Source organism: Eumetopias jubatus, unplaced genomic scaffold (assembly GCF_037043125.1).
Source record: "Eumetopias jubatus isolate StellerSeaLion01/CBP00866 unplaced genomic scaffold, mEumJub1_p1.0 scaffold_7, whole genome shotgun sequence".
Classification (NCBI taxonomy): Eukaryota; Metazoa; Chordata; class Mammalia; order Carnivora; family Otariidae; genus Eumetopias; species Eumetopias jubatus.
In genome coordinates, this window is record NW_028274813.1 from 8,117,271 (window position 1) to 8,261,449 (window position 144,179).

The following is a 144,179-nucleotide window of genomic DNA, read 5'->3' on the forward strand; positions in this document are numbered from 1 at the left end:
AACAGATGAAACTCGCCCACCTCGGCCCCAAGTCTCAACTTGAGGACACGAGTTGAACGTGGGAGTCAGACAGACTGTGCTCAGGACCCCGCCCCCTCACGCACTCCCTGGGTGACCTGGGGCAGGCCACCAGACTTCTCCCCTTGGCTGTCTTGGCCATAAAGAGAACCCCTTCCCTGCGGTGTGATTGTGACGGTTTAATTTAATGGGTTAATATACGTAGATCACTGCAGATCTGACACGAAACGAGCTTCTCAAACAGTAGGTGTCATTCTTAGATTACTGAGACTCTCGGCAAATGTCTCCTGAACCAGCCAAGTCTCTAGGAACAAGGCCGCAAATCTGGTTCCCTGTTGAACTGGCTCCTTCCCAGGGCTCATCCAGAAAGTCAGGGCCTCACAGATCTGTGAGAGACCTTACGCGCCATGTGATGTGCCCACTCTACAGAGAGGGACACCAAGTCCCCGAGAGGGGAGAAGAATTGGCCACGGCCACCCAGGGCAGTGGTGGCCGAGCCAGGAGCAGAGAACCCCAGATCGCCAAGTGTTTCCCCTTAGCTCCTCTTGCTCCTATACAGTCTGTGTCAGTTACCCTTGCTGCATAACAAATGCCCCCAAAACGTGGCAGCCTAAAACGATGACACTCACCTTCCTGAGGCTGTTACTCTGCTCAGGCCGCTATCGCTGCACAGCATACCCTGAGCAGCTTAACCAACAGAAACTTATTTCTCGCAGTCCCAGAGGGTAGAAGTCCAAGATCAAGGTGCTGGCAAGGCTGGTTTCTCCCAAGCCCTCTCTTTGGCTTGAAGACGGCTACTGGCTACCGGCTACCTTCTCTCTGTGCATCTGCATCCCTGGTGTCTCTCCCCTTCTTATCAAGACACCAGCCAGACTGGGCTAGGGCCCACCCACCCTCAGGATCTCATTTAACCTTAATTTTCTCTTTAAAGGCCCTAACTCCAAAGACCGTCACATTCTAATGTCCGGGGGTCGGGGCTGCCACACACATACTCAGAGGAAGGCGCAAAATTCAGCCCCTGACGTTGTCTGCCACTGGTTCTGCAGGCCAGGAATTTGGGAGTGCTCAGCTGGATGGTGGGGCCAAGGGGACCGATGGTGCGGTTGCAGTCGGATGGCGGCTGGATTGGTGGAGGCCTGGAGCCTCCAGGGGCTGGCAGGGCATTTCTCTCTCTCTTCTTCATGATCTCAGGCCTTCTCTGGGAGGTCTGTGCATGTGGACGCGTCTGGGCTTGCGCGGGCAGCCGGGCCGCTCCCATGACGGCACAGGGCTCCAGCACGAGTGATGCAGCCGACAAGCTGGAAGGCAGACGACCAGGCAGCACATCACTTCCACTGCCTCCTTTGAGTCACGAACTGTACCAGCTTGAAGAGGGTCCCCACAAAAGCCATCAGAAGATCACCTTATTTAGAAATAGGCTTGTTGCAGAATCAGGTAAATGAAATCATACGGGAGTAGGTTGGGCCCTCGGGCCAACAGGACTGGTGTCCGTAAAGGAGAGGGAGAATCAGACAGAGGGACAGAGGGGACACAGTGGGAGAAGGCCATGTGAATGCGGAGGCAGGGCCTGGAGCAAGGCTGCTACGAGGGAGATCAAGGCCTGCCGGCCACCACCAAAAGCTAGGAAGAGGCAAGGAAGCCTCCTCCCCGGGCCCTGCAGAGAGAGCACGGTCCTGCCAACACCTTGAGCAGGGAGGGAATAAATTTCTGTTGTTTTCAGTCACCCAGTTCATGGTAATTTTGTTGGTGGCTCTAGGGAACAAAGGCACAAGCCCAGCTAGCTTCCAGGGGAAGGGAATCAGACTTCACCTCTGGAAGAAAGGGGGCGATGTTCTATAAGAGCACAGGGAAAGGAGAAACTGCAGTGGCCACCTATGAAAAGTGCAGTCGGGCACAAACTCTAAGCTGACGAGAAGAGGGACGCGAAGTCACAGGCCTCCAGACCCTCCCAAGCCAGTCCACGCCCTCTGGGGTTGACCACCTCTGCCTGGAGAGCCCCTGGAGGGCCTAAGATGAGCCAGACCTGCGGCAGGAATGGAGCTGGCTCAGGTGGCCAGAGAAGCTGGGGGGGGAGTGGCTTCTGCACCAGCAGGAAGCAAACCAACACCTCATCACCCTTGAAGCCTGAATAGGGATGTTCACCAGGCATTGCCAGGAATCCGTCTGAGCTTTAGGGAAGTCTGGTACTTCCTGGGCTGACTGGGGCTTGAGGGGACGGTCTTTTTTTTTTTTTTTTTTAAGATTTTATTTATTTATTTGAGAGACAGCAAGTGAGCGAACGTGAGATCAGGACTGGGGGCGGCGCAGAGGGAGAGAATCTCAAGCAGACTCCCTGCTGAGCATGGAGCCCAACATGGGGCTTGATCTCACAACCCTGAGACCATAACCTGAGCTGAAACCAAGAGTTGGACACTTAACTGACTGAGGCCCCCAGGTGACCCAAGGGGACAGTCCTTCTGATTCTAGAGGCACTCTGCCATGCCCCACCAGCCACTCTAAGCCGCCTCGCCCAAGCTTCCTGTCCTGCCCTTTTGTTGGTTCACTGAGACCACAAGGACTTGCGTTTTGCTTTTCAAATGCCACCCTTGACTCAGAGTGTTAGGGTCGGGGTGGAGGGAGGGTGGCGGGAGACCTCCGGTTTCCCAGGACTGCTCACTAAGATCACTCCCCACAGGTCTTAAAGGAAGACCCTAACAATCCAATCACTTGGGATGCTAAGGGTTGCAATAAACCAAAACTCCACCTTGAACTGCCTTGATCTCAAAGGAAATATTTTATTTCCTCCAAGTATAAGACTGGAAATAGGGTAAACTCCAAGAAGACTCTATTAGTTAAAGAAATCCTAGCAGCAAGCAAAAGCAAACTCACAAGTGACTCATGGCTCCAAGTATAATAGAGGTTTATGGCTCATTCCCGTAAAGCCCAAAGCAGGGTTCTGGCTGGCAGGTGTCTCCTCTCCAAAGTATGACTCAGGGACCCAGGCTCCTTCCACCCTGTGGCTAGTCTCCCTTCAATGTGAGGCTTCCAATGTTTCCATGTTCAACCGCACCAAACTTACAGAGAAGGGAAAGAATCAGATGACGGGCGGGGGCCAGGGGGCTGCTTACTTCCCATCTCCCCTACAAGGACACATGCAAGTTCCATGAGGGCAGAAATTTAGGAGGCATGTCTACCCCAAGTGCGGGATTCAGCACACTCAGTGAATTGGCTCTTGTTTTTAGACTTATCCTTCATGGTTGCAAGAAGGCTGCCATCACCCCAAGCATTACATCTTCACACGGCAGCATCCACACCAAGAAGCAAAAAAGGAGACTCTAGCCAAAGGAACTCCTCATATATACCTCTCTCCTCTTGTCAGAGAGGAAAATCTTTCCCAGAAGTTTTCTTGTTCATCTCATAATCCCAAACTGGAACATAGGACCACTCCCTTACATATGACAAAAGGGAGTCTGGCAAAGGGAATAACAGGATTTTTGAGCCTCTAGCATGGAAGGTGAGCAAGGGTGAAGGAAGTCTAGAATAGGCTTTGCCACACAGCCGTACTCAAAACCAGCCCCGCAGTGGGGCACCCTGGAGGCTGCATGATGGAGATGTCCAGGCCGACCTGGGACGGGCGCCAGGCAAGGCCAGGAGTGACACGTGCAGCATGAGGCTCATAGGGAACTAGAGATGGGACGTGTGCCCCAGCCTCCCACAGCCCAGGACAGCACGACCGGCCCAGCCACATGAGGAGTGAGCCGGAAGGTCCCAGAGCCAGCCCGTGAGGTCGGGTTAGAGGTGCTCCCCTCGGCATCAGAAGAAGCGCGAGGGCAGAGATGAAGCAGGTGACTGTGGATAAGAACTGTCCCTCTGGGTCGAACCCTGCATTTCTGCAGTGGCTCTGTCTGAAATCAGCAGCACATGGACCCAGGTACAAGGCTCCGTCCACCCACCCGCCATATCCCCGTCCTCCCTTCCTGCTGTTTAACTTCCCTCTCTTTGGACCCCGTGATGAGATACAGTACGGTATTTTCCCCCTCAGAAAGGACAGCTCTTTTAACAGTATTACAAAGCACCTTCAATTTGAACTCAACTTGTAACCTCAACTGAAGACTACTTTGCTTTTAGTCACTATTATGTGGAATGTTATTCATTACTTTCTTTTTATTCCCAGCAATGTGTTTTCTGTCAATGTGTATCTTTTGAAACTTTTTTCTTTAACATGAATGAATTTTTCTCTACCACGATATTACAGGAGGAGACAGCACGCGTGCTAAACTCCACAGAGTGTCTGACTCCTTGGAAGGGAAAACTAACATGGGGTGGAGTTCATTCTTTCTCCTGGGCCTGTCCGCAGGACCTGCCAAGCCCCGAGTTCCCCACCGCTCACCTGCCTACTGAGAACCGCTGCCCAGGGCCACAGTGCAGGCTCAGTCTTCATGGTCATCCCAAGCGTTGGGGCTTGTGGCCTGTGCGTGCTCAGGTTCAGGATAGATGGGGGTTTGGTGACTCCGGACCCTCGGCACCAGATGTCACCCCCACTGAAGAGAAGGCCTGCTCTGCCCGAGAGAGCAGGGGCGGCTCCAGCACCCTGAAGAGTCTGGGGCTGGGTGCAGAGGGTGTATTTTCTGAGTGAGTGACCTTAGGGAAGTCACTGATCCCCAGAGAGCCCTGATGAGCCTCAGTGTGATCTCTGCAGAGTCAGGGTCAGCCCCCAGGGCTGAGTGTGGGCTTCAGTCTCTCCTGTCCTTGTGCCTGGCCACCTCGGAAGGGCAGGGCTCTCTCTACATGGCAGTCACGGTTGTTCTTGAGAAGAAGCAGAACTGCCCAACGTGGTCATTGCCCTCAGGACTTTACAGTTTAGGAAGGAAGAAAGGCAAGAAATGCCTCCAGTCCTCGAGGCACTATCCCAATGCTGCCTCCTCCAGGAAGCCTTCCTGGTCCCTCCACCCCTGCTCTGTGCCCTGGGAGCAGGTGGTGAGCAACTTTTGTCACTTTATTCTTGGTGGATCTACAAGCCTCTGTCATGCCTGAGCTCTGCCTCCTTTGTTCCTGAAAGCCCAGAGCCTAATTTCTACTTGAAGACATTCAGAAAATACTAGCTGACTTAATTGAGACACCCAGAGGTGCAGACAGAGGTAACTGCGAAATTAAATCACATCGGTCTCTGCAGCTGCAAGTGGGTCTCGTGAGCATTCCCTCAAAACACAGCTCCTGGAAGAACAGATTTAGAAGGTGAGGTGCACTGAAGGGCCAGGTCATGACCAAGTGGTCATTTGGAAAGCTGAGTGTCATCATTTCCACATGACAGTGAGAACCTATAATTGACCAGGCCCGCCACCATTTCCAAAGAGCTCCAGGGGATGCGGGGCGTGGGGGAGGGTTAGTAGCTAGAATGTGTAAGAGACTCCTGCAGATTGAGAGGAAAAAGAGAGCAGACCTAATAGAAAATCAGGCAAAAGGAAAGAACAGGCAACGTACAGAGGAAGAAAACAAAGGACCAACAAGTATGTGAAGAGAAGCTGGAACATTCTAGTCATCTGAGAAGTGCTATTTAAAACAAAGACAGCACATTACCCATACCGGACTGGCAAAAATTAGAAAGCCGAGTTACACCAGGTGTTGGTGAAGATGCGGGCTGTGGCACCAGTTGGTCAGATTACAGGCCCCATGACACGAACACGCCCTGTGAGGGCACCCGCCGGGGCCCTACAGTATTTTCCCGAAGCCAAGCCTCACTCCACTGTGAGGAGCACCAGTCTTGTGTGTCCCTAAGAAAGGGCAAATTGCCGCCATGAATGACAAAATGCTTTCTTATCACTTGGGATTTTTATACTCATCGAAAGGGCTCTTTTTGATTTGTTTAGACACAGCTCTTTTTAAAAATTATTTTCTGCTCTTAGGCTCACAGAAGAAGAAGAAGATTAGTGAAATAAATGGAGTGGAGTCTTCCTAGCTCCCCTTCCCGCCCGGGCCCTGCAATCACGCACCAGCTTTCGGTGTTGGCGGCACCCGTCCTTCCCAAATCTCGTTGCCTTCACGGCATTAATCAAGGGCGTTTCTTGAAAGAGGGCTTGGCCCCAACATTCTCCCAGGCTACAGTCGCCCTGCACAGGTCGTCCCTGCGCCCGTGCTGAGACATCCGTGGGGGGCAGGCAGGGGCAACGTGTCACAATGGCCAACAGCAGGCACGGGGGGCCAGCCAACAAGATGTTAGAATAACTAAGAACATGCCTGTCAGGATCCCTGAGGCATGGTATTTGTGGACTGGGAGCCCATCTGGGAACGACGGGGAGAATGAGACACAGACACCATGGAGAACCACATGCCTAGAAGCATCAGACACGGTGTGCACACGCACCTGCTTATGTAAACCAAAGCAGTAATTCTCATTAAACTTATGGGAACGGTTGTCTACGTGGAGGGAAGGACAAAGGGAGTGGGGAGAAAGTGGAGCAGGTATCTAAATACGTTAACAATGGGAGCAAGAGCGAAAGAGTGAGAGGTCTTGAAAACACTGAGAGGTCACATGTTCAGCTCATTTAATCCTCACGGCTCTGACCACTCCCAGGAGGCTCTGAGAAAGTGGGAAGGAGAAAGGGGTCCAGGAGAGGGAAAATTCCCATTTATTGAGCACCTGGGTGCACCAGGCACTCACTCACTCAACCTCACACCAACCTGCCAAGGCAGGCATGACTGCCCTAGCTTTACAGATGCTGAAGCTGAGGCTCAGAGAGGGAGCTCTCTTGCCTGGGGACACACAGCTCAGAAGGACCAGGCTGAGACTCCAGAACTTAGGTTTTTCCACAATTTGCCTATTTCCCCAAGTGCCCGTGAAAGGCTCGGGCCAAGAGAGGGAGGCAGAAGAAATTCCAAGGACTTGGAGCTCAAGGCCAAGCCAGCTCTGCACATTGACGAGGAGTGGGGAGGGGTGCACCTGCCGGGGAGGAGGCAAATCCCTTCCCACACCGTGAAACTCTGGGGCTGTCAGATGGCCTCACTCACCCGGGCTAGACAGGAATGGCCACACGGGCAGGCTTGGTGCACAGACCAGCAGGAGCATCTTTGCCGCGTTCATCCTCTGCGTAGACCTCCAGGCGAGGCTCCGAGCATCTGTACCTGAGCCCTCATCTGTCCTATCTTCCAGCCTCCCAGTCTAGGGGGAAAGATGGGGCGGAGTAACCACTGGGGCAAAGGTGACTGTCCCAAAGGGAAGCAGGCTGGGAGAACCTCAGACCTCCCTCTGGTTGGAGCTTGTAGGGCAGAGGGAGGATGGAAGTGAGGCTGTGGCAGGCAGGGGCTGTGGTCAAGGCTCTGACAAGGCCCCTGCCCACCACACAGGAACTGCAGCCCATCTCCGCTCCTGGCGTCTCCGGCTCCACTTGCAGCCAGTGAGGTGGTGAGGTCCCAACTGCCGCCATGAAACACCATGGCAGGCAGACAGCTTCACTCGCCCTTGGCATTTCTCTCCTTCCAATGTGCTATCTGCTCCGCCCCAGCAGACTGTAACCTCCACGAGGGCGGGGGCTTTGCCTGCTTTATTCTCTGCTGCACCCCCGGTACCCAGAACAGTGCTTGCATACCGCAGACCCCGGTAAAAGCTTTGCTGAACGACTGAAATCAAGAACATCTTACATCCCACGCCAAGGGCTGCGGCGGCTTCCTCCTTGAGGCACCAGAGTGGCCACTGGAGGGTCTGAGTGGGCCTGTGACGGGCTCTGGATCTGCAGGGGAGCAGCAACGGGCCGGTTGGGCAATCTTGTGCAAGCCACTTAACCTCAGCTCCCTCATGCGCAAAATGGGGATGACGATAGCACCTCCTCTGTAGGGTTTTGTGAGGATGAAAGTTCACTCCTGCGGTGTTTAGAACAGTGCCTGGAACGTAATATATGCTATGTGTTAGCCACGTACCAGTTAGTTTGTGCTGCATAACAAAGCCACCACAATTAGGGACTTAAAGTGGCAGTCATTGATCCAACTCACGATTCTGTCGTTTGGGTGTTTGGGCTGACCTCCCTACAAGGTTCTTCTTCTGGTCTTGGCTGGGCTCACTCTTCCGTGTGCTGGCAGTCAATGACCTCGCTCCCATGCCAGACAGTTAGCTGGATGTAGCCGGGGTGACAGGGGTACCGGGACCGTGTGTCCCCCCGTCTTCCAGCAGGCCAGCTCAGATCTGTTTGCATTGGCGGCAGTCCCCAAAAGCAAAGAGTGAAAGCAAGCCCCAATGCGCAAGCATGCATCAAGCTTCTGCCTGCATCCTTTTGCTCATACCCTCCTGGCCACAACTTGCCACATGGCCAACCCAACTTCAAGGGGTAGAGAGGTAGACTCCACCTCTTGATGAAAGCACAAGAATCTGTGGCCATTTGCGCCATCTACTGCGGCCCTGGTGTTTTTCAGAAATGCTAAAGACATCTCAAGAGAATTCAGAAAGCCTTTGCCAATGGCCGGATTTGATGGAAGACTAGAAGCCCTCCTGGGGTGAGAAAGAGAAACCCAGCCTGCCCCATCCCATCTTCCTGCTTCCAAGCCCTCTATGATAAAAACCAGTCATTTCGAGCAGGAAGTGAGCTGATGCCAGAAATGCCATCTCAAATGGTCCTTGAACTTTTGAGGATGGGGAGGGAGCCCAGGCTTAGGGCAGACGTTCTTCAGGGGGTGGGCAGAACTCTCTCTGACTGAGGCATCCTTCTGAGGGTGGCATTCCCACCCCTCAGCCTCCACATTCCTGGCGCTGATAGCCTAATCTCACTTGCTGTCTTCTCAAACAATAATTTGAAATCAATGAATTCTGCTCAGACGTCCTCCTCCCCCATGATTACTGAGCTCTAGACGTGGGGAAACAGACATTTCTCAACTGAGCCCTCGATCAGTGATTACCATTATTGCATAATTGGGGACATCAGAAGCAAGACTGCCACGAGCTGCCAGGCCCAAGCTCCTGCTCAAATGACACTCTGAGTTCAGCTGCTGGAAGACGGGGAAATGTGGCTAATTGAGACTAAAGACTGTGCTGCATAGCTTTCTAATTTTCCACGGTTAGTTCTTTTTTATTCTGCAGTGGTATCCTTTTGGTAATTGACTTTCAAATACTACTTGTTACATATTGCACTTAAATGGGAGTATTTCTGGCAGGGCTGAGCTGCATGTCAGATCTAGAGGTGGATTTCATCAGAGGAACCAGCTCTGTAGATCTAGGGCACCCCCAACAGTGCCTGCCACACATCAGTGCTCAAGAAACACAAGCCCATGGGACACATTCCCACAAGTATCAGTGTAAAGAAATCATGGTGTCACGTGCATGTGCACACAGCAACCACACACATGATCACAGAATTCCCACATCTCTTCTCTCATTCTACAAGATCCTCTGGGTTTACAAGGACCATGATAAATGAGGCAACGGGTTCATCAAAGTTGGAGCGGTCATTCAGAAAGCACTTTATTGCACATCTACTACAGTCCAAGCACTGGAAATACAGACGTGAATAAGGCAGCCGTGCCCGCCTTCAGGTGTCCACAGTGTGTGTGGGGGGGTGGGGGGTGCGGGGAGAGAAAAAGCAAGCAGATTGTAACAATGCGCTGGGAAAGTCTACCTAATGGAGAGCTACACAAGCGCGCAAAATGAGGCCGAGGGAACTAACTGTGGGGGTTGAGGAAGAGAAAGTCAAGTTGAGCCTTGAAAGATGTCTAGGAGCCGACCTGGTGGCAAGGGGGTTAAGGCACCCTCGTTAGAGCAGCAAACAGCCTGCTGCAGGGAGGGGGAGATTCTCCAGGACCGTATGCCAGGGGCATGGCAGAGTGTAGACTGACCACAAGACCCTGGCCTTGACTCAACAGCCATCATTTTTGTGATTGTGGGCTACCTAACTGCTTGGCAAATACATCCCCCTCTGTGCCTGCATGGGACCTTTTATGATGTCCCCTGGGAAGCCACATACTCATTTGATTGGGACTGTCACTGCTCCAACCTCATTTGGATTCTTCTTTTGGAATTGCCACTGGAGCCCATTTGTAAACCATATAATGGCTTTGTTTTCATGGCCATACATTGTTTTTGATTCTCCAGCACCATACTCCTCAGCATGACTGCCCATTCCATTGCTAGATCTGCCTCCAGAGCATCTGAACTATCTTCAAACATCAGATCTGACCCCAAAGGTTGGTGATGGCTTCTGCACTGAGTGTGTTCAAAGAAACCCAGTCTTGTAGAGAAGTTATCCCTCTGGGCCGCCCTCGTCACCCCTCCCCAGGGGAAGGAAACCCTGTCTGACCAGTCAGCTCCAGGACACGGGCTGGGCCACTCTGGGCAGGGGACCAGGAGCCTGGAGGCCAAGGACCCTGAGTAACCTTGGGTAGCACCCTGCCCCAACCCCACCATGGACCCTAAGATTTGGAATATAGAAGGCTCCGTTGGGGCGCCTGGGTGGCCCAGGTCATGACAGGTCCTGGGATCGAGTCCCTTGTCGGGCTCCCTGCTCGGTGGGGAGTCTGCTTCTCCCTCTCCCGCTGCCCCTCCCCCTGCTCATGCTCTCACTTGCTTGTTCACTCTCTCTGGTAAATAAAAACTTTAAAATAAAATAAATGCTCCACTTGTTTTGATAGACAACATACTCATTAAGATACAAACAATGTGGAATGTTTCAAAACTTCTGATGATTTATTAAAAGCCATACCTCGCACACAATGTGAGGAAGGGTAGCAAAGCATTTTCCGTTAAAAATGTCGGCAAAATTCTTCCCAAGGGAGCATGACTCTGAATCCAGAGAGATGATGGGAACCAAGAGCCCATTTCGTAGACCAGCGTGCTAGTCACAGGGTTGTCCCTCAGGGCACCGGGTGCCCGTCTTCATGCACGGGCACCCCACACGCCCGCTGTGGTGGGCGCCCCCAGCACAGATCCATTACCTCAAGGAGCACACGCAGCCCCACAGCTCCCACCCTGGCTCTTGGAATTACACACCGTGAACTATTGAAAACAAAACCCCGGGCCCGCACAAGGCGTCTGAGAGGAGGACTGGCATTTCCGGGCTGGGAATTACAGATGGAGGTGCCCTAGCGGGGTCTGTGGTTCCTGCTCCTGAGGGCGACCAGGGCGGCTGGCTGCCCTGCTTTCCACCGGAGCCAGCAAGCAGTGTGACACCGTCACTCACCAAGAAAAGTTCACTTCCCAAAATACCACACGCGGCAGGTAAATGGAAGAAAGGTCAGAATGATGTAGATGTGCGTGTTATAAACCACCTCGTACATAAAAATTGCCTAATTACTGGGAAGATATGGAAGAGCATACATTACTCTGAGCAGCTAACCCCCAGGGCTGTGCATGAGGGGGAGCACACCTTGGAGCTGTGTAGACCCGCCAGACCTCAGCTTGCTCCAGCTGCATAGAAAACAGCAAAATTCTTTAGCTCCCACCCCCACCACATTATTACATATAAAGTGATTTCTGTAAAAATAGCATGAAAACGTCATTTATATTAGAATCTTTTGTATTCCTTTCATACTTAAATAATGTGACTTATCACTGTTTTTTACTCTGTGTCCTTGAATTTCATTATGAAAATTCAGAAGGTATAACTTTCACCCATTAGGTTTGGAAGCATACATAGTATGTTATTTGAATGAATTAAATTTTGTTGACTTCTGTCTGTTTCAGTCACAGTTTGAAATAAGAGATGGTTGAACATCGTGTCTGCCATCATGTCCTTCTGCATTTCTTGGTATCCAATCTCTCTCTGCCCCAAACTCTGCAAATAGGTGGTTTTATCAATTTTTATTCAAGGATCAAATGCCTTTGGAAGCAATACAATTACGATTCCCTTAAAATAACCATAATTCATTTACCCCACTAAAAATTAATTTGTTGGGTGTCCCTTATGTTCTAGACATTGGGCATTAAAGATCAAGTCAGCAGACAATTATTGCTCCAGTATTTCTGTAAGCTTTTTAGAAAAAGACAACCTATAGATATTTAATTATAAAAATAGCTGTTTAATAGAGAGCAAACCGGCGGGATAGCCAAGCCAGGTTGGTGGTTATCAGGGAAGGCTTCCTGGAGGAAGTGGAGCTGACTCTTAAAGGATTACTAGGAATTAGTTAAAGGTGAAAGAGCTGAGGAAGGGCTTTTGGAGCAGAGGCAGTTCCAGGTGCAAAGACAGGGAGCTGGACAGAGCAGCTCACTGGAAGACCTTAAGAGGCACTGCATCAACACGGACCAGGACGAGCAAGCCCTTTGTTTCAACTTAATTTTTCTGCACAATAAATAGAACACCTTCTCGAGTCTTCCTTCTTTTTCCCTCGGTATGACCGTGAACCAATGTCATAAGTCTATACTTTTTTAGAAGATAGCCAGTAGGAGAGAGAATCTCTAAGCCTGGGTAACAGAGATTTCTAGAGAGATGGATGGGGAGTGAGGGCAGTGAGGCTCTAGGACGTGCTGGTGAAATGCAGATCCACAGGCCACAGGAAGACTCTGACCATCACAGAAGGAAATGGTAAAGGCAAAGTCAACCTCTAAAAAGGGCTAGATTCTGCACTCCCACCTCCGTCTGCATGTGCACACGCACACACGCACACACGCACACAAACCGAGGTCGTCGGGGATAACTCTGGGTCATTATTTCGGGTTGATCAGACCAGCAATAGTGATTGTGCGGCCTGGGGGAGAAAACCGAGAAATAAAAGCAGACACTCGGTCAGCAAGGAATGACTGCAGAGCAGAGACGGAGTGGTCTACATCCCAGGAAATCAGCAGTCACAGCCTCAAGAGTATCCTCAAGACCCCACGTGTCCACACAGGAAAGAAAGTGTCTGTGGCTGTGGAGGGAGCAGACGCCTTTGACCTCCTGAGGCCTTGCAGAAACGCTGCTTCTCTGCAGTGCCCACAGACCCAGCGGACAACACAAATATCCTCCAGGGCTTTCCATTCACTGGAATTCCGTAACCCTGTAGTAACTTGGAACTGTTTTCTTAACTTCTTAATTTCCCAAACTTTTTCCAAAGGGAAATATAAAACCAGTACACTTCCAAAAAGTCAATTTGCCCAAGGGCAATTCCTTATCCCGTGTATTGATCATGCTAAGCCACTGGTTCTCACACTCACCCAGTCTCTCCGGGGAGCAAGCGCTAGCGAGGCGAGCTGCCCTGTGGCTCACAGGAGAAGCAGAGGGCTCGGGTCCAGTGCCTGGGGGTTAAAGTCTCTGGGGGCAGGGGGGGCGAGGGAGCGGGGAGACGAGATTTTGCACAGGAGACAAGAGCACGTGACAGAATCCAGCCGGGAGCCTGGAGGCTGTGCTGAACAGATCTAGTTCAGCAGATCTTTACTGAATGTTCACTGGATCACACGTTCCCCCATCTATCTGTCATCCAGTGTCTGCCAAGTGCTGTCCAGGTGCCACAAAATGTGGGGAAAACAAGGGTGATTCAGAAGCCAGGTGTTTCTTGCCAACAAAGGGCAAGAAGGGAGTCAGACGTGACTGCCGCCCAGCCTTGGAGCTCGCGAGGGACACAGGGGCGGCACTGTGGGCATCTAGAGGAAGAAGAGCACCCCGGCCTCACCCTTGGAACACCGTGGGCAGCCCAAACTCCGTAGCAGGCTGATGTGAGAAAAAGGTGTACAGAGGCTCAGCCCTTCACCTGAGCGTGGGACTGCCCTGCAGGATGGTCCCAGCCTCCCTCCACAGTGCCTGCACTGCAGCTGAACATCCCTTCTGCCCCATCGGTCTCCCTCACTCCCCAGCAGGCAGTGGCGTGCTGGAGCCCGGGGCCACTGGCTGCCAAGAGCCAATCCCCTCTTCCCAACTCGGGTGTCAAGGGCAGGTTGGTAACGAGGAATCGGCCACCGTGGGAGAACTGACACCATGGAAAGTGGCAAAGGAAACATTTACCAGCACACTGCTGCCCACGCGGCCGATCCCAAGGCATGCTTCAGTAAGCTTCCTGAACTCCAGACTCCTCCCCATCTCAGGGTCTGTTCCCTGGGGACCCAACTGAAGGTGCTGACCTCAGGTGGGGCCCCTCTTCAAACCAGCCCTGCCTCCACCAGGGGACTGGGGTATTTCACCTAATCTCACTGAGCCTTAGTTTCTGCATCTCAAGTGAGAGGCTTGGCCTACATCCGTGACTCTGGGCCATGTTTCGTGGAGCATGGCTGCACAGGCTATCAATGAGGTCATGGAAAGGTTATCTTGTCCCAGCATGGCCAGAGACGTCAGCCCTAGGGTCCTCATCTAAACAATGGGGACCAGTCTCAGGTTGTCACAAGGAATGAATGAGACCAGTGAACAAAAGGCTCCAATCTGGTGCCCAGCCTGAGATGCTCTCTCTGCATATGAATGGAGCGCTCTCGGGCCACAGTCCCATGAGGGCAGCATTCCTTACTCACCCAGGCCCTGGTGGCTCAACAATGTGTCCAGTGACAGAGCACACAGCATGGACAGAAAGGACAGCCAGGCACCCCACGCATTAAGGTCTTCACTCACACTGCTCTTCTCTGATGCTGCCAGAAACAGAAGATAATCGAGAATTCTAGGAGCGTCTTGTAACGGACAAGTAGTTAAATTAAACCACGTCTTTAGAACCACTCTGCTGTGCTTCCCACCGTTAGGCTGCTGGCTGGTGCACCGGGTCTGCCTTGGGTTTTGGCGTCACACTCCGGCTTCGTAAAAGATTCATTCTGCCCCGTCTACCTTCGTCTAGCTTCAGGTGAGGGCCGATCGTCACCTTGCAGTGCATTTGCTACTGCAGTTCTCTCCTCATGGAGGGTCATCAGGAGGATTTCCAGGAACCCAAGACGCAGAATCATGCCTTCTTGGAAGCAGATGAAAGCCATTTGTCTTCAGCATTCTGTTGTGTGCCTTACCGATTCCCAAATTATGTGCATCGGGAATGCAATCAGAAACACTGCTTCTGTGTAGCTCTTTGGCAATGTGCCTTCCTGAGCTGTCTCAGATTATTTAAAAATTAGCAGCACTTGCATTTCAGGTGGGGTTTAGCAAGCAGAAACAGAGGACACTCAGTTACACTTGAATTTCAGATAAATAATAATGTTTTTAGGATAAGCGTGTCCCAGGCAGTATTTGGGACATATTTATACTACAAAATTATTTATTGTTTATCTGAAATTCAAATTTAGCTGGGCATCCTGTATTTTATCTGACAACCCGAATTTCAGGGAACTTTCAGAAATCAAAAAGAGTAAGAGAAATCTGTGAGCTTCAACTCAAAGCTGTGTCAGCCAGTTTTCTTATTTTGCATCACCAGAGGTGCGCATCGGTAGCCATCTCCCTGGCCGACCCAAATCCCTGTACACAGCAGCTGGAGGAAGCCCATCGGTGAGAGCAGATGGAGTGTGGCAACATCCTAAAGACTTGAAATTGAACTTCCCAGGCTTGAATCATACATTTTGGAGGAATCACTGAGCAGCAGGGGAAAAAACAGAGGAAAAAGTCCCCCAAACGGCGCTCGTTGAACGCAGCTTGGGCCATCTGGAATGTCCTCTAACTGACCTCAGTTCCTGACCCGAGTAGTTAGCTCCTGCCCATGGGGAGCTCCTGCACCTTCTCTACGCCCTTCTGAGAATGGAAGGGGCCTGAGTCAAGTTTAGAACCTCCGCCCCTTCACAAAGTAGTTTATTTCTGGATTTGGTGCCTCAGTTTCCAAGCAAGAACAGAGGACTACAGCATACCTGAGAAGGTGGGGCAGGGAGGGAAGGCACAGGGAGGGAGGCAGAGGGAAATCGGAAACCGTGTGCAGCACAGGACTTGCCCTCAGCTGCAGACAAAAAATGCTTGGATTGCTTCTGTGTTCTTGAACCAAATGGCAGGAGAAAGGCTGGGTGCAGACATGAGTTTGCACACTTCTGCTGACTACATGGGCCACGCCTCCGCCACCAACGCTTGCACCCCAGGCAGCTGCTGAAGGGAACAGTCCCCACAGTCCATTTGTAACAACAAAACCTCAAGATCGCCTTCCATGAGCTACACAGAAAGTCTCGTTACGTAACATTTGTGCCCTTTAGGTTGTGATCTGACACCAATAATTTATTGTTATTTTTAACTTCCTATTGGCCTACGTGAGAGCCTCTGTTGGTCACCAAGTTATTTCCAGATCTCTTTTCCAGTGCAGCCTGGGTCCTAAAACATGGGAAAGGACAAATCCCTGTGATTTTTCAGCCACTGGGATTCTATAATTGTTTGCTGTTGCAGGATGACCTATCCCACACGGACACAACAGGGTTGGAAATATTTGGGGGGTGCAAGGCCAGGGTGCAGTGGCTGAGCATGGGGTATCATGTCACTCACAGAGACTGTGGCCTCCAGGGGCAGTAGCAAAAAGGGTGGCTCTGGACAAGGTTTACCTCATACCCCATTAAAGAGTCCTACCTGCGACTTTGGGCGCCACCTGACCTAAGCATCAAGTTCCTAGAAAATGATAGCACCCTTGTCACAGGCTCTTTAGGAAGATTACAGGGGATAATGCATATACATAGCACCGTGCCTGGAATACAGGAAACACTCAATGAAAGTGAGTTGATATTAGTATGTTTTTATATCTATTTCAAGATGGAGGGTCTAAAAATAAAACTCCCCACCACAATACATTTAGCAAGCTTTATGAGAAGTGCCCAAGGGCTGCTGGTTCTATTTGGACCACGTCCCTCAGTCACCTCTCTGCCCTGGGCCAGTTCCGTTTAACTTCCGCCTCTTCAGGCCCTTGTTCTGCTTCTCTGATGACTCAGTAAGGTCCTATTCTTCTCTCACAGGACAGATTTTCAAATATTGGTACACACGGGCCTTCTCCACCACACTCCAATGACCACTTCTGTTGTCTTCTCCGGAGTGAACAGTCCCGGGTTTTCCAGTGTTTCCTCATGTGACATGGCTCCTTAACCATCCTCCATCCCTGGACTCTCCCTTGGAAGCCCCTCGATTTGTCCAGAGCCATCCAGGTGGGGGCACCAAGATGTGCTCCACTGGGTGCAGACTAGTGGGTCATAAAGCAACCTCCCTATGGCCATCCCCCTCTGCTGACCTAGCCCAGGAGATGGTGATCAACCCAAACCCCCTGCCCTTCCCCTCTATCTGCTACTGGGCCACGTCTCCTTCATCTCGTTCTTAGGTAACTGCTATTTCTTTCCTTAATACAAATGCTTGGCAGATTAATTTCACTTCCCGGTTTTCCTTGTCTTTCAACCACTCATTCATTCATTCATTCATTCATTAACAAATACCTATCCCACACCAACCATGTGCCAGACACTCTGCTCGGTATTGAGGCTACAAAGACCAAGATGACAAGATGCTCACAGGCAGCTGAGGGAGACTAATCAGTAGTCACCAAGACTGTGCAGACTCTTCTGACTCTTCGTATCATCCAAAGTATAAATTGCTAGTCCTAGTAAATTATTTCATCTGTAAATATGATAAGCAGATTTTTATGTCTTTATCTAAAACACAATTAAAATGTGGAGAGAAGGACTGAGAATGACAGCAGGACAGTGGGGACTCTGGGTGAGCTTCATCAGCCAGCTACCAGTCTTTCTGACGGTACAAGGCCCATCTTCCTGCACTTTTTCCAGGGCCCTCTCCCTTGCTAAAATAAAGTTTTGTGGGGCGCTTGCGTGGCTCAGCTGCTTAAGCGGCTGCCTTCGGCTCAGGTCATGATCCCAAAGTCCTAGGATTGAGCCTCAAGTCGGGCTCCCTGCTCAGCGGGGAGCCTGCTTCTCCTTCTCCCTCTGCCTTGCCGCTCTGCCTATCTGTGCATGCTCTCTCTCTGTCTCTGTCAAATAAATAAAATCTTAAATAAATAAATAAATAAATAAATAAAATAAAGGTTTGCTCTGTTTATTCCTCCTAAATGCTAGCAAAGTCAGTATACAAGGAAGGAAGAAGGCAAGAAGGGACAGAAACCAAAGAAAACGTTTTTTAAAAAGAGAAAGGTTAGTTATCATCAATTTGAATAACTAAATCCAAATTTGAAGATTTGCCAGTTCCAAGTCTCTGACATTTTTCACTTTTTCCATTTCTCGAAAAATCAACAGTATTTCCGCCACCACACACGAGTACATCCTAACTGCCCCCTAGGGGGGCAACAGGTCAGTGCCTGGGCACCTAGATTCATCTGGAGTGTATGCCTCCCAAGTCTGTACTTCTCTTCAGCTTGGAGCATCCCTTAAGAAAATTTTTCCTCCATTAAGAAAACTGAAACGAATTAACACACAAATAGTTCTGCTTATTCTTTCATTGGAAAAGACAGTGGGTACCAAATCAGCATTTGTTAAGTACATGAAGTTTTTGAAGACAGGATGAAGGGTGGTAACTGACCTAGCAGAGCAGAGGCCCCCCTGGTCAGCAGAGGAGCCCAGGTTCCCGGGAGCTGTGGAGAGAAGGGCTGGGCTGGAAACGAGGGTGCTCACCACGACCCCAGCCTCCCTTCCCCACTCAGCAAGGCCAAACAGCTCCAAAAAAATTTAAAGACTCTCTCAAACACGTTGAAGTCTAAAACAAACTTCTGAAAAAAACAGAATGAAAAAATAGAGGAAAAAAAATAAAACAGAGGTCTAACAAAGTAAGTGCTAAGAGGTTCAGAAACACAAAAGGGAGAAATCGGAAGGGAGGAAACAAAGATACGGTGCAAGAGCATTTCTCAGAAGTGAGAAACAAAGTCCTCTGGTCTGAAAGGGCCACGAGGCCGCGCTGCATGGAAGTCCGAGATAGTCCACCCTTGTTCCTCTCCAGCCTGCCCTCCCGGAACAGCTGGGGTGTCTTAGAAAGGATGAAGCGGAGCCTATCGCCCTTCTGCATGTGACCCTCCCAGGGCTTCTCCCTGCAAATCGGACAGAACCCTAACTCCCTTCCACAGCCCTGAACGCGAGCTACGGCTTCTGCTCAACTCTGGGACTTTACTTTGCCCCCGCGTCCTCTGCCCACTTCTCCCCAGCCACACTCTGCTCCCCGCTCCTCCTCAAAGCACCTCTATGCTTGCGTTTGCCTCCGCCTGGAACTCTCTTCCCCAGGTGGCTTCCTCCTCGCCCTCCAGGCCTCAGCTCCAACATCACCTCTTCACAGAGAAATTCCCTGGGCACCTACCATAGCACCCACTGTCCAAGACATCTTTCAGCATCACTTCTGTGTTGTATTCTTCATTGTACTTGTCACTACCTGAAATTATTGAGTTATTTTCCCATTTCTCATCTTTACCCCTGCTGGAATGTAAGCTCCATAAGGGTGAAAACCTTGTCTGTCTTACTCATTGCAGAATCTCCAGGGTTTAGAACAGCATCTGGGACAAAGTAGTGTTCAATATTTGACAAATAATTGAGTTCCCAGTACAACAGATGACAAGCCTCACCAAGGCAAGGATAAAGAGAAGACCCTAAGAGTTTCAGAGAGCAAAGGGAATCGGAATGCATCACACTTCCCCTCAGCAACATTAAATGCTAGAAGATAGTGGTGCAACACTAAAAATATCTGAAGGAAAAGAATTTTCAACCTAGGTTCTATACCTAGCCAAACCTTCTCTCAGATGGGAAGGTAGATTAAAGATGACATTTTTAGACATGCAAGGATTAAAAAAAATAATCGTTTTTAAGGAAGCTTCTGGAGGACGTTAGTGGGGAAGCAAGAGAGAAAATTAAGAAAAGAAGCTACAGAAATAAGGAACAGGAGACACAATACAGCAAAGTGGTAAAGAGGAGCCAGTGGTACAGGGAGGGGAGCTCTGCGTGGAGAGCTGTGTGGGAGCCCAGGGCCTCACTGATATTGGATGGAGCAGGAAGGAGGCCTCCAATGTAAAAAAGGAAAATAAAGAAATTGGTGGACTTTCTGATATGATTGAGCATATAAAAGAAAAAAAGCTAGTGACATAACAGATCAACGGAATAACTGTAAAGAATCAAAACTATGTAGGAAAGTGTGAAAATAACGAAAAATTAGAGAGGTCCTTTTTAATGCCAGGAGAAACAAAAAGTTTTACAAAAAAAAAAAAAGAAGAAATATCCCAGTACATTGAAATAAACAATACCTAGTCAAAATAATGAAAACACCAAGTACCCATTTATGTAAAGATACATAATTGTGTTGAGAGGATGGAAGACAGAAAAGAACGAAGATCTCATCTATAACAAGAACTCAATACTTGAGTGTTAAATTTGATAATGAGTTCATCAACGTCACAAGATTCAAGATGAACGCACAAAACTCAATTGCATTTCTTTATATTCACCACAAACATGTGGAAACCAAAAGTAAAAACACCATTTACAATTGCTTCAAGGGGAAAAAAAGACCCAGGTATACACTTAAGAAAATAAGTAGAGGATCTGTATTCTGAAACTTAAAAAATACTGATGAAAAAATCGAAGAAGACTTAAGTAAATGGAAAGACATATGGTGTTGATAGAAGACTCAACATACCAGAGACGGCAATTCTCCCAAACTGATCTATAGTTTTAATGCAATTCCAATCAAAATTCCAGCAAGTTATTTTTGAAGATACAAATGAGTTTATTCTGAAATTTACAGGGTTCCTGTGTGGCTCAGTCGGTTGAGCATCCAACTCCTAGTTTTGGCTTGGGTCATGATCCCATGGGTTGTGGGATTGAGCCCCACGACGGGGGTCCTTGCTCAGCAGGGAGTCTGCTTGAGGATTCTCTCCCTCTGCCCCTCCCCAAACTTGTACACACTCGCTCTCTTGCTCTCTCTCAAATAAATCTTTAATAAATAAATTTTATATAGAAAAGCAAAAGTTCTATAATAATCTTAAAAAAAAGGACAAAGTGGAAGGAATCACCCTACCTAATGTTAAGGTGGATATACAGCTACCAAGAATCAATAGTCTACAACTGTGAAGGGATGGACGTACAGATCAACTGAACAGAAGATCCAGACACAGATGCCCAAATATGCCCAACTAATTTCTGACAAAAGTGCAAAGACAATGTAATGGAAAAAGGGTAGCCTTCTCAAAAACTCATCCTGAAACAAACGGACGTGTATAGGCAAAAAAAATTAAAACCTGACTTAAAAGTCAGACCTTATACAAAAAGTAACAAAATGGATGACAGATGTACATATAAAACACAAAATGATAAAACTTTTGGGAAAAATAGAAAATCTTTTCAATCTAGGGCTGAGTTCGTAGACTTGACACCAACAGCACAATCCATTCAAGGCAAAAATGGTTACACTGGATGGGTGTTAAGGGTGAATGTTTGTGTCCCCCGAATTCATGTTGAACTCTACCTGGCACACAAATCTCGCAGGCTCTTTTAATTACCCCCAGTGAAATGTATCTCACAACAGCCAGTGTGACAGTACTAGGAGGTGGGGCCTTTGGGAGTTAATGACGGGTAGATGAAGTCAAGGGTGGAATCTTCATGAATGGGATTAGTGCCCTTGTAAGAGTCGTGAGACAGCTTATTTCCCTTTTGCTCTCCACTATGTGAGGATACAAGAAGTCAGCAGTCTACAAGCCAGAAGAGGGCCCTCACCAGAACCTGACCATGCTGGCCCTCTGATCTCAGACTTCCAGACTCCAGAACAATGACAAGTACACGTGTGTTGTTTATAAGCCACTCAAGTCTACTGGATTTTTGTTACAGCGGCCTAAGGTAAGACGATTGGGCTCTCTTAACAATTCAACCTTCTGGGCAAGGGATAGAAGAATCTTCTCCAAGAAAACTGACCAGTCCAAGAGGAAAGACTAAGATAATTAATTAGATGGCAGGGCATGGGGTACCTCTTGTACATTGCTTCAAATCCTCTCATTCCAGCCCAAGCTGCAGAGACGGTCTCTGCACAGGCTTCCACCCGCTCCCAAGTGTGACCTGAAAGCCCCTCTTACTTCCGTCTCTGGAATTTGCAGGGAATACCTGGCAGGAACAGTGGGCATTCCACATGTGCAACTCAGGATTGTGGGGAAGTTAGCACGCAAAGAAAGGCCATGAGAAAAAAGCATTTCACTGGGTTATCTAGAAGGTCCTGCAAGATTTGAGTGCCAGTCACTCTTCGTTCACAGCCAACTTGATGATGCACCACTGTAACTGTGCTCCCTTCCTCCCTGTCCCTCACTTCTCCCAGGGACCACATCCACAATAAAACACCTGCACATAAGCCTTTATCTCTGGCTCGACTTTCTGAAGGTACCAGGTTAAGAGACAGGGTTCTTCTAAAAACAACCCGTGCTACAGGGAAGCCAAAAAAATGACAGCTCCAAACCCCTCCTCATCCCACAGACTCGGAACTCCCAATCACCTTTTCAGTGGCTTCTATGTAAACAGACAGCCATGAAAACCAGACATTTGAGAAAACCATCTCAAATGAAAGACAAAGACCAAAACAAACAAGATAGGAGAATAGGAATGTAACTAGGGAGAAAGAGAGACTACGTAGGGACAAGAGAGCTTCCAGATCTTACAATTAATGTTCTCAGAGACAGAAGATCCTGCATCCATAAACTAAGTCCAGGATGACATTTTAAAGAAATTAGGATAACTAAGGAGCTCCTGGAAAAAAATTTTAAGAACCAGAAGATTAGAAGAAAACACTGAAGAAATCTCCCAGGGAGGAGAGGAAAAAAGACAAAAGCGACAGAAAGCAGCTGGGGAGGGAGGGTTCGGGGGGGCAGGAAAAAGGGCTGAGATCAGTCCAGGATTCCCAACATCTGAATAACAGAAGTTCCAGAAGGAGAAGACAGACAGGTGCTCAACAGCAATCCTGGAACCCAGAAGTCATCAGAGTGATGCTTTCAACACACCAAAGGAAAATGATTTCCAATCTGCAATTCTATTTGAGTTGAACTATCAGTCGAGAGAAGGGGAGAACAAAGACATTTTTAGACCTGAAGATTTCAAAACAATTACCTCCCATATACCTTTTTCCTCCAGAAACTAATGGAGGATGTGCTCCACCAGCTAAGAGGAGTAAACCCAGAAAGAGGAACATGCTGGACCAGGGAACAGGAGATCCCACACAGGGGATGCACAGAGGAAGCCCCAGGATGGGAGAGAAGGGGACCAGGAAGGCTTGTGCAAACAGCCGTCGCCTGCAAATCTACGCCCGAGGTCTGTGCTGGGCTCCTGAGCCAGAGCCACCGGTCTCCAGTGCAGAGGCAAAGCCAATCACCTCTGTTGATGGGTCATTAAGAGATCTTCAAAGATAATGATGTAAAACAGATACCAGATGATAAGACAGTATGTCCCCTAACATCATGAGGAGTTACATTAAAATCTGGCATTTGGCCCCATACCCTGACTCAAGCCTTTATCCAATAAACCACAACACAGAAAATTTAAGAACTTCCCATCTCCCCACAACCCTGCCTTGCTCTCTCCCTCTCTGTGTCTCTGTCTCTGTCTCTCTCTCTCATACTCACACATGCAGATATATGGACTGTGGCTTTGGAAAGCTATCCAAACCTGTAACAGAGGGGAGCTGGCACTAGGGGGAAGGAAAGGGTCTCGGTCTTAAATTTTTCTGCCAGATTCTTTGTTTTTAATGCAACTAATAAAACAGGATTATTCTCCATCCAGATCCCTTGGAGGCCCATGATCTTCAATTGAAGACTTCTCACTACCTGCTCTCTCCCTACTGATTTCTGTATCATGTGCCATGTGCATGTACTACCTATTCAAAAAATGGGAATTTCCTAACAATTAGTTTCAAATGATGTATGGGCAGGTGAGGTCTAACATACATTGCAGACATTCACTTAAAGCCCTCAAAGCTCACCCATCAATAGCGAGAGGGGTCCCTTAAAAGCCCTGCCTTCAGTCTTCGGTGGGAGAGGCCCTCAGGCCCTGACCTTTTAGAGAGTTTGTGATCTGATCTTCAGAGCCAGTTCCACCTTTATTGAAGGCCAATTAGTCACATACACCTTTTTAAAAAGTATGTTTTCACTTTAACATATAATCTAGGGCCGGATAAAATGGCCTCTCTTGCCCTCTTCCATCAGCTTCTGGCAGAGAACAAAAATCACCAGAGAGGGCCACCAGCATTTCTGGTCTTGCTCACCTTTGTCACTGAGGCCACGCTTTCACTGATGGCGCCTCAGCCCTGCAGCCAAAGGCTGGAGAAGCGAGTCAGGACCAAAGTTATGTGAGCGTGGGCTACTAGGCCTTTCCACGTGGAGGACTAAGTATGAGGAGTGGTTGGGGCTTCACTAGAATCTGTCTGCCAGGCGGCCTTCGGTGAGGAAGACAGCACCAGGAAAGCTGAAGCTGGACAGCAGTCCTGAGGGCCTCAGAGAAGGCCAAGGAGAAGAATGGCCAGACACTGCAAAACGTAAAGGACTCAAACCCACTCACTGCTTTAAAAATTTAAACTACAACTCCCAACATCTTCTGAATGGGGAAACAGAAACAGCCGTTCTTTGTGGAGCTGTTGGGTTGTTTTTTGTGTTTTTTTTTAATACGTATTTTTGAAGTAGGAAAACTACCTGTTCATTTCAAAACAGGGCACTGGCCGAATGGGCGGGGTGGGGTGGGGGTGGGGAAGCGCTTCAGACGCACTCGGCTCAGTCAAGGTGACAGACTCATTTGCCTGCTGGTTTCTCTCCACATCTTCATTCCCAGGGTTCCAAGGATTCAGAGATGAAATGTCAACTGAACACGTCCCATACCAGTCTAATTTCTCTTGACAGCCTGCCTCACAAATTATACAAATTTCTGAAATCAAGTATCTTTGAACATGGAACACAGACCCACCATCCCGATCTGGAAGGAGGAAGACTCCACGTGGAAACTAAAATCATGGAAAACTAATTTGCAAAGGGCGGGGGTGTTAGCATCAGAAATGGTCTTCTGAATTTAAAAATAATGACAATGGGGACTATCAATTAGGCAACGGGCGCTCGGAGCCTATGTGCTGGCTCAGCTACAATTTTTTTTTTTTTTTAATGTCTGGCAGAATGTTTTACAAACTAAACCCAGCAAGACTACAATTCTACCAGAAGGTGCCTCAGATGGTTTTGCTAATAATTTTGATCAGCTGAAATGGAGAAAAACATCATTTCAATTATTCACTTTCAAAAACCGTCAATTTTCAGTTGGAATACTAAATGCCCCTTTCTTCCCCCCTCTGTCGCCACCAAGCAAATAAAGCCCAACCCCAAAAGAACCCTCACAAAAAGGAACCGGGTGTGAGCGGTGACATTTTTGAGTATGTGAACGTAACAAAAATCTTGTCGACATGAATTTCTTGCCACTTGGAAGTTCGGTCCAGCTTGTGTGTAACTTTGCTGGAGGAGAGTGAGCTCCTTTAGAGAACGCGCGGGAGGCTGGCATTGCTACAGCGGCAAACATGGGGAGTGCGAACCACCATATATTGGCTTTTGTTTTAATAGCCTTTTAACCAACTTTGTTAATGGACTGAATGCAATTTAGATATGGAACTTGGCTAAAACGTAGCTTCAATTGGCTATTAAAATTTAAGAGCCAACTAAGATAGCTAATTACAAAAAAAGCTCCAGTGATAATGCTAAGCAGAATTAGTAATAGCAAATGACAGTCTGTCTGGTCTTATTCCCATAGGGAAAGAAACTCTTAACTGAGAAGTCAACCAGACAATGTGCAGCAAACCTAATTGCATTACTGGTATTATGGCATACAAATCTGTCAGCTCCCTGGGACAAAACCGGGAGTGAAGTCTGTCAGACTCGAGTCAGAAAGCAACTGACCCTCTTTTACATCCCAGTTAGGGCAGATTCCGGGAAATTTTATTTTTATTCACAGCTGATGGGTAAGTGCTGTTTCACTGAGGAAAGTTCCTGTACAGCCCTGGCAGGGACTGAGGACGGAGGATGGAAGGAGGAGGCCCTCCAAAAAGCACCGGTCCAAAGGGAAAGATCCTTCCCCTACCCAGAATGAGAGTCTCCCTGTAGATGGTTAGGTCTGAAAAAGACAACAATAAATATCTGATTGCTAAAAAGTTGAGCTTAGGGAAAAAAATGTTCTACTTCTTTGCTTCATTACAGATACCCTCATTATGGCATCAGCTGAAGTGCAGACTAGCTCTCCTGTGAAGATTTATCATGTGTGGTGGCCACTTTGAATCGGAGGTACCGGAGTCTTTAACATTCCCTAGTCAAGTGTCTCCCTGCTGTGCCTGTAAATGTCAGTCCAGTTTTTTCACGGCTGTGCGCACAGATTAGAAACAGCGGGAGAGCTTGGGAGTATGACTACAATACCAGTAAGGACACTTGTCTTCGTGGCACTGCTCAAGTGATTCTTGGAATGTAGGACCCTGCTGTTTTCTAATATTTACACACAACTGGAGTCATCAAGAGCAGTAAATGCAGTCTAAAGGCAGCTTGCTTCTTTTGTTAGGAACTTTACATTCAAATAGGGATATCAACAATAACACCAAAAAAATTTAAAAAACAAATTAAAAACCCACCATTTTAAAAAGTTTCATATTTCCCCCCAAATTTGCCGCTAAAAGACCAGATATTATCCTGACTGTTCACTTAGCTCAACCCTCACTTCCAGACATTTTCTATGTGCATCACACAGTTCACTGGGAACAGCAGGTGTCTGGGATTCCTGACCTTAAATCGTGTTTCTGCAGGGTGTGCTTTCTCTGACCTCTACAGGAACAGACAGGGCCTTGGAAGCCATTTTCATGTAATTTCAGCCACCTTTGCTTTCTGAACACTTTGCATGGCAGAGCAAAGACTTATTTCAGGGCTGCAGCACCTGGAATACAGACAACTTCTTTGAAAAACCTGGTTAGGAACTTTAAAAAAAGGAAAAAAAAAAAACCCACAACTATACATGTATCTTAAGAAATGTCTAAATGATCCTTCTTTAAATTACAAATGGTAGGACGAATTACGTATCTTTGTCATAAGCTTTTCGATCTCTGCCAAGGATTTCTGTACTAGAAACCTGAAGGGCCGGGGCGGGAGGGCGGGGGGAGCTGTTGCACGCGGGACCAGATCACACAGCTTTGCAACTAGTGTTAAACCCATCAGTATGTGCACAATACTTCTCCAGCTGAATGGACTCACGCCTTGGCACCAAAATGTTCTGATGAGTTAATGAAATAAACGAAGACAAAAGAACACAGTTTTCTTTCCCTGCTTTCGGGTGGGGGGGTGAGCTCTTCTTAGGGATCTTAGGCACATTTCTCTATCTAGGAAAGTGCAAGAACTATTCCTCCCTTTTCCCTTCACTGGGAAATGGAATGGAATCAATAGAATCAATATGTACTATCCAACTGTAACTTTCCCTGTGATCTATTGCCCTGGAACTTTCCAGTGTTCAGAGTTAGCAGACCCTTCAGTGGCTCAACTCTGACATTTATACAGTGCTAGCACATAATGGACCCTCGTGAAGAAAGTTTGGGAAAGCATGTAGGGGCATTGCTCCCATCTGAGAATTATACCAAGAAGGATCAGCGTGAACTTCTGTACTAAGATTCTTGTGTCAAGGTCAGAAAGAATTACTCAATAAGCAATTTTTCAGTTTTTAAACAAACTAGCCTGGCTGTTACAAGGTCTTCATGTATGACTGTGATCACTCCTCACTCGCTTCTGAAAGGTATCAGCAGCAGAAAGACAACCTACAGAAAAGCAGGAAGAGATTCAGACCACTGTCCCCTCTCTTCTCCTTGCAAACACTGGGCTGGCCCTTAGAACTTCTTCCCACCCCCGAGTACCAGGGACAAAAGTTATCTTACAGATCATCTCCAGTCATCCTTCTGATAATTCAGACTTCTAACGAGTGCTGCACTTTAAATTAAAAAGAGGAAAGAATTTTCAGAGATCATTTACAGCGGCTCACTTAAATAAACCCATAATTTACTCAATGCAGAAATTTTACAGGTTAACTTGAGCCAAAATTACAAAAATTCAGGAACGCTACTCACAAATTGCAAAACACTAGTGTCATAATAAAAAGCTCACCACTATATGAATAATACATGCTCAGTACAGTGGAAATGGTAAGCATTTTATTTGCAAAATCACACCCAAGAATAGAGAGTTGCCTAAACCACCTGGTCAGCACTATACTGCAAAGAATCACTGATCCCGTGTGTGAGGCTCTTGCTATGTATCCAGAGACCCTTTTCCAGTATTGATTCCTCAGTGTGCCTTGTCCTCCTTATACCAGCAGAGCTTAATGAGTAAGGGGTATAGAATACCTGTAGAACTTTAAAAGAAACCAAAACTCACAAAACATTATCTATGCAGCTGCTATAATTATGAGAAATTACGAAGGCATGATAACAGGACTTAAAAAATATCCTAGCCAAAGAACAAGAGTTTGATTTTTGTAGTATAGTAATGCTCGTAAGTGAATTTTTTCTTTCATTTTGATTTCTGTTAATGTGATCTAGGAGACAAGTTAAGAATAAGTAAAATGGCCTTAATTACATTAAGTGTGGTGCTGGCATAAGGACAGACAGACAGATCAATGAAGTCAGACAGACAGTCCAGAAACAGACCCTGGTAAAATAACTTAATCTATAATAAGGCAGGCATCACAAACCAGGGTATAAGGGGCTGGGGAAGAAGATTTATTTAACAAAAGTACTGGAGCTACCGGTTAGCTATTTGGAAAAAAAAATACATTGTGATCCTTACCTCCTGGCATAGATATGCCAAAATTAATTCCATATGGATGAAAAATTTAGGAGCATTAAGACAAAAAAGCCTAGGTCCAGTATGTGCTAGCACATGGTAAATATTTCTGATTTCAGGATGAGGAATATTTTAAAACAGTGGTGGAAATTACAATGAAAAAGATCAAAAGATTAAAGCCATAAATATTAAATTTCACAAAAATAAAAAATATTACCACCAACAAAAAACAAATGGGAAAAAGTCAGCAACAAATACAACCAAGGGTGAAGATCACCACTATACAAACAGTACAATCAAATACACCAGGAAGAAAACAGAGCAGTTAGTTTACAAATAAAAAATAAATGCTCAGGTTCACTAGCAATTAAAACAATTTACCTTATCAAATGATAAAAATTAGTAATATTCAAGGATGACAAAGCTAAGCTGTACTCTGATTTGCTGGGCAAAGTGTTGGCTGGTGGATTTCTGCAAAGCAACTTGTTAATATGCATCAGTAACCTTCCATTTTCATAGTCTTTGACCCAGTGGTTCCCTTCTGAAAATCTAAGGAAATATTCACACATGTGGACAAAGATTTCTGCCGAGTTTAATCAAGGATATTACTTATAGGAGCTCCTGGCTGGCTCAGCTGGCAGAGCATGCAACTCTTGATCACGGGGTTGTGAGTTCGAGCCCCACGTTGGGTGTAGAGATCACTTAAATGAACTTAAAAAAAAAAAACCTTAAAAAAAATTACTTATAATATCCCAATACTGAAGACAACTTAAATGTCCAATATTAGGGAAATGGTCAGGAAAGCGTCATAAATCCACAAGAAAAAATATTATAGAAACATAAAAATTATATTCATGAAGTATCTATAATAACGTGGAAAGTATTTAATTCTAGCTTTAAAAAGCAATATATGAAGTTTTATATAAAGTATAATAATTATTTGAAATAAAAATGCATAGGGGCACCTGGGTGGCTCAGTTGATTAAGCGACTGCCTTCGGCTCAGGTCATGATCCTGGAGTCCCGGGATCGAGTCCCGCATCGGGCTCCCTGCTCAGCAGGGAGTCTGCTTCTCCCTCTGACCCTCTTCCCTCTCGTGCTCTCTATCTCTCATTCTCTCTCTCTCAAATAAATAAATAAAATCTTTAAAAAAAAAAAATCTGAAATAAAAATGCATAGAAAAGCCTGGAAGAAAATGTGTCAAGACCTTCACAGTGGTTGCCTGTGGGTGGGAGTAATATGGCTGGTTTGTCTTTTGATACTTTTCTGCGTGTTCTAAATTTCCTATAGTGACCAGGTATTATTAATAAACTTTGGTCATCACAAGAATACAGCCAACAAAATAGGATTCTAAGGGATAATCAAGCACATACTGCTCAACCACATATAAACACATATATATAAATACATATAATTTATTTACATTTCCACCACTAATTTATTTCTATGCAACTTAGGCCTTTATATGCACATTTTAGTAACTCAAAAAAATAATTGAGGCTCTATGGCTCTGGCCTATCAGCATTTTATTTGTCTTAAGAGATCACTACTGAAGAATACCTAGAAACTATTTTACTTCAGGGCTTAGTTGGTTACCAAAGATGTATCGGTTGCTTTCTAGAACATCTAGAGCATGTACTGCCCCACGGTGTGAAGGACAAGAGCCTGGCACAGATGTCGATCCTCAGCAGACCAGACCATCTCAACTCACTAATGACCAAGGAAAATGGCAGAGAAGGTAGGACCGCATGGTGCCAGGAACACCTGTCAGAACGTGGACGCTGGGTTATGAAGGAACAAAGACTGGCAAAGTCCACTGAAACACGGACTGGAAAGGAAACAAAAATGATGCAAGATAAAGATAGTAAGTACAAAACTGAAAAAGGCGAAAAAAAAAAAAAAAAAAGCGTAACGCTGAATGACAAGGCTATTTGATCACTGATTTAAAATAAAGGGAGCCAGGGCGCCTGGGGGGCTCGGTTGTTAAGCGTCTGCCTTCAGCTCAGGTCATGGTCCCAGGGTCCTGGGATCGAGCCCCGCATCGGGCTCCCTGCTCGGCGGGGAGCCTGCTTCTCCCTCTCCCACTCGCCCTGCTTGTGTTCCCGCTCTCGCTGTCTCTCTCTCTGTCATATAAATAAATAAAGTCTTAAATAAATAAATAAATAAATAAATCAAATCAAATCAAGGGAGCCTCAGAAAACGCAGCGTCAGGCAGGAAGGAGAAGAGCAGTGGCGTAAGGGGATGCGGCCAGTGAGCCCCCCGGCTACTGCGGCTACTAGTCTTTAATCTCTGCAGCCCCGCCAGCAGAGTGACATTCGAGAAAATGCCAGCACTTGTTAAAAACAGTACGTGAGGAACTCTCTGTTTTCTTAATACCTAACCAACAGGTTCTGCTGTTTTTGTGTTTTGGAAAATAAAAAAGGCTAAGGCATATACACAAAAATACAGCACACACATTTTATCCTATTTTAAGTGTCAATGTGTTTGAAACAGAACTTGAAAGTTGATTCAGGTGTTACAAATAAACCTGGGACCACAGCACTGATAAGCACGAACATCCAACATTCCACAGAAAACAGGAGGAGGCTCTGCCCAAAGTCAGAGTTCTCTCTTCTGCAAAGACACACAGCTCAAGAACTTCAGGAGGCATTTAAAAGATGAACTTTCAAAGGAAAGTCTGCAGATCTGGTCTGCACTTTTCAACATCTGACCACTACAGTGACACGTATTCCATGTGACACCTAAAGACCCACATTTGGGGCCAAAGTTGGAGAGTCTCAGTGTTGGCTCAGAGCTCCTCCAACGTGGTTCCACCTTGACAATTTGGGGTATGTTGCTATTCCACCTGTACTATTACTTAACTTTTTCTTTAAATCAACTCACTTTTTTAAAAACAGAAATACCTACTTGAAGCTTGTCCTAAGCAACCGAGAAATCACCAGTTTCATGGGCTACTTATGTTCTGAACACATATTAAAATAATTGCTTAATGCTTAAATGCTGAAATAAAAGTGTGTCTCTATGTCATCTACAAAGATGGGATGTGCCATTAAGCAATAAGGTGTACCACCCTTTAGGAAATCCAACCCAATTCCAATTTCTGCAACAAAGTAAACCTTGAAATTGTTCATAGAGTTTAAACCCCAAGCTTTTATTACCAGGGAAACTATAAAAAGTTCAAATCTGAAAATGTCTGATCACTAAAACTCTCGAGTGCTTGGTTTACTGCACAGACATCATATGCTACAAAAACGACACTTATAAGAAAAATAATCTCCTGTGAATGAGCAATAAGCCTGCTTTGTTTTGTTTCACAGGGTCTCCTTAAAGAAGCTAGTCTATAAATCTGTAATCATGGATACTTTATCACATTTTCTTTTCATACAGTTTGCATGCTTACGTAGTCCTTCTGCAATCTCACTTTCAAATACGTGGGTTTGGTCTCCCACAGACCTACTTAGTACCCCACTTTTGCTTTCATAACCCTTTCCCTTTTTTGTTCCTCTTGCTTCACACAGCAGGTGCTCAATAAATGCTTGTGGAACTGAACAGAACCAATGCAATCCAAATCTTACGGCCACAACAAATGGTGTATTTGTATCATGCAAAAAGAGACCTTTATTTTAAGGTTTGTATATCTGCTTAAAGGGGAAGATTTTGCCAAGCATTTCTATACACTCGGGGCAATGGACAATGATTAGAAAGTGCACATCATGGTGGTTTTTCTTACAGCTGCTTCAGAACCTCAAACACATGCAGCTTGGGATCAGCTGAAAGAGTTTGACCTATAGATTTTCAATTTTATAAATTAGCCTTTAATAAATTGTACAAAGTATTTACTTAATAAAAAAGTTTATATTTTTCAAAGACATACTATTTCATGGTTAGCCCCATCCTCAAAGACTCACATGAAAATATAACATTTAAAATAGAAAAAGAGGAAAAAGTCAAATGACAGGAAGAAAAGAAAAGTCGGTTGACAGCATTTGATTTACTTCTGGACTCTCTTTCTGGTTTTTGAACCTTGAAGAGAAAAAAACAAATTCAAATCATTAACTTACAAAACCTAAAGAACAGATATATAAACATTTCTATATATACTTATTCATATTTAAAAATCTGACTATGATGATTTGTGGAGATTAAATTCCTACACAAAGGTAATGGCTAATAGCCTGAAAATCTTAGGAAATCGTGTCCATTTTTAATATGTCCAAAAATATGCTAACGTCTACCTTTCAGTCTTAAGTCACAACAGAACTCTCCCACTGGTAAAACACATTCAATTTACAAAGGCACTGAAATCTTTCTCCCCAAAACTTTTATTGTGCAATTTAAAACAATAACTCCTAATGTAAGCTATAGCAACAAGACAAGCATTCATTTCTTGGAGAGAAGCAATGAAGTAATGCAAATTCTGAAAAGCAAGGAATAAAATGTGTTGCTTTTTAAAGCCTGTTACCTATACTCTCTAGGCAGGAGCACACGGTCCATTCCAAAACACAAAGTCTTTTCCACTAGGAATTAAAGAGATCCCAACTGAGTAGCCTTCTAAAGATGCATCACAGCTGATACTGGTCAAAGAACCGCATGACAGTTCCTATCCAACTACTCCTGGGTTGGAATAAATCAGTCATTCTTTACTGGGGGCAGAGTTCTTTACGGGAATTCCACCTCACCAAGGAGACTCGGTTCTCACCTAGCACCCCCACTCTACCTCAGACCGAGCACAGCAGTCAGAAGGGTACGTGTAAGCCCGATCACGGCTGCCTAGCACGGGCAAACGAAGTGTGCCTTCCCTCGGCCTCATGCCTCCCTTGGCCAGGAAAAGAGCAACGGTACCAGGGTGAGGGGCAGCATGGTCACCCATAATTAATCAATGAGTGCACTAAACAACAGATCAATACTTCTTTTCTGAAATGTATAAAACATTCTTTGAATCTAGGACAAAATATTTACCATGTCTAATAATAAATCCTAAAGGTTTTCTGTTTATAGGCTTAGTTACTTGTGTGGAAGATCAGTTTAAAAATTAGTGTTTTCTAAGTTCCAGTTTTTATTTCATTGCCATATATTTCAATTAAAGAAAACTTCAAATTTACATGTATATCTTTTTTTTCCTGCCATTGATAATGCATAGCCTTCACTACGGCTGGTTTAAACTTTTGAGCTTTTTCCTCAATTTTTGTGATAGATAAAAAATATCCCATGGTAGATTTTTAGTTTTTTATTTCAAGAAGTTTGAAATTAATTTTGCATAGAGAAATAGGAATGCTGTGATGGGCTGAGGTGGGGCGTAATAGGGTATCACAAAATCCAGGTCAGTAATCAGTACTATAGTACATCTTCCTTTCAATAAATTTGGAGTAGTCACATTACAAAGGACACTTCACAACAGTTTCACTCTGTTCAACTAGTAGTATTATCACTAACACCCTCATTTGTCATTTTACTCTTTTTTTTTTTTACTCTTAAACACCACTGCTGCTTATCTCCTTCAATCTAGATTTAAAATTTTTCACTGCAACTAAAAACAGTACCTGGAATTTATTATATAATCAGGATCCTGCAACGTGAAGTCTTTGCTACACGTATCAATTCACTGTTCTCCCTAATAACCAATTCTAATTGTGGCAGAAAAAATATTTTTCCTCTTCTCGTCTCTTTAAAAAAAAATATACCCATTTTCATAATTTATTACTATTGGTAAAAGGTGCAATCTCAAGCCTAACACGTAAAATTTAGTATCTGAAAAAGGAAAAATACAAGTCTGGGTACTCTTCCATGATTTTATTAATGCAGAAATTCAAAATAAGTGGGAAGTTTCTTTGTAGTGTGTCCTTAAAAATATCCCTTTTTTGACTAGATCATAGATATTCGAGAGGTAACCGTCAATCCTGCTTCCCTCAGATTTCTCAAGAATGGACCAAATTCAAGGTTACTTCAAATCTAACACTAACAAGAGAAGGTTGTGGAGTACTGTCCATTTTATGAACGGGAGGGACAAAGGAGCTAGCCATAAATATCATGGCTACATTAACTAATTTTTAGTACAATTCTGAAGTACTGGGACCGTTTTGAAATGCCAGAATATACATGATTTTTTAAGCCTTATCATTTTGTGGGGGAAAAAATTACTTGCAGCAAATAACCAAATTTTCTCAATTGGTAAAAATTATGCCTTGCATAAAAATAAAAGGATTAGAGGCCTCTGTTCTTCTTGAAAAACACCCCGTCACCCCCTCTCTTTCTTTGAGAAAACCTACACAATACACATTTTGAAAGCTTTCAGAATGTGTTCTTACACAATAGACCCCCAACTAGTCAAAATGAGTTTAGGTGTATCAAGAAAATTATACACGTTTTTAAAATGGTCTAAATAGATATTAAAGGAAAGTTGCTCCCATTTTGCCAGGCACAGCATTCTGAAAGATCACACAGTGAGAAAAATCTCTTACCATATTGTAAACCATAAATTGTGTTTGAAAATAAAATTGTTAATGAAGAAACTGACATTTCTAAAGCTGCTGTTAGAGGTAACCATTCTTGAAACACGTTTATGACACAAAATCTTAAAGCTCTGGAACACAGAAGTCACTGAATTGTATTATATACTTTTTTAAAACAAAATTCAAACATAATAATGTGCCTCCGCCTTCAAGTTATTTTAAAATGATGAATACAAATACATATTTTCATGAACACTGGCCTTTTTTTTTTTTTTTGCCAGAAGCAGTAACATTTTACCATCTCAGGTAATATTTCTCTCCTTTACGAATATTTAGACAATAAAATACTTTAACTAGCCCTATACTTTAGAAGAAAGGATAAATTACAATAAGAAGAGAAACAGCATTTAAGTACAGCAATTTGGAGTTTATATAAATAAGGGAGAATTTGATTATTCTCTATCTTCTTTTTGTTTAAGTTGGAACAAAAAATCTGGATTGTTCTCCTCAAATATGCAATGGGGTCCACACTCTTCTTCTGTTATTAATAAATAAAACAAAAATACTAATATATTTTCTCCCAGTAAAAACCAGCAGTGTTAAGGACCTTAAATTAAAATTTGGGGCATAAAAAACATTTTTTCATAATTATAGTCCAATTTAAAATTATTGATGTATCAAAACAAATAACTCTGATGCTCATTAAGCAAAGTTCAGGTAACAAATGACCTTCAGGCAGTCAGGAGAGGCATGAGTTTTCCCATGCACAGCTGTGAATTCACTCCGGTCTAAATGGGTATCAACCTTATTATCACAATGTGGGCTGGGCCCTTTGCTGAACTAAAACTCTCCGTTTTAAAAATTTTTAAGGGATTTTTTTTAAAGTAAGAATATTGCTCTATCTTTACAAATGCTCCTTAATTTTGCTCCCACTCACTGTCATAGCTGCTGCTGCTAGCCTCTGGCTGAGACAGGCTTCCATGCACTGCTCCTCGGGACTCCTCACTTCCTAATAACAAAATGAACAAGACAGGAGGCGGGGAGAACAGTAGGGATCGGAAAATGGCTGAAGACAGAAAGGAACTTCTTTAAAACCTTTAGCCTCCAGGGTGAAGTTCTATCCTCCCTCTCTAGATACCCCCAGTATTCTCTGGGGTGAATTCATGTAAACCTAAGGATGTTCTATCCATACTATACAAGAAAGACAATGTTAACAGACCCGAGTGCAGAAGATTCTCTTTGAAAGTCAAATGTTTGTCTTCCACAAATGTGCACAGGCGACACTATCAAAGGAAAGGTAAAATACATCCCTGGCCTGACTCAACAGGGCACTTGGGCTTTAATGAAACTTTTACCAAAAATGAGCCTTTTCTATTAGAAAGTGAGAAATGCTTCAGAACCAATAAAAGAATGAATGAATGAATGAATGAATGAATGAATAAATAAATAAATAAATAAATAAAAGGCAGCAAGATAGGAGAGAAATCTGGAAAAAAAAAAAAACATGGTACTGCAACCAGCACTGAATCTCTTCATTGCGTCCAAGAAATCATCTCTTGTGAAACCTGGAACCTGTTTTCCCTTTTCTGAGCCTCCCAGAGGTGTGCCTACACGTCCGCACTGGCCGTCTACGAAGTAGACCACACGGAAGCCCAACCCCATTGTGCCCTTTGCAGATGCAGCCCTGCTAATGTCAATGCTAGCTCGGCTCCATGCTGGAAGAGCCTTCAGCACCAGTTTACAAGCCATCTCAGAAATGACTTTATACTCTGCTTTTTGCTTCAAGAGCTTTGAAAAGCGATGACTGAGGCTTTAATCCCTTGCCTCCCAACTTGCTGAGAGACAAGAAGAGCTGGCAGACTTTGTGGGGGGCACACGGACGGCTCAGGCCCGTGGAACTTGGCAGCCACAGTAAGCCCAGGTACTACTCGCCGGATCTGGACCTTCCCTTGTATCCCGTGATATGTAATCAGTGTGCGGAAATGGAAAGACAGTAGCCTGAGAGGTAAGAGTTCCGGCTCTGCCATTTAAGTGCTCCATGTCTTGCGCTCCCTAGATGCAAAATGAGAATAGCTCCCCACCCCAACTTCGTGATTACTGTGAACAGTAAATAATACAATGTACGTACAAAGGACACTGTGATAATACTATACAAACAGAAGATCTTCTTGTATGATATTTTATCATAAAACCAAAATGTTGCAACCATAAGTTAACCTCTTACTTAGCGGAAGGAAATGAAATCTGTGTTTATATATGGAAAAAGCTAATAGGCAAGACTGTTCAACTTACGGGTTTTTGTGGCCTCTTCTGTCTGTGTATCTGACCATTCCATATCTTCAACACTGGATTCGGTGCTCTCCTCAATTCCTTTCTTGCGCTTGTTACACACAAAGATTTTTGAAAAGAGAGAGAGAAACATGTGGTCCGATGGTCAAATAAGTAAATACACAAACTTACCATATACTAGCATATATGTGAATCTATCCAGGTTGTGGGTGAATCAAAACATACAATAAGAATATACACAACTACAGGGTGGTAGTTACCTAAGGCGAAGGGGCTGTGGATGGAAGAAAATGGGATTAAGAGAACTTCAACTATACAGTTAGTCTGAATGTCAGCTTGTTTGTTGTAACCACCTCAAGCTTTTATGCTTTTTATAGTTCATCATTGAAAGCCTAACCATCAGGACTGATGATACAGAAACTCTCTTTTAAAAGCAAAGCATTTAACAAATTTGGTTTCACCACTCAGGCCAATGATACTTATTCTCCGCATTTTACAATGTGTGTGGGGTATGTGGGGGAGGGACAGTCATCTACTTGATAAATGGGAAAATATACACCTTGTGCATACAGGATATCCCTGGTTATACTCTATCAATCAATGGCAAATTCTGCTCATGAATCAGTAATGACAAACTTCCAATAAATGTCTTCTTTTGGTATACTTTTCATTAAAAGTTTAAGGGGGACACCTTCCTGTAAAGGAAGAGTCTTAAAAGTACACAGCTCTCCTAAAATCTCGAAAATAGGGTGGATTCTCCTCAACTTTCTATTTATTTTTTTCCAACTTTCTATTTATTTTTTCTAGTTGAGGGTTACTTAGTAGTTAATGCTTAAATTCTGTCACCAGCCGGTCTTCCCAAGTGTTCGTTCAGTTTCTTTTCATTATTTTCTATCACTATGACATTTTCTAACTAGTTCAGTCCGACGTGAAGTTTTTAAATTACTCCACACGTCTACATGTAGGAATGACTATGGAAGGACTTAGTAATAACTTTACAACTTTGTATTTCTCCTATAACTTTATCCCATGTAGTCTCAAATTTAAATGCGTTAAAGTCCAAACGATAACTCAGAGCTTCCCTGGGTGGCCCAGATTTCGTTTAGGAAATCCTCTCATCTGTCCCAAATTTCAGATTCACAATGCATCAGAACGTCCTCACTTATATTTTCTAACAATTAATATTAAGTTAAACTTCATCTGAGCATTTCCCTTGCTTTGGGCCATTGTCCACACTGCCTGCTGACAGCACACCGCTCTCTTCCCTTCTTCCCTGACGGCAGCCACGGGTTCCGTTCCACAGGGAGCTGCATGGGAAAGCTCCACTCTACTCAAACCACATTACCTTAAAACCCCCAAATGGTCAGAACTGTTATTATCTACGTATTACAAATAATCCCACTGTTTCAAAATATTCTTAAGGTGGCCATGGAAAGATCAGAACTCCAAGACCCCCGCCATGCTCCTGAAGAAAACGCTTCACACAGACAAAAATAACTTGACTAAACCTTCAGAAACTTTCAAAGGCATTCATTTAGCAGATTTGTATATGGAGGTATTGCCTCTCAAAAACTGCTGTTAAGAGTGGCTGTAACTTCATATAACTGATGAGAGAAGGGGAGAGTGCCTTACATCTTTCTTTTCCAAAGTGTTGCTTCATGATTACCATCTAAACCCTGCTGGGCTGAACAGATTGGTTCGATAATTACATACAATAACTGCAGTGGGCAGGTAACCCTCAGCTGGCACAGGGCAGCTCCCCTGTGAGAACTTCCATATGCAAACTGCACTGATGGAGTGCATTAGGTGCATCTTTCCTGCCGGTGCACAGGCCTGATTAACGCCAGCCAAGACTCCAAGGTTAGCATGTCAGCAGATTTGTGATGCATTAGGCAGGAATAAACACAGACACTTTTGTTCGTTCGGACCAAAATTAAGGAGGAATATTTCACTACTATATTGCTTTCCATACAGGAAAGAATGCATTTTCCGATTTTAAGGAGGCAGATTTTTAAATGCTCATTATAAAGGGAGCTATCCAATACATTCTACCCAAGAACCCAGTGCATTCATCTTGTTCTCAAGCTTATTTAATAAAAAAGAGGTTTCTTAATCTCCATGCAAGTAAATTACATAGGAATGAAAATCAGTCAGTATTCAGCCAACAACAACAACAAAAAAAAACACCTGTATTTTAAGCATCATGCAATAGGTAAAGCACTGCATTTCATTAGTCCACACTTCAGCTGGGTTATCTCCTGCCCAACTTTTCTGAGAATGTATTTAGTTTTGACAGAAGAGGCCAATGGCCTACAGGAAAAGACCAATTAAAAAAAAAATTTCATATTTAATAGCATCTAAGTGTGTTATTAATTCTATAAGGCAATGAGGAAAATTCCAAACAATTCACTGGCAGCTTCTTTCTCCTGACATCCCCTAATGCTTCATTTTGTTATTTGTCAACATCTTGGGCTTCAGATAGTGCATATTTTGGTTCTCTCTGAACAGAAAACGGCTTCACAAAGGGACTACGCTAATCTCTGATTCTGTCATATTCCATACCAGGTCCCACAAAGTGCCTCTGCATCTATAAATGAAATCAAAATATTGTACGACACACCAGAATGACTTATAAACTTAGAATAGAGTTTTCTTTTAATTCAGCACAGCTAAAATATCTGCAGAAAATTAGGTTTATTTCAAAGGGCATTAGCGAATGTATTACACATTGTATTTCTGAAGTGTTCAGATATGCTAGGCTAAAATTTAGTTAATTAGCAGCTTCTCACTTCCAGCTTAGAAACAGGAAGACAAATCAGCTAGATGCATTTGGACTGATAATTTACTAATAGTCTAAACACTGACTAGAGACCACTTAGAGACTTAAAGCTGTTTTAACAGGACAAAGAATAAAAATCCTGCGAGGCAAAAACCGAGGACCCGTTCATTCTTTGCTTAGCAGGTCACACATCAAAAGATCACCTCTAGATGCTTTCAAAAGCCTCTAAGAAAAGCCAATCAGATCCCTGGCTATATCAAAGGTGAGGAGTATTCAGGACTGTTGTTGGTTTTTAACTCTTTATTATAAAAATCACAAATGTTTATTATAGAAACTTAGAATATACAGCCTAAAATTTCTAAATGTTTGGTACTGTACATGTGTCGACGAAACAAAGAAATCTAAATACAATTATTTAGAGACTGACTGCACCAATCAGTTCATCTTATTTATTTACTTAAGACCACCTGAAGTCACCGGGCAAATGGTACAGACTTTATAAGCTAATAGCATGATTCATCTATGCTCCTACATTCATTAATAGCAACCAAAAAAAAAAACAGGTTGTTACTCGACAGAAACTAAAAAAACACAGAACACATATCTTCTATGAAAGCAAAGCAGACATGTGTGTTACACGATACTTACAAACCAGCGAGTTAGTTAAAATTCACAATATAGACAGAAGACGCTGAGGCTGGAGACAGAAGAAGGCTAAGAGAACTGGCTCAGTGTTTCTCAGCTGAGGGTAGGAAAGACTAGAACTCAGAGCTCTCCATTCCTGCTCCAATTTCCGTCTCAGAGCTGTGCCGCCTCCCTTACAGTCCCCGGCTGCTGTGCTCCCACGTTAGCGCATCCCTTCCTAGAGAGAGTCCACCAAGCTGTGCGCCTGGCTGAGCCTCGTCCACATTCCTGTGTCTCCCTCCTGTATATGCGGAGCTCTCATAGAGCCTAGCCTGGTTATTTTATACAGAAATATCCATGGGTCTGCACCTCTCGAGCAACGATTCAACTAGTGTTGTAATAATAAAGAGCTGACTTCCTATTTTACTCCAAGCCCTTTACAAACTGTGTAATGTTTAAGTGGAATTAAGTAATTACAGATATATTTTGAGAAAAAGCAGGAAAAGGTCACACATAATCGGAAAAAGAAGGGATGAAAAGATGGGAAGTGGGTCAGGAAGTGAGTGACTTAAAAAGAGGGGCAGATTAATTTAAAGAATAATCTAAAAATATTCTGCTAGAATGCATTAAAGTGATTTATTATTTTAAATGAGTTCCAGTGATAAAGGCTGTAACAAGAATCATGAATATTACAATTTCCTTCTGTAATAACACAGGCCTTCACGTTACCAGGGGCAGAGCACCCACCACATATTAACTAAGCACCCACTGTGTGCCTGGCACTGCTACAGGCTGCATCCTCAAGCTGAAAAATACATGCTAAAAAACAGATTAAAGCAAAAGAGTAATCTTAGTTTTTATCAAAACATTAAACACACACACATTAAGTCTCTAAAACTATAAGTCCTAGAAGAAATCACTTCAGAGTTCTGTAAATCGTCTTCAGTAAGTGTCCAGTGTAACCCCACATGCACGAATGCCATTTGGTGAAGTATCGATGCACTGTAAATGGAACCCATGCAGGATTTCATTGTATTTGTGCTTGCTGTTGTTACTTGCTTACGTTCAGATGTCCTGTCAACACATTTAGCTATCTACTCTGCTATCTACTCTGGAGGGAGGAAGAGCAAGTACAACTAGTGAATTCTGCTAATTATTGACAGGTCTGGGGGAAAGGGCTTAGCAAAATAAAATGTTACAACGTAAGACTAACAAAGTTAGGAATACTGTGTTCTTCACTAGTTGAAGTTCTCCACTCTTAAGATGCCATGAGGAATGAAGAATTTACTGTCATTATCCGAAAATGAATTAATGCTACCACGTGTACAAAAACTGAAATGTCAGGTGACTGTAATGTGGGAGACCGTCTATGAGGAGCTGAGAGGGTGACAGCACAACACGCACCGTCTACTCTCATGGGGGAAGGACATAGATTCCAGTGACCCCGAAATGTTCACACCAACAAACAAGCTAAACTGTGTGTAAAATAGGAGACATTTGGGGGGTAGTTTTCAACCTCTGCCCCACTAAACTCTGAAGAAATGAACACAAAATAGCAATTAAGAAATATTTCAGCAGCAACAGTGACAGAGCCTCTCACCATAACCATCAGGAGGTTGTGGCCAAGAAGAGTCAGATACTTCTAGAAAGCAACATGTGGCTCCTGAAGAACCATATTGGGGAAAAGAACCTAAGTGAACACCATTCAGAAATTTATCACCACTGACCTTCAATTTACAAAATATAAACAGGAAGCTTGAAAAGAAAGAGTGGAACAGCCCCTGGAAGAGACCTTCCCTACTCCCAGCCCCTCACTGAAAGCAGGACATGTGATTCTGTTTCTTCCCTGGAGAAAGAGGGCAGAACAACCACAATCATTCAAGACTAATTATTTTCAACAATAAACAAGGATTTACCAAAATATATGACAAAACAGAGAATGATAAAACATAGTAAAGCCAGAGAGAAGAACCCCCAACGAGGTTTCTCTCCCATGGACTTAGATTTTACCAAATCTGTGCCTCCTCTGGCCAGGAAAGGAACAGAGCAGGTACTGAGGAAAGACAGGTAATCTGACCTGCGTACCAGCTGAGCCATGGCCCTCCAGATCCTCCCACAGTATGAACTGCAGGCAAAAAAAGTCCCTTAACAATGCCAAATCCTCAAATCCGAACTCTGAGGAAAAGCAAAACAGTTTCATCAAATGGGAAAGCCAAGGATTCACAAATACAATAATCCGTTAATCTATTCACTATTAATATGGTCCAGAGAAGAAGCATGCCAACAAAGTTAGAATCCTTGGGGACAAAAAGAGATGATGATAAATGGTCATAGCACACAAAGACAGCTGAAGATTCCACTCTGAAAGAAAACACAGTCCTCCCAAAAGAAGAAAATTTCATAACATGCACTGGAGGCTTAAAAGAAAAAAAAATTTTTTTTAAACTGAGTAAATGAGAAATGATGATTTAAAAAAGAAAATGAGAAAATGAAGAGATAACAAGGAAACTGCATAGCCAATAAATAGAACAATAATCACTACAGAACTTATATTAGAAACATCAAAAAACAGACAGAGCTGACAACCAAATGACATGAAGGAAAGTTCTATGGTAATTACAGATGATACAAAAGAAACAGATGAAGAATTAAGCACTTGGAAGAAAACAGACATGGCAGATGGGTATGATCTTTACACAGCCAGAGACGACTGCAAACATGACTGAGATAAACAAAAGACCACCTAAATACAAGGGTATACCATATTCATGCACAGAAAAGAATACTGTGAAGATGTCAATTCTTCCCAAAATGAGGGTCAATGCAACTCAATCAAAATCCCAGAAGTATTTGTGTAGAAATTAATAGGCTGGTTCTGATATTTATATGTAAAGCTGAAGGGCCAAGAACAGCTAAGACAAAAAGAACAACAAGGTTGGAGGACTTCCACCATCAGATATCATTACGAAGCCAGGAGTTCACACAGTGTGGCTTGGCAAAAAAGGTGAGTGGGCCAATAGCACAGAACAGAGTTTCTAGAAGCAGACCCAAACATATATGGTTACCTGAAAGTCTGCTACATGCTGTGGGGACATTATAGACTTTTCAATAAATGGTTCAAATCAACTAGTTATCCACAGGAGGTAAATAAACAGACTTACACTATGCACAAAATCAGTTGCTATTAAATCGTAGACCTAAGTACAAAAGACAGTATTTCTTGATAATAACAGAATTATCTTCATGATCTGGGTAGACAAAATTTTCCCAAAATAGAATACAAAAAGCACTAACCATAAACAAGAAGACTGGTAAATTAGGCTTCATTAAAATGAAGAACTTTCTGTTCATCAAGAGATATTACCACATTAATAGAATGAAAAGATAAACTACCAATTGTAAAAAAAAGAAAGAAAAAGAAAAAGAAAGAAAGAAAGAAAGAAAGAAAGAAAGAAAGAAAGAAAGAAAGAAAGAAAGAAAGAAAGAAAGAAAGAAAGAAAGAAAGAAAGAAAGAAAGAAAGAAAGAAAAGAAAAGAAAGAAAGAAAGAAAGAAAGAAAGAAAAATGTGTGTAGTACAGAGATTGCTTATATACAAAGTAGTCAAGTCTGGCAAATCAAAAGAAAGCTGACAACCTCCCCTTCTTAACGAACAAAAGATCTGAAATGCACCACACTGAAAAAGGGCAATGGAGACTGATAGGCATATGAAAAGGTGTTCAAAATCAATATTCTAAAGGAGATTAAATTAAAACAAAGGAACACCAGTACACACCTACCAAAATGGATAAAATTAAATACAATGCAAAAGCTAGCGTCGATAAGCAACTGCACCTCTCAGAAGCTGCTGGTGAGAGCAACAACCGGGACAGCTGCTGGGAGAAGCTGCTTGGAGGCACCTACCAAAGCTAAACGTAAGTAAGCCCTCTACCCCAGAACTCCTGCTACGTATATACCCCACTTGAAACAAATATATGCAGTTCCCAAAAGAAATTATAAGAATGTTCTTAACCAGCATTACTACAACTGCCAAAAACTGGAAACAGTATAAACGTCTGTCCAGCAATAGAAGAGATAAAGGAATTACGATGTACTCATGTAATGGAGTGCCATGCTATACAGTAACAAGAAATAGAAAACTTTTGTTGCATGCAACAGCATGGAAATTCAGACATATAATGAATAAAAGACACAAAAAAGTACACATTGTATGGTGCTATTACTATGAATTTTCTTTAAATGGCAAAATTAATTTATGGTGTTGTAAATCAAAACACTGGTTATGCTTAATGAAGGATAACGGCTGAGAGGGGGCCTGAGAGAAGTTTCTGGGGCTCCAGTGATGATACATACCTTGATCTGGGAGATGTTTAAATGTGTATGCTCAATTTGTAAAGTTCAAATTCCAAATTTACTTGTGCATTTTTCTGCACATATGTCATAACCTTACTTAAAAATATAGAGAAAATGGACGCCTGAGTGGCTCAGTTGGTTAAGTGTCTGCCTCTGGCTCAGGTCATGATCCCGGCAGCCTGGGATCAAGTCCCACATCAGGCTCCTTGCTCTGCAGGGAGCCTGCTTCCCCCTCTCCCTCTGCTGCTCCCCCTGCTTGTGCTCTCTCTCTCTCTCTGACAAATAAATAAATAAAATCTTTAAAATACACACACACACACACACACACACACACACACACACACACGGGAAAAAAGCTACGGGAAAAAAGCTACCTGACAAAATCCAGCCAAGTAAGACAAGATTTAAAATACAGAGCTCAAGCACCTAGGGAAAGAATCATTAGTAAACAATGAATCCACTTACATAGAAAACTAAGGCTAAATCCCCATCAGAAAACAGAAAGAAGTGTCTTGACTTCAACCATCTAAATTTATCTAAGGAAAATACAGTTTCTATTATTCTAGCGTGCTAACCAAGTTAGACAGACTTTCGCCAAATTCAGAGGGTTTATTTGGGGCTATCTAACTGAAACTATAGGCTGCACGGGATGCAGTCACCTCAAGAGACAGGAAGCTGTCCACCACAGCAGCTGCAGGCCACTGGCTGGCAATGGAAGGCCTGTACTCTTATTCGTCTCTTTGTACCATGTTCCAGGCTGAGTGCCAGCAGGGATTTATTTAATGGTTAATCATTTTTCAGAGAAACTCTAGGAAGGCCAACTAGCATAATATAACTTAAAAGAACTAAAAAATATGGGAGTGGAGAGAAGGGTATGTGGGAGTCATTCATAGGAAACAACAGTATATACTGTCTGAAAATGAAAAAATGCAAATCACAGGGCCACAACTCCAGACCTACTCAATGAATCTCTAGGGATGAGACTTGAGAAATTCTAATGAACAGCGCTTTTTGTTGGCTTGGGCAAGCAACTTAATCAAAACCTTACAAGAAAATAGCTAATGGAGGTATTAATGTCCTTTTAACTTGCTGAGTTCTTTCCAGTAAATTAAGCTGTTCTTAACCCAGATGGGACAGGAAGGAATTCTTTAAGGATGGAACTACATGCTATTGATCTTTATAGCCCCAGGGACCTAGCCTAGACCAGGTACATAAATTAGACCTTTATATTGTTGAATGTTGGTTTAAGAGTACACACTGAATCCAATAACTGCTGGAACTGGACGCCCAATTCTAACACAAGTGTTCAGTTCTAATTAACAAAGAAAATCTTTGGCTGTGTACTTCCTAAGGGTAGACTGATGCTTAGTTTTTTTCTACTTCAGCCTTATGTTATCCCAAAATCCTGTGCTTTAAATAAAACTCTTGGGCTACTGAGGCTGAAAACATTTTCAAGTGGGTAAATTCATATTTCACTCTAGTTTGCAAATTTACTGTACCATAATCAAGCATGGCTATTTAAAAATGGATAGAAACCTTGTTTCATTCCACTGCTAATCAATTCTCATAGATTTTTACCATAATGGACAACTCTCAGGAACATAAAGAGAAATATATATTGAATTAATTAAAACTATCCCTTTCCAAAAGAGATTTGAATGTCATAAATACAAAGAATGTATCTTAAAAAGTTTTAAGAAATCATGAAAAGGGAAAGGAGAAAATATGCTAATTATAAGGATTAATAGAATTTCTATGATTAAGCACCATAATTAACTCTGAGCTTCCTAGTAACCAGAGCAAAAAATGACATCTTGATTACATACCCCTTGCTAAAAAAAGAGATGGCATACTAACTTATCAAAGTAAAAGCTTTTCCTTGTAGAGAGCCCCTAACTTTTCAGTTGGTAGAGCTCTGCTTTTATCTGCTTTAAATATGGGGTATTTATAATTTATTTGAAGAAAATGTCCTGGGGCTTTAAAAAAGGGAAGGAAGGAAGGAAAGAAGGAAATCTTTTTTTTTTTTTTAAAGATTTTATTTATTTATTCATGAGAGACAGAGAGAGAGAGAGAGAGAGGCAGAGGGAGAAGCAGGCTCCCAAGGAGCAGGGAGCCCGATGCGGGACTCGATCCCAGGACCCTGGGATCATGACCTGAGCCGAAGGCAGACGCTTAATCATCTGAGCCACCCAGGCGCCCCGGAAAGAAGGAAATCTTAAAAGAGAAAACTGGCCTGGTCCAACTCTTTCACATTAAAATACAAGACAAATGGCCACCAAATTAACAACTCACCTCCAGTTACATGGGCCATCTAGCAGCTTCATGATCTTACCTAATCTTAACTTTTAACAACTTCTTTTTAATACAAAGAATAGCCCTGTGTCAGCTATGAGGGAGGGGGGAAAAAAGGCAGTAAACTAATAAAGGAAATCTAATAGTTCACTTGTTATTCATTATTTTCCCTCTCTAAATAAAGCTTTATACATGTGGGGGATGATCCAGCAGGAAATTTCCAGCCTTCTGAACTGGAGACACAGGAGGACACAGGAGAATTATAAGGTCACAGAAGTTAGCTCTGCAGCAGACGGACCTACTCAGCTATAAAGTCAGCGAAGCCGCAGAAACCAAATTTTCTCCAGCATGTAAGTCCAAATAACAGTGATCTGCAAAGTAAGGGGGTACGGCACTGGACAAGTTCTCACTGCAACAGAGATCTTTACTTCTCAATCAGCAAAATTTTAGAGGAAAATACCACAGAAGCTATCTATAAATATTAATGCACAGAAAGCTGTCCTGAGCAGGAAGATGCATTCTGTATGTTTATAACATACATGCAAACTCTAAGTTCACTACCTTACTGAAAAATTCCACTCGGGCTTCCATTTTATCCTAATTTCAAAGCTGGATGTGGCTCTCAGCACACTTGTTGACCACAAAAATGGAGCGATGCAATTAAGAAAAACTTACAAAAGAAAAAAATGTATACGTAGATGCGTGTGTGTAATTTCAGATTTTGGAGTGAAACTACAGAGACCTACTATTTGCCAAGAAAGTCAAATTCAAGATACAATTTCAAAATTCCCATCTCCTTTGTAAGTTAAAAAGAACTACAAAAACCTTTTAATAATGCTGCTTCTTATTTTAAAGAGAGAAAATTTGTTTTTAAACCCTTTTTCTCATAGTTCAGAATACAGTATTTCCAAAGGAATCTACTGGAATTTACAGAGTCAGCGACAGTAAAAACAGTCAATAGTGTAAAAATATATATATATATATATTGTTCTGGGGTGCCTGGGTGGCTCAGTTGGTCTGTCTTCAACTCAGGTCATGATCCCAGGGTCCAGAACTGAGCCCCATATAGCAGGGAGCCTGCTTCTCCCTCTCCCTCTGCAGCTCCCCCTGCTTGTGCTCTCTCTCACTATCTCTCTCAAATAAATAAAATCTTTAAAAAATACATATTTTTTCTTCTAAAAGTAGTTATTTTCCATTTAAAAGCAGCTAGCACATTTATTCAATAATTTCAGACTAAAAAGGAAATCTCTGAGTTAATCAACAATTTAACTATTAAAAATAATAAGTTAATGCATACCTGTAAAATCTAAATTTTAAAGTGATACCAGGAGTTATTTACGTGCCTGCACAATACTTTGCCTGTAAAGTTCACTGTTAACCTCTCTCTCCAATAAATTAACCTCTTTATATGCAGATACATAGCTTTACATAATGACATTTCTATAAAGAGCAAAATAACGTTCAAATGGTAAGCACTTCACACCAGCAAACAAGGAAACTTTCGAACATTAATTTTCAAATAGTAATTTTCAAACACCAATTTTCAAATGATAAACACTCTGACCACACCAACAAAGAAGGAAGAGCTAAGAGACAAGACCAACGCTTCTAGGCGGCCCGGGAGAAAAAAACACCCACACTATGAATCAAGTGCCCCATCCAAATCCCCCTGCCAGATGTCAGGATCCCAAGTTAGAATCTTTCCAGGAATTTACAAACTTGCTACTGGACATAAGAAATAGATTAACTCTTGGGCACCTGGGTGGCTCAGTCGTTAAGTATCTGCCTTCAGCTCAGGTCATAATCCCAGGGTCGAGCCCCACATCAGGCTCCCTGCTCTGCAAGGAGTCTGCTTCTCCCTCTCCCTCTGCCCCTCCCCACGCTTGTTTTCTCTCTCACTCTATCTTTCAGGCACATACGCACACAAATAAATAAAATCTTTAAAAAAAAAAGAAATAGATATCTATTCATTCTTCTACAACCCTCTACATGTTTCATGTCTCATAAAGAGTGTCCCTTTACCTAATGGTGACAGATATTTAATTGCCAAGCAATCTGTTACACTTTTCTTTACTGATTTACTTCCCTAAAATTAGTGTTTGCTGCAATTACCATCACAGGAAGCCAAAGGATAACTTAACAAAATTCACCTTCGTTATTGACTTTGTTCTCAAGCCTCCGTTCTCCACGAGGCTGAGGTCCAACTTGCCGTCATCCTTGCTTCCTATAGCTCTCAGTCCTTGCAAAAGAGTGTCTCGCAAGTTCTGATAAAGAGGTTTCTCGGCATAGTCCAGTAATTTCACTGTTTCCATGTATTTAGCAATCTCATCTAAAAGAGTAACATAATTATTCTGTAATTTTTTAATCACAAATACAACATATTTATGTCTTCTAAGAAAATAACTCACGGTTATAGCAACATTAGAATGCAAATGTGTATCCTGCTAGAATATGTTTTTTTATATAAATCACTTTTTCAATGGAAAAGTACACTTTTGAAGTCAGGAATTGTCAGGTAAGTGAAATAAGAAACTTATTTTGAGATATAATGTAAAAGACATTTTTGTAATTGTAAGGGACAAAAAGATAAGAAACATACTAGAATTTAAAAATGCACAAAATAACTGCTGTACTTTTAAGGCTACAAAAACAAAACAGGAAAGGACCTCGAATAGATTATAAAGTAAAAAGTACTAAAGTACAAGGACTATCACAGCCCATATTTTTTTCCCCACGAAAGCCATTAGTTCTATAGAAAATAGCTGCATTCTTTGTATAAATGGAAAATAAAACATACCAAAACCAGGTTGAAGAAGGAAGAAAGAAGCAAGACCTAGTTTTCCCATAAAAGAGAAAAATCAGCTTCTGAATGATGAAAGGCCCACTGTACACTGAGGCAGGACCACTCCCCTAAAAAGAAATCTTACCAGTCAAGATCAACACTCCTCAACACCAGAAATCCATCTTTAGGCTAACGACTCCTACGTTCCCCAGCCTTACCCTCCCACCAGCCTCCAGGAACTTGTGCGCCCACAGCCTCATACACTGGCTCCTGGATCTCTTACTGTCCTCTGGAATCCCAACAAATCCCAATCCAAACTCCTAACCTACCCCTAAACCTGCTCCCCTGTGGTCTCCCTTGCCCCGTTACTAAGAACTCCATTCTTCCAGCTCCTCAAACCAGAAATCTCTTCCCACACCCCACATGCAATAAACCAAGAGAACTTGTCAGTGCTACACACACACATATACACACCTCCGTTCATTCCAACACTGACCAGCACTCACTACACGGCAGGCACAATTCTACGTACTTGGGAAACATGAGGAAAAAAGAAATGAAAATCCCTCCCTTCAACTTTCTTAATCTGATAAAGGGGATCTATGGAAAACCTAAAGCAAACATCAACTAACATAGTTTCATATAGAAAACTTCCCTTCTGAGAGGGGAAAATGTCAAGCATGTCCATGTTTACCACTTCTGTTCAGTGTAATAATTATATATGCTTTCAGTCAGTACAGTAAGGCAAGAAAAAAAACAGAAGGCATGAACAGTGGAAGGGCTTATTCACAAACACAGCAGTGTATGCAGAAAATCCTAAGGAATCTATAAAAAACTAGGAGGACTAATAGATAAATTTACCAGGGTCACAGGATATAAGGCAAAATATTAAAAAATCGTTTTCTATGTACTATCAACAAGCAATTCGAAAATAAAATTTAACAAAAATAGATCACTGGGGCACCTGAGTGGCTCAGTCAGTTAAGCCTCCGACTCTTGGTTCAGCTGGGGTCATGATCTCAGAGTCACGAGATCTAGCCCCACAGCGGGCTCCACACTCAGCAGGGAGTCTGCTTCCCCTGTCCCTCTGCCCCACCTTCCACTCACACACAAGCGCTCTCTAAAATAAATAAAATCAAAATGTTAAAATAAAATAATAGCTCATTTACAATGGCATCAAAAAGCCATCAAATATCTAGCAACAAATACAATGAAGACAGGCAAGATTTTTTGCAGACAAAATTATAAAACATAGTGAAAGAAATGAAGTGGAGAATATACCATATTAGTGAATTGGAAGACTCAATAGTACAAGGATGTCAGTCGATCCAGAGTCAACGCAATCCCACTCAAAATTCCAGCAAACTAGAAAGGGAGGGGATATGTGTGGAACTGACAAGGTGACTCTAAAATGTACACAGATACTCAAAGGGTCAAGAATTGCAAAATAGCAAAGTCAAGTTTAAAGAACAACAGTGCTGTAGGACTTATACTACCAGATGCCAAGACTCAAGATAAAGCTAGAGTCATTATGACACTGCTGCCCAAGAACAGACAAAAAGAAAACGAATGGTGTATTGTATGGTGACTAACATAATAAAATAAAATTTAAAAAACTAATAAAAGTAAAAAGAAAGGAGTCTAGAAACAGATCCACAGATCCACACTTAATTTATGTCAAAGGTAGCACCATATGGAAAGAGCGGGTTTTTTGTTTGTCTGTTTTCCCCCAAGAAAAGCTACTGGGTCAACTGTTTATAAATATTGGGGGGGGGATCTGGCCCCTCCTCATATAAGGCACAATAATCAGTTACAGGTAGACTATACACCTATATGTATAACTGGCGATCTATGATTGCCAAAAATTTGAAATAGTCAATAGCAGAATAGATAAGTAATAGGATATAAATACAAGAGAATACTATTAGAAATGAGAATGAACACATCACTGTTAAACATGCAACAACGGGGTCCCATGCACAGCATGGGGATTACAGTTAATAATTTGGTACTGCAGACTGGAAAGTGGCTGAGAGTAGATCTTGAGCATTCTCACCACACACACACACACACACAAACACAAAGTTAACTGTGAGGTAATAGAAGTGTTAGTTATCTTGATCTTGTTAATCATTCTACGATATAAATATATGTTAAATCACCACATTGTACACTTGGAAATGTATACAATTATATTTGTCAATAAAGTTAAAAAATAAATAGAAACATTAAAAAAAAAAACCCATGCAACAATGGGAATGAATTTCACAAATATAATACTGAGTAAAAGAAACAGGATTCTAACAAAGCTAGAAATTAATGTTATGAGGGCAGGGATTTTTATCTATGTCGTTCACTCTATGATTCCATTTTTATACAGCTCAAAAACAAATTTTGGGGGTTGGAAATTAGGCTAGTTATTTATTAGGCCGGAGGGAGAGGCTCGTGATTGGTAGGAGGCACAAGGGGGGACTCTGAGAAGCCTGTAACATTCCATTTCTTGTGTGGTTGGTAAGACTGCAATTTTAAATAGCATAAGGTCAGGGTGGACTTCCCTGAAAAGGAGACAAATGAGCAAAGGCTTGAAAAGACATCGAAATATATGCAAAGTGATCACTTCTCAATACTCCCACTGCTACTTCCCTTCCTTGCCTGGATTACTGTGATGGCCTCCTAACCCGCTCCTGCTCATACCTGCCTTACTCCCTCAGCAGTCTATACTCAGGACAGGAGCCTCAGATTTCCCTTAAAGGTAGACATTGATGTCACTTTTCTACTCCAAACCTTACACTCCTGCTGAAAGGAAAAGTCAAAGCCCTTATGACGGATGGCCTAAAACGCACTCCGCAAGTCCACCAGGTACTTACATTCTTTCTGCCTACAATACTGTTCCCCAGACTTCCGTAACAGCTCGCTCCCTATCTCCAACTGCTCAAACGTCACCTCTTCAGTAAGGCCATCCTGGCCACCATATTTAAAATTCCAACCCCCTCCCACTCCATCCCCCACTTCATCCCCACACCCATTAATTCTATTCCCTGCTTTCTTTTTATCCCATAGTAATCATCACATAATATGCTCGAAAATTCACCCATGTGTTCACTGTCTATCTCTCCCAACTAGAGCATAAGCTTCATAGAGACAGGAATTTTGCTTTATTTTATTCACTGGTACAACCCTAGTGCCTAGAATGGTCCCTGGCACACAATCAAGCCTCAATAAAAAAAAAAAAATCATTGAATTAATGAATGAAATTTGGTTCCTCTCCTGAATGCTGAGTAATAATTTAAGGAAGCTCAAGTACCCCTTTAGCCCACCTTTGGAAACGGAACTGCTGTCGTGATGAGAACAGGCCCCACTACAATGATCACACTTGAAAACACCTAAGCTTTTACATTACGGGATATGCCATAGACATCATGACTCTCTTTTTTCTCAAAAAATGAAACCCCTATGAACATTTAAGAAGTCTTTTCCAGGTTACCTGGCTTGTTTCTCTCAGGAAAACATTTGTCCATGAAATCTGCAATATTTTCTCTGTATCTGTTAAAAATTAAAGAATGAGTCATTGTTTGAAGCTTTACACCATGGAAATGTATTAACAACATTTCATAACAATAAATAGCACGATAAGTAGCGCTGTGTTATCCTACATACACTTACCGACTTTCTTCTAAAACAAAGTGAAGACCGAAGACTCTTCCTATTTAGCAAGTACCTTCTTATTTCTACATTAGTAGCGTTAAAACTATAGTCTCCATCAAGAAATTCTGACTTAAATACATGTACCTTATCATGATTTTGCCCAAAATAATTTATTATAAGTTTTCCTTTACCTAATTTTGGAATCTCTAACATAGTTAGGGTCTTTCAAATTATCCTCCCAAGGAAGATGGCCACTAAGCCACTGAATCATGCAATAGCCAAGGATTTCCAAATCACCACGTCTTGACGGGGCTATGAATACAAAAGAAGCAGGTTAAGCACCAAAATCACTTTGAGGGATAGTTTCAAATATATACAAACCAATAAGGTAAAACAGTCAATCTTACAGTCTTGCTTTTCATCAAAACTTATCACTGCATTTAATAAAAGTACTGAATAAATACTGGGCAATAGGAAAGAAATAATTTATGTCCAACTAAGAACTTACTTTAAAATCCAAATAGACAAACTCCAGAGTTTCACACTGAGACTACTGGTCTAGGAAATAAATTATAAAGCAGACACACATTTAATACTATCCTTGGAAAGCTCGAAGACACTAAAATGCTATAAGCTACGGAGAGGCCCAGAGAACTGGGGGTTTCAGCTCCTCCACAGTGCTGGGCACAGAAAAGCAAAATTCCTGCTAAAGGAACAGGCTAACTTCAGAGGTGACAAAGTCAGTTTGCCTGCTACAGAACTGTGGCTGCGTAAGAAGCTTACAGACGTTTAGGTGGAAAAAAAATTCCCCACATTCAACTAAGCTAAAAAGAACCAAAAGAAATCCTCAGTGAGCTGACCGAACCACCTTCCCTGCTAAAACCAAGGTCAGAAGAAGACCACCAGGGAAAGACCTCGTGGCTCCGTTACACGACTACAGGAGTCCAACCTCCTCCCCCGACCCTTTCCCCACCCTACCTTGCCTCTGCGATTCTTATTTATCTACTTGTTTATCTGTACAAAATTAAGAACAATGCAGGGTTTCAACTGAAATGTTAGCAGCATATTTCTCAGTCAGGCGCCACTGACATACCGACACCATTGTGCGCGTCAATGCTGGTGAATTCAATAGTGCCATCATGACATCTTCTGGGGTCTTCTTTGTATTCTTTATGAATTCCTTCTGGGCAATACCGGTAAGCAAGGCCATAATCTACCAAGTACACCTATAAATGTCCAAGCACCAAGAAAATCAAAGCCAAAATGATTGCACATATACTCCTTTATGGCCCAGAGACAAAATACTGTCATTCGAAGGTGGATTCATTTGCAAGGCCACCCCACGGTACCCCAAACAAGTAAGATCCAGTATGCTAACAAAAGCAAATACTTAATCCTGACTTTTTTTTTTTTAAGATTTATTTATTTATTTTGACAGAGAGAGAGAGAGAGAGAGAGAGCACACATGCACGTGAGTGTGCAGGCGGGAAGGGGCAGAGGGAGAGAGAGTCTCAAGCAGACTCCGTGCTGAGTGCAGAGCCCATTGCAGGGCTTGATCTCAGGCCCCTGAGATCATGACCTGAGCCAAAACCAAGAGTCAGACACCTTACCGACTTTGCCACCCAGGCATGCCAATTCTGAAAGACCTTTTATTTCAAGAAAAATGTGAATGCTCATGTCACTATAGTCCAGATAATATCACCTGCCTCTATACACTTTAGGTAAGTGTGTTATACTTGTAATTAATCCTGTCTCCTCAACTTGAGCAAAGACTATAAATCGTATACTTTTTCTTGCAGAGTCCAAAAGAGAATTAAGCACAGGGGAAACCATCGATACTTGTTGCAATACAACTGCCCCACACCAAGTATAAGACTACCTACTTAGATGACACATGATAATTAATTATTTTCTATTCCTCTGCTCCTCCACTTCTGAAATAATCAATTTATCAGTTCATTTCACAAAATTATTTCCGATAATTAATAATGATCTGAAGAATCTTTAGATAAGGCTCTTATCTCCATTTAAATATATATTAAAGTCAAGTTTCATAATTAAAACTAAATTTTAATATTACAAAGCATATATCTGTGGGCATGTACTTGTGGGTCTGCTAAGCATACAAAGCCAGTAAATTTGGCTTTCTTCTATTCCATAGCCACATATCACATCTCTGATTCTGGGTAACTGTCTCACAAATGTATGCATGTGATCACAAGAGGAAACTGAAGTAAAAATATGGGGATGGATCTAGCACACACATCTAACACTAGAAAAATAATCCCATCCAAAGCATATGCCCAAAGGATAACAGAGCTGCAAAAATATTTTCCTATAAACAAAAGGCAGCATATTTTAGCTAACTGCAAACTGAACTAAAATGTATTTTTATTTATTGCATTGTACAAGTCCAGTTCACTTCAATTAATGGAATCCTTACGGTTCAGGTTCTCAGCTATGTTCTGTTTGTTTGCTTGCTTGCTTTTAACCTTTTTAAAAACATCTAACACAAGACATCTGGGAATCCTGGGATTGCCTGTAAGATTTCCCCACGAGCATGCTACAGTATAGGGACTTTCCTCTGTTGTACATGGAGATCCCTGACTGCCACCACGACAGAGACGGGGGATGGGGGCAATACCTGAGATGGTAGAAAACAGAGGGAAGGTGAGGGGAAAGGGAAAACTAAGCAAGAGAAAGTTAAAGATTGGTTTGAGAAAAAAATAAAATGGAGTGTCAACATAAACACACCTAAAATATTTAGATAGCCCTTTCTTATACACCATCAATAAGATGCAAGAACATACATGGGACAGATTCCACACAGTGGCCTGACCAGGAGTGCCAACCAAACCTACTTTAACCAAAATTGTGGAAACAGCTTCAAGAAAATTGCATAAACCCCTCCACTCCAACTAAACTGATCCAAATAAAGGTAAAATACCATTAGCTTTTCTCTTTTCCTTAAAAAGTAAAAATTACAAAGTGAATGCAATAAACTAAAAAAAAGTGCACATCTGAATTCTAAACACTAAGGGCATACAAATTTAGACAGCTAAGATATTTCTGTAAACCAATTGATTTGAATAATCAACATGTTAAAGACCAAATTTTCCAAGTAACAGAACACTTACATTTGATGGATTTCCTGAACAAAGGAAGTAAAAAAATGACAAAGCAGACAAGCAAACATAATTCATCGGTGCACTATATAATTTTAAGCTTCCACCCCCAAATAGCTGTTTGAAATTCATTTTGTATCACAAGTACTTCTTCTGAATATTATTTAGGGCAAAATAGCCAACTTGATAAAGTGCCAACAAATCGCATCAAAAATGTAGAATGTTAACTAGATAAAAGTGTCAAGAAGAAATATTATTATTACCATATCTACTCCAAAAAGTAAAACTTCTGCACAGGTTCAAAAGTTCAAAGCAACCATATTTGTTTTCAAACAACAGCTTTTAAATAGTAGAAATTAAAGTTAATAAAGCTACCTGGTCAGGATTCTTGTAGCTCAAAAGAAGATTTGAGGCCTTGATATCTCCATGTACATACTCATGCTCGTGAATATATTCCAGAATATCCAGCTATGAAAGCATCATATAGAATAAATTAATGCAGTACCTAACACCAGCCAGCAGAGGACCGAGCTTCAACACAACTCGCCTTTACTGGATTAAAACAAGAGGAATGTAGCTCACATACAATTCTCAAGCTTAGCTGCAAGACAGTTTTCCGAGAAAACCTTCTGGCATTTGCTTCATATATTTTCTGAAGGTCACTCCCAAAGCGATCCATTATCATAAACCTGTAACTAAAGACAAACAAGAAAAGTCAATGAACAAAACAGAACTCTGGAAAACCTACTTTGCAGTGACTACTCTCCCTTCACAGTAATTTTTTTCAAGGCCATGTTTAGTGAGAAAGCAGAATGAAAGGGGAAGAAAGGAGAAAGAAGGAAAGAAAGAAAAACATCTGAAACCCTTTCTTCCAACTAGAAATCTCAAGAGTTGGGAGTGCTTCCCTGTGCTGCCCGGAGGGCCTCCTCCTGGTGGCAGCTAGGTGGTTTCCTGAGACACTACTCAAGGTGAGCTAATCAGCCCGCAGACAGATGCTCGCAATTCGTTCACAGGAAAGAGGAGACCATCCATGTATGACTAGTATCACGGATTTTCCTCACATCAAAGTTAATTTATATTTCTGGATATTAGCTTGTTGTCTGTGACTGTTTTTCTCTACTTTCAGGGCACATTTTAGCAGTATTAACATTTTATTAAAATCGAGACTATCTACAGATGCTGTAACAATAGCTAAATCCAATAAAATTGTTTAGGTATAAAAGGGCTGTATGTTAAATACTCAAAGGACAAAAGCTAGGGAAGAACAAATATCCTGGAGAAACGTGCAGACTTTTGGTTTTGCCACAAACCGACTAGGTCATCTTGGCCGAGTCACATTACTTCTGTGAGACCTAATTCCCACAGATACGGAACGACAGCGTGGGGCCTCATGCGTGTTGAGGTCTTTTATGGCACTCAAATTCCAACATTTGACAACGGTAAGTGACATTTCTGTGTGTGCCCGAAAAGCAACACCTCACTCCAGTAACAGTTCACCGTATGCTCTGAGGATCACTTTTATCTTTATCAAGTTTTCCAGATTCTGACTCGTCTGGTTAAATCACTCCATAAATCAGTCAAAACCAAGACCACACTCACAATGTACCTGCAAATGGGGATAAGATTAGGGATGATGATCGTAACAACAGCAAGCACGGACTAAAGCCTTGGTATGAACACGGCATTGTTCTGAGTACTTCAGATGTGCTAGTGTGTGTCAACCTCACATCACCCTCGCAAGGTAGGGGCTCCTATTCGCCTCATTTTACAGCAGAAGAAAACCGATGACTGGTAATTTGTCCTGTAGGAAGTGGTGGCGCCATGCTTTTTCAACTCTACACTAAACATATCCAAACAAATAAACATCAGTGGTACACAAAAATCCCCTTATTTTTATCTGAGAAGCCTACAACACATACCATATGACACGTTCAACAGGAAAGGAAAGCTAACATTAAAAGAAAACATGCCAAATTAAAAAAAAAATCAGGATTCTATCCAGTTTTGAATTGGAAGAGAATGAAAGATCAACTTGTCTAAACATCTTTTAATGAATAAATTAATTAAGGTCTATAGAGGTAAAGTGATTTGTCCAAAGTCATGCAGTTAGTGAGAGGCAAAATGCATTCATTCGTATAAGATTCTCCAGTACACTGCGATCTCTATCATCATAAAGAAGGAACAATAATTCTGACTTCCTGATTTCCTTTGTACAACAGGTTTTAAAAGGTTGGGGGATGAGAACAGGACACACGCACACATTTGTTTTTACAGTAAGTGATGTAATTAGTATAAAATAATACAGGGGTAACAAAAATACAACCTCTGCTAAGAGTCTAAAAGAGGGCTAAAACACAACTGTTTAATTCAACATGAGCTCTATTAATACATCACACTGAGTACATCTTTGTTTTCATTCATAGACCGCTCCACCAGTACTGTAAATCATCCCCTAATCACCTGTTTCGAATTATACACATCAACTGATTTTCCATCATTTGTGTTTTATCATTTGCATTTATCCAAGTCTCCAGGAAAGAACACATTGATGGTTTCCATTACTAGCCTCAGGCTCCTTCCCCCTTCCACATGCACACCCTATTCCTTGAGAAAGAGCAATGCCAAGTGCCACAAGGCAGGCCAGAGACCTACCCTGCCCCTGCATTTGCAATACTCTCCCGCCTAAGACACTATCCTGTTCTCCAGTGGTTTTCTAAATCAGTAGTTCTGAACATTTAAGGGATTAAGACCCCTTTGAGAGTAAAAGCTAAAGTAAAAGCTAACACAGTATTTTACATATATTCTAACAGCTTTACGTTTCATCCCCCTTATTAAGTGGGTAGCTGTTCTTCAATTTCACAGATGAGGAAATTGAGGCCAAAAGGAGTAACTTACCCAGTCACATACATTTTAAGGAGCAAAACACAGATTTGAAACCAAACAGTCTGGCTCTAGAATCCCTGCTCTATATGTAATTATTCCTTGCTCTACACTACTTCTCCAGAAATTTTCATAAAAACTATAGAGACTGTCCCAGCAAAACCATATGTAACAAAAAAATGCCATCATTTCAGAAGTTCGCCATATTCCCTAGGAGGTACACAGATCCCAGAATAAGAACTTCCAAGAAAACAAGAGCACTGGCTGCCCACCCCACAACCACCTCTCCTCTCCATCCTTTCCAACAGAGCACCAACTGGGTTCAAGCATTCCATCTTCTTCCACACGGCCACATGCTCCACCATGCCAATCGCTGTGCTCGCTCGGCCCTTGCCGGTGACTGGTTTAAGCATGAGCACTGATAAAACCCGGACCAAGAAACATGAGAGGAAGGGAGCTTCCTTTGCCAGGAAAGTGAAACACAGAACAAGCAATACCTCCTACTGCTGTGTCTGCATGTGATGCCTAGAAATGGGGCAGCCACCTTGAGGCCACACAATGGAGAATTAATACAGCACAAAGCCAAGAGGAAGAGGGGAAAAGGGCAAGATAAAGGAACCTGGGTCCCTGACGATCACTTCAGAGAGCGGAGTCAAAGTTTTCCTTTACTTGCAGCTGAAAGCACCCTAACCAATATACCCCCAGGACTGAACTAAATCTACTTCTCGGACAGCTGCCAGCCTTACTCCAGGAAGTTCCATTCATTCATTCAAACATTTTTAAAATGTCAATCATGCACCAAAGTATGGTAGGTTTTCTCCAACTCAGCGGTGCCAAGGTTTTCTCTCCAATCTCAGAACTCCTGAGACACGAACGAAGCAGAGTCTTCGCACAGTTTAGTAGCACTTAGGGGTTATAATTGTCTCATACTTGTTTGTGTTTTCTCACCAGCTAGACTGAAATGTCATAAAGAGGAGGACGCTGCCACGGGAAGATCATGTATCTAATATGAAACACCAAACTGCAGCCTGAAGGGCTCCCTTTCCCATAATCGACATGGAGTTTTTGTTTGCTTGCTTGCTTATTTATAAGAGGAAAAATGCAGGGTGCATTTGCTTTGTTCCTACTCATCAGCTGGGCTCAAGTCAGTTGCTAGTGTTCTGCACAAGTCCTCCAGACTAGGGATAATGTCCTGTTCATCTCTGTTAAGTGCATGCCCTGCAGCCCAGATGGAGGCCTGGCAGAATTGCAGGTGCTCAGTAAACAATGGACAGTGAATGCTCAAAACAGGGAGAAGAAACATAAAACATGCAAATTTTTACCTTTTTCCATTTTTATCATGTAGGCCAGACCCCCAGTACTTAGGAACGCCCAGGTACTTCAGTTTATGGGTGCGAATCCACTTCTGAACTACAAGTTAAAACACACAGGCCTGTGATTCCACTTTTGTTTTACATGATTTTTTAAATCATTAAGAGCAGAATGTACTTAATACATGCAATAAGATTTCATCTTTTTTCATAAAAAAGTGAATACATTATAATAATAAGTATCTTGCAATCAAAGCATTTTTATTAACTCACAAAATTTTATCCTGCTCTAAACATTGTCTTTAAAATGAAAAATCTGTGAAAGGCATTTAAAAAAAGAAAATCCAACCACAGTATGCCAGTTGCTGTTACTAGCTCTAATATAAATGGTTATTCACTTCTCCAGAAAGACTTTTTACCCAATCTAGAAGTTGTTTACCTCATTTCTAAAGGTCGTCAACCAGGAAATAAAGCTGGGGGTGGGGGGGGAGGCTTGAAGACGTCTAGCTCTCTTCCCTGCAGGCTGTTCTGATTCATCAATTACAGCATCCCCCTCTGCCCAGGTTATGTTCTCCAGAGTTTAGAAAAAACTCTCAAAAAGATTGAGAGTCCCATACATGAATTAGGATTACTTCTGAATTTTTAACAATATTTACTAAATCCTATATCCTCTACTAACTTTATTCTATATATCAATATTAGTGAAATCTTATATCAAACCCAAGAAGAGATCAGAATTCTTTCATACAAATATGATTAAAATGAAATTTACTTATGAAGTAAAAAACAAAAAGCATGGTAATATCAGATCCAGTGCTCTAGTCTTGTCTTCACACAACAAGCGGCAGTCACTTTAAGAGTGTAGACGTAAGTGTGCCTTATTCCTTACTTTGCTCTGGTTTGGCAGCTCGCTGGTAGAACTTCAGTTCAGTAAAGAGAGGTCCATTGTCACTGGGCTCCTTAAAACATAAGAGGTAATTGGCGCTAGCAGTCGTTAACATTATGGAGTCATTTTTAATGAAACTTCAAAAAGCACTGATGTCAAAAAACATCAGTGTTTCTTTCCAATGTGATTGTGATAACTTAAGTTTGTAACTATGTTTAAGGCACACCCTCTTTCAAAATGTTTTAGATATTCTCAGAGGAGTCCATGAATCTTATATTTTTGTCAAGGTCCACTTCTGTAAGTGATAAAATGTTCAAACTCAGATATACAGCTCCATCTTCGCTGAAGTTTAAGAAAAATATTTAAACTCATTTTCATCTTTGTTAAGCTTTCTCTTAAGCAATAACTGGCAACCATGTGAACTGTTTCACCAAGAGGCTATCAGAATTTTATTTCTGAGATCTAATAAAATTCCAATACCCAACTTAACCAATTAGTGGCAAAATCCAACTCTTTTCCCTGTTTCTCAGTACACTTGTATCTAGTCGATCAGGACTGGCAGAAACCAACCTTGTCACAAAGAGAATTTTCTGGAACTCCACAGTGAGCAAGCACTGTCCACTTAGTTATATCCCTTCCTTGCTGGCACTGATTCCCGCCTTTTTCAAACTAAGGAGCCCCACAATTTACTTCCCACGTGATAATTCAAAGTCAAGAGGAAACCAGGGCTCGGTAATAATTGTTTTCCACCAACTTTACTGGACTACATTCATTTTACATTTTAAGGGATAGTAACAGTTAAAATGATTGTAAAGAGTTATGTATGCACAAAAAGGCATGGACAAACGAGAAATATCAGCCTGTTGGGAGCTTGCCTTGTTAAATAGACATGGAAGGGTGAAAAAGATCTTACAATTTTGTGGACTTTTTAAATAGTAAGTTGTGTCTGAATCAAAAGTGGTTAGTATGTCATGTTTGATCATTTCTGTTGGTATTATCTTATTTATTGAGAACCTGAGAAAAATTCTGAAAAGCAGTGAAAACTTCAAATAAGGAAGCTAACATTTCCAAACTAATTCTAGGGTTGCTTTTCCTTTACGAAATACGGGAAGAACGTCATTTTGGACAGAACACCTGTGTAGCTGGAGTTCCCAGGTCAGCAGAGCATTATAAGAAATGACAATGAGGCCCACCAGCTTTAGGAATCCCTAGTTAAAGCACGTAGAAGAAGACTGGTCGGCCAATCTGCAAAGAGGCAGGCAGCACCTAGTTAAGAACGAGTACTCAACAACAAACAGGCAACATATACAACTAACACGCGGATCAGAACCTGGAAATAAACTTGCCTTGTTCCAGGTTAAGTATACTTGTCTTAAGTATACAGAGCGGTACACAGGGCTTGGCATCTCATCACCTCTTAAGAAGTAGAAACTAACCAACATATAAGGTATGAGTCCAAATCCCTAACTTTTGGACTCAGTACCTCAAGTTTCACCATAACCTGTGGCTCTTTTCTTGGCATCAGTGCTCTCTGGATAGACACCTGTACATGTTCAGAGCCCACAGCCAGGCCTTCAGCAGAAGCAGCAGTCTCCGTGAAAGAAATGAAAGAAGTAGTGGAAATTCACGAGAAGACATTTTGGTGAAGTTACTCTCCAAAGGCTAACTTTTAGAATAGCTTATTAATATAATTCAAGTTTGAAAGGGGTTTTCCTAAGACAAATCCTGGCTTATTACCATCATATAAAATTCTGATTCATTCCATTTCGACCTATGTCATATCAACTTTAATTTCCAAGCTTCCCTTCAGGCAATAATTTATTAAACTTATAATAATAAGAATCAACCTATATAAATCAGACTATTATAATGAAAGCCCCACTACAATGAAGGCTCTTTGAGCTCATTTCATACTTTTTTCTAATCCAATAAGGTTCCATTATAACAAAATAAAGGAGCTACTTCCTTGGCATTGCACTCTGGCCAAAGCTCACTATTTCTGTGGAAGAAAATACCTTAACTCATAACTAAAATTTTATTAACATATTTCAAATCTAAAATACTTTGCCAACTCTATAATAGCCAAGATTTAGAAAAGAAATTGGGACTGACATTTTAACTAGAATATCACTAAACGTTTCTTTAAGACTTCTAAGTGTCAAAATGAAGATGACAACAGAAAAAAAATTAAAATGTGATATATTTCAATGGCACCCTCTAAAAGCAACTGGCTGCCATTTAAAAATGAAGCTGTATAAAGTTTCCCCTTCCTACCAAAAAATTATGATATATGAATTAAAAATTCAGGTCACTTCTTATAAAGTCTGTGAGAGAAATTAAACATCAGTCTGCAAACTTCTTGCCAGGGAACTTGAAAATACAGACTTTATGTCCATTCACACTGTAAAGTGACCACGAAATAAGGAACTGTTAGGCTACAAGACCCAAAAGCCCGCCCTCCCCCCAGTTCTGCTCTGAGCTCATTGACATGACTGCAAAGGGGAAGTGTAACTGAAAACTAATTTGTTATCAAGGCTGTTAACAAGAAAACACAAAAGAGTATTTTTTTCCTCCTTCCATTACCCAACTTATTACCAATTTCCCACTTCTCACTGCACATCATCTTTCCTGAGATAAAACAGATAGGGTATCTCAGTTATCTAAAGGCAGAGAATACAAGTTTACCATCTCTGGTGCCCCCAGCACCACGGCTCCAAGGCTGCTCCCCTAAGTCAATAAGGAATAAGGCCCTAAACAAAACCAGAACAGTCATTTGGTAGGAGAGAGAAAATATTCAGTATGTACCTAAACATCTAACTTGAATATGACTGTCTTAACTTCATTTCAAGACCAAATGTAAGAAATGCGTGGGTTAACTATCCGAAGCTCTTTCCTAGAGCAGGGATGCATATTAGCAGCAACCACATTTTTTGACAAATCTTCCACACTGAGGTGGGAAGCCCTACCAGAAGCACAGGGAACCTGCTACCTCACTGAATGAAAGGTTCCCCAAAAGTACACATGAGCATGCATGATTCCACTGAAAATAATGAGGGTGCTCTGTGCACCAGACTCTACCAGTGGTTCTCAACCTTGAGGCACAAAAGAATCCCCTGGGGAGCTTTACTAAAAATACCAATAACCAGGCTCTGCACTCAAGAGATTCTGATTATACCGCACAACTGGAGTGGAGAACCACTGTTTGATTTGATATGCCACTGCATTATTAAGTCTAATTTCACATTAAAAATCAACTTGCCTTTGTTTTTTTTTTTTAAGATTCATTTATTTATTTTAGAGAGAGAAAGAGAGAGAGAGAGGGCAGGTACACAGAGAGAGAGGGAGAAGCAGACTCCCAGCTGAACAGGGAGGCCGATGCGGGCTCAATCCCAGGACCCCAAGATCATGACCCAAGCTGAAGGTAGACGCTTAACCGACTGAGCCACCCAGCCTTTGATTATTTCTTAAATAACATTTGCTAAAGTGATTTTTCTCCAAAGATAATATATGTGCTTATTTTAGAAAATTTGGAAATATTTTGACATATTTTCTTCACATTTACAGCTGTTTTTATAAAATGACCTCCATACTACACGTAGTTTTGTATCATGCTTTTTTTAGTAATTACTTATGAAATTTCCCCAAAGAGTAGTACCTGTTCTTTAAAAACATGATTTTTAATAGACCCTAATGTTTTAAATGGCAAATGTTCATAAACATTTGATTTTCATACTGGAAAGATCTGATACTCATTTTACAGGCTTGTGTTTGGTGAACCATTTCCACCTTTAATATTATAAAGCTCTGAGAGCAAAAGACTTACAGAATAAGTAGTAGACAAGGCTATGTCACAGCACGTCACAAGTGAAGGCAAATGATGCTACTTGAAAAGACACAGACCAGAGATCAAAGTGGGTGGCCCCAAGAAATCAAAAGGTGGCGGGAAATTATGGCTACAAAGTTTTCAGGAGAATAAAACAGGCATTTAAAAACGTGATAAAGAAAACAAGTTTACAACGAGGTCCTTAGCATTATACAACTTGAAATCCAGCTAAGGAGAAAAACACATACAAAATTAAAAGCAACTGTGGCGTGGGAAGGATATTAGCATCTGAAATGGTAAAATAAATGTAAACAGAATGAATGCTACTAGAGTTTCAAGGAATTCAGAGAGGATAAGGATCTGGGAAGGAACCAGCAATAGCAGCTACTGGGCTCTCCCCGAGAGAGGAAAAGCAAAGTCAGTAACACTGATTTGTTTATGGCATTCTTCCAGGATCACAAACTACCACACTGAAAATGTTGCTAAGATATTAAATGCAAAAGAGAAATCAACTGACTATTTATCATTGTCCTAATGACAAAGAGAAGGAGTAATACAGGCCAATGGAAAAAGAACTAAATTAGGGGACAGGAGAGATGCAGAGCACTAAACTAGGTTTGATAACAAAAGGCTTTAAAATTAGAAATAAAGAGTAATTTACTACCTTATTAAGCAGTTAGGAAATGCTTGTTCCTACTCATTTTTTTTTCATAACTCTGTAAGTAAAACAGGTAGTACAAGTGACGTTACATTAAATAACAACTAAAATACTTAGAATGACCCATAATAAAGAAGAGCATCTTCATTCTAAACTAAACCACGGTTAGAAAAATCTGAGGCTATCCAGAAGAAAGACATGGTGACACATCAGCCCCGCCTGTAAGGTGTGGCCCTGGTGCTGTCCCTTCCAACACATGGGGAGGGCAGTGCAGGTTAGCCAACTGCAAGGTAGACACAGCCAACCACATTTTTTGAACCTCAAGACTATGAGAAGTCGTAAGTGGACCTGCTCTCTTCTAACAATGGAAACTTTTTAAAGATCCTAAGAAGAAAGTAGTCTTGCCTGCAGATTTTAATTTTAATCTGTCATATCAAAGACAAATGCAGATAACATTCTGCGTTTCCATACAAACAACCCAATTTAATAGTAAGAACTTTCCTTCCTCTGATACAGCAGCAAACTGAGTATTTCAAAAGAAATATTGGTCCACAAAGAGAGAAAAAAAATCCAAAATGAAAGGGCTTAAAGAAAAGCAAAATGCCTGGTAGATATGCCCATCAAGGTATCAACTTTACTTACAGGCCTGAACAGAGTAACTGGGACCCAATTAGCCGTCTGCTATAAACAAATATAAAAACTGGACAAAACAGATGGAATCCCTCCTTTCAGACATCAGACAAAAGAGGCAGTATAGACTGTGATCTTTAAAAATTGGGAAACAAATCAGGGCATGTGGGTGACCAGTCAGGATCTCAGGGTCATGAGATAGGGCCCCGGAGTCAGGCTCTGTGCTCAGCAGGGAGTCTGCTTGAGATTCTCTCCCTCTACCCCTACCTCCCCCTGCTCTCTCTCTCTCACTCTATCTAGTAAATAAATAAATAAAATCTTAAAAGGAAAAGGTGGGGGGACAAACACAATGAGCCCCCAGCCAGACCACTTTCCTCACAGAGGCACCAGGAATAAAAAGGAGGTGATCCAGGATTCTGCAGGGCAAGAAGGAAACCGAGCGCCAATAACCCTGATGCCAAAACTAACCAATGAGAGTGGACATGTTTAAAATTTAGAAATATTAGGAAAAAAATTAAAGACCAATATCCCTCATGAACAAAGATGCAAAAATCCTTAACAAAATACTGGCAAATCAATGTCAGCATTATATATAAAGCATAATACACCATAACTAAGTAGAGTGTATGTTAAGAATAAAAGTTTTACACTCAAATTACCAATCAATATTACTGCCACATTAACAGAATAAAGGAGAAAAATCCTATGATCCATTTCAAAAGGTGCAGAAAAAGCATTCAAAAAACCAAACAGGCAAACGACAAACTGGGAGAAAATATTTACAATGCACACATTGGGAATAGGACTTGCATCCAGAACAACTCTCTTACTACTCAATTGTAAAAAGCAAAACAACCCAGTTATTTCAAACAAACCAACAAAAACTGAGGAGGCACGTCACAAAATACATGAATGGCCAATAAGCACAATTCCTTGGAAAAACTAATCAAAATCAGCCATCAGGTAAAACTCTGAGACACTACTCTACACCCAACCCCGTGGCTGCAAAACAACCCAACCCACCTGACAAGCACACATTCGAGGATCTGGAACAACCCAGACTCTCCTACCTCACCGGTGAATGTGTAAAATGGCACAACCACTTTGGAACTCTGTCTGGTACTTTCTTAAAAATTTAAATATACACCTTCCCTACAAACCAGCAATTCTCCTCCCAGATATTTATCCAAGAGAAATAAAAACCTTGTACAAAAATTTTTATAAAAGCTTTATTCATAAGAGCCAAAAACTCTATCAACAGGAAATGGAAAAAAAGACTATGTCTATATAATTTTCTGAGCAGTAAGATTGAACGAGTTAATTGATACACCAACAACATGAATGAGTCTATTAAACATTTTGTGGAGCATAAGAAGTCAGAAACAAAATAGTATATACTGTATAATATCATTTATACGACATTCTAGGCAAGAATAATCCACAGCACAAAAAAAAAATTTTTTTTTTTTAAGAAAAAAAGAAACTCGGGTAAGTAGTTACCTCCAAGGGTGCAGGATGTAGGGGTCTGACCAGAACACAGTATAAGAAATCTTTCTCGGGTGATAGAAATGTTGTATATTTTGATACAGGTGGGAGCTGTATAGGTATATGCACTTGTCAAAAGTATTCAAATTATTTAATATCTATGGATTTCCTTGTAAAAACTATGCCTGAATAAAAAAGTATTAAAAACAATCACTAAAACAATTCAGGTCCAAAAGAGTTAATTCACAAGGGACCAAATATATTCCTCATTGAAAAGAAAGTGAAATAAAACAAACCAAAACACAAAACTTCAGGATAATTCTGATTTCTGTAGCCTTTAGAAAAAAAGGAGGGGTGGGGAACTTACGTAATTTGCCCAAATAACAGACCCTGTTATCTCTTCTATTATTTAACAAAAACATGTTCTTCACACAGAGTAAAGAACTTTGAGAGAGGAGTTAGAAATGTAACTTTTTAAGCAGAAAGATGCATAATATATTCTTAACAAAAAATAGTAGTTAAAATGCCTTTTAGTGCACCAGTGTGTAAGTTGACCTGACGATTCAAAGTATGCTTATATCAGACAGGATGCTGTCAATCTTTACTCATTACAAACTAATTTCAACATTAGTTTAGCAAAAAGAAGGTTCAAAGTGATCACAATTAAATAAATAATTTACTAAAATGGATGGGGAAGGGAAAACTGGAAATAAAATGAAAAAAATTGACCAAGTGGAAGTTCAGAAGCAAATGCAAGATAAAATACAATAAAATTTCATTAAACTAGTATAGTCTTCTGGGATATAAATAAAAAAGTAGCTCACCTATTGTAAATACAGCTGAAATAAAAAGAATGAGCTGAGTATTTTTATTCTACATTTGTACACCTCCATACTTTCATTCATTTTTCCCCCAAATACCAGGATCGCTCTAATTTAAAAGAGAGGAAATGGACTTTTTGAACTAAATTACTTAAAACTATAAAGATACTTTTGTGTCTTATTAAACATTTATCAAACATTGTTAAAAATGTAGTACCTTATGGTTTCATTAATTCTAGTTATCAAAGAGGATGTCTTACAAAATAAATACTACACCCATTCAACAAAAAAGAAAATCAGCTAAAATATTTTCTTACCACTTTTACAACACAGGGTGCATCGCTTCCCACCGATTTTGAAGAATTCACATCAGCTGTTTGAAAAAGAGATATATGTAGTATCAGAACAAGAAGTAGCATTATTTTAATTAGCCTGTTACTAACACTTTGTTAATATTTAGGTCTGTATATCTATAACTCCTTGATAGAATAAATTTCAGTTCCCAAATATGTGTCTCAGGATATCAATACAGTATATTTCATCAATTTGAAGACTTTTTTTTTCATGATTTAACATATCTGAAATTGGAAGGCATTTTATAATTGCTGGTATCTTCAACAGGATCATCATAAGTATGGAAAACTCTGAGTTAAAGATTTCTTTAATTCAAAAGTACTCATGGCCTTTGATATGCTAATGTGAGTTGTGAATTCCCAAGAGGATGGTAACTGATGACATTTCTTAAATTTCACAAACCAGGGAACCTTTCTAAGAAGGGGCAAAAAAAAAAAAAAAAAAAGTAAGAGGGAGCTAAAGTTCCAAGAAGCACTAATTTGGGGGGAAAAAGAATTCATCTGTATCAATAGTTCAGGCTGTTGGCGCTAGAACTTTGAACTGCCATCCATAATAATCGTCATGTGGCTGTCATTGTATTTCACGCAAATAAAGCACAGGTGCCCTGGAACACTGTGTCAGGAATATAAGGCTGCCCACATTCATGAAACAAATATTTTTACCAAGTACCTACGATATGCCAGTTTCTAGGAAATTGATTCAGTAATGAACAGGAAGAAATAATTGCTATGCTGCTCTTATGAAGCCAACAGTGGTAGGACACAGACAACAATTAAATATAAAGTATGCTTGATGGTGTAAGTGTTACAGGGAGAAAACGAACCGGGAAAGGAAGGCAGGTGTGTTGCAAGCTCCTAAGAGAAACCTCACTGACAGGGTGTCCCTGGAGCTGTGGTCTGAAGGCAGTGAGGGAGTAAGTCATGTAAATATCTGGGAAGAACATTCCAGGCAAACCAGCACAAAGGCCCTGACATGGAAGCCTCTGTCAGTCTGAGGAAAGCAAGAAGACCAAAGTAGCTGGAGAAAAGTGAGAAAAGTGAGGTGGAAAGTAAGAAGGGACAGATCAGAAAAGCAGCAGGGACCAAACACCAGCATGACAGGTGACGTAAAGCTGTCACTACAACTGAACTGGAGAGCCACTGGAAGGTTCTAAGAAGAGGACTGGCAAAATCAGACTTGATTTTTTAAGAATTCTTCAGGCTTCTTAGTGAAGAATGGAGTGCAGAGGGCAAGGGCAGAAGCAGGGAGGTTTGCCAGGCTATGACGAGACATGGTAGCAGACAAGGTGGTGATAAGTGGTCACACTGTGGACATATGTTCAAAGAAGAGCCAAAAGGAGATGCTGATAAACTGGATATGGAGGGCAAGCAGGGAAAAGGAGGTAAGGAGGCCTCCAGGTTTTCAGCCTGAGCAACTGGAAAGAGGAAGTTGCTACTTACTAAGATGGAGGAAGCTGCAGAAAGAGCTGGTGCTTTAGGGAGCCTTATGTCTGAGATGCTTAGTAAACATTCAAGTTCACATGTTAAGCAGGCAGTTGATATACAAGTCTTGAGTTCAAAAGAATGGTCCAAGTTGGAGAAATAAACTTAAGAGTCACCTACATCAAAACACTACTCATTTAAAGCCAAGACCCTAGGGCATGAGTGTAGTGGAGAAAAGAAGAAACCCTAGGCCTGAGCCCCAAGGCATTCTCCCGTTAGACGGTGAAAAGACGAAGAAGGACCAGCAAAGGAAAACAAGAAACCACCAATCAGCTGGGAATGGCAGGATTTTGAAGAAACCGCAGCTACAGTACTTCAGAGTGAAGAAGGAACACGAGTCACAAAAACAGCTACCATAGGCAGATGGAAAGGTGTGAGCTCCAAGACACATCACTAAGATGCTGATTAGTAATAAAGCAAGATTAGATCTTTTTAAATAAGCACTTAATGTACAAAATATTAAAATAAGGATAGTATCCCAATAATACAACACAGTTCAAATGAGGAAAGGAGGAAAAGGAAGCTCAATAATTCAAACATTATGTGCTACAAAATACGCCAGGTACTAGGAACCCAGTAAGAGATGCCCTGTTGCCGAGAAAGAAAAGTAATTTCAATACAGCATGGAACGTACTGTGAAAGGGTTAACACAAAGGACCTATAAACAGATAGTACCTGCCCTAACCTCAGCTTGGGAAAAATGAAACAAGAGAAGCATCACATATGGAGATCAAGAGGCAAAGGGCAGCAGGATGGCTGAAGCACAGATCCTGAGGAAATAAGACCGATGAAGATTAAAGCTACATAGGGACCAGACCAGAGGGAGGGTCTTGTATGCCATTCTCCTATGACTGGCACTTTTATCCCCAGCCCGGGGGGAGCCACTCTGGAAATTTAACTAGGCTAGATCACTCAAGCCACAGCGTAACAGTGGGATGCAAGGGGGCAAGACCGAACAGAGAAGAATCACTGCCGCAGTGAGGATCACAACAAGACCTGAAAATGACCAGCGCCAAGATGGGGTCGGCAAAGAGGAAGAGAAAGCGCAGAGTTAAAGCCGCTGGACTAGACGAAGAAGTACTAGGGCGGCTGGTGAAGGAAGACTTGAGAATGCCTTCCGGTGTCTGGCTCTCCTGGTCATGAGAGAGCCGGCAGGCATCCACGGAGAGCGCACTGTAGGCCCCTGGCCGTGGGCCCACACTCAGGAGATCAAGTCCCAGGCTAAAGGTAAGAGATGGGGAAGTGGACAGTAAAAAGACATCAAGGGCAGACATGAAATCGATGAGAGCACTCAGAGAAAACACATGGAAGGAAAAGTGCGCCAAGGAAGAAAAGTTGGAGAACACAGAAGTCGCTCTGAGGATGACCATGGACCTCCAGAAGCAGCGGGAAAGCAAGAGGGAATGTGTTCCCGTGAAAGACATGGGAGCAATCTTTCTGAGAAGGAAACATAAACAGTAGCAAATGCTGCAGAAAATAACCAAAGAAAATTCAAAAGCAATCTCTTTAATTCATCAGTAGAAACTGTTGATGATCTTGAATATGGCTGCTTTTGTGTATCAGTGGGCACAGAGAGACAAACTGGAGGCAGCAACACTAAAGCAAATCCATATTGATCAATCCAGCTTTACAAAAGCAAAGCTTTATTACAGAAATCTGTCAAATCATTGAATATTAAAAAATAGTACTATTAGATGGCACTTTCTAATGATAAATATAAATACCAATAAAATAGCACAAATGCAATGCGAGTTGCAAATGTTCCAAAGGTTACAAAAGCAAATTAACTAATACAAAATGAAGAACCTACTTGCTTCAAGTTCCCATTCTGAACATGGGATGTCCTAAGTCCACACATTCTGCAGCACAGTTTATAGAATCTACCATCTCTAACCCACAAGGTCAAAACCTATATACCTGGCCAACATAGCCACTAACCTTTCCTGGTTTATGAGGATTTTCACCTTAACAGATAGCCTAGTTTACTAGAACAGGCTTGGCCCTGAACAAACCTAAAGAATCAATACCTGTCTCCCAAAGGCAGGTGCCGCTGACCTAGAGAAATCTACAACGTACAGTAGAGCACTGGGCTTCAAGCTGTCTCATGAACACACCCCTAGAGACTGCAGCTAACCCTACACCCCGCTGGTTCTGGAGGAGTTGGGAGTCGGACCCACCTGAGTAAGAGCTCTTGATCTCCATCAGTGGCTCTCACACGTCAGCATGCATCTGAATCACCTGGGAGACTTGTTCAGTTGCTTTGCTGGGCCCTCTCCCTACGTACAGCGTCTGATTCCTAGGCCCAGAGTAGGACCCAAGAATCTCAGAGCTAAGAAGTTTCCACTACTAATGCTGACCTAGTAACTAATATTAGTATCCTGAGTAAGATGTTGCTTGAAAGAAAAAAGAGTTCCTTTACTAAAAATAAAATTTTATAAACCTCATGGCAGAAATTAAATAATTAAGTAAATAACTAAATCAAGATTAGAGGTGGAATAAGGGCCTATGATGGAAAAGTTAGAAAGAAATTTCAAAAGCAAACATGATAGTAGGAAGGGAAATATAAAGAGGGGGAAATCGGAGGGGGAGATGAACCATGAGAGACTATGGACTCTGAGAAACAAACTGAGGGTTCTAGAGGGGAGGGGGTGGCGGATGGGTTAGCCTGGTGATGGGTATTAAGGAGGGCACATATTGAATGGAGCACTGGGCGTTATACGCAAACAATGAATCATTGAATACTACATAAAAAACTAATGATGTAATGTATGGTGATTAACATAATAAAATAAAATTTAAAAAAAAAAGCAAACCTGAAATATACTATATCACTATTAATACTCTGGGTGAAGCAGTCAGCTTTAGAAACAATCAGGTAAAATATTTTTATATCAACAATTTAGTTAGCCTATAGAACTCAGGGTTCCACATAGGTCCCTCAAAATTTCAGGCTAAGTATCTTAATTAATAGCACATTTAATCAGGCCTAGTATGCAATTTTTAGGTCATTCTCTCAATTCCACTACAATAACTACTAGGGTTATATAGAAAGAAAAAAATCCATACCTGTTATCTGAAAATCTCCAAATTAAACCAAAACAGAGGGAATAAAATCCCAACTGAGTGGAGGTGGGGAAAGAAAGATGGCCATGGCTTTCTCCGGGTCTCAGAAGAGTTAAGATTATACAGAATCTCTTAAAAATCTAAAGGATAATAAAATTAAATCTAAAGGATAATATCACCCTCTCTTCCTACTGTGATTAAATCAACTACCGTTCTTTCCACTCCTGTGTCATTGATGCATCTTTGCCAAATCATACAGTATTAAGTTGAATATAGATAATTAGGAACATCCTGGAAAAGCTCCTAACTGAGAAACTATTTCGATAAGAAACATGTAAATCTTCGGACTGGTACACTTACCAAGATATATACAACCGAAGCCACCCTGGCCAATGGGCGACCCTAATTTCCACTCCTTCTTTGTCATATCAGTGATTATCTCCCCAGCTGCAAAGTGTTCTGCAAGTCGTCTCTTTCCAGGTCCCTGTCTTCCAGCTTGAGCTGCTTTTACACGAGGCATTTTCACTATAAAATGAAAGAAAGCGACACTCAGAATTCTAATCCTCAAAATGCTGAAAACATTTTCCACTAAGGAAAGCTCTGTGCTACAAAGGTACTTTTCAGATGTGGACAAGGATTTATGACATGACAGGAGATACTTTACACATAGGCCCCGATCCATCCTCACATCTCTGTGAAGATTACATTATCATCCCCATTTTACAGATGAGGAAATGAAGGCTCGGCAAAGTTTAGCAAGCTGTCCAAGGCTATGTACCTAGAAAGTGGCAAAGCAACAGAAATCTGCTCTTGAGGACTAACCTGGCTTCTGGCTTCAAAGCCTCAACACCACCGCCCACAATTACAAAAGTCACCACAGTGAAGGAGAGGACCTTTCAAAACAGTGACAAGGGAACAGTGGCTCTTTGGTCATTTGGCTTCACAGACAAGGCCAAGCTGGTGACTCCCAGTGCTCTATGCTTCCCTTCTCACCCCTTGGCAGTGAATCTGGATTCACCTTTCTCACTCACGGCCAAGGTTAACATAACATTCAGAGAAAACAGCGTGTTATGGTAAAAACCACCCTGGGCTAGACTCAAAAGCCCCAGATCCCAGTGCAGCTATGATACCAGTTAGTCTGGAGACTGTGATCAAGTCACTTCTCTCTGGGCTTTAACTGCCCTGAGATGTAGTGAAAGAACCCCCCCCCGGGGGGGGGGGCGACTCAAACTCTCAGTTCGACACTACTGATTGAAAAAGATTTAAAACAAATACTTTCTCGGGTAGTGAGCGCCTGGGTGGCTCAGTCTTAATCAAGCATCTGCCTTCAGCTCAGGTCACGATCCCAAGATCCTGGGATGGAGTCCTTCGGTCAAGGAGCCTGCTTCTCCCTCTGCCTCTGCCCCTTCCCCCATCTCATGATCTCTCTCTCTCAAATAAATAAATATTTAAAACAAATACTTTCTCAGAGGCTACAATCTGCAACACTTGAAATGGTTGTTCAGGTGAAAGACAGGTTTGTTACATTACATAAGGTGGTTTGCTTTGGAGCCTAGATATTCCAAGTACATATACAAAATACTAGAGGGGCATTTTTTTTTTTTAGCAAATCTCCAGCCACTATCACACCACATACATAAACTCCATATATGCAAATGCTCTTTATTAACTTATTGGGGATTTTTAAATTTAATTTGTCCTATAGAATACCAATCCCTCTTCATTGTCTAAATCTTCTCTAACAAAACATCTTCAAAATAAATGAATGTGGCTATTATTTCTTCCTATCAAACAATTCTCTAAATGTGTATTTTTAATCATTATAAAATCCTTCTGAACGGAATTTCAGTGTAAACCGTAACAGACCAGACTCAATACACCAGACAAGGTGACTTTTACAGCTATGGTTGTAGACTGAGTGCAAGAAATAACCAAAACCAAAAAACAGGGAAAAAAAAAAAAAGAAAGAAAGAAAGAACCAAGGCATAGCACTTCCAAATACTAAAATGGATGCCTTCTAAATTTACCCCACTGTAACAAATCATCAGAGTAATCTCCTATTTGATGATTTCCTTATAGTAGTCAAGACAATTTAAAATGAGTTAAAAAAAAAATTTTCCTCTTTTTGTAACTCAAGATAGTAACCAGACTATCTTTTGTGTTTTACTGGAATTCCTTTCCAAAAGTGACCATATTTCAGATGAAATATGCTAGCTCACCTTCTACTCAATACAAATTGTAGTCAACAAAAAGTGTTTTTCCTCCAAATTAAGTGGTTAGCTTTTACTCTGAGTTTTATTCCTATAGCCTACTTGTAACAATTAATACATTCTGGAATGACTTTCTTTCCTTCCTAAAAGCAGTCCCACAGAATCAGCCATCACCGTGAGTCTCCCGAAGCCCTGAACAAACCACTGCTTCCAAAGGTTCGCTGCTACTGGAGATGGTGGGACTGGCAGCGCACCTGTTTAATCTCCCCAAATTTCCCCATAAAACCAAATAGGACAACTAGAGAGCAGGACTCAAACCCGACGGGCAACAGATACAACAAAACTAAGCGACAGTATTCCCTACATCCACAAACCCCAAAATGGGAGTGGGTGAAGAAGCCTCAGACAGCAAGGTGACCTACGTGCTACCAGCAGCTGTGAGGGAAGCAGCAGAAGCGAGGGCGGTGTCTCTGAGGAATCTAAGAATCCCCAAGTTACTTCTCAGAAGCACAGAGACAACGTGGGAACAGCAGCCCAAGCTGGGAAGGGCCGTGCATACTCCAGCAGCAGCATCATGTGGGGCTCTGCTGGAGGGGCTGGAGCAGGCTGGCCTCCACAACTCTGCAAGACCAACCAGCCAAAACACTCTCAGGTCAAAACCTCCCCAGGTGGACAAGAAACAGCTGGGAATGGAATCCAAACTGAGCATCACAAAGCTAATACAAAGAAAGGAAAAAGAAGGTTCAAACACAAAAGTGGATCTGTAAGTTAGCCTCCATTGTTTTGGAACACTATACCAAAACAAAACAAAACAAAAGAGGAGGCTCTAGAAAATGACATAAAGTCAACCTGAACTATACCATCTAGAACTAATTGCACACAGAAGAAAAATAATTGCTTATAAAACTCAGCAACAAAAAAGGATCAAGGCCTAGTCCCGTGCAAATTGAAATTTTTTAAAAAATCCCTGCAGAAAAATACATAAAACATGCTTGCCAAAAAGTTGAGAACTATGCACCAATATTTCAAAACAAGCTTAAAAATCTTTACATAGAAAGATTAACAAGAGATCAGAATTAGAAAAACTCAGAGACCAAGTGATAGAAGGAAATAACTAAAAAGTCACAATCATTTGAGAGATGAAAACTAAGCTAGAAGGAACATCAGACTGAAGACAATTTAAACACAGTGACTTAACAAAAATAGAAAGTGAAAAGGAAAAAAATTTAAAAATCAAAAAGGGGGAAAAAGATAAATATTTCAAGAGAAAATCATAGATTTAGAATGCAGAAAAAGAAAAGCCAGTGAACATACAACAAAGAAACTCAAAGCAAGGGAACAGAATACTAAAAATGCTTTAATCAAAGAAGACTTTCCTAAACTTAAAAAAAAAAAAAAGTGAAATTACAAAATGAAAGGTCACACCTTACACAGTACGTGGAGAAATCAGCCCAGGACAACCCACACTCCGACATCACCTAGTAAAATTACAGAACTCCACGAAAAAGAAAGTGTTCTTTGAGCATCCTGGCCAAAAACAGATCTTTTATAAGGAAAATAAATAAGACTGTCATCACTCTGACAGCAACACTTATGCCAGAAAAAAAAGGGGAAGTAACGCAGTTAAGACAAAACAAGAACTGAAGATTTTATACTCAGTTAAATTTCAAGTATAAAGACCAGTGTGTTCTCCGCATGGAAAAAGGGAATAAGAATCCACCAGGAACAAGCCTCAGGTATCCAGAACGCCTCAAGAAACATCCACCAGGAACAAGCCTCAGGTATCCAGAACGCCTCAAGAAACATCCACCAGGAACAAGCCTCAGGTATCCAGAATGCCTCAAGAAACACCGCTGTAAGAACTGAGGGTGCGCAGGAAGCAGGTACTAATTTGTAGAAGACTCAACAAGGACCCTAAGGAGAAGACACAATATATAATGGGCACAGTCCTGATGAAGGGGATACGGTACAACTGTAAAACACGGGAGAACATACGCAAAAACACCCAGCTCTCCAGGAATCATACTATAAGTGATACTTGGTTTTGTAAACTAAGGTTACTGTACACATAGCTGTGGAATAATGCAAATGAGTAACTATGTGATATTTTAATTGTGCCATCCCCTTGTATCCTTAAAAATCGAGATTCAAATACGAAAGAAAGGGGATACAGATGACAGAAGAGGTTAAAAATGCTTTATTTGAAAATAGTTTTCAGAGGTTATTTTATTTTTTACAACGTGCACGCATGCGCGTGCACACGCGCACACACACACGCACACACACACACCCCCTTTGCATTTCCTAGGCCTAGCCACAAAAAAGCTTAGAAACAAATAACCAACCCAGTAGTAATGAGTATCTCTAGTATACAAATTGTATTCTTAAAAATACTGTTTCTTGTCAAAGAAACCAGATTCCTTGAAGAGAGGACTGATTCCAGATGTGGAGCCAGAAATGTACAAGACAGACTTGGAACATCTTGTCATTTCCAGGTGTCAAGGAAGCTATCAGAAACTACTAGAGTGATGTCAGACATGTCTAAGGAACCAACTTAGGTGTTCCCACTGACCAAAGATGGGCCAATTTGAGTCAATAAAGATAATAACTGCTATGGATTAAAACACATAAAATGGGTAAATCCAAGAGTTTGTAATAGTTAAGAAAACCTAAGCGGTCACCTCTAGAGAATAATAGGAAACCACTCAATTTTGAAAGCTGCTTTAAAAAAAAAAGGAAGGAAAAGAATCAAGCATTTATCCTTTCTTTCTTATATGAATTGTACCACTGGGTAACCAAATATTAGATGAAGAGAAATTTCTCCTTATGGAAAAATTTCAGCTAATAAATGAATAAGAATGGTTTTAGGTTAACACCATTTCCACCTCCTAATGAATTAATGGATCTAGACACTGAGCACTGATAGCTACTAACATCAAAATATGAGAGACGTCCAGACATATTATACGCCTCTTGATAAAAGTACATGCCACTACCCATGAAGTAATCTTGCCAAAAAATAAAAATAAAAAATTAAATAGACCCTGAATCTGATCAAGCCTATCGATTCACAGGATATGAAAAGAACAGAAGAACACGACCAACTATAGCAGAGGAATGCAATCAGCAAAGTCCCAAGGGTGAGAAACCCTAGAGTACATATAATCCCATTTTTTCAACAGATAAAGGGCAAAAAAGAAGAGACGGGAGAGAAGAGAACCAGATGCAGAAAGACTTAAAACAACATATCCAAAACAAAAGAAAATCAGGCAAAACTACACCGCAGTTTAGGGATGCATATCTGCGTGGTAAACCAATAAAAAAAAAAGGCAGCGATCGCCCTAAAGACAAAAGTTACTTTCAGGAAGTGTAAGAAAGTTGTGATGAGGCCGGGCAGGTGGTTAGTTCATGATGTGGGTGGCAGTTCTAACAGTACCTTATAATTCATTAGGTCTGTATCTGCTTCATAAGGTCTTCTGTATTGTGAAATATTTTATGGTTTTAAGCCTTAAAAAATTGCTGTTCCTATAGTTAACAATCACCAAGGGACAGAAACTGAGAATCTTTTCATACTCTATGAGCTTGTCCAATCAGACACACACGCGCGCACGCACTAAGTAAAATCTGTACTTCATTTCCTAAGAACTATCAGTTGCCTTTTGCTTTTTTATTTATAGGTACTTCCTATATATTCTCTAGTGAAGAAATTAGCTCTTTATATTGCAAATAGTCTTCCCTATTTATCTTTTGATATTGTTTATTTTTAGCTTTTGGACTTTATGTCATCCTTGCAAAGTCCCCTCCCAGTCAAATTACTCTTTTCAAATATCTCCCATGTCTTCTTTTAGTTTTTTTATGGTTTCATATTTGGCTGATGAAATTCTGATTTATCTACACTTATACTGGTATAAGATAATCAGAGGAATCCAGAATTTTCCAAATGGTTATCCAGTTTCTTTTCTTTTCCTCAGTCATGCGTGCACATTAGGGAGATCCACAGGGTTCAAGGAACTTAAATATACCATACGGCCTAAGTAAACTAAGGACAAAAAAAGTTCACACAACGTTGTTCCTTTTTTTTCTCTTTTTTTCATATAAAGTTGTTCTGCCAACACCAGAACACCATTTCCTATTCTTCTAAACAAAGGCTTATCGGTTGTGCCCCAACTGACTCTGGTGAACACCCCTCCTCCAGCTTGGCCTGAGGTCTGTGTCCCAGCCCCGCCAGTGTCCCCTTTCCACGTCCTACCACACCCCCACTTCACTTTCACAGCATTTGGCCACCCGTCTTATTTCCTGGTTCAGGGTCACAGAAGTCTCCTACTTTCAGAGAATATGAGAGCTGTGTTTCTCAATCTCCTTGCTGCTTTTCAGGTGATTTCTGAAAAGAAGAAAGAAGTATTTAACACCAGAAGCCCCTGCTCAAAAACTGTTAAGTTTTACAACCATAAGCATTTGCCTCAATTATTCAGTGACGTTCCTAAAGAACTTAAAACACTAATTTGAATTCTACAATCGCCTCAATACATTATAGGCTTCTTCTAATGAGAAACCCGTACCTACATTAGGTTTCTATTAAACAATACACTGGAGGGCACAAACCTCAACCAAATTCAACCTTTCTGCATCACTTCTGCCCACTTGGAGCAAAGCAAATCCACTATTATGGTAGCTCACAGAGAGGTTTCTAAGAAAAGGAAAACTTCACTGTCACAAAATCCATTACATAATCTGACCATTTCTTTTCCAAGTGATAGTAAATGAAATGCAGATGCAAGTGAAAAGCACATCAAGATGCAAATCAGCACTGCCCTTTGCTGAAATCACTCACTGCCATATTCCGTATTAGCATATTCACCAAAATTTAATTGTAAACAGAGTAATTATGGTACTAAAGTTATTAAATACACAAAGCAAGCTTGGAACTATACATATTCAAATAGAATTTCAGTGGCAGATCAACTTTTATATCTGAAACAATAACCTAATTAATAGTCAGCTCTGATAATAAAATGGTCCTGTTTCTCAGATAACATTCCCAAAAAAGTTCTGCTGTGAATATTAAAATAAAGTTTTGTGAAGAGATTTTTTAAATTTCAATAGCTATATTTATCACAATATGGTACTGTATTTAGACAACTGACATTTTTCTCAAGTCCTGGATTCAAATTTGGAATAATTTTCAAGACAGAAAAAAAGCTTGAATGGATCAAAAAGTATCAATTACACTTGATGAGCTCTACAAATTCATCCGATCCAAACTGGGGATTTACAGTACAGCAATAAAGCCTGTTATACACTGGATGGCTGGTCATACGTTCCCCTACAATAGATATGCACATAAGCTCCCCTGGGGGGGGTGGTCACATACTTTTAGGGAATCTTCTTTAAATCATCAAGCTTCTCTGATGTTTTTAAACTGCATGGAGACACACCGACTCAGGGATAATTCTGAACAAACTGGCCTACACCATTCCATCCATTAACATGGTACCTACAGATTCTTCTCTCCACTCAGCGGTGTAAAGCTTTTTCTCGCCCTCCCCCATCTACATTGACTTAGGTCTTTTCCAAACCCAAAGATCTCTCTCTTCTTCAATCAAATCTGATCTCTGAAGTTTCAGGACTGTTCTCACCTCTTATTTTACGTAATAAATGTTCTGTAAGTTTCTAAGCTCCCTGGATACTAGAACTGTCTTCCAACACATGCAGTAGGTAGGAATTCAATAAATGTGTCAAATTAAACAGCAAAAAGGGTTTTTCTTCTCAAGTATCTGATGTCTAACTTTATGCTTAATGTACCTCACTCAACTGCAATGGACACTGCCCTCCTTCTATAAGCCTGGCAACTGACAGCTCTTCCCACTCTCTACAATGACTATGTCGAACCCTGTTTATTCTCCTCAAAACCGTCCTTCCCTTTCTTAACTCATAAATTTCAACAGATGACCTCATCTCCCAGTTCAGAGAGAAAACTGAAGTTTTAAGTGGGAATTCTTTTATCTTTTTTGGGGGGGGGAATTCTTTTATCTTTCTAAGACCCAAACCTATATACCACCTTCACCCACATCAAGCCCACCTGGGGCATCCAACCTATCCTTCGTCCCTCGTATCACAATTCAGGGAAGCTCTGCTCCTCTACCGAATGTCAGGTCCTTTACCTCTGCCTTGTATCCCATCCCCTCCCACCTTCTTAGGACTTAAAACACTAATTATTAGTGTTTTAAGTAAATTAGTGTTTTAATAAAACACTACTAATTAGACCCTCCCCATTATCATCCTAACTTTCTTCTTCCTTTCATGCAAATGTCTCAATAATCACATGCCCCTACTAACCTCTCCATTCCCTCCCTGGCGCCACAACCTGGCTCAGTCCAGACTTCACCTTCAGGTTCCGCTCCGACTGCTCTTGCTAAGGGCACTGAATCCAAATGACAGCGCACCCTCCCATCTGCCTGCTCAGAATACAACACTGTTGTTCATTCTTTCCTTCTGGAAACATTCTCTTCCTTTGCTACTGTGGTATCCTGGTGCTCATTCTATGGTTTAGGCCATTCACAGTCTAGGTAATTTGGGAAATACGAGTTACAGCTTGTTTTTTCAAGGAGTTTGTCCTGCTTTTTGACATACAGTTTTCCAGGGGTGAATCGTGTTAAAAAAGCAGACCACCTACGTTTCCCCAGCTTACACCAAAATATACATTTTATAATGTGAAAATAAATAACATAAAAGAAAAAACATGCTGTTAAATAAACCTAAGATCTTAGAAATAAAATTAAGAGCTCTGAAATTAAGATGGAGGCATATACAAAAATAGAACTGGTTGATATACTTTTCCTGTAAGCTAACAGAGCTCAAGAAAAGACTTTATAGTCTCGAAGAGATAGCTGCACACCCATGTTCACAGCAGCACTACTGACAACAGCGAAAAGGTAGAAAGAAGCAACCCAAGTTGCTTCCAACTGCCCAAGCGTCCATGGGCAGATGAACTGATAAACAAGATGTGGTGTATACATACAATGTGGTATTATTCAGCCTTAAAAAGGAAGGACATTCTGACACCTGCTACCATATGGGTGAATCCTGAAGACACGCTGAGTGAAATAAGCTAGGCACAAAAAGACAAATATTGTAGGATTCCACTAATATGAGGTATCTTACAGCAGTCAAATTTATAGAAACAGAAAATAGAATGGTTGCCAGGGCTGAGGGGAGGGGGAAGAAGGGAGCTGTTGTTTAATGGGTACAGTTTCAAATTTGCAAGATAAAAAGGCTTCAGGAGACTGGTTACACAACAATGTGGACATACCTAACACTACTGAACTGTACACTAAAAACTGGTTAGGGTGGTAAATTTTGTGATTCTATGTTGTTATTTTCCCCCCACAATTAAAAAAAGAATGAAAAGAGTTTTACAGACCCAATAGGTAAAACAGACTTAGTATAATACCAATATATTCTTGGTGACTATGGAATCACCCTTCCCCTGCACATGTGCACACCCACAACTGGAAAAGCATTACAAGTGGTATTATTTCAAAGGTTGTCCTTACGGATGCTAATTACAGGCCTATCCCCTTTTATTGCGCTTTGCTTTATTACGCTCCACGGATACTGTTTTTTTTTTTTTTACAAATTGAAGGTTTGTGGCAACCTTCTGCACAACAAGTCTATTGGTGCCATTTTTCCAACAGCATTTTCTCACTTCGTGTCTCTGTGTAATTCTGGAAATTTTTGCAGTATTTCAAACTTTTTCATTATTATTTTATTTACTATGGTTATCTGTGATCAGTGATTACGACTCACTGAAAGCTCAGACCACAGCATTTTTTAGCAATAAGATTTTTTAATTAAGGTATATAATTGTTTTTTTATCCATAACACTATCGCACACTTAACAGACTACAGAACAGTGTAAATATAATGTTTATATTTGCACTAAGAAACCCAATATTCATTTGACTTGCTTTATTGCAATATTCGCTTGATTGTGGTGATCTAGAATGGAACCTGCAGTATTTCCAAGGTATGCCTGTACAGAAATCTACTAGTTATCACAGTAATAGATAAAGGCTAACTAGGAATTATGTGAATTTATTATATGAATTACATTCATTCATTCACTCACTTAACGAATATTTATTGAATATAAGCCATGTGCCAAGCACTGTTCTAAATACTTGAGAATTGAGGGGCAGAGCAAGAGGGCGGAGGAGTAGGAGACCTGGATTTCGTCTGGTCTCAGGAATTCAGCTGAAGAGGGATCAAAGCACTGTGAACACCTACGAACTCAACAGGAGATGGAAGAGAGTAGCAACAACTCCCTGAACAGAGAAGCGACCACTTACTGGAAGGTAGGACGTGCGGAGAAGTGAATCCGAGGCGATATTCGGGAGGATAGTCGGCGGGGGAGGGGGCCTGCGTCAGCCGCTTCTGGCAAGTGCTAGAGCCCCGGAGCACAAAATTGGAACTTTTAGAAGTCGGCTCCGCTGAGGGACGTCGCTCCAGTGGCTAAGCGGGAGGTGGAAACCTCGCGGGACAGTGTGGACACAGGACCCTCAGGGTCACAGAAAGACCGGGGGGTGCCTGAGTGTGGCAGAGCTCCCAAGTATCGAAGCAGGGAAGCCGGCTGCAGAGACGGAGCCGAGGCGCTCAGCTCGGGGTTGCCATAAACTGTGATCCGCGGCCCAGTCGGGCCACTGCTCCTCCAGCAGGGACCCAACAAGCGGCAGAGCCGGGGAGACTCCACTTCCTCCCCCGGGAGGAGCGGCGCGGGAGCGCACCGCAGGGATCTGCTGGGTTTGGAGACTCCACACCGGGTCGGGTGCCAGAGATAGACACGCTCGGTCACAGGCCGGGTGAGTGCGGAGTGCGGCCGGAGACCGGGGACACGGGAGTGACTGACTGCTTTTCTCTGGGGGCGCGCGGAGGAGCGGGGCCCCGAGCTCTCGGCTCCTCCGGGCAGAGAGTGGGAGGCCACAATTTTCACCCTGGTCCTCCAAAGCTGTACCGAGAGCTTGCAGGGAACAAAAGCTCCTGAGAGCAAACCCCAGCAGCTTGCTTAGCCCCAAAGGACAAGGGCGGGGCATTTCCGCCTCCGGCAAAGACATTTGGGAACCACGGCAACAGGCCCCTCCCCCAGAAGATCAGCACGAACAGCCAGCAAGCCAAGACCAAGTTTACCGATCAAGAAGAAGGGGAGAACTCCAGCGCTAGGGGAATACTACACATAGAATTCATGGCTTTTTTACCATGATTCATTAGTTTTTCAAAGTTAATTTTTTTAACTTTTTTGGGTTTTTTTGAATTTTTCTTTTTCCCTTTTTCAACCATCTTATCAATCCCTTTCTTAAAAAAACATTTTTTATTTTTCATTTTTAGTGTCATATTTTATCCCTTCATAGTAGTTACCCTTATTTTTGGCATATATATATAAGTTCTTCTCTCTTTAAAATTTTGATATACAGTTTCTTCTAACAGATCAAAATATACCCTAAATCACTAGTGTATGGCTTTGTTCTAGTCTCCTGCCTGATCACAGTCTCTCCGATTTTTTTTCTTTTTTTTTAATCTTCTTTCTTCTTTCAAACAACTTATCAATTCCGTTTATAAAACCTTTTATAATTTTCATCTTTACAGTCATCTTCCATCCCTTCATTATATCAACCCTTATTTTGTACATATATAAGTCTTTCCTTCTTTAAAATTTTAGGAGGCACTTTCTTCTAACAGACCAAAATATGCCCAAAAGCTAGTGTGTGGCACTATTCTATGCACTAGCCTGATCATATTTGATCGTATTCTGGTTTTTTTGTTTTGTTCTGTTTTTGTTTGTTTTTATCTTTTTCTTTTTCTTTTTCTTTCTCTCTCTTTTTTGTTTCTTTCCCTTTCTTTTCCCCTGGTTTCAGATCTTATCTGATTTGTATACAGTATATTTGCTGGGGACGTTGTTAACCTGTTAGCATTCTCTTCTTTCATTCATCTGTTCTCCTCTGGACAAAATGACAAGACGAAAAAAATCACCTCAGCAAAAAGAACATGAGGTAGTACCGTCTGCCAGGGACCTACTCGATACTGACATTAGTACGATGTCGGACCTAGAGTTCAGAATCATGACTTTAAAGATACTAGCTGGGCTTAAAAAAAGCGTGGAAGTTATTAGAGAAACCTTTCTGGAGAAATAAAAGAACTAAAATCTAACCAACTTGAATTCAAAAAGGTTATTAATGAGGTGCAATCAAAAATGGGGGCACTAACTGCTAGGATAAATGAGGCAGAAGAGAGAATCAGCGATATAGAAGACCAAATGATGGAAAATAAAGAGGCTGAGAAAAAGAGAGAGAAACAACTACAGGATCACGAGGGCAGAATTCGAGAGATAAGCGATACGATAAGACGAAACATTAGAATAATTGGGATCCCAGAAGCAGAAGAATGAGAGAGAAGGGCAGAAGGTATATTGGAGCAAATTATAGCAGAGAACTTCCCTAATGTGGGGAAGGAAAGAGGCATCAAAATCCAGGAGGTACAGAGAACCCCTCTCAAAATCAATAAAAATAGGTCAATACCCCGACATCTAATTGTAAAACTTACGAGTCTCAGAGAAAAAGAGAAAATTCTGAAAGCAGTTCGGGAGAAGAGATATGTAACCTACAATGGTAGAAACATTAGATTGGCAACAGACCTATCCACAGAGACCTGGCAGGCCAGAAAGGACTGGCATGATATCTTCAGAGCACTAGAGAAAAGAAAGCTGGGGTGGCAATTCTTATATCAGACAAATTAGATTTTAAAACAAAGACTGTAATAAGAGATGAGGAAGGACACTATATCTTACTTAAAGGGTCTATCCAACAAGAAGATCTAACAATTGTAAATATCTATGCCCCTAACGTGGAAGCAGCCAATTATATAAGGCAATTAATAACAAAAGCGAAGAAACACATTGACAACAATACAATAATAGTGGGGGACTTTAACACCCCCTTCACTGAAATGGACAGATCATCTAAGCAAAAGATCAACAAGGAAATAAAGACTTTAAATGACACACTGGACCAAATGGACTTCACAGACATATGCAGAACATTCCATCCTAAAGCAACGGAATACACATTCTTCTCTAGTGCCCATGGAACATTCTCCAGAACTGATCACATCCTAGGTCACTAATCAGGTCTCAACCAGTACCAAAAGATTGGGATATTCCCTGCATATTTTCAGACCACAGTGCTTTGAACCTAGAACTCAATCACAAGAGGAAAGTCGGAAAGAACTCAAAGACATGGAGGCTAAAGAGCATCCTACTAAAGAATGAATGGGTCAACCAGGAAATTAAAGAAGAATTAAAAAAATTCATGGAAACCAATGAAAATGAAAACACAACGGTTCAAAATCTTTGGGATACAGCATAGGCAGTTCTAAGAGGAAAGTATATAGCAATACAAGCCTTTCTCAAGAAACAAGAAAGGTCTCAAATACACAACCTAACCTACACCTAAAGGAGCTAGAGAAAGAGCAGCAAATAAAGCCTAAACCCAGCAGGAGAAGAGAAATAATAAAGATCAGAGCAGAAATCAATGAAATAGAAACCAAAAGAACAGTAGAACACATCAACGAAACTAGGAGCTGGTTCTTTGAAAGAATTAACAAGACTGATAAACCCCTGGCCAGACTTATCAAAAAGAGAAGAGAAATGACCCAAATCAACAAAATCATGAATGAAAGAGGAAAGATCACAACCAACACCAAAGAAATACAAACAATTATAAGAACATATTACGAGCAACTCTATGCCAGCAAATTAGATAACCTGGAAGAAATGGGTGCATTCCTAGAGATGTATTCAACTAGCAAAATTGAACCAGGAAGAAACAGAAAACCTGAACAGACCTATAACCACTAAGGAAATTGAAGCAGTCATCCAAAATCTCCCAAGAAACAAAAGCCCAGAGCCAGATGGCTTCCCAGGGGAATTCTATCAAACATTTAAAGAAGAATTAATACCTATTTTCCTGAAACTGTTCCAAAAACTAGAAATGGAAGGAAAACTTCCAAACTCATTTTATGAGGCCATTACCTTGATCCCCAAACCAGACAAAGACCCCATCAAAAAGGAGAATTACAGACCAATATCCTTGATGAACATGGATGCAAAAATTCTCACCAAAATACAAGCCAATAGGATCCAACAGTACATTAAAAGGATTATTCACCATGACCCAGTGGGATTTATCCCTGGGCTGCAAGGTTGGTTCAACATCCGCAAATCAATCAACGTGATACAATACATTAACAAAAGAAAGAACAAGAGTCATATGATCCTCTCAATAGATGCAGAAAAAGCATTTGACAAAGTACAGCATCCTTTCTGGATCAGAACTCTTCAGAGTATAGGGATAGAGGGTACATACCTCAATATCATAAAAGCCATCTATGAAAAACCTACAGCGAATATCATTCTCAATGGGGAAAAGCTGAGAGCTTTTCCCCTAACGTCAGGAACGCGGCAGGGATGTCCACTCTCACCACTGCTATTCAACACAGTATTAGAAGTCCTAGCCACAGCAATCAGACAACAAAAAGAAATCAAAGGCATCCAAATCGGCAGAGAGGAAGTCAAACTCTCACTCTTTTGCAGATGATATGATACTGTATGTGGAAAACCCAAAAGACTCCACCCCAAAACTGCTAGAACTCATACAGGAATTCAGTAAAGTAGCAGGATATAAAATCAATGCACAGAAATCAGTGGCATCCCTATACACCAACAACAAGACAGAAGAGAGACAAATCAAGGAGTCGATCCCATTTACAATTGCACCCAAAACCATAAGATACCTAGGAATAAATTTAACCAAAGAGGCAAAGGATCTGTACTCAGAAAACTATAAAATACTCATGAAAGAAATTGAAGACGACACAAAGAGATGGAAAAACGTTCCATGCTCATGGATTGGAAGAACAAACATTGTGAAGATGTCAATGCTACCTAGAGCAATCTACACATTCAGTGCAATCCCCATCAAAATACCATTCACTTTTTTCAAAGAAATGGAACAAATAATCCTAAAATTTGTATGGAACCAGAAGAGACCCCGAATAGCCAGAGGAATATTGAAAAAGAAAAGCAAAGCTGGAGGCATCACGATTCCGGACTTCCAGCTCTATTACAAAGCTGTCATCATCAAGACAGTATGGTACTGGCACAAAAACAGACACATCGATCAATGGAACAGAATCGAGAGCCCAGAAATGGACCCTCAACTCTATGGTCAACTCATCTTTGACCAAGCAGGAAAGAATGTCCAATGGAATAAAGACAGTCTCTTCAACAAATGGTGTTGGGAAAATTGGACAGCCACATGCAGAAGAATGAAACTGGACCATTTCCTTACACCACACACAAAAATAGACTCCAAATGGTTGAAAGACCTAAACGTGAGACAGGAGTCCATCAAAATCCTAAAGGAGAACACAGGCAGCAACCTCTTCGACCTCAGCCGCAGCAACTTCTTCCTAGAAACATCACCAAAGGAGAGGGAAGCCAGGGCAAAAATGAACTATTGGGATTTCATCAAGATAAAAAGCTTTTGCACAGCAAAAGAAACAGTCCACAAAACCAAAAGACAACCGACAGAATGGGAGAAAATATTTGCAAATGACGTATCAGATAAAGGGCTAGTATCCAAAATCTATAAAGAACTTATCAAACTCAACACCCAAAGAACAAATAATCCAATCAAGAAATGGGCAGAAGACATGAACAGACGTTTTTCCAAAGAAGACATCCAAAAGGCCAACAGACACATGAAAAAGTGTTCAACATCGCTTGGCATCAGGGAAATCCAAATCAAAACCTCAATGAGATACCACCTCACACCAGTCAGAATGGCTAGAATTAACAAGTCAGGAAAGGACAAATGTTGGCGGGGATGCGGAGAAAGGGGAACCCTCCTACACTGTTGGTGGAAATGCAAGCTGGTGCAACCACTCTGGAAAACAGTATGGAGGTTCCTCAAACAGTTGAAAATAGAGCTACCATACAATCCAGCAATTGCACTACTCGGTATTTACCCCAAAGATACAAATGTAGGGATCCGAAGGGGTACGTGCACCCCAATGTTTATAGCGGCAATGTCCACAATAGCCAAACTGTGGAAAGAGCCAAGATGTCCATCGACAGATGAATGGATAAAGAAGAGGTGGTATATATACACAATGGAATATTATGCAGCCATAAAAAGGAATGAGATCTTGCCATTTGCAACGACGTGGACGGAACTGGAGGGTGTTATGCTGAGTGAAATAAGTCAATCAGAGAAAGACATGTATCATATGACCTCGCTGATATGAGGAATTTTTAACCTCAGGAAACAAACTGAGGGTTGCTGGACTGGTGGGGGGTGGGAAGGATGGGGTAGCTGGGTGATAAACATTGGGGAGGGTATGTGCTATGGTGAGCGCTGTGAATTGTGCAAGACTGTTGAATCACAGATCGGTACTTCGGAAACAAATAATGCAATATATGTTAAGAAAAAAAAAGAAAAAGATAGCAGGAGGGGAAGAATGAAGGGGAGTAAGTCAGAGGGGGAGAGGAACCATGAGAGACGATGGACTCTGAAAAACAAACTGAGGGTTCTAGAGGGGAGGGGGGTGGGGGGATGGGTTGGCCTGGTGATGGGTATTAAAGAGGGCACGTTCTGCGTGGAGCACTGGGTGTTATGCACAAACAATGAATCATGGAACACTACATCAAAAACTAATGATGTAATGTGTGGTGATTAACATAATAATAAAGTTTTAAAAATAAATAAATAAATAAATACTTACTTGACCTCAAAGAACAAAGGTCCTGCTGTTTGACACATATTCTAGCAGAAAAAAATATTAGAAAAAGAAACAAACAAACATAATGGGTAAATTATATAGTATTTTATAAAATGTAGGTGCTATGCTTTAAAGAAAAAAAAAAAAAGGAAAAGAAAGGAAAGGAAAGTAACAGACCAGGGGGATAGAGGACAGGGAGAGCAGGGTGGCAGGGGGCACGTGAGCCTCAAGGAGAAGGTAGGCGAGATCTGAGCAGACTCACAGGTGGTGTGTCTGTGGGGATATTGTGAGCAGAGGGACAAGCAGTGCAAAGATCTTAAGGTAGGAGCACGCCAGGCAACCGAAGAAGAAGTACGCCAGTGTGGCTTACGTGGGGGGAGCAAGGGGAAAATAGGAGGGGAGAGCCAGGTAACACAGGAGGAACACACTAAGCAGAGCCCCACAGGCCACTTCAGGACTCTGACATTAGCAAAAGGGGAAACACGCTTTTACAAGATTTGGGGACATGTATTATGCTTGTTTTGTTTTTTTTTTTAGATTTTATTTATTTATTCAACAGATAGACAGACAGACAAGCAGGCAGAGTGGCAGGCAGAGGGAGAGGGAGAAGCAGGCTCTCCGCCGAGCAGGGAGCCAGATGCGGGGCTCGATCCCAGGACCATGGGATCACAACCCAAGCCAAAGGCAGCCGTTTAACCGACTGAGCCACCCAGGTGCCCCTATGCTTGCATTTTAATTCACAATAATTCAATCAAAATAAAAATCATACTCTGAACACGAGTCAAGAATTCTCCTCCCATTGACCTGTTTCTCACCAAAGCTTTCACATGTTTGATATTTTTTGCTAATGTCTGTTATTCCATTCTCAGAATCCACTCCATCCATAGGCTAAACTATGTGAGCCTGTTATAAATTCAAAATCTTCAGTGCTTCTGTAGTGCCTTTGTCACTAATGTCACCTCAAGGTAGGAATGGGTTTATAATGGATCAGCTTCCATTCCTAAAAAGTAGAGCCTAGGACGAGGCCCTGTTCTCCCTTTAACTTTAATATAAGTAATTTAGTAGTGCTATTAGAGTGAACAGTTTGTAACTTTTTGACAGGAAATATAAAAATTTTACCATGCTACACCTCTAATTTCAAATAAAAATAATACTGAGTTCCATGCAATTCTGTATTATTCCAATGTATAGTACCTGCTTCATTAATCCATTTGCTTGACAAATATTTATGCTGAGCATACTCTGTGCCAGAACTGTTCTAGAACACAAGGATAAAGCAGTGAACAGGCAAAAATTCTTGCCCTCATTAAGCTTTTTTAAATTTAAGATAGAGAAACTGTTAAAAATTAAAACATGCTCAGTGTCCAATGGTAATAAGTGCTAAGGGAAAAAATAAAGTAGGAAGAGGGGAGAGGGATGGGGGTAAAATGTAAAAGATAATCTGGTAAAGCCTTACGAGAAAACGACACTTAAGCAGAGACCTGCAACACAGTGAGGGAAGCTGGCCATGCAGTCGTCTAGAGGAAAACCATCCCACATGGAGGGAACAGCAAGTGCAAAGGCCCTAAGGCAAGAGTATGGCCAACTTGTTCTGGAAGCCAAAGTGGCAAGGAGGTGGGTGCACCTGGAGAAGAATCCGCCAGGGGAGAGCACTAGCTGATGTCAGAGATACAAAAGAGCACAGGCCTGGTGGTCATGCCCAACACACAGGCCACTCACTGTAAGGACACTGACTTTGGATCTCAGGAAGATGGGAAATCCTAGGAAGGTTTTGCACAGAGAAGTAGCATGCTTTGGCTTACATTTTTTTTTTTAAAGATTTTTATTTATTTATTTGACAGAGAGAGACACAGCGAAAGAGGGAACACAAGCAGGGGGAGTGGGAGAGGGAGAAGCAGGCTTCCCGCGGAGCAGGGAGCCCGATGCGGGGCTCGATCCCAGGACCCTGGGATCATGACCTGAGCCGAAGGCAGACGCTTAACGACTGAGCCACCCAGGCACCCCTGGCTTACATTTTCAAAGGCTAGCTCTGGTGAATCCATCAAACATATTGGATGGGGGCAAAACAAAAACAGCTACCACTTATTACAGTGGTGTTGCTATTGGAAAAACCAATGACTGGCATTAATCCTTCCTAGATAATAAGAATGTCAATTTTTTAAACACTGCACTGACTTTTAGCCACCAAACAGAGGGGTGCAGAATAACCTAAGAGGATTTTTAGATTTTTTTTAAACTTTACATGCACTACCGTCCCCCCACCCCCCAAACAAGTCTTCAGTGCCAAGCAGAAACAATTGATATTAGTGACAGATGGTCTAGGAAACATGCTAATCATCTCTTACTCTACATTTTCTAAGCTCTATCTTTACAACAATTTAGTTAACCAGAATCAGAATATTTAATATTTGAACTCCTTTATTCCAAAGGCATTTATGAAACACCTCCAAAATATGTGCCAGAAACTGATGCTTGGAGCTGGAAACGCACATGGATAAAATGCAATCTTTGGCCTCAAGAAGCTGCATTTAGCTTCATGCAGAAACACCTTCATATGGTTAGGATTTTTATATCATCAGCTTCAAACAAGGATCAATAAAAAGCCCTCCAGGTAAAGAATGTTTCTGAATCCTCTGATAAAACTACTTATTAAAAACAGTGAGCAGCTGTAGACATCTACAGAACCAAACTCTATTGGTTTCAGGGCAAGGAGAAAGTGCCTCTTCCAGTGGGCTGCAAGTTTTTAAGATAGGAAGATCTCTGAAACCCCGTGTTTTCTCATTTTTTCAACTAGCGCCAGCAAGTTCAGAGCAAAATTATAAACTGAATTACATAAGTATCATGGTCTACGGCAGCAGCTCTGAGTCCTGGCTACGCATGGCAATTGCCAGCAGAACTCTGAAAACAGAAAGGGCCTCTTCCACAAGAGCCCCGCAACCATGTGCTGAAATGCCACACAGAAGAGGTGATACACGGACTGGACCACCGATCTAGATAAGCCAGCACATGTTCCTCTCTACGTTCAGTTCAGTCACTCATTTTCAACATACTAGCTCTGTTACACACAATCCTACTGTATAAGAGGATGTCAATAAAAGCTCCCTCCAGTTCATTTCAGAACTTGGAAAAAAACAAATTAGTGAATGAATGATTCAAGAGGAGCCCCCCCAAAAAACCACCCTTTTCCCATCCCCTCATATCCCAGATCAAAAATCACTCATTTACATTTCAAACTTATTTGGGATTAAAAAGTAATTACATGTTTTGGTATAAATGGCTTCCTGCCAAACTACAGTAAGTCAAAGAATAAAAGCAAACAAGAGATAATCGGTCAACAAAGAACTTCATCACCTCTTTTGCTAAATTATAAATTACATCAGGAACAATTTGAAAGCAATATACTTAAAGACAATTCTCTTACAAATGAGCCAGCTAATCAGAAGTTGATTAATGCATTTGATTACTGCTAAGAAATCATCTAAAAAATAAAATACAGCATCTTGAGTTTATATAGCCTCTTCCCAATCAGACCAAGGGTCTTCATATACTTACTTTTTTTATCCCCACAAATCCTGAACTGTAAGGAGATCCATAGAATAACAACATACTTATTATCAATACCATTTAACATAAAAACCTGTGACAAAGGAAGGTTAATTGTGAGTTCCTATTAGGGACACCCAATCAATCAGTCCCCCTGGTCTCACTCTGAGAACCAGGCATATGAACATAAGTAGGAAAAGCATTCACGGCTATATGGTACCTGTAGGGACACTAACAAAACAAGAGTCAGATACAGCACAACCATCCATGAGCATACAGAAGTGAACCTCCAGAGATAATGATCCTATAAATTCATAGGCTTATTCCTGAAAAACATTAAGCTAACTCAAACTGTGACACCATCTTTGGAAGCAATTGTCACACTAGTCAGGTTTTCACACCTACGCTGGAAAGAACTAGGTGAAGACTCACGCTTCTAATTCTGAGAAAGAAAGTGGGTATTTTCAGAGAAGAAAAATTTCTTCCTAGTCAGAATGTTTTTTACTTGTAGTGGGAAACTGATTTACATTACACTATAACATTTTTTGGTACAGCGAATAAAATGTTTAAAATACAGTATATCAAGTGTATTTCCTCAACTTTAATTTCCTTTAAATGATTTCTAAGAGTTCTAAAAGAGGAGCACTAACTGCAGAATTAATTTTCAACTGAAAATACACAGGATGGTCCAATTTCAAACAGAAGGGCAGGAGGCCTTGCTGCCACCCCTTCCCTGGAAAGGCGAAGGATCCGGTGAGGTCCTGCTGTGCACCTCTCTTTCTGACTTTAGATGTGAGGGTTAGAAGATCCATCCCTGGAGTCCTAACAGGTCTGCCTCGAAGAAGACATTCCAGTAACATTCATTCGTCCTACAGAGAGCAGACGCTGGGTACTTCCTGCTCTGCCCATACAAAGGCATGACATCTAAGAAGGGAGCAAGTCTAAAGATGCTGACTTCAAAGGGAGGTGACCCACAGGCCCTACAAAAGGAGCTACAAGGGAATGATTCTCTATGTTAAGCAAACACTGAAACTGTTCTAAAATTGGAAAAGGTTAAACTATACTGTTAATATGTCTATACAGCACTTAGCATGTTTTGGTAATTTTGTAAATGATAGATTTCCCATTAGTTTTCCTATTTGAGGACAAAATTAACAACCAGACTTTGTTTACAGTTAATTCCCTGGGTGTTCACATTTAAATCTACACAGGATAGCAACTGCACAACATTTTTCCTTATATATTCTTGTGGCAGGGCTCGAGGGGAGAATAGCTCTAAATACTTGGAAAGTAAATTAGGATGACCAAATAGTCTGAGCATATCAGAAGTGTACTCTAGTCATTAAAAGGGTCTTCATGAAAACATAAAAGAAAAACTTTAAAGAGTCCCAGAGACAAGAAGGTTTTTCGAGACAACAAAATAAAAGTCAAGCCATACTGTTTGACAAATTAAAAATTCTCCACAGGTTAAAAGTAGCATAAACCTGAAAGACAAATGAAAACAGTATATAAAACATGACAAAAGGCTAATTTTCTTAGTATTTAAAGATTCCTTTCTTTAAAAAAAAGGACAAAAACCCAACAGAAAAATGGAGAAGTGAGGTGCAGATGGAAATTCACAGAAAAAGAAATACAAAAGGCTTCTAGAAACTCCTTACTAGGAGAATTTTCAAAACCATACAAAGTAGAGAAGCAGTATGATGAACTCCTGCATACATGTCACCCAGTTTCAACAATTATTCACACAAGGCCAATCTGTTTTTTCCCTAAACCCGATCCACTCACCCCTGCAGACGGTTTCAAAGTAAACCCCACATATCATATCGTTTCATACGCAAATTCTTCTGTTACTTTTTTAAAAATATAGTCACTAGGGCGCCTGGGTGGCTCAGTTGGTTAAGCGACTGCCTTCGGCTCAGGTCATGATCCTGGAGTCCTGGGATCGAGTCCCGCATCGGGCTCCCTGCTCAGCAGGGAGTCTGCTTCTCCCTCTGACCCTCTTCCCTCTCGTGCTCTCTATCTCTCATTCTCTCTCTCAAATAAATAAATAAAATCTTTTAAATAAATAAATAAAAATATAGTCACTAAATATCATCACATCTAACAAAATTGACAATCATTCTGTGATATCATCTAGTAACAAGTTTAAAGACTCCCTAATTGTCTCAAGAAGTGTCTCCTTATAGCTGATTTTTTACTTGCTGCATCTGGTGGATGTGTCTTTGAATCTCTTTAATGGACAAATGCCACCTCTCTCTTTTATTTTTTTTCCCTTCCCTTGTCGTTTGTCTTGTAAAATTTCCCCCTTTGTGAATTTTGCTGATTGGGTCCCTCTACTGTCACTGAATGTGTTCCCCAACATCTTTTGTTACTGTTGTTGCCCAAACTGCTCTGTCATCAATCTGGTGTCAGTGCCCTTCAGTGAACACCAGGAACACACCTACAGTGAAACCAGTTAGGAGAACACATTCCAAAGGGAACAACACTAGGGTGGCTCAGTAAGAGAATGTTAAAAAGAATCTATTATAGGATTCAGGCTTTGGCTGGGTAATTTGGGGGAGAACCTAAGGAAGCAGGAGTTTCCCTAAATTGGATGTCAGAAAGTGGGGTAATTCTATGACTGGGTATGTCAGAGAGGGGAGACTAGAATGAAGATAAGGCTGTAAGTGGTAAAGAAGCAGCCATCACTCATTTTGGTCAAGAATTTTGTGGACGACACAGAGACCTTGGCTTTGTGCCTGGTTTCATTTTATCATAATGTGAGTGAAACCCCATCTGAGGTATTCTGTGAGATTGCTTACATTTAACCGGAGGACATGGCCTGTCTATGAATGTCAGACAGCTTCTGCAGCCAGGGCTGCTCTTTTCCCTTTTGCACTGAACAATGGAAGCCCTTTGGGTTGGCCACCATATCCTTCTGATTCAACCCCAACAGTCCTGGACATTTTCCTTGCTTTCTAGTATAAGATGTTCCAGGTTCCTCAGGCTCATTTTCCTGTCCCAAACCTAAAATTAATCACTTCTACAAAGAGCCTGTCTTCTTTTAGTGGAAAATGGATTAGAGACCAAAATCTGGGCCCTACGACATTCACTGGTCCCAACTGTCATTATTTCTAGATCTTTTGAGTGGACAAAGCTAGCATTTTTTTCAAAGAGAAAATACATCACAAGTTTATATCGATATTTCCTGTTCAAACTTAGGATTATAGGTTTTTGCTTAACTTCTTTGCCTTTATATTTGTCTCTATTCTCTGTTAAAATCCTTGGTTCCAAAGAACATTAACCTAAATATTTAACTGATACATATTCTCTTTGAATCTTTATAATTTTGTAAAACATTTACATTTCCAAAATCAAAACAACACACGATGTGTTCAGAAGTCTAGCTTTCATTCTCCAGCCTTCCTGTCCTTTCCCTCCATGTAACTGCTTTTGTTAGTTTTTAGTTTATCCTTCATTTTTTTCTTTTTAAACAACAAATAAAATACATTTATCTGCATCACCTGTGTCTTAGGTTAAGAGGTAAAATATTATATACTTGTCTGTCACCATGATTTCTTTCACTAACACTATACCCTGAAGATCAACAGCAAATAGGCTCAGCTTCATTAATAAAATGAAAAATAAAATTACAGTAAGGCTTAATTTATCATTAAAATCACATTTTTAAGCTATCGGATTAGCCAAATTCAAAGAGTTAGAAAATACACAGGACTGGTAGGAGTACCAGGCCCATCAATTTAGCATTAGCTACCAAAATGTTACATACACAGCCCTAGGGCTCAGTCCACTTCTGGCAATTTGTCCTATAGGTACACTCACATCCTGTCAAATGTATGTGAAAATTAACGAAGGGAAACCTCACTAAAGTGGAGTCAGGAGGCTAGAAGGTGCAACCATACCACTCAACATCAATTACTAGAAGAACTGTCAATTACAGACCCAGCAGAAGAATGGTCAACAGAAAAGAACCATCAATTACAAGTCCCACAGGGAAAGATGTACATTGCATCTCCCACAAGAAATAGATCGCCCACCCAGCTCAGCCACTGAGAAACCTCAGCACCCAGAACCTTTGCTTCTCTCCAGTGGACTTTCGCTCAGAACACCCTCTCCCAGCTTCCTCTTTCTTCTCTGTAAAATAATGTTCCTCTCCTTTGTCGGACTACCTCTGGTTTTGCCACAGTTTGCTTGTCCTGAATTACAATTCTGTTATTTCTGAATGAATCCATTTCTGCCAGTAAAATAAATGTATTTTAAGGTTAACATGTACATGGATATTCACTGCAGCATAATATAACAAAAGACTAGAAACATCCTTAATTTACATCAAAAGTGAACTTAAGTGAATGATGACATAGCCATAGAATGAATATGCAATTTAAAAAATGAGGTAAACCTATATCCATCAATATGGAACAGTCTCCAAGATACAGTTAAGTGAAAAATGTACGCTGCATATGCTTGAATATATATGATTAGCACTCGCAGGACTTGTGCAACAATGTACCATATATATATATATATATATATATATAGCATATTACTGGTACCCTACATAATCAATTGGTAGCAAAAATGCCTTTGTGGTAGGTTTAGTTTCCATTCTTTATCCTCCTATACTGTCTAAATTTCTTACTGTGTGTATGTTATTTTTCAATGAAAACATTTTTTTAAAGATTTTATTTATTTATTTGAGAGAGAGAGAGACAGCGAGAGAAGGAAAACAACAAGCAGGGGGAGTGGGAGAGGGAGAAGCAGGCTCCCCGCTGAGCAGGGAGCCTGATGCAGGACTTGACCCCAGGACTCTGGGATCATGACCTGAGCCAAAGGCAGACACTTAACGACTGAGCCACCCAGGCGCCCCTCGATTAAAACTTTTTTTTTCCAATTAAAACATTTTTAAAGAATTCTTCATGACTAATAAAGGAACTTGTATTACATAAAATACCAAGTAGCTCTTTCCATTGTTGTTACTTTGGAATCTGCCTGTGCTCTTTTAACATCAGGATCTGCCCAAGTCAGCCCAGCCACTGCCTCAAATTAAAAACAGAGCAATCGACTATGTAGAAAAACAACTCTCAATGCCTACATTTGCAGACAAGCCCATACCTTTGTGTTTTGATGTAAAGCCTAGGTCAGTCTTTAAAGAGCAATACAATCTGAAAGACTATTAACTGAAAGTGAATACTGACATGAATTCTTACATTAATATGATCCTTTATTTTTGCCCAAATAATCCTAAATGAGTAAAAATATGGATGACTGAATCCATATACAAGAAAGAATCACTTAACCATTAATTACAGCTCTTATATATGAATCAACTAACATATAACAATAGCTACCCTCACTATTAAGCACCTATATGACAGGCTCTATGTTGGCTAATTTAAATGCATTATCTCTAACTCTTAAAATAACCATAAAACATAGGTGGCATTATCCTGAATGCATATAACAAAACTGGGAATAAGAGAAGTTAAATAATTTATTCATGGCTTTTACAACCAATAAGTTAGCAGGACCAACCGCGATTCAAAATAAATGCATGGAAAATAAAATTTTACAAAAATGCCTTTTTGTTATTTAACACAAGCATTAAAAGAGAGCACATACTACAGAATAAATCATTTGCAAAACAAGAAGTCTTAAGGTGGTAAAATATATGCTTTAATATTACAATCTAATACTATTACAAATGCCATTAAAACAGTATAAAAAACAGAAGTACAGTCACATGTTACTATAAATACCCAGCCCAACTCTGCTGAATAAAAAGAATGACTTCCAAAGATCAAAAGAACAAAAGAAGTAATGAAATAAATCACTGATGTAAAGATCTTCAGAAAGAAGTTTTTAGTTGTTTTTTAATAAAAAAAATATTGACAAATTTAGGGAAAAAACAATGTAATAAATCACTAAAGAATATTTGAAAAAACAGTTAATAATATATGCATAAAAACACTGTACTTGATGAGACTATCTTCAGATTGCAGTGTAAAACCCTGAACATGCTAAGGTCAGTTTCTTCTGCAATCTCAGCATCTGAATGATGGTACTCTTGTTACCGTTCTTTACTAAGTGGTCCAGACAAAACCAACTACTCAAAAATCTAAAGGAAAGGAAAGTGCAAATTTCAGCACTGAGTGGTGTTAAGAGCACTAGACTCTACAACCTCACCCACATTTCACAGCACCATGACACTGTATTACCATTAATTGCATATATGTCACTCTCTTTTGACATACTTTGTGAGAATCTGGAAGTCAGGGACCCTGGTATCCCAAGTCTAACACAAAGCTGTCACCTCGTGAGAAACCAACAGATTTTTCTTAAGAATGAAGTGAATTAAAGCTATGCTCCAGGTCTACCTGCTGTGAACCTAGACATGGTCCAACTTCTCCAGGTCTTTTTTCCTCACCTGTAAAATAACTCGGATTGAAGTCTAAGCCAGGAGTTTTACCTACTGATTTGTAGAGAAAGAAGCATGGTTCATTTTAGAACCAGTATGAACTATAAAAAAATATATATATATATGCTTATTAAACCGAAAAAAATAAAAAAATATATAAACTTATTAAGCTGGAAAAAAAAAATAGAACCAGTATGAACTATAAAGGATCTATTCCAGGAGTCAGGAGATGTACATTTTCCAGTCTAAGGTATTCCACAATTATGTAGGTTGCCAAGGGAAGCTGTTGCCAAGAGAATGCAAAAGGCTTGAAAACCACCTTAACTCTCTCCCTTACTACAGAAAGAATGAATGGTCCCTGAACAAAATGAAAGAAAAACAAAGGAAAGAAAACCAAAGCAAAAGAATATTTCTAGTTGAAAATAAATCAAACTGAATGTTAAAAGGCTAATGAACTCAATAATAAAAAGACAACCCAATTTAAAAATGGGAAAAGGATTCAAACAGACATTTCTCCAAAACAGATGTACAAATGGCCAACAGCACACAAAAAGGTGCTTGACGCGGCTCAGGTCATGATCCCAGAGTCCTGGGATCGAGTTCCGCATCGGGCTCCCTGCTCACCGGGGAGTCTGCTTCTCCTTCTGCTTCTCTCTCTCTCTCTCTGTCTCTCATGAATAAATAAATAAAATCTTTAAAAAAATTTTTTAAAAAAAGGTGCTTGATGGCAGTAATCATCAGGGAAATGAAAACCAAAACTACAGTGAGATACCACTTCACACTCACAAAGATACAAACAAAAAGAGACAATATAACATGTACTGGTGAGGATTTGGAGATCTGAACCCACCTACAGTGCTACTGAAAGTGTAAAATGGCGCAGCCAACTCTGGGAAACAATTGGGCAGTTCTTTAAAAAGTTAAACACAGAGTTACCTCATGACACAGCATGTCTAGTGGTAGGTACATACTTAAGGGAAATAAAAACACACATCCACACAAAAACTTGTGCATAAATGTTCATAACAGTATTACTCAAAACAGTCAAAACTCAGAAACAACTCCAATGCCCTTCAGCGAATGAATGAATAAATCAATGCCATCTATCCGTACAATGGGATATTACCCAGCAATAAAAAGAAACGAAGTACTGGCACCTGCTACAACATGGATGCGCCTTAAAACATTATACTAAGTGAAAGAAGCCAGTTACAAAAGACCCTATATTTTACAACTCCCAATTATGTAAGATTTCCAAAATAGGCATTATAGAGACAAAAGCAGACTAATAGTTTCCTAGGGCTGTGGGGGGTGAGGAGAGAATGGAGTGACTGCTAATGGGTAGGAGGTTTCTTTTAAGGTTGATGAAAATATTGTACAAGTAGATTATGACAATAGTTGCTGTCCCCGGGAGATGCTAAAAACCACTGAACAATACTCCTTAAATGAGTGAATCGTAGGGTATGTGAACTATATCTCAATAAGGGTGTTTAAAGAAGTTAATGAGAAGAAAAATGTGGTATCAAGGATAATAAAGGAAGGAACAATATAGCTATACTGGAGTTACACTGTTTTATCGAAACAAAACTTTACCTTCTGAAAGAAGGGTAGAAGTTACCCCAAAGCAGGCCTCTAAGAACACACAGGAACCAGCAAATGACAGATTTCCTGTTCTGTCATCCAGGTGGTTCCTGACTATTCTACTTAGGACACAATTATAGTGTGTAAACCTGGTATTCAAAGGTGCGCCACTTTCCAGAAGCACGTATGTAAGATGCTCCAGAGGGAGACTGCCTAGATGAACTCACTGGTCACAAACAACTTCTTATGATTCATGAAACTCTACACCGTATCTGTGACTCTTAGAAGTTCAAGTAGAAACTAAAGTAAGGGGCAAGTATAAAGAAAAGTATATGCAAAAGGCTTTCAAAAACTGAACTGGTGTCCTGAACCACAGCTTACTAAAACAGAATAATGAGTTCCTGGCAGGGGACAAAAAAATACCAAGAAGATCAGAAGACCATGTTTGGGCAGTGATGTGCCAACGTGATCAAAAAAGCTGTGTTTCATCAGTAGCTTAGATGAAGATCTAAATGCCATACTCATCACTATTGGTGATAGCAGAAAGCTGGGAGGTATCATGAATACATCAGATAGAATTCAGATCTAAGAAGAGTCTAACAAGCCTAAATAAAACTGTAGGACTAGATAGAATGATCTAACAAACCAGAGCTAGAATGAAAATCAGAACACATTTCTTTCAAATCCTTCCTTTTACAGATGAAGCTGAAGCCAGAAGGGTTTAATAATAAGTCCAAGTTCAGAAGGTGCATGAAAGGTTAGGCTAAGGCTAGGAATATAGGAACCCTAACTTCCAGCTGTGTCCACCCGAACCAATGCTACCTTCTACTACTCCTATGGATAAACATATTGGAGGGGGGGAGGGTGGAGAGGATCTTGATCTCCCTACCTCACAACAAACAAAAATCAATTCCTGGAGACTCAGACCTAAATACGAAAGGTAAAATAATAAAGCCAGTAGAACATAAAAAAAAAAAAAATCTTCATGACTGGGGCAGCAAAAGTAAACACGTCATAAAAAAGCACTAACCACAAAGACTGATAAGATGGAACTGATTAAAATTTAGAATTTTAGTTCATCAAAAGACACGTTACAAGAGCAACATGGCAAGCCATAGGATGGGAAGACATTTTTACAATTCATATATTCAACACAGAATTCATATCCAGAATATATACAAACCCCAATATTTCAATAAGAAAATGACAACCCAATTTGTCAAAAATGAGCAAAAGACGTGAACAGTCACTCTGCAACACAGGATAACTAAATGGTTAACAAGTATATGAAAAGGTGCTCAAATCACTTATCAAGGAAATGCCAATTAAAATCACACTGAGATCTTCTACACAAATACGGAATGGTTAAAAAAAATTCTAGGGGCGCCTGGGTGGCTCAGTCAGTAAAGCGTCTGCCTTCTGCTCGGTCATGATCCCCGCATCGGGCTTCCTGCTCGGGGGGAAGCCTGCTTCTCCCTCTCCCACTCCCCCTGCTTGTGTTCCCTCTTTCACTGTGTCTCACTCTGTCAAATAAATAAAATCTTAAAAAAAAATCTAAATATTTAAATGACAGTACCAAGTAGAGGCAAGACTACAGAGCAACTAGATCTCAGGTACACTGTTAGTTGGAGCATAAATTGGTACAACCACTTTGGAAAACTGTCTAGCAATATCTATCCATCAAAGCTGAAGATACATACACACTGTGGCAAAATAACTCCACTCTTATATACCCAACCAAAATGAATATATACGTGATCCAAAAGATATGAACAAGAATTATTACAACACCATTATTCATAACTGCTCCAAAGGAGACATTACTCAAATTCATCTGCAATACAGTGGGTAAATTGTGGTATATAATTTGTGATGACTTTTATTAGAAACGGCCACAAATCCTGACACCTCTCTCAGAAAGACATGAGGTCTATGTTCTCTCCTCTTGAATCCAGGCAGGCCTGTATCTATTTCAACCAATAGTATACAGAGTGACACTATATGCCTTTCAAGAATAAGTCACTCTCAGGAAGCTTCCTCTGGGAACCCAGCCGAAAGCTGTGAAAACCCAAGGCCTAGTAGAGAATTCTACATGCAGCTGCTGTGGCCAACAATCCCAGATGATCTTCATCTTTGAGACATCCCAGCCAAGGCACCATGCATGTGAATGAAGGAACCTCTAAATGATTCTAGACCACAACCACTGTAGAGAGCACAGACAAGCCATGCCCACCAAATCCCTGACCCACAGAGTCCATGAGCCAATACAATGGTTACTGTTTCCCCCACTAAGTTTGGAGTGGTGCGTTATGCAGTAACAGATAACCAGGACAACAAAGCTGCAAAAAAACAACAAACTACATGCAGCAAGATGAAACTCAGACACAATGCTGCATAACAGAAGCTTGGTAAGAAGGATTAGATATGGTAAAATTCCACTTAGTGGGCAAACTAAGCTATAATAATAGAAGTCAGCCTAGTTGTTACCTCGGGTGGGAGTAATTACTGGAAAGAGGCACAGTAGGGGCATCTGGAGTGCTAGAATAGTGAATGTCTTGCTCTGGGTGGTGGTGATTTCAGTGTGTTCACTTTGTTTAAAAAAAATTGCTGAGCTAGATCCTTAATATTTGTGCTCTTTTTCCAGTATGTGTATTATACTTCAGAAAAAAATTTTTTTTGAATCAGTAGAACTTGGTAATTCAAATAGATGCAAGAGTGTGAAGAAGAACTGAGGATGACTAATTTTCCAAGCATTAACTGAACAGAGTTAAATGACAGGGCAAATACAAATGTGCAGAGAAAGCAGACCACGTCCTATTCATTTTGTATTCAAGTATCTACCACAGTACTTCACACAGTCACTCCAGCCTCCAAGACACTCTCATTTTCATTCTACCTTCTGCCCACCCCTCCCTTGGTATCTTTTCTTCCCTCCTTTCTCGTAGATGCCTCTTAATATCGGGGTTCCCCAGGCTTCCATCTTAATCCCCTTTGCAATCTCCATGCGCACATGCACACACATGCAAACACACTGCCCTTGCTCCTGTATTTTCAATCTCAGTTGATGGCATCATCAGCTACCTCTTTTAAAAGAAACTTCCAAGTCAGCCAAGAATTAATACTGCAGTTAGCTAAATCCAATAAAAAAAAAATTTAACAGGATACACATAAGCTCCCATGTTGGACCCCAAAACTAATGCCTGAGAACAGGATGAAGAAGATACAGCTTAGACATATCTACTCAACATCACCCAAGTTTGATGTATGATGTGGTCATCAAAGCTATTATATAGCTGATAATAAGAACAAAGTATGTAGAAGAAAGGTATTATTCTTCCCTACACTAATAGAAGAAAAATGCTAAACAAGAGATGCGACTCTATTTTTTACTAATTAAACCAGCCCTAGAGTACTGCATTCAATTCTAAGCACTACAGTTTAAAAATGGAATTAAATCAAAAGAAAGCCATCAATGTGGTGAAATGGACATGAAATCATGCCTTGTAAGGAACAGCTAATGAACTGGAGATGTCTCAACTCAAGAAGACTGAGAAAACTTGATGACCATCTTCAGGTATTTGAAAAGACATTATACAGAACAGAGACACCACTTGTTCTAAGTGTCTCCAAAAGACAGAGTTGGGTAGGAGAAACAATAAAGAAGACTTCCACTCAATATTAAGAAAAAGCTTGCTAACTTGATTAAAAACAGGATCAGCTGTCTCTAGAACAGTGATTCTCAACCTGGGATGATTTTGTCCCCATGGCCAGGGATGCTGCTAAACATCATACAATTCAGAGAACCCCCTGCCCCAACTAAGAATGACACATCTAAAATGTCACTAGTGCCATGGGTGAAAAACCTGCTCTAGAGGTAGTGAGTTCCCTGTCATTGGAAGCATTCCATTATAGACCAGACAATGCGCTAATATTCAGTACATGACTTTCAAAAAATAGTGGGGGATGAGCTGAAAGAAGATTTCCTGTTTCAAATAATTCTCCAGAGAAAAATACCCTCAGGTATGTTAAAGCAACGATGATGGTGGTAATGATGAACACTTACTGTGGGCCAGACATTATACCAAGTAATTCAGACACACATCTCACAGTTCATTCTCACAGCCACCCTGAGATAGGTATTATTTTACTTTGATTTGATGGTAAAATCAGGTGGCCCTAATGTCATACAGGGGTTAACATTTGAACCCAGACCTACCTGACTTCAATCACACACATCGCTGTCCAAAGCACAAACATTAAATGACTTCCAAGGCTTTTGTACTCTGGAAAACAAATGAAGCAGCACATATTCTAGCAGTATAGGGACAATGTCTGAACAGGTTTGTACTCACTGCAAACCTAGCTGGCTAGAAGAAAGAGGAACGGATTATTTGAAGTAGTCCTGTGATGAAGGAGAGAACAATTATCCTGATTGTCCCCAATTGCCTACTTCTGAAAGAGCCAAGAAGCTCTTATATCCACGGAATCTCAGTCAGAAGCTGAAATTAATGATGACATCCCTTTATCCATAGGCGTGAAAGCTCAGGATGGACAGACGTTTGAACATCCCCGACTGGGAATCCTGCCCTTAACAAATACACTAGATGCAGATACATGGTTTCTTGGCTGCCTATACTCCCGCCCATCTGTCAGGATGGCAGTGTGCCTGCTCACATGTTGGTCAAACTGTCACTAGGGCATAGGTGCCAAGCAATGATAGTTTTAAATGGGCAGCTTGCATAGCACTGTAAGAGCTTGCTCTTCTGCATAGAAAAAAAAAAAAAAAAAACCTCTGTGATAATACTGAAGGGTTGCAATCACAAAAGAAATATTCTTGGTCAATCTCAACATTTCAGTGGGAAAAAGATCTAGACTGGTAGAAAAGAATCAGATTTAATTTAAAGAAATTAAATCAAACAGGAAAGGTATTTTGAAGACAAGCGGTCGCGCTAAAGCTTTTCACACTGCCAATCTTTCATTAACACACGTCACGGTGATCTCTTAGGCAGTAAATCCTTGCTCAAGAAGTCATCATTGTTTTAAAAAATGGGATGACATGCTTTTCCATGTTCTAAGTAAAAAAGCAGAAATGCGTTAATATTTAGCAGTCTGCCTGAGATTAAGTTCTATTTGTTGGGTGATTATTTTTTAAATGACAGAAGTCCAATCAATATCCAAGATAATCTTTTAAATGCAAGAAAGCAGAAACCAAGAGATTCCCACAGATAAATAGGGGGAAAAAGGTATAATTTGTTCAGAGAAAGAAATCAAGAAATGAAACGAGTGCTAAGAAACAAAAACTGAGTAATTTGGGTCACAAAATTAACAAATGAGGACTCAAGGCCTGTCCCTGTCACATCCCCCTGACTACAGCAAAATGTTCCCAAAGTACATGAAGGTTCCTATTCTGGCCTTAAAGATCTTTTGGATTGCTTGCGTGAAATATCCAATGTTATTATTGTCTGGAAATTCTTCCAGAGTCTGACCTAAGGCTCATCCCGAATGCTGCAATTTGGAACATGTGTCCTTGTTTAGCCCTCAGTAATTTAGAAAGACTGCTGGCCCTCACTCTCTGTAGAGTTCTTCATACACATGCGGCAGGACACACTGACTGAACAACCCGAGACTCTTCCCTGCCGTGATTAAATAAAGGCGGTGCCGTTAGCTTTCCTCATTAGACCAATTTATTAACTCTTTATGCTTTTACCATTTAAGTTGCTCACGTCGAGGACCTTCAGGCTTGATAAGAAATGTCAACCATGTCAACTATGAGCCAACAGAAACTACTCTCCTTCCCACATGTAAAATGTACCGATAGTATTAATTTGAAAGAGTCTGGAAGTGCAGCAGAGTTCTCTTTGCCAAAGACAGTGGCAAAAGTCTGAAATCTACCATGATTCTCCTAGAAAATACTAGGGACTTAATACTGGCATTACACCACTTTTCGAGCTTTCCAGTAGACATCCTGACACAATGCACTAAGTCAAGGGCTATGGTTATACCCTGTTCTTCCTTGTGAACCTGTTATCGCCACATAGGGCCTACAACAACCTCTATGAATGCCCATTTCTACTGGATCATTTTCCTGCTCAAGAACCGCAGGAGCAAATGAAACCAATTACAGACTCTATAATCTAGCCAATGGTTATATTCATAAAGCAACTATCCTTCATCTTCCTTCTCCCCTTCACTTACCTGCTCCCTAAAACAGCCAGTTCTTATTTTTTCTAGGACTTGTCTTTGCTCATGCTATTCTCTAAAATGTTCTCCCACTCCTCTCAAATCTGTACATACTTAAGACTCAAGCCATGTCATACTTCCATAAATCTGTATTAATTTTCATACTTCATTGCACACTCACTTCCTGTCTTCATTTTGGTATGAAGTTTACTGTGTATGGCCAATTGATTTGATTTTTTTTTTTATAAAGGTAAAATATGATTCAATGAAGCAAGGGTAGTTTTTTCAACTAATGGTTTTGGAACAGCTGGACATCCATAGGCAAAAGGAAAAGAAAAACAAAGACCGAAGACCTAAACCTCATATCCTGTGCAAAAATTAACCCAAAATGGATCATAGATCTAAATGTAAGGCATCAAATTATAAGTATCTTTCTGACCTAGGATTAGATAAAAGAGTTCTGACACATGCATGATGCCAAAAACACAACCCATATATCAGTAAGCTGGACTTCATCAATTAAAATCTTTTGGACTACAAAAGACAGTATAACAGACGAAAAGACAATCCACAGACTGAGAGAATATATTTACAAATCACTTATCTGGCAAAGCACTTGTATTCAGGATATACAAAGGACACTCTAAAATCAACAGTAAGAAAACAAACAATCCAATCACAAAATGGGCAAAAGATATGAACAGACGAGTCACAAAAAAGATAGACATACCAAAAAAGATACATGTTCAACATCATTAGCCATTAGGGAAATGCAAATTAAAGCCATGATGAGATACTACTGCACACCTATTATCATGGCTAACATAAAAAATACTGCCAACCCCAAATGCTGGCGAGAATGTGATGAAGCTTCATCTCTCATAGAGTGATGATAGGACTGTAAAATGGTACAGCTACAGTGGAGACGTTTGGCAGTTTCTTAAGTTAAACATTCACTTACCCCACAACCCAACATTCGCACTCCTAGGCATTTATCCTATAAGAATAAAAACATATTCACACTAAAACCTGTACATGAACACAGGCTTCTGGTTATGGAATGAATGAGTCACAGGAAGAGCACAATGTAAGGAATATAGTTAATAATGTAACAGCAATATATCCTGACAGATGGCAGCTATACTTGCGCAGGTGCAGAATGCATACATGTGTCCAGTCACTTTTGTATGCCTGAAACTAATGTAACATTGTGTCAACTATATTCAAATAAATCAAGAAAAAGAAAGAAACCTGAACATGAATGTTCCTAGCAGCTTTATGTGTAATAGCCAAAAACTAGAAAAAATCCACTGCTCCTTCAGTGGGTTAATGGTTAAATAAAATGTGGGTGAGCCATACACTGGACAAGCACAGTACTACTGGCAAAACCAGGAAATTGTCATTGATGCAGTATTAGTAATTAAACTACTTATTCGAATTTCAGTTTTTACATCCTTTTTATGGGTGTTATGTATAGTCCTAGGACAGTTCATCATGTAAAGATTTGTGTAACCATCAAAACAATCAGAATACAGAACTGTTACTACACAGAAACTCCTTTGTGCTACCTCTTCAGAGTTAACCCACCACCACTCCCAGCCCCAACCCCACAGAAACTGATCTGTTCTCCATTTCTACAATTTTATCACTTCAAGAATACTATATAAACAAATGATACAGTCACACACCCTTTTGAGACTGGCTTTTTTCACTCAGTACAATGTCCGTTAAGCTCCACCCAAACTGTCACACGTCGACAATATTGTTCCTTTTTTTTATTATAAATGGGTGTTCCATTATATGGCTAGACCACATTTTATTTAACCATTTACCCACTGAAGGACAGGCAGAGTTGTTTTGGGGTTTTGGCTATTATAAAAAAACCTACTATGAACATTCATCTACAGGTCTTCGTGAGTAATTTTCATTTCTCTAGGATAAATACCCAAGAGTACAATTGTTAAGTATATGTTTAGCTTCTTAAGAAACTGCCAAACTCATTTCCAGAGTGTGGCTGTACTGTTTTACATTCCTACCAGCAGCATGAGAGATAATGTAAATTTGAAAGTCACAATTTCTAAAATATTTTCTAAAGGCCTAAAAAACCGGTAAGATTAAACCTCTAAAATGTCATAACCTGAGCTTAGCTTGCTAAAAAAAAAATGAAATTTTTAAAACTTTTATCTTACTACCTCTAACAAAAAATGTATACTTAGAGATAACCCCTTTGTTGCTAGCTCTGTTACCATATTACACAGTAAACTGCAATAAGAAGTGAAAAAAAGGCAGTATTGCCAACAGAAACAGTACAAGTTTGTTTCTATGTCTTCCAGCCATAGCCTATGAAGACTGAAGGTTTAACAGCACTTTCCAACTCTTAGTATTGTGAAATGTGTTCACAATGCATTTATACATGGTATCATCAAACAATGGCACTTGTTCAGCTGTTACTTGGTAAAACAATTGGAGAAAAGCAATTAATCTGAAATAAAGCTGTAGTTAGCTGTAAAATTTCTAACTTCATGATTTTTTTTAATTTTAAATATAAATGACAAAGATGGATAATGGAATCTCTTTTGGGTTCTTAAAACAAGGAGCTAGCTGTAGAGCAGACATCCACATGCAAACAGCAGCAAGACAACCAGTCTACAAAGAGATGAAATAAATGCACAGAAAGAACTCTAACTTCCCCCAAAAGAGTGGGAGGCAGGGGGTGCTGCTGTCCTTGTTCCTAACGACTTTGCAGTTCTTAGGTCCCTTGTGGGACCAACTAGATAGTGAGGTCCTAAGATAAATGTTTCTTTCCAATAAAATATGCTATCTGTTTAAAAGGTAGAGGACAGAATGCTCTTAAATCTCCCAACTAATAACCTTGCAATTTAATTATATGATTCCACCTATTACATCATCCCACTTAAGGTATATGGCTTTATTGGTAAATATCTTAGTATGTGCGTATGTTTAATACTCCCCCTAAATACTAGCCAGTGTTAACAGTGTCTATCTTAATTTTCAAATCCTAGAGTACCGGTTCCCATCCAATGGGCCAGAAACCCATGGAGAGACAGGAATTACTGCAAAGAATCATCAAAGTCCATGTAGCCACATAAAGACTAAAGAAACAATATAATTCACACTGTGTTTTTCCAAGTTGACAAAGATGCTGTGACTAACAAATTTCTTAATAAATTTACTGGAGAATGCTACTACTAAGTAGTTTCTTGTCATTAGTATTTATTGATGAATAGTAAAAATCTAACTCTTACTGGGAGGGAAGGGCACACCTCATCCCTCTCTAGGCTCTCTAGAGATTGTTCCTTTTCAAAAGGGTTGCCCATGTCATCCAGAAGAGTAGTAGACTGTGCTTGGTTTCAGTGCAGAGATGACAGACTACACTGGGAGAGCTGGGGCAGGACGAATTGGGAAAGTGCATGAAATTACTTCAAAATAGCAACCTCAATGCTAGGTAAACAGCATTCAGGAACCAAGTTGGGGAAAAATTAAAGGGCGCAGCCCTCTTCTCATATTTACAATGCCAAGGAGGAACACATTCACAGGAGTTTCAGTCAAGGGGCCAAACGTATTCTAGAATACAAACATATCCTAGCTAAGTGCTTTGTCAGGTTCTGTCACCTTTCTAAACTAATATTATATCCTTATTAAAATTCCATATTTTCTACATTTATCAATAACAGTGTAGTTTTTCAAATGTGTCCTATACATATATTGACTTGTTGTGCGCTGGATGCTAGACAACTGAAATCAAAAATAATGACCTCTATTAATTTAAAACAAAGAAAACGTGTTTAAACACAACACTCCAATGGCAAGAAGAGACTATATCCAGCTAGCCCAGTTCCTGACATACAGTAGGCAGGCACGTGATATCTGGTGAATAAATGAGTCTATTTCTGCTCACTCTGAAAAATAACCTTGGCAAGCGTGGAAAATATCCTACCAGTCCAAAAAATACTCTCCAGTCCTATTCGGGTACCAATCCATTCTCATAACCCACCAAAATCAATTTGCATGAAAGCCTCACCCACATACACAGAGGCAGCACTTAATTCCCATCAGGTTCACTGCCTGATATATGGTGTTATCAGCATTTGCACATTTGCATAAATTTAGGACTCATCCTTCATTTGATGTAAGGTAAATTTTAAAGCTTCCAGTAAGTTTTATTTTTCACATCAAAAATCCTTTCAAAATTTTATTTTTCAATTCAAAATTCTATTCATGGTATACCGTATCTTATTAGGGATGACTTTAAGGCAAAAATATACAGTTATCAAAATAAACTCTTATTTTTTCTTTTCTAGACATCTAAGACATTCACTTACATATTTATTATTTCACATTAGTTCTCAAATACAAAAAAAAAAGTGGCCTATTTAAGAAATTTTAGGGTCTGTCAACATTTGGAATGTACTGCTGGTTTTAAATATACACTTGCATCCTGGAATAAAACTTAGCCTAAGCTTTCCACAGAACCATTTCCTGGGCACTTAGTAACTTATTCTATGCCAGGTTCTATGCTTGACACATTACTCCATTATCCCATTTGTTTAACAAATAACCTCTCATAATTTTTGCAGTACTAAACAAGAAGCCACTACACTATAAACCTGATATCTGTACCAGATACTAGCACTAAATTTACAGTGATACTTCACACAAGTTTTTTGTTATTAAATTCAAGTTGTCTTACTGTATTAAAACAGAATCGGATCAGCAATGTTGAGATGCACAGAGAATAACCATCTGTGATCACTTCAGCAGAGAAAGCTATTATTAGGTGACTACTTAAGTTACATTCCTTCTATGGGTAGATGAACATAACCTTATCTATCCAGAAATTTGATTCCAATTACTACATGCCATTTTGAACAGCATAATCTAAATAAAATGATTATATAAAGAACCCTAGCTTCCCTCTGAAATTGCTTTAAAACTGTAGATTAAATTCTCCCCAAAGAGATGCTCAGCATATGATAAAAAGGTGTTTCGATTCTGAACTCTGAAAAATAGTGACATTTTTTCCCTCTTGTGAATTCAGGCTCAAAAGATAGGCAATTTAGGAAGGAAGGAAGGAAGGAAGGAAGGAAGGAAGGAAGGAAGGAAGGAAGGAAGGAAGAAGGAAGGAAGGAAGGAAGGAAGGAAGGAAGGAAGGAAGGAAGGGTGGATGGGAGGGAGGGAGGGAGGATGGATTAATGAGGCTCTCCAACAGCTCCCTAAAACCGCCACCCCAACAGCCAAACTGGTATTTCCAAGTTGTTCCAAGAAAAAAAGATGGGGGAGGGAAGGGAAGAGACGATACAAAGAAAAACAAAAATGAGTGACTTGACAAAAAAGTTAGAAAAATGGATGGTCTCAACAGGAACCCAGTGTCTGCCTCTCTCTGCTTCTCCGCCCAACGCTTCTGGTGCTGTCCGTCGATTTTAACCACATCACCTAAGAGTTTTGAGACCAGAACCAAAAACTATTTCGGCGGTAGGAAAAACTATGTGTTGCCCTCAGATACAACTGCATCAGTAAAGGGTGCCACCGTGTCAGCCAGGGAGAGAGAAGGCATACCAAATCCCTTAGAATATAAGCGACTCACGGAGCTCTACCGCCTTGCACCATGCCCGCTAGGGCAAGCTCTTACCTGGCCTTACGCGGACAGACAGGTTGGTAAGGGGACAGACAGTCCCCCACCCTAAGGTTCCCGGGCCCGGAACGCTATCCTCAGGGGGGCAGGCTCCCTCTCCCCTCTCAGTTCTCAAGTCAAACGTCACCTCTTCTGGGATGCCCTTCCTCACCCCCATCACTCTGGCCTACAATCGCCTGTCCTGGTTTCAAGGGAGCTTTTCAGGGTCTGCAAACTGTAGCATTTGCTTCTATTCGGTGTTTCCCCTCCCGAATGTGAACTTCATGATGCCAGAGGGACCTCATCGGTCCTTGCTGGTACCCGGCCCCCGGCCCTGAGACCGGGCCCCGAGTGCCCAGGACGCGAGGCAGGTCTGAGCGCGCGAGAACGAGCAACTACGCTGGGGGGGGGAGGGAGGGGCCGGCCTGGCAGGTGCAGGAAGCCGGGGCCGCTGCTGGGCCTGAAGGGAACCGGCAGGAAGGGACGCCCGCGCGGCGCCGCCCGAGGTCACGGCCGCCCGGACGCCCGGCGCCGGCCCAGCCCCCGGCCACCCTTCCGCGGTCCCCGCTCGGCGCCCGCGCTCTCGGACCGCGCCGTCCGCGGCCTCCCTACCCGGAGCCGGAGACGCGTCGCCTTCCGCACTGTACGAACTTCCCGCCGCTTTCGCCGACTTGCAACTCCACGGCGGCGCCGGCCCCGTCACACACTGCAGTATAGAGCCCTCCCATTGGCTGAGGGCGAGCGGGAGAGGCGGGGCAGCAGAGGAGCGGGGCGGAGCCCGCGCCAGCCCGCGCCGCCTCCCCACGCATGCCGGGAGTTGTGGGCCGGCGCTCCCGCTGCATGCTGGGAAATGGAGTCTTTCCCAGCCTCAAAATGATCCGGGTCCCTCCGCCCGCCTGGGCTTCCGGGAAGTGTGGTTTACTGCCTCCGAGTCAGTCCTGATGAGATACTGTACCCTCCAATGCTGTTGGAACCGAAATAAGTATTGCCAGTGTTCGCAGTAGCTTGATTTATTAAATAAGTGTGTTGGCAAAGGGTTGGATGTAGTAGAAGCCCTATAGTGCCGTGAGCTAAGGGTCTCCTCCGCCTACTTGCGCTCGCGTTTTCCCACCTTCTGCTCCACCACCCTGGAAGGCTCATTCCCCCAGCAGCTTGGTTCAGTGCACTACGGCCTGGGTCTGGAATCGAACGGACCGCAATGAAACTCTAGCTCTTTCACTACATTTGTAGCTTTGTGACCTAAGGCAAGTTACTTAACTCCTGTGAGTCTTGCTTTCCTGTTTCTCTCAGGATTAAATGAGATGATCTATAGACAGTGCTTTGCACATAGTAGGTGCTCAATAAATAGTAGATAGTATTAATATTCTACCCAACGATTGTCATACATCTAAATCCTAACTGTCTTTCAAAGCCACTTCAATGTCTACCTAACCTTCCGTAGCATCTCATCTATTATCTTATGCCATGGTTTCGTTTGTATTTATAATAAATTGTCTAAACCTCCATCAGCCATGTGGCTGTAAGCTTACTGCGGACTGGAACAATGTTCTAGCTCAAAATCACCAAATCCATAGGCAGAAGGATATTAGTGAGAAGGGTCATCGATGAGGATAGGTGTTGTTGGCAAGGTCACCTCCAATTGGCTGGTCCCTCAGCTGAAGGTCACTGCTCCCTGGCCCTCCCCTCCAGCTTACAGCTCCCTCCCTTTGTGCCTCAGATCTGCAGACAAACACCATAACGACTCTGAGCCACAAGCTACTGTTCCACCCCTGTGGTTCCCACACCCACACTTTTGTTAATAGTCTCCTTGCAAATAAACCCTCCTCAGATCATCTTGTCTCAAATGTGTCATCTGCTTTCTGTTGAGACCCCAAAGGAAACACATGCACAAGGTGAGCACTCAATGAGTATTTGTCAGCAAAGAGGTCTCAAGATTCACACATCTCATGGGTGTGGAATTCCCCAGCAAGACAATGTGTCCAGAATCCATTGAGAAAAAGACACTCTACACATACACACACACACACACACGCGCGCACATGGACTCATGTGCTAAGAAGACTTGGAACAGGACTTATCTTTCACATTGTGACCATGTTCCCCTAACCTCAACATACACATACAGAAGAAATGTCCCTGCTTCCGCGCCGGGTTCACAATTGGCTGGCCTTAAAGCACAATTAAGCCAGCAGAAGTGCATGGAGTATTCCAAGGTGAGAATGGAACATATTTATTCTGGAGCTCGTGGTTATGTCACCCTCAGTTGGATGGCTTACTGTTAAATGCTACTTAAGTGCAGTTAAGTTCCCAGGCAGTGGCTAACACCTCCAACACCACCCACATATGCTGAGAATGTCCTACCAGTGCAGAGCATGGCAGGAGATCAGTCCAAGCTGCTGTCATGGAGACAGTGTGTCTGGAATGCTGTAGATGGGGATACACCCCTGGGACATAGTTATCCCAGGGAGACACCCCTGGGATACAGCCCTGTAGATGGGGGTACAACCCTGGGACATCAATGAATTTTGATGAGTTGATAGCTTGGTATCAAGATCAGGGTTGTGCAGAAAGTTGACCAGTGAGAACTTGCTATGGCAGGGTTTTAGAACTTAAGAATTGAACTAGAGAGGAAAGGTCCATGAATATAACCCTGTTATCTATGCAAAAACATCTACAGTCCAAACAAATGTTTACTGAGCACTTACTCTAAGCCAGGGTATGAGCTAACCTCTGGGGACTCTGGGGATTCTGATCTAACTAATGTTTAAGAAGCCTCCACCACGGGTTAGACACTGTGCTTTTTCACATACATTATTTCAGTTCTTAAAGGGGGAGAAATATCTCAAAGACTTTAAATTATTCTAGGACCCCTGAATCTACAAAGTACTGTTTTCACTGCCTCTTTAGGCACAGCCCCAGTACATTAGGAAACTTCTAATAAAGAGATATTTTCAATGCAGGAATAGAGATTTGTGCACAAGGCTGTCATACTCAGCTAATGGGATTCCTGGCTAACAGATCATCATAGATAAAGCAGGGTGGCCCATAAGTGGATTCAGCTCAATGAATGAAAATATTCCAGCTTCTTAGCAAAGGCAGACCAGCCAAAAATCTATGCATGGGGATCTGTATTGACTTGCCAGATACCCAGACCCCAGATTGCCCTTTTTTATTTCCAGGAGCCCGGCCAGCTCTTGTAACCCTAGTACAAAGGCACAGAAAGGTAACAATAGAACAGGGCACTTTGACGGAGAGAGAGAATGTTGGTATTGGCTAGCCCATGGTGGAAAAGGTCCGCGAAGTTCAAACAAATATGATAGTCACCAAGAGGCAACATTGCCCTGGCAGGCTGCCCAGCAGTCCCTGGTTCTGCTCATGAATCAGTCCATGAGTCCTGGTCCTTGTCGTTTTCATCCATAGAATAGGAATAATCATCCTGGGCCAACCAGTTCTCTGCCTTCCCCAAGGCTTTGAAAGGGCTTTGATCTACCTGGAACAAAGCTGCTAGGGTGTCATTAGTCAGTGTAGGCAACCTAACAACAACCCCAGGAAACATTACACCCTGGGAGGAAGGAAAAGGGAAAGGAAGGAAGAGTAGAATGTGTATGAGGCTCTTCTGAGTCCCCTGCCCCTGGTTTCAATGACTCTTTTCATCCCAGATGCCCAGAGCCATTCTTGCCATTTTAGCAAGGACTTTTGAGCATCTACCATATGCCAGACACAGTGTCCTTAAGAAATTTATAATCCAGTGGGAAAGCCAGCCATGTCTACAAATTCTAGGAGCTGTGAATTTTTATGAGCATGTATTATGTGCTGAGAAAACTACTCCTGGTAACCCTGAGAGGTGAATAATATGATCCCCAGTGTCCAGGTGGGGAGACAAAGCCCCAGAGAAATGAACGGATTTGTGCAAGGTCAGGGCTGGTGACCAATAGAGCTGCCTGACTCTATAGTCATCCTGATATCAGTTACAGCTGCTGATGTTGGAAAAGGTAATGATGTAAGGACTAACTGGTGGCACACAGACTCTGTGCAGTGCGAATGCAGAAAAAAGAGCAAGTTGTTCTGCCAAGCTTCATAGACAAGGTGACAGACATTGACCTAGTTACTCTACTGAACTAATCTGGCGACTTCCACGATAGTAGAAACAGGTCCTTTTAGATTTAATGACACAATAATTGATGATTACAGATTATTCTGAGGTCAGAATGGATGAAGGGGGTTTTAAAGGCCTAGGAAAGTGTTTCCTCCTCCTCTTTTTCTTTATCCTGATGATGATGATGATGATGGAAGTGACGGTGATGATGACAGCTTCCATTCATTGTTTTAAGCATTTTCCAGGAATTGTGCTAATACTTTCCCAGCCAAATTTCAAGAAATCTTCACAATAGCCCTTGGAGGTTGCTATTACTACCCCTTCCTCCACTGCAGAGATAAGGAAACTAAAGCTCAGAGAAGGTAAGTAACTGGCTCACGGTCACACAGCTAGGAAGTGATGCAGCTGGACTTTAAGCCAAGGTTTCAACCAACGCAGAAGACTGAATGTTTAGCCACTCCCCCTGCGGTGCACCAACCATTCATCATTTCGTGTGTTTCTATCTCCTGAGCCGGCTTTCAGGACGCCGTAGTTATTTGTCTTCCCCAAGTTTTGAGAAATTAATGGTACAGGAAAATTTAATGTGTGCACCTCCAAGAACAACTGTGCTGTTTCTCAGTGTGCTGGCTCACCAGCTCTCAGCGGAGGACACCGGTAGTTGCGTTGCTCTCTCCCTACTCAGTAGGAGTGACAGGATCTACTGACACTCAGCACACATTTCTACCATCTTCTACTGCCCGTTCCTACTGCAGAGGCTGCAAAGGTAAAAACCTGCATTTCCCAGACCCCCTAAGTGCTTAGGGCTCTAAATGTATATTAGGCTCCACCAGGTGAGACTCCTCAGGAAGATTTGGAGGGCAGAAGTGAGGCATCAACACAGACTTGGAGCCTTGGGAGTTTTTTGCCATGTTCCAATCCCATATGTCTTATTCTGTAAGTATCAGAAGGCAGTGGCTCTGGTGGCAGGAGCTGCTTCTTGATCCCTGGGTGACAAGTACAGTTGTGAGTATGTGTAGTAAAGAATTTAACCTTACCCAAAAAGAGCTCTGACCGTTGTCCCAGCTTCTGGGAGGTGATCTCGAAGACCTTGAAATGCCACGCTTGATAGGAGTGTCTCTGGTTGCCTGGGAGCCTTGGGTCACCAGATGGTCCAACAATATGATTTAGGGTGGGACCATGTTGGAAGAACCAACAACACAATTTATGGCAGGTGCTTTGGGTCATGCAGTATCAGTCAGCCTCCAGAGGGTTTAGAGACTGAGATCAGCCATGTGGGCAATCAGTCATGCTTTTGTGGTAGAGCCCCAATAAGAACTCTGGACCCTGAGGCTTGAGTGTCTGACAAAACTGACAGTATCATCACATGTTGGTGCTGGGAAGTAATGCTCTCCTAACCCCAAGGGGAGAGGACAATTGATGCTCTGCATTTGGGATCCTGGGCTCTGCTCATTCCCTTGGCAGTTTCAATCTGTATCCTACCCATGCATACACCATGACTTTGCTAGAACTCTCACAACTTTATCTAAACTTGCAAGTCCCACTGGCAGCCTCCTTTGCCTTCCCCTCTTCGACTGTGGCTTCCTAACAAGACAATTCTGCAGAGTTCCAGCTAGTTCTGCTAGTCCAGCCCTTCAGCGATTTTATAAAAATCTTGAATTAAATTGCTTTGTGCTTAGAATACCTCAAATGGTTGTTGTGTCCTGTGTTAAACTTCAAGACAGGATAGGAGCTGGCCTTGATAAAGGACATCTTGTATCAATTCTAACATGCAAGCTTTTCACTTTTTTTAACGTCTCCGAAATCAGGATATGTCTCATAATCAATGCCAGTTGTAATTGGTAGTGATTTGATCTTTATCAGAGGCATATAAAATAATGGGGCATGTTATGATTGGTGGATTTGAATAAATTCCAGGGTACCGGGTGCTTGCTTCATTAGAACCTCTCTCCAGATCATCTCTCCTGTTCGCTCCACTTCCCACATCGCACACTGGATCTGATACTCTCAAACTCCCGGGGGCATGAGTGTTCCTCCTTTCTCCCATTCCACACTTTCTGAAAGTGAAGACAAATGCCCTTAGAGAAAGAGAGAAGCAGTGTGGTATAGTAGCAGCATGGGTTTTGTGAATGTGGCAGACCCAAGTCCAGAACCTCCTTCTGCCTCTTAATTGCTGTGTGACCTTGTAGAAATTACTAACCTCACTGAGCCTCTTTCCTTGCCTGGAACTGCTCATAGTTGTTGGGATTAAATGAGATAGTGTGTGCCAAATTCTTGCCCCCTCGGCCACTCAGTAAAAGTTGCATTCCTGGGCGCCTGGGTGGCTCAGTTGGTTAAGCAACTGCCTTCGGCTCAGGTCATGATCCCGGAGTCCCGGGATCGAGTCCCACATCGGGCTCCCTGCTCGGCGAGGAGCCTGCTTCTCCCTCTGGCCCTCCCCCCTCTCATGTACTCTCTCTCTCATTCTCGCTCTCTCAAATAAATCTTAAAAAAAAAAAAAAGTTGCATTCCTCTTTCTGTTCATCCCTCTCTTACTTCTCTCCTTCTAAACATCATGAGGTCCACCTCTCACATTGCTCCACCTCCAGGAGCCAGCCGCCAGAGGCTGCCATCATTGATTGCCAGTGACTAGCCGTAGACTCAGGTCAAATACACATCCATGTTCATATCGGCTACCAGGTTGCAAACTTAGGAGAGGAAGGTGTGCTCTTCCAAGGCAAAAGCAAATTGTTGCTTTTCTTTTCAACCATCCAGCTCTTACTATATTTTGATTTCAGGGCTGCTCCAAGATTCCAGAACAAAAGACACTATTTGTGAGCATTGTTATGAGACTCAAAGGGGCCCTGAGCAAAGCAAAATCGTTTTATCACAGGAGAATTGGAGAGACTTGTTGCCCAATATAGTCACTACATGGAAAATGCTTTTTCCCCAATTTCCACACATCATCGCCATCACCACTACCTTGCTTTAACTAAACTCATAGCCTGTCAATTAATCTACCGGCAAATATTTTTCAATAGTAGTAACTGAAAGATGGGGCGCCTGGGAGGCTCAGTCAATTGAGCAACCGACTCTTGATTTTGGCCCAGGTCATGATCTCAGGGTCCTGGGATCAAGCCCCGTGTTGGGCTCCATGCTCAGTGGGGAGTCTGCTTGAGGAGTCTCTCTCTCCTTCTCCCTCTGCCCCTCCCCCACTTGCACACACCCACACATGTGTGCTCTCTCTCCCTCTAAGATAAAATAAATAAATATTTTTAAAAAATGAAAGATTTTAGCAGTTACCACGTGCCAGGCATGGTCCTAAGTACATTATCTACATCTCATCTGGTCTTCCCAGGAGCTCTACCATTATTAGCCCATTTTCCAGGTTAGGAAATTGAGTCTTGGAGAACTTGCTCAACTTGCCCAAAGTCATATAACTAGTAAGTAGTGGAGGCAGATTACAACTCAGCTGCACAATGTTACTGATTATGCTCTTCCTCTAGTCAAAGGGAATGTGGGATCCCACAGTGTAGACTGGCACATGGCCCCTGACCTTCAGGAATCTGGGTTCCAGTCATTGAGGTAATGTCAAGGTCAGCTGCAGGAGAAATCTGAGTGAGCCAGGGCTCTTTGAGAAGACAGAGTACAGTGAGCTAGATTTTGTTAATATGAGTCACTTTACTCCCCTGTCCTTCCCCCCATTAATCCCTCTGTGCCCTGTGGTTTCTCCCTGGTTCAGGCAGTAAGGACATTCCAGTCCTGTGCATCAGGGACAGAAAGCCATGACAAAGAGAGCCAGAGAGCAGAGATGGCAACTCTTAGCTTTTTAATCTTAAAATACACTTTTGAAACTCATGGCAGAAGCAATATAATTCAGAAAAGATTTGTGAGTTTCAAAAGGTTGGGTTTTCAAGTGTCAAAGGTCAAGGTCTCGGAAGTAAGGCCGGAGCACAGGAGAGGTTTCAGCAGACCAACACTGAGGGTGGAGGAAGCAGAGAAGGTCCTGTGCGTGTCCTGCCCCTTCTGAAGGCCATCCCCAGACAGTGGGCATGCTAGAACCCCGTGTGGGACACATCTGATGTGCCTCAGGGCATGGGGTCCCACCTCGTCTCCCAGACCCTGGGCTGCTTGTTGGGCCTCTAGCACTGCTTCCACGGTGCTCTGGACTGAATTGTGTCCCACCCCCAAAGTTCATATGTGGAAGTCCTAACCCCCAGTATCTTAGAATATGCCTTTATTTATAGATAGGATCTTTAAGAGGTGACTAAGTTAAAATGGAGTCATATGGGTGGGTCTTGATCCAATATAACTGGTGTCCTTTTTTTTTTTTTAAATATTTTATTTATTTGAGAGAAAGAAAGAGAGCAAGAGCACACACAAGCTGGGGAAGAGGCAGCGGAAGGGAGAAGCAGACTCCCTGCTGAGCGGGGAGCCCAACGTGGGGCTTCATCCCGGGACCCCGCGATCATGATCCGAGCCGAAGGCAGACACTTAACCGACTGAGCCACCCATGCGCCCCAATTGGCCCTTATAAGAAGAGGAGATTAGGACACAGACAAGCACAGAAGGATGACCATGTGAGGGCACAGGGAGAATGGGGCTACCTACAAGCCAAGGAATCAGGCCTCAGAAGAAAGTGGTCTTGCCTTCACTTTGACCTTGAACTTGCAGAGAAAATACATTTCTTCTGTTGAAGTCAGTCTGTGGTGTTTTGTTCTGGCAGCGCAAGCAAATGAATACACACGGTGACCAAGCCCTCGAGCTGCAGGGCTGGGCGGTCAATCCCACCGCACCAGTCTGCTCCTCCAGCCCGCTCCCGAGGTTCCGCGACCGGCTCTGGGCTTAGCGCTCTGTCTCTACTGGGCACCAGCAGGTAAGACAAACCAGCTGTGCACCAGGCCAGGTGCCCCTGCTTCTTCTGTTTTTCTGCTTAGAGGGAAACTTCTATGAGGCCAAAGGTGTGAACGGAGGGAGAAATGTTGGCGCAAATGTGCTTTCAGATGTAAGCTAGACAAATAAATTTCGGGGAAATAGCAGAAGGGCACAGGAATGGCAATGAGTTGTATGCCTGTTAAGGGAGACTTTGAAAGGGTGTTGAGCTCTTGAATCCTTACTATCAAACCTGAAAGGCAGGTCTGATTATCATTACCTTGCACATGAGAAACGGAATCTTTGACTGTCTTTGCAGCTAGTTAGTGACAGAATGGGGCTTTATACTCAGGACGGTCTGACTCCAGAACCGTGATAACTCCACACTGCCCATTAAAACTAGGTAAGTGGACTTTCTTTCTTTTTTTCTGCATAAATGTCTCCGGCTAATGCCTTGAGAGAGATGAATAATCAGCAAGTTGATAAATTATACTCACTTCAAGCAAACAAGCCAATTGTTTTGCCGCTAGCAGGTGTGGCTTGATTGCAGACCATTAGTGACCATTAATAAAAGAAACTCAGGCTGCAATCCACTGGTATGTTTGCATTTCCCAGGATTTACTTTTCACACCAGGGAGCTGAGCTCAGCCAATATTTTCATAAGCTAACACCTGCAATAGAAGCGTAAAGCATGATTTAACCGAGGTAACATTTATCTCTGGGAATTAAAATATAAGCCAAAGGATAATTTGTGAACTTGATCATTCTTTCCCCTGGCTGTCATTGGTCTTAGGTTAGCATAGTGATAAGGCCTCAGGTGTTTTAAAAATTTGTCAAACAGCTTTAAGAGGATTCAGGACATTTGGCATCCATTTGCGGTGCATCCTTTGATGCATCTGCATGCTTAACGTTATACATGTACTGTTGAACAAAGGTTTACTGAGCACCTACTATGCCCTAGGCACAGTGTTGGTTCTCAGGACGGGGAGGGACAGGACCATATTGCTGTCTCCAAGAGGCCACGCTCTGCTGCAGCAGATGGACACAAAGTGACTGTTACAGCTCAGCGGTGGCTGCATTATGAGAGGAGATTGCTGTTCCTTCCCTCAAGTTCCCACAAGGAAAATTCCATCCTGCATCCCAGGAAAAGCAGTAATAGGGAGGAATTTCAGCCCTCGCCCCCACAGACTCTTCCCAAATAAGAAGGGACTTGTTGGATGGGTAGACTGTGAGAAGTCACTGAACATGGGCATGGGGCAGGGGGCTCATCCTAAGATTTAGATCGGGGGCCAAAGTCTCAAGGAAGCTCACAAGTCCACAGGTGAAACCACATTCTCCAGTGAAGCTTTACCAATCATAAAGGTGGCATTCTGGCTAAAATTAACAAGTCAGGAAACAACAGATGTTGGCGCGGATGCGGAGAAAGGGGAACCCTCCTACACTGTTGGTGGGAATGCAAGCTGGTGCAGCCACTCTGGAAAACAGTATGGAGGTTTCTCAAACAGTTGAAAATAGAGCTACCATACGATCCAGCAATTGCACTACTGGGTATTTACCCCAAAGATACAAATGTAGGGATTCGAAGGGGTACATGCACCCCAATGTTTATAGCAGCAATGTCCACAATAGCCAAACTGTGGAAAGAGCCAAGATGCCCATCGACAGATGAATGGATAAAGAAGATGTGGTATGTATACACAATGGAATATTATGCAGCCATCAAAAGGAATGAGATCTTGCCATTTGCAACGACATGGATGGAACTGGAGGGTGTTATGCTGAGTGAAATAAGTCAATCAGAGAAAGACATGTATCCTATGACCTCACTGATATGAGGAATTCTTAATCTCAGGAAACGAATTGAGGGTTGCTGGAGCAGTGGGGGGTGGGAGGGATGGGGTGGCTGGGTGATAGACATTGGGGAGGGTATGTGCTATGGCGAGTGCTGTGAATTGTGCAAGACTGTTGAATCACAGATCTGTACCTCTGAAACAAATAATGCAACATATGTTAAGAAAAAAAAAGAAGAAGATAGCAGGAAGGGAAAATGAAGGGGGGAGAAATCGGAGGGGGAGACGAACCATGAGAGACTATGCACTCTGGGAAACAAACTGAGGGTTCTAGAGGGGAGGGGAGTGGGGGGATGGGTTAGCCCGGTGATGGGTATTAAAGAGGGCACGTTCTGCGTGGAGCACTGGGTGTTATGCACAAACAATGAATCATGGAACACTACATCCAAAACTAATGATGTAATGTATGGTGATTAACATAACAATAAAAAAATTCAGACTAAAAAATTTTTAAAAAAAATAAAGGTGGCATTCTGCTATTCATCTGTTTGATACTAAGTCCATATTTCAACCTATTTCAGAGGAAAGGAGATTGGGTGTTAGTTCATTGGATTCCTGAACTCCAATAGTTGTGACCAGGGGTAAGCAGAAAGAGATGAAGGAGAATAAAAATGAATGAATGAATGAGGAGCAATATCTAACCAAGCAGGGGGAGTGGGCCAATAGGCAAAGCTGGACCCTCGAATGAAGTCTTGAGGGAGGTGTGGACATGAGTCAAGCAGACGGGGCTGGGAAGGACATTCCTGGCAGAAGGAAAGGCATAAGCAAAGTCATGGGAGTATGAGGCTTGGTGCTTTTGAGAAACTGTAAAAAGCCACCCTTGTCTTGTGATGCTCCATGGACTACACCTTCCTTAACTGTGGCCCTCTTTCTACATCTATGTCTTTGCTCCTTCATCTCCTCTTTGACCCTCTCTCTGACCCCTCCAGTATGCCCTCTGCCTCCTTCATGCCACCAAAGCATTCTCGCAATGGTCGCCAGTGACCCCATGTTACTAATTACGGTGACCATTGCTCAGGTCACTGGGCCTCCTCACAGCAGCCCTCCCCCCACCTGCCATTCTCCTCTTCTTGAGGCCTCTTGGCCTCCAGAACACACCTCTGGTTTCTGTTCCTTTTCTGAAAACATTTTTTCCTGTGCCTTTTGCTAGCACTTCTTCTTTGGCTCCAACTTCTGAGTCTTTGAGGCCCTTTTCTCTGTGTCTCTGTTCAAATCCACACAGATTTCAGAGGGTGCTGATAAAAAGTTGGGGGTCATCAGCACATGGTTGGCCTGTTAGAAATGAGGATGGGTTATTTATGAGAATGGAGGAACTAACCTAAGGAGCGAGTATAGACTGAAGAAGTCAGAGAGTTCTGCTGGTAGTGTGGGGGGCGGAACTTACACCGTACTAACCTCCCATGGGATGGCAGCCAACTGAAGGGGATTTGATCCTTGAAAGAAGAGGAAGATCCATGTTTATCCGACCTTTCCCCTGAGGACACTCGGCAGTCTACACACCACATGGTGGCTAGAACTCAAAAGGCAAGTTGCAATCTTACTAGCCCTCGGAGTCAGAGGATGGGATCTGAACTGCTAGAGCAATTGGAAATGGAGAAGGATTGCAGAATGGAGCCACGGGGGCAGCCCTAAGGCCCCCATAAAAACACCCCTGAAATCTCTGGCTGTTTAATGAATTGCCCCTGCATGAATACGACTCCAAGAAGCCCAAGGAGGGGACATTTGGCAGACTGAAAGAGCAGACAGAGATCTCAGCTGCTGCCCACCACAGGGGAGACTGAGTCAGGAGTTCGAGTTCTACCAAGTTGGCGGAGCTTGACTGACTTGTCAGGCTGTCTATTCACTGAAACCCACAAAAGACCATGACTTGAGAAGAAAGGCTAGCCTCAAGGACTGGAGAACTAAGAAACAGAGGCCCCACCATGTCAGTAGCTTGTCCAGACAGGGCTGGGATTCAAACCCAAGGGCCCCGGCTCCAGAATCAAGCCTTCAGCCTCAACCACACGCTCAACCCTCAACCCAACCAGCCCACATCCTTCCTCTAAAGCACTCGTCACCAAATTCAACACCTGATGGCATTGCACATGGAGCTATTCATCTCTTGCACTAGACTGAAGCTCCATACAGGCAGAGGGCTTGCATGGTGCCTGACACACTGTCCAATAAATATATATTGAATGAATAAATGACTCACCAAAGCTTGCATGTGTATAATGCATTAATATATTTGTTATTAGTGAAGACATATGATTAAAAATGCCTTCCTGCCATATAATTTCACACAACCCCTTATGATCCTGGAGTGAATTAAATCGCCAATAATCACTCTGGCTTGTAGCTGGGCTTATTTGTACATATCTGTTACTGACTATTTTTAAGCACGATCAGGAATTTCTAAGTGTAATATGTATGACTCAGTATTTTGATTAATCATCTCAGTAGGGAAAATTTCCATGGGTAATCAGACTGAACATAAAGATAGGGCATGCTGAGACTGAGTGGGGGCGGGGGGGGGGGCGGAGAGAAAGACAGAGATCAGAGATAAGAATTTTTTTTTTTTTTTGTAGTTAGAAAGGCAGTTTGGGTCAATGCTACAGAACTTAAGAAGTTCCTGTTTTATCATAAACAGGTTGGCAGCTGTTTCGGTTTCTTGTGGTTGCCACATGAATGACCACAAACTTGGTGGCTTAAGAGACATTTATTCTCACACGGTTCTGAAGGGTGGAAGTCCAAAATCAAAGTGTTGGCCGGATCGTGCTCCCTCCGGAGGCTCCAGGGGAGAATTCTTCCTCGCCTCTAGCAGCTCCTGATGCTCCAGGCATCTCTTGGCTTGTGGCTGCATAACCCCAATATCTGCCTCTGTCTTCATGGCCACCTTCTCTCTGTGTCTGCAAAATCTCCCTCTCTTTTCTCTTTTAAGGACACCAGTCATTGGACCTAGGACCACTCTAAATCCAGGACGATCTCATCTTGAAATCTTTACCTTGATTACATCTGCAAAGACCCTACATCCAAACAAAGTCACAATCACAGGTACAGGGATTGGGACTTGGACATATCTTTGGGGGGAACACTATTGAACCCATTACAACAGCCATGGCCAGTGTTGCTGCCATCATTCCCCTTAATGGAATCAAGAGAGGAGCCTGCTCTGACAATTGCCCACTCACCCCAGGTGCTGTTGGGCATGTCTCCTGCTGCGATGCATCCTCCCCAAATTGGGCTGCTCTGGCTCATGTACATCCACTCTGCCATGTTTCCACTCTCCAGAGAAGGAGCCAGAGGCCAAAAAGGTTAAATCAGCTGCTCAAGGTCACACACATGGAGAAGTCAAGGTCTGGCCTTAGATATGTCCTCTTCAAAGCCAGGGAGATGGCCATCCCACACTGCCTGAAACACTCCCATTATTAAAGAGTCACTGTATTCTTTTTTTTTTTTAAGATTTTATTTATTTATTTCAGAGAGAGAGAGAGAGACAGCAGCGGGGAGTGGGGAGAGAAGCACAGGGGGAGGGAGAAGCACAGGGAGAGGGAGAAGCGCAGGGAGAGGGAGAAGCACAGGGGGAGGGAGAAGCAGACTCCCCGCTGAGCAGGGAGCCTGACTCAGGACTTAATTGCAGGACCCTGAGATCATGACCTGAGCCAAAGGCAGACCCTTAACCGAAAGCCACCCAGGTGCACCGAGAGTCACCTTATTCTTTAAATACCTTTGCTAAAATTCAAACACTTCCTGAGAGAGGTTACCCAAGTCTTCGTAGAACCCCAGGTTGTAGAGATGCATATTAGACCACCTTTTTAAGAACACAAGCGATCCCAGGGGTATGCGTGTGGGGAGAGAAACAGTAAGGTGGAGGGTAAATTTGCAAATTGAGAAACTGATGTGTGGAGAGGTTAAGTGACTTGACTAAGAGTACTCAGCAAATCAGCAGCATAACCAAACACCAACACCCAGGGGTCCTGATTTTGCACAGCCAGTTTGGCTGAGCCAAAGGATTGCTGTTGGTGGAGGCAGGTGGAAATAGTGAAGTCCTCGCCAGACTCCGCCAAGAGGCTCCCTTGGGCCGACCCTTCCCAGGAGGCCTCCCTCCCTGCATAGTTCAGAGAGAAGTAAGGAGCAGGGAGCTGAGGGTTAGAGACCCGAGTCTTAATGGAAGGCCTGCTACAAAAAACTCAAGTGACCTTGAGCAAGTCACATCTTCCCTCAGTCTCCTCAACTTGAAGCAAAAAGGTTAAATTTCATCATCTCAAAATTGCCTCTGGCACGAGGCTTCTAGAGCTTATGCAAGCCTCAGGGCCAACTAGAACTGGTTCAAACCCCCAGTGGATGTCTGGTGTTGGCTCTGCCTGTCAGCCTTTCTCCCTTCCGCTAAGAGCAGCCTCTCTCTATTCCAAGGGGGAACCTCCCCCTGTAACTTTTACTTTACTGTTGGGAGAGACTGACCCCATTCCTGCTTCTGCCCTCCAGTAGTGAGCCTGTGATCCAGATCTGGCCCCTCAGGGCAGTTTGTACCCAGAAAACGGGGACTGGTTCGGGGACAGGAGTGTGATTCCATCTGAACCAGTGAGAGCCAATCCCAGGGCTTTTATTGAAAATACTGGAAGAAAGAAGTTCTCCTTCTGCTGGTGTTGCCACGGCGTGAGAACGTGAGCAGGGAGCGAAGGGAGGGCAGCCCCGGCTTGCACGTCTGAGGAGCTGAGATGTCAAGAGAGGGAGGGAAACCAAGTCCTGGGAAGCCTGTTGGAGCATCAGGATATGCCCTTGCCTGAACCCACAACACTTCCGAGGTTCGTGGTTACAAGAGCTGCTTAGTCCCCGCATGGTGTCTAAAGCCACTTTAGGTTGTCATTGCAACTAAGTGTCCTGATTGATACAAAAGCCTTCATTTTAAGGATGAGGAATGGAGGCTGGGAGTGGAAAGTGGCTTTTCCTTGTAATCTGACAGCAGGAAGCACCTCAGGGCCCATCAAGCCCAATTCCACTCTTTACAGATAAAGAAACTGGTATCTGGAATGAGACGTGTCTTGTTATGTATATACAACACACACACACACACACACACACACACACACACACACACACTGCTGTGTGAGTCGTCTTATTACAATGCTGAGAAACTCTGTTTATCATCAAACATTTCATATATCCTATTACACGTGAGAGAATTATTATCTAGCCTGGTGCCATGAAATGCTTTTTCCCCATAATGGAATTTTACTCTGGAAGTGTATTTTGGTATTAAAAGGCTCCACTTTATAATGTCGATGGTTCAATCTGTGATCTAAAAGGCACTTAAATGCTTTGAACAAGAGGCATAAAGAGCTTTTATTGCAAAAGCCTTGCTGGATCCACCGATTTTGCCATTGATCCTTTTCCCCAGAAGACTGCTCTGGAAGCAGCCCGTGCGGTAGCAAATCCCATGGTGGGGCTGGACCTCCAGCTAGTGAGTGAGACACATTTCCCATGCACCCGTTTCCAGATATTGAAGGCATTCTGGTGGACCGTAATGAGTTTCTTCAGGCACATGGCTCAAGCAAAAACATCCAGCCATGCAGAATGCCCATGGTCCTAGCTCTCAGGACCCTTTACCCCCAGTGTGTTCGCTGGGTTGCTTCTTCTACAAAATAAGTTCAGTAGTACCAGCTCCCAGCATCCTTGTGAGGGGTCAGTTGATTACAGTTGCTAAGAACCCTGATACATATAGGTGCTCTGTGAATGTGGGGTCCCTGTCCCTGGCTGATGTGATTCTTCAAAAGCTGAGGGATCAGGGTCCCCCCAAGAGCAGTGATATAGTGGAAAGAACGCCACACTTGGAGTCCAGAGACCACCGATCTCTCAGCTTTACCCTGGGCAGGCCATTCACTTCTCTAAGCCCCCACTTCCTTGTTGTAAAGGGACAGTTGAATATGTCACAGAACTGTCATGGTCACTCATGTTGTGCATGGACAATTATGGCTACTTCCAACCCTGATTCCATGAGACCTTTCAGCTCAGTCACCTGCCATGGAAAGAGGAATATGATTAGCACCTCTTGGTCATTGATCTACCCTTTGCCAATAGCTGAGCACCAGGGACGTTTGGCTCACTCCCTGGTTGTCAGGGGCTAAAGGCAGGGGTATCCCCTGAAAGGAGCTGTGGGCAGAGCAGTGGCAAGAAGTCGGAGCAATTGAACAGCGTTTCCCAGAGAACATACAATGGACCAGTGGCCCTACCGGAGTTCCAGGGTGAAATAAGTTTGGGAAGCAGGGCATTCTGTACTTTCTGTGAGATCACCAATGCACATCAGCATATTTAGCTTTTATAGTCAAAGGGAAAAAATTAATTTTGTTTAATTTGAGGCTTCCCAAATTCTACCACAGAACATCTGTCACCAATCCGTAGCACTCATGGAAGGTGGAGCATACCTGGGGAGCAAGGCTCCAAGATTCCAGAAGCGGAAATGGAATCTTTCAGCGATTTCTTAGTTGTGCTATTCCTGCCAATACTTCATATGCTTTCATTCAGGTATTCCAATATGAAGCCGTTCCTTGGGCCACACCATCCATCCATTCCCAAAGCATTCTTTCATGCATGTATTCCATAATCACAGAGCATGCTCTGCTTCCCCCGTCTCTCCTAGGCAAAGAGAACACCCTCCAAAATACAGCTCCTGGCTGCAAGGAACTCATTGTCTAAAAGGGAAGAACAGATAATTATATGCAAAATGACAAGGCCCGTAAGATAAATGTGCACCTTGTGGGGTGGGATGGGGCAGGGTGGATGTCAGGAAAGCCTTGTTTGAAACATGAGTTGCTGCCCAAAGAAACAGTCAGAGAAGCCAGGAATACTGCAGAGACAGCACGTGCAAAGGCCCAGGAGGAAGATAAAGAGATTTCTGGAATTACACGTAATAAAATTAGGATGGAAAACAGAGGCTGAGGGGAAAGGAGTAGAAAAGTAAGGAGGGGGCAGGTCATGAAGAATTTACTGAGCATGTGTGCCAGGGAGCATGGGAATCCTTCAGAGAAACTGAATAGCTTAACAGATAGCTCACAAACATATGTGAGTGAGTGTGCTCGTGTGCGCATGTGTGAACACGTGTGGGGAGGGGGCAGGAAGGCGACATGGTTAGATCTGTGGTTAGGAATGATAGTTCTGAGACCCCATGGAGAAGGGCTTGGGGAGACACTGGAAGCATTGGACAACAGCGAATAGGCAGAGTGTGCTTGGAAGGTTAAAGATGGCTGCAAATTCTGTCAATCCTCTGAGAGGTGGAGTGTATTTCCCCTCTTCCTGAATCAGGACTGTCCTTAGTGATTTGCTGGCCAAAAGAACGTGGAAGAAGAGACAGTGTGTGAATTCTAAGTCTAGGTCATAAGAACCCTTGGCATTTCCACCCAGCCTTCTTGGAATACTGAGTAATACTCAGTCTGGAGGGAGACCAGCTGTCCAAATCCCCTAGGACCACCATGCTGTAAGGAAGCCCAAGTTGGCCACGTGGGGGAGCTGTGTATTGACAGCACAATGCCCAGCCACCCCAGCTGCTCTAGTCACCCCAGCCCAGTCATCAGACATGTGAGGACAGATGCCATCTTGGATAATCCAGCCCAAGTAAACACAACGTGAAGAACCAAAGGAGCTCAGCCAACAGCCAGGACCAAGGCCAAGCACTGCAGCCCCAGTCGAGCTGCTCAGCAGTCTGCAGTTGCTCAAGTCATCTGGGCTGAGGCCAAGCCACTGTGAAGCAGAGACCAGCTGTCCTGCATGCCTCTCTGCCCCAATTTCTAACCCACAAAATTGTGCATGTGATTAAATGGCAATTGTCTTACGCCACCAAGTTTTGGGGTGGTTTGTTACACAGCAAGAGCTAAACAGAACACTGGACAAGCTCAGAGCATCAGATCTAGTTAAAAAAAAATCCTGTGAACAAATAGGAAGTAGTGCACACATGTGCGTGCACACACACGCAAACATACGTGCTCACACTTCTCAGACACACCTCCTATGTCATAGCTCATTCCCACTCTGACCTCCACTCCGGCATGAGTCTCCCTGTGGCCACAATTCTGAAGGTGTACGGATGGTGGCCCATTTGACAAGGAGCACGGTGTAAATATAGAGAGTGTTATTAGTAGGTGGGTTTCATTGATAAGAATTTAATGCAATTCCAGGCCAGCAAGAACACCATGTCAGTCGGTGTTTTGTTCCCACGGCAAGATCATCTATGCGGCAATTTCTTATGTTCCTGGGTCAAATCCAAGACCTCAGTGCAAAGCCAGCAAAAATCTCCCTGCAAGGAAGGCATTTGGGGGAATTTCAAGCCATTCATCTCCTCCCAAGGCTCAAAGTCAGCCTCGAATAGCCAAAGGCAAAGCTTAGCTTCACCCTGGCTTTCAGTACTGGAAGTGTAGGGGCTGAGAGAGTCCTTGGGTGGGGGTGGGGTTCACTCTGCAGGAGGGAGAAACATAGTCCCAGAGGACCCTGCAGAGAGCATTCTCACCAGGCCACACCTGGAGAGGCCCTGGCCGGGCTGTGTGATCAAGAGACCTGAGCTCAGGTTCTGGTTCTGAACCTAAGGGTCTCTGTAGCGTGACAGCTATTTATCTGTCTCAGGGAGTATTGCGGGACCACAATGAAGAGGGAAACTTGCAAATTGTCTGTTATGACCGGGAGAAGGAGCCTTGAGATCAGCTTCCTCAAGGATTGTTATGGGTGGAATGCGTCTTCCCAAAATTCATGTTAAAATCCTAACTCTCAGTATCTAGAAAGTGAACTTTAATAGAAATAGGGTCATTATAGAGGTAATTTGTTATGTTAAGATCAGGTCATACTGGAGCAGGGTGGGCCCCTAATCCAATGTGACTGGTGTCCTTATAGAAAGCAGAAGTGTGGGGGCGCCTGGGTGGCTCAGTCAGTTAAGCATCTGACTCCTGATCTCAGCTCAGGTCTTGACCTCAGGATCGTGAGTTCAAGCCCCACATTGGATGTGGAGCCTATTTACTTAAAATAAATAAATAATAATAATAATAAAGAAAGCAGAAATATGCACACGCAGGTGCACAAGGAGAATGCCATGCAAAGAGAGGAGTTAAGCTGCCACAAGCCAAGGAGCTACTAGAAGCTGGGAGAGAGGCCCAGAACACAGTCTTCCCTAGAGCCTTCAGAGGGAGTATGACCCCGCAGACACCTTGACCTCAGATTCCCAGCCTCCAGAAGCATAAGAATAAGGTTCCTTTGTTGTACATCACCCAGTGTGGTACTTTGTTATGGCAGCCAGGGGAAACTCATACGAGGGGTCATTCGTTTAACAAACTTGCGTTTCTCGAGCTTCTTCTATGTCTCAGACCTCATACACAGAGATGACCAAGACACACCCCTTCCCTGCACTCAAGGACCTTCCAAAGAGAAAAACACATCCCAAAGCCACATGCAAGTTCAAAACCACGGCAGGTGCAAAAGTGGCAGAGAAGAGGCACCTCCGCCAGCCCAGGGGGTCGGAGAAGGCCCTGCGAGGAAGTAGCATAGCAGATTTGGGGAACCCCTCAGGCTGTGAAGGACAGGTTCCCCATTTGCTAAGACCCACTGTTATGTTTCACCTGGAGGATTCTGGCACTTCACTCATGCTCTTCTATCTCAAGATAAAAGCCCAAGTGGCAAGGTGTGTCCAAGACAAGACTCCTTTTTCTTCACAGGGGTTCTTGTTAGCAGAAGAGGGGCTGGGGGCACGGAGAAGGTCACAGAGGCCTCCTGGTGACCTCACAATTCCATATGAACCCCCTGGGGCAGGGAAGACTTGTAGCGCATGGACTCTAAACCCAACAGGGTCTACATCAGAGCCTGGCACCTGGTAGGTTCTCTGAAGGTGTTTATTGAACTGAAATGAGAGCAGAACTGAACTCCAGCCCAGCCCATTCCTGGGGTCATCAGGCTCCAAGGGGCCTAGGAGTGTTTGCACGGCTCACGTAGGCCACGGTGACCACCCGCTCCTTCCATCTGGCTGTGGACGTATGCGTCAAGGCCACACATCCGTGGCCAATGCGATGGGCGAGAAGTGGAAGGGAGAGGGTGCATCATACAAAATGGCAGCCAGATGCGCCTCTGACCCACCCAGTAAGTACATTTTCCAAGGATTTTCAACTGAAGAGATGAGGAAAGAGATGGATGGACTCCAAGAGAGCCTGAGACAGAAAGGGAGACCCGGAGAGAGAGAGAGAGAGGGAGAGAGAATTTGAATGGTCCTTGTCCCTGGTTCTAGTCCCTTCCTGAGGCTGTCCAAGTTTCCTGACAGAGGCAGGAGCTAAGGAGGCCTTTTATCCGTGCCTCCAATCCCCCTGGCTCTTCTGAGGAAGAATACTGAGTATATCTCCCACCAGGTGCCTCGGTGGGTTGTTTCCCGACGACACAATGAAAAACAAGAGAAATCTTGGCAAACTTTAAAGAAAATACAGTTAATTGCCACTGACATTCTCCCTTTAGTTACACAAGCAAGCCCTGGCTTTAATCACATGCATTATTGTAATCAGCCTGCCAATCACATTTTGAAATATTTCATTTTTGACATAATTACAGTAGAATACCCACAACCCATCAATAACATGGATCAGGCAAGATTGATATTGTGTTTCCAAATGGGACCTGACAAAGCCGTCACGGCTTTTGTTCGGAGGAAGAAAGGTACGACGGATAGCATCTCCCTCTCCCGTGACGACTGGGTTTAGCGAGACTGTCTAGCACGTCACTCACAAGAGGCTGGAAAACCCCACTCGTTGGAACTGTAATTGGGAATTTTCAATTATTCAAGCCTCATCTATGTTATTCTTATTGAGTAACAAATTCAAAATGAGTGCTCTAACCTGGGGCCTTTGTGCATAGACATTATTGTGAAACGGAGGCCTATTATGAATTGATCTTTTATGTTAATTTACCTCATTTTCCTTATTAGTTCCTTGCCGTATGTCAGTTTATTCGTGTATAATACTCTCGAAAGTAAAACCCGTGCCTGAGAACTTGTAAAATTTGGACTTCCAACTTTTCCAGGTGGGTTGGCCATGACCCCCTCCTCTCCCTCACCCACACCTCTGTGTGTTCGTGTCAAGATAGAGCTTGGTCTTTGGCCCCAGACAGATCCTCAAAGTGTTCAAAGAGTGGCTTTGTTTTTTTCATAGAGTTCTGTTCTTTCAGGAAAACCCCCTTTATCCACCTACTTGAAGAGGTGAAGTTGACAGGGGAAGGAGGAAGCTCAGATCTGAGGAGAATGGTCCTTACTCGAAGCTTTCTTCTAGAAGCATCCTTACTTAGGACATAACATTGGGTGTGTTTCATCAATAGAAGGGGCCATAAAACAGCTCAAAAGCCAATCTCGGGGGTCCAGGACAGAGGCTCAGAGGGGTCAGCAGTGCAACTCCCGGGCGACCATACCTCAAATAGCTTTGCACGGCATTGGCCGCCCACCCCGGGAAGCACACTGTCAGCCATCCCAGGGCACCTGCAGGCCTCCCTGGTGCTGACACCTTGATCTCAGAGTTCCGGCCTCCAGAACTGTGAGGCCATGATTTCTGTGGCTTAAGCCGCCAGCATGTGGTACTTTGTTATGGCAGCCCTACCAGAGGGATACACGCATAAGGCAAGTCACTGAATGGACCAGAAACTTCATTCCCTGCTGCCCCTCCATTCCTGGTTAGTCAAGGCCCGCCTGCTTTGACGCTGGAGGATGTTGTCTTATACCATTTCATGCCGGCACCTGACTGTGCCTTCTGTGGCCTCCTTCCCCAAGCTGTGACCGTTTTAATAGTAACCTTGGGTCTAAGTGGCTTATGTAATGGCATATGTATATGCTGTCTTATGTCGTATGACCTAGGGAAAATGAAGAAAGGGAGGGTGGGAGGGAGGAGAAAGAAGGGGAGAAAGGAAGGAAGGAAGGGAGGGCGGGAGGAAGGGAGAGAGGGAGGAAGGGGGCAGTTAGCTGTGTAGGTCAGGTGTCACACATGGTGTGGCTGGGCTCTCTGCTCAGGGTCTCGCATGGCTGAAATGAAGGTTTGGGCCTGCTGCCTTCTCGCCTGGAGCTCAAGTCCTCTTCGAAGCTATTCCCGTTATTGGCAGAATTCAGTTCCTTGTGGTTGTAAGTCCAAGACCCCCATTTCCTCATTGTCTATGGACTGGGGTTCACATCAGCTCACTGCGACCACTCTCTAGTCCTTGCCTAGGGTCCCGCCCATTCTCAAATCAGCAACGGCAAACCAAATCCTTCTTGTGCCTCAGATCTGCCTTCTGCCGCTGGCCTGAGAAAATATCTGTTTTTAAAGAGCTCGTGTGATTACGTTAGATCCACTCTTACAATTTTCCTCGGTCGTGGAGGGCGACGTAGTCGTGGGACTGAGAGCTCACCATATTGGCAGGGTTCACCCACACCCCAGAGGGAGCAGACAGGGCAAGGGCCATTAGCAGTCATTCGCAGACTTCTGTCTACCTCTTAGGAGACCCTCCACATGTGTATAAACGCCCAGAAAATGCTCTGCAGGGATATACATCAAATCAACAGCAGTTCTTGTCTTGTGTGGAAGGAGAATATCCATTCGAGCTGATGCTAGGACTATATGCTAAAATATATGTGCTGATAATTAAAGGGTAAAAGTTAATAGATGTGAATGAGACATATGGCTTCCACATGCTGAGAAAAGAAAAAGGAATGGAATAAAGAAAACTCAATCTTTTCAATAAAAGTCTGGAAAGAGGGGGAGGGAGCATGGTAACTCAAAAACATAAAATCGTGTCTGTGGAGAAAGAAATGTAAATGTACTAAATTCTTACATTAAAAGTCAAAAGCTCAGAGTGAGATGTTTTGATGCAAATACCTATCATGTATAGGAGGTACGATAAAAAATGACACACAAAGACTGAAAATAAAAACATAAGACCAAAAGCAAGTCAAAAATGAAGGTCATTGTGGTAATGTTAATACAAGACTGCATTGGATACAAGCCAAAAGTAATATTTCATATTAATAAAAAGCATAATTACAAGAAAATGTAATAGCTATGACATTTTTTGCACCTGACAACATTATTTTAAAGTCTTAGTTTAAAAGACGGATGCAGAGCAGGAAATTTACTCCCATAAAATCATATTGCAAGTCTTTAACGTACTTTTCTCAAAAATGAAGGGATAAAATGAAGCAAGAAATGTGTAGAAGATTTAAATAACACAATTAACAAGCTTGATATAATAGAAACATAGAAATTTGAACCAGCAGGCAGAGAATTCATGTTCTTTTCAAGGAATGCTCATAAAATGTGATCATATAGTAGGCCATATAGGAAGTCTTTTTTTTTTTAAGACAAGGTGAAAACAATACATTTCTTTTTTTCTTTTTTCAATTTTATTCATTTATTTGACAGAGAGAGACCCAGCAAGAGAGGGAACACAAGCAGGGGGAGTGGAAGAAGGAGAAGCAGTCTTCCCGTGGAGCAGGGAGCCCTGACGCGGGCCTCGATCCCAGGACCCTGTGATCATGACCAGAGCCGAAGGCAGACGCTTAAAAACTGAGCCACCCAGGTGCCCCAACAAACACATTTCTGACCACAATTCAATGCCATTAGAAATTAACAGCAACCGTGATATAGCTAAATAGATCGACCTGCCTCAAAATGTTAAAATGCCATTCTCACTGACTCCTGAGTAAAGAGAAAAACAAACCAAAATTAAAAACTCTTCAGAAATGAGCAATAATGGGAGCACCACATATAAAAACCCATGGATTGCAGCCAAATTAATACTCAGAGGAAAACCTATAGCCCTAAATCTTCTATCTGAAAATCTTCCTATCAGAAAGTTTGAAAATAAATGAGCTAAACACTTAACTCGGGAAACTGAAGAGCAGGGAGGAACAAGAAAATAAACTTAAAAATGGTAGAAGGAGGAAATTAATAAACACAAAGGCAGAAATTAATTAAATAGAAAACCAGAAAATAGTGAGTAAAAACAAAACACTTGCACTTTGAGAGGGGAATGAAATAGACATACTTTCCGCAAGTATGTTTCATCAGAGATTCATTGAAAATTTTGGGAGCACCGGCAATGAGCCAGGTGTTGTTCTAGGTGCTGGAAAAGAAAGTGAGCAGAGCAAAGAGACCCTGCCCTTGTGGAGATGACTCTGGTGGAAGTGGGGGAGACAATAAATTAATAAACAAGTAAATCTAAATATGTCTGATGAGGATGAGTGTTCTAGAGAGGAAAAAAGCATGGAAGAAAGTTACAGAACCTTAGATTGGGTTGGTTTGCAATTACAAAGAGGATGGTCGGACCTCTCTGAGAAGGTACATTTGGGAAAAGACCAAGGGGGAGGAGGGAACAAAGCCTTGCAAATATCTGGAGAATATTCCTGGCAGAGGGAAGAGCAAGTGCAAATACCTTGAGGGAGGGCCATACCTGGTATGTTTGCAAAGGAGGTAAGAAAGATACTGATGCAGAGGGGTGGGGAGAGAACAAATATACAATAAAGAGGCATAGAGGAGGTTGTTCGTGTTTTTTTTTTTAATAGAAGCTTTTGAAAATGTAGCTTATATTAATTAGATGTGGGTCAGTGGTTGTAGCAAGAAAAAAAAAGTCAGAGGCTTAAACAAAGGAGAAGTCAACTCTGTCCTAGCACTAAGGCCTCATCTTAGGCTCCTTCTGCTTTATTGATCTACATCTCAGCTCCTTGTCAGCTGACTCACCTCTAGGTGCTGCTTCCAAGCAGCACACTGAGGGAAGAAGGGGAACACTCCCACATCTAAAGGCATGTGCCAGGAACTGCACACAAACCTCACTTCCTTTACAACCTGAATTCTGAAATCTCCCACAACCTGAACTTTGGGACTTGGTCACATCCAGCCACAAAAGAAGCTAGGAAAAGTTGTCTCATTCCAGGCATTTATACCCAGCTAAAAACTGAAAATGAGAGAAGAGATACCGTGGACAACCAGCAGTCTGTGACACAGGAGCCAAAGATCTATCTCTTAAAAACAAACAACAAACAAACAAACAAACAAACAACACCATGCTGGATGGTTTTAAGAACAAATTATCCCAGGGCGCCTGGGTGGTTCAGTTGTTAAGCATCTGCCTTCGGCTCAGGTCATGATCCCGGGGTCCTGGGATCGAGCCCCGTGTCAGGCTCCCTGCTTAGTGGGAAGCCTGCTTCTCCCTCTTCCACTCCCCCTGCTTGTGTTCCTTCTCTCTTTGTGTCTCTCTCTGTCAAATAAATAAATAAAATCTTAAAACAACAACAACAACAACAAATTATCCCAAACCTTTAAGAAATAGTCTTTCAGGATACGTCCTCTCCAATCCTGTTACCGAGCCTTGGAAAGGACAGAACATTTCCTAGTTCGACCCTTCAGGTTGGCGGGGCCCCAATACTAAAACCAAGAATAGTGCACACATAAAAACTATAGGTCAGTATCTTTTACAAATACAGAAGCAAATCCTAAATAAAACATGATTGGTGGTCTGTTAGGAGAATAATGCAATTTGATCCAGTAGAGTCGAGTCAGAAATGCAAATATGGTTCAACATGAGGAAGTCCATCTCACTTACGGATTAAAGGAGAAAATCATATGGTCACCTCAAAAGTTACTGAAAAATAGTCAGGTGAAACCAAGCATCAATACTAGATTTAAAAATAAAACAAACTGCTTGTCAACTAGAAGTAGAAGATTTATGTGAGTAGATAAAGAGTATTGTGGCAGAGATTGTTCTAGCCCCCCATCATCCACTCTCTGCTTCCCCTGTCGTACCTAACCGCCAGTTTTAGAGGGCAATATGGCTACTGAGCCAGAGACTACATTTCCCAGCGTTCCGTGCAGTTGGGTGTGATCAGGTGATTAAGTTCAAGCCAATAGGTTGGGAGTAGAAATGATACCTGCAATTGCTTCGTTATTGCTCCAAAGAGGGAACTGTTTGTTTTCCTTGGAGTTCCCCTTGCCCCCTTCCAGTTGGCCGGAAAACAGCAATTCCTGGAGAGTGTGGAAGCTCCCTAAGGAGACTGGGGGAACTAGCCCTGGGCTGCTTACCCTGGACCATCACGGTGAACTCTTATGTAGGAGAGAAATTAGCTTCTATCTTACTTAAGCCACAGCAGTCTAAACTCGCTTTGTTGTGCCAGTTAGCCAATGCCCTGACCAGTGCACGAATGCAGTAGTTACCATAAGTCACCACAAACATAATTCCCAGTCATGAATCATAGAAGCATTCCCATTAAAATCAGGAACAAGAAAAGAATACCTGCTCTGTTTATTATTCAACATTTTTCTGGATGTCCTGGCCGTGTCCTAGCAATTAGGTGAGAAAAAAATAATAACAATTAGAAAGGAAAATTAAAATTTCCATTACGTGAAGGCAATATTATCTGCTTTCCTGCTAAGAAGTACTAGAAATGGTAAGAGATTTCAATAAGTGGCTAAAATATAAGAGATTTTTGAGACTCAGTTCCTTGTTTACAAAATGGGAATAATAGTTCCTCATGGGATTATCATGAAGATTAAATGAGAAAATAATTGGAAAATGCCTAACCCCATGCCTGACATAGAGTAGGCATTCAGTAAATACTATTCCTTCCCTTCTTTCTTATTCAGCTATAATCAGGAATCCCACACATCTATCTATTACAAGAGAAAAAAAAAACTTCTTTTCTAAGTTTCTGGAAGTAAAATAAGTCTCTACTGCATTTCTGTGCGGAGGCAAAACCCTACAGAAATATAATGGAATCAGGGGCTCTCTGGTTGGAAGAAATCTAACAGATTAGTTTGTCTGACAACCCATCTAGGTCCTGAAGGCTCTCTACAACCTGTGCTGGAATGCTTCCAATGCCAAAGAAAATATCATTCTCTAGGAGGATCTGTTCCTTCAATCCATCCACCAACCCATGCATCCATTCATCCACCCACCCATTCATCCACCTACCCACCCACCCATTCATCCATCTATCCATCCATCCACCCATCTACTACCCACCCACCCATCCATTCATCCACCCACCCATTCATCCATCTACCCATCTAATACCTGCCCATCCATTCATTCATCTACAACCACCCACCCATCCATCCACCCCCCCCATCTACCCATCCACAGCACCATTCCACAGACACTTATTGAGCATGTATTGTGCACCACGGTGGTAGGTACTGGGGCTTTCAAATTGAACATATCTTGTTCAAGATACTCCTGTGTGTAAACATATAACAATAACACACCGTGACAAGTGCTATAATAGAGTCCCCCTTAAATTGCTATAGGAGAATGGAAGGAATAACTGCTGGGAGTGTGAAGGAAAAGTTCGCAGCAGGGATGACATTTTAGCCAGGAGCTAAAGAATATCTAAGAGATATCCTCCAAGCAGAGAAGAGAGGAAGAACATTCCAGACAGAGGGAACAGGAAACTGAATACAGAAATGTACATACATAACACGTTCAGAAAACTACAAATAGTAGGGCAGGGGTGGGGGTGCATGGGGCAGGAGAAGGAGTGCCAGACAGGGGTTCTGAAAAGGTGGCAAGAGGCAAAACTCTGAAAGACTTTGTAATCTCTGCTTCAGTTAAAGTTTTGGTGAGTACAACCATCATTCCCTAGAAATCGCCTTAAGAAAATATGCAAAGAATCCCCATGATGTTCTTACATTAATCTGTGCTGCTGGCTTGGGCTTAGATGCAGCTTTGCAGAATATATTTTTTAAAGTTTCATTATGCCACTGTACATCAAAATAGGCCAATATAAATTATAATATGGTCATGCCGATAGGACTTGCAAACACAATATTTTAAGTTTATATTGCTTTCCAAGACCCATAAAAATTATTCCGAATGGCTGTTTGCTTTTTGAAGCCAAATGAAAAGGTATTTGCAATTTGATTATTAACAAATCAAATCACTGATATGATATTGGATTCGGTACATCTCGAACTGACTGAGAGCGAAAAATCCTCAGTGGTCAATTATGTAGCATGCCTGGTTTATAGTTTCCTGTGTGTCATTAAGAATAAGCAGCACAGCCAACTCCGATTTTATTTTGATTTATTTTAACTATTTCTCTGCTCTAAGAATTTCTCTCCAGGCCTCTACCAGGCTTTGGAGCTTTTCTCCGACTGAGGCTAGTATGGGTACGACCAGGGGCATAGCTGACTGTGTTAAACAAGTAATGGTGGATGGCTGGGGGATACATAGATGCGTGAACGCATCAACACATGGATGAATGACTGATACCATTTTAGTGCGCACCAGATTTTAAGACCTGAAGTGCTTTCATAGTAGAAAGAGTGTTGGTTTTCTTACTTCTGGCATCAAGTCTTTTTTATTTTTTTAATATTGTCTTGTGTTTTTGCCCTGTGCCCTTGACTAATGGAAAAGTCTCTTTTCTTTAGGTATTTTCAGGGCCTTTTGATATTAACGGCTAGAGAGAAAATAGTATATATGCTCTCAAGTAAAATGAATCATTCTAGACTGGGGCCTCCTGTGCAGTGTCTCTGATCTCTCTGCAGGTTCAGGGAAAACCTGAACTCCTCCTTTCAGCAAGTGGACCTCTCCTCACCCCTCCTTCAAGCTGGGACTCCAATTTCAGAAAATCCTTAGATGACCCAGACTCTGCTAGTGCACAGAAATGCCTGACCCAGGAAACACAGGGTAAAGGACTTCTGAGAGGCAGGGTGTCTGGGGACACAAACTTCTGCCTCCTGATCCGGAA

General features: G+C 42.1%; 1 protein-coding gene across 7 annotated transcripts; it reads right to left on the minus strand.

Annotated features, from left to right (window-relative positions):
- Nucleotides 1–791: 791 nt before the first annotated feature.
- On the minus strand, nucleotides 792–115,389 carry VRK1 (VRK serine/threonine kinase 1). 7 transcript variants are annotated; one of them, XR_015768460.1, is made up of 15 exons: nucleotides 114,713–115,033; nucleotides 74,665–74,829; nucleotides 69,724–69,779; nucleotides 61,993–62,062; nucleotides 61,116–61,203; nucleotides 57,500–57,608; nucleotides 57,289–57,381; nucleotides 54,882–55,014; nucleotides 53,980–54,100; nucleotides 53,628–53,686; nucleotides 49,512–49,690; nucleotides 37,320–37,407; nucleotides 7,633–7,872; nucleotides 7,003–7,153; nucleotides 792–1,316 (listed from the first exon to the last, which is right to left on the minus strand). XR_015768460.1 is itself a non-coding variant. In XM_028099098.2 (13 exons), the coding sequence occupies exons 1-13, from the start codon at nucleotides 114,870–114,872 to the stop codon at nucleotides 26,670–26,672; spliced, it is 1,341 nt and encodes a 446-aa protein (XP_027954899.1). In that variant the 5' UTR covers nucleotides 114,873–115,027; the 3' UTR covers nucleotides 26,444–26,669. The 7 variants fall into 7 exon arrangements, 3 of the variants coding, with proteins under 3 accessions (XP_027954899.1, XP_027954887.1, XP_027954885.1); XR_015768461.1 differs by lacking the exon at nucleotides 114,713–115,033 and adding an exon at nucleotides 84,863–85,560; XR_015768462.1 differs by lacking the exon at nucleotides 114,713–115,033 and adding an exon at nucleotides 115,307–115,389 and having other exon boundaries at nucleotides 793–1,316.
- Nucleotides 115,390–144,179: the final 28,790 nt, after the last annotated feature.

Excerpts from the sequence above, each read along its gene's own strand:
- VRK1 (XM_028099084.2), bottom strand. The coding sequence starts at position 114,872 with ATGGGGGTGAGGAAGGGCATCCCAGAAGAGGTGACGTTTGACTTGAGA. Across the intron at positions 57,609-61,115 it reads CATGATAAAAATGGAAAAAG|TTACAGGTTTATGATAATGG; the intron begins GTAAAAATTTGC and ends GTTTGTCTTTAG. Across the intron at positions 55,015-57,288 it reads GCTACAAGAATCCTGACCAG|GTGTACTTGGTAGATTATGG; the intron begins GTAGCTTTATTA and ends GGACATTTATAG.